This window comes from Hevea brasiliensis, chromosome 11 (assembly GCF_030052815.1).
Source record: "Hevea brasiliensis isolate MT/VB/25A 57/8 chromosome 11, ASM3005281v1, whole genome shotgun sequence".
NCBI lineage: Eukaryota > Viridiplantae > Streptophyta > Magnoliopsida > Malpighiales > Euphorbiaceae > Hevea > Hevea brasiliensis.
Window position 1 is genome coordinate 79,630,608 of NC_079503.1, and position 144,179 is coordinate 79,774,786.

At 32.2% G+C, this 144,179-nt stretch overlaps 4 protein-coding genes across 16 annotated transcripts; 2 read left to right on the top strand and 2 right to left on the bottom strand.

Moving 5' to 3' along the window:
• The first annotated feature begins 29,369 nt into the window (after positions 1–29,369).
• LOC110657213 (plant cysteine oxidase 4) lies at positions 29,370–37,080 on the top strand. Of its 11 annotated transcripts, none has more exons than XM_058130198.1 (7): positions 29,370–29,526; positions 30,318–30,434; positions 30,505–30,597; positions 30,731–30,897; positions 31,056–31,203; positions 36,392–36,697; positions 36,810–37,080. In XM_058130198.1, exons 4-7 carry the CDS (start codon positions 30,736–30,738, stop codon positions 36,929–36,931), a joined length of 738 nt encoding a protein of 245 aa, XP_057986181.1. In that variant the 5' UTR covers positions 29,370–29,526; positions 30,318–30,434; positions 30,505–30,597; positions 30,731–30,735; the 3' UTR covers positions 36,932–37,080. The 11 variants fall into 11 exon arrangements, with proteins under 11 accessions (XP_057986181.1, XP_021670034.1, XP_021670028.1 ...); XM_021814342.2 differs by having other exon boundaries at positions 30,508–30,597; XM_058130199.1 differs by having other exon boundaries at positions 29,372–29,526; positions 30,219–30,434.
• A 25,116-nt stretch (positions 37,081–62,196) lies between these two features.
• LOC110657212 (uncharacterized) lies at positions 62,197–67,840 on the top strand. Its single transcript, XM_021814333.2, has 8 exons — positions 62,197–62,506; positions 63,655–63,732; positions 64,978–65,345; positions 65,440–65,516; positions 65,769–65,805; positions 66,459–66,684; positions 66,870–67,245; positions 67,337–67,840. The coding sequence occupies exons 3-8, from the start codon at positions 65,018–65,020 to the stop codon at positions 67,487–67,489; spliced, it is 1,197 nt and encodes a 398-aa protein (XP_021670025.2). The 5' UTR covers positions 62,197–62,506; positions 63,655–63,732; positions 64,978–65,017; the 3' UTR covers positions 67,490–67,840.
• A 16,011-nt stretch (positions 67,841–83,851) lies between these two features.
• Positions 83,852–87,464, bottom strand: LOC110650846 (uncharacterized). 3 transcript variants are annotated; one of them, XM_021805970.2, is made up of 4 exons: positions 87,276–87,464; positions 85,401–86,510; positions 84,290–85,261; positions 83,852–84,193 (listed from the first exon to the last, which is right to left on the bottom strand). In XM_021805970.2, exons 2-4 carry the CDS (start codon positions 86,418–86,420, stop codon positions 84,155–84,157), a joined length of 2,031 nt encoding a protein of 676 aa, XP_021661662.2. In that variant the 5' UTR covers positions 86,421–86,510; positions 87,276–87,464; the 3' UTR covers positions 83,852–84,154. The 3 variants fall into 3 exon arrangements, with proteins under 3 accessions (XP_021661662.2, XP_021661664.2, XP_057986183.1); XM_021805972.2 differs by having other exon boundaries at positions 87,188–87,463; XM_058130200.1 differs by lacking the exon at positions 87,276–87,464 and adding an exon at positions 87,022–87,187.
• A 9,558-nt stretch (positions 87,465–97,022) lies between these two features.
• Positions 97,023–100,886, bottom strand: LOC110644394 (low-temperature-induced cysteine proteinase). Its single transcript, XM_021797133.2, has 5 exons — positions 100,309–100,886; positions 98,554–98,786; positions 98,318–98,455; positions 97,686–98,207; positions 97,023–97,561 (listed from the first exon to the last, which is right to left on the bottom strand). Exons 1-5 carry the CDS (start codon positions 100,793–100,795, stop codon positions 97,415–97,417), a joined length of 1,527 nt encoding a protein of 508 aa, XP_021652825.2. The 5' UTR covers positions 100,796–100,886; the 3' UTR covers positions 97,023–97,414.
• Positions 100,887–144,179: the final 43,293 nt, after the last annotated feature.

Here is a 144,179-nt window from a genome sequence, read left to right on the forward strand (position 1 = left end):
GATTAATTTTAGAACCCTAGATTAAATCAACAACAATTACACTAACCTCTTGATGCACTGCAGCGTGTCTGCACCTTTAAGATTTGTCTTCAGGACACCAAATGTTGTCCCTCTAGCTTGTCCACACCAAGAACACCTATGGCAGCCCTTGAATAGCTTCTAAAGCTTTTTCTATTAATTAGAAATTCAAGTTCTGCTTTTTAAGAGATTAGAGATATAAACAGGACACTAGAAACAATTTCTAGTGTTCTTAATTCAAGAGATTGATGGCTAATCTCTTTGAATTCAATCTCTTTGAATTGATGAGAGATGAAGAAGAATAGATGGACAACCTCAAAATGGCGTGACAAAGGAGAGGAGTGGCTGCTGGTTGTTTTTCTTTTTCACAACAACACTTATATAGCTAGGTTAACACATTAAACCCTTACCACATGTCACCCTTTGATTAGCTTTAGGTTTAAGTGACCCAATCACATTGTGCTAAGTGTCAAATCTATATTTAATCTTGATTTTAATCATCTTACATGATTAAAAAATATTTGACAAGCTTATGTGTAATCCCATGTGTCACCATCTCATGGTGCCACGTGTCACAATCTCATGGTGCCACGTGTCACACTGTCAAATGACCAAAATGCCCCTGTGTCTTAATTTTGAGTTCTTAACCCAAAATAATTATTTTTCTTCTTCTAATTTATATCAAATATAAATTAATTAATTAATCTCTATAAATTAATTTCTCATTAAATAAATTCATATTTAAACACTTTAAATATAAATTTAACTTATACTATACATCCAATAATCTAGATTTGGTTTCAAGTCATGCTAGGTGTGACACCCCTTACCCGTCTACAGTATATTCGAGTAAGATATGTCACACGGTGTACCGGAACACTCTATTTTATCTTAATCATTTTTATTCTTCCTTAATTAATTTTTATCATAGTTTTGAATATAACTTGTGAAATATAATTCATTTAAGCCATTTATTGAAATTATAATTTATTTGAGGTTCCAAAAATTTTATAGAAAATTCGGCAGAGTATCGGCTAAAAATGGAGAAAACAGTTCTTCGGAACCTGTTAAAAACACTTCCAATAATCATTTCCAACAATCCCAACTTCATTTCATCAACAAAATTTCAATATGTTTTTCAACAACATTTCCATTTCTCAATCATTCATCTCATATGATAATCACGTAAAAGTCATAAATAAATATTCACTTTTTCATTCATAAACACAATTTCTACTATTTACATTAATACCAAAATACATCACATATGAGAAAATAAAAGTTAATTACAAAATATCAAAATAAAACCTAGTGTCCTACCAACGCACTGATGACGGTGAGGTGACACGGACACTATGCAGAGCTGCAGGAGGTCTCACTCAGTCTGTGGTCTACTGGGCTCTCGGTCAGTATCTCCAGAACCTACGCATGGCAAAAGCAACGCGCTAAGCAATAATGCTTAGTGGTGCCAATAATAAAATAAAAGGAAATAACAGAAATAAATATGCATTGAATGTATCGATGTCTTACTAGTTTTGTACTTGTTATATTCATTATTTCGTTAAATTTATCCACTTTCATTCTTTTGGTTGCCCAAGTAACCTATACTGGACGACTGGATTGGATAAACGGGTAAACTGGCACTGGGTATCTAGTACCTCGGGCCGTCACACCATCGGTCACATATGCATCTCCCAGTGTGCAACAGAACAGCTAATAAGCTGTAATAACAATAGGCACAAGGCCAAATATCAACACAATGTCAGAATGGCTAGAAGCCATGAAATCACGGAATGGCATAATGCCATGTGCAGTACTGCTAACTGAATCCTATTGGCATGCCAAACTATCCAAACCAATCTTGTTAGGTATACTAGGGCATTTGATACTTTTGAATTTTGTAATTTTTGAATTTCAAACTTTGGTGTTACTATTCACTTCATTAGTCAACAAAAATGTTGACTTTTGCATAGAAAATAGGTACATTGGTTTTAACACTCCCAACATACCACATTTTGCATTCAAAACTTGTTGGCATTAATCACCAATACCATTTTCTAAGCTTAAAACTAATGGAGCAGAATTTTCAGTTTTTATACCCTAATTTTACTGTTCCATTAGTTACAGTTGCAGTGGGAATTTGAGAAAATGATAAACAAGAAAGTTGTTTCTTATTTTGTCTAGTTGAATTTCTTTTTTTGAATCACTCCATTTGGAGTTTTGTAGCTCACGTTATGGTCCAAAAACCACAACTGGCTAGATTGAAAATTTTCAGAACTGATCATATCTACAGTGTAGTGAATAGTGACTGCAACTGCCTTGTTGGATGAGTTCTGGTCATAATTTGGGGTAGGTTTCTTCATGAAAGTTGTTGGTCTATATCTTAACTTGTTGCTGTAAAAATATCAGGTCAATTGGGCCATTCTACAATGAGTTATGGCCAAATGAACAATCACTGTTCATTTGGTCATTCTGCAGAATCTGGTTGCAGGACATCCGGATTGGGGCAAGTTTTTGGTCCCCTAGCTTTGGTCTTTTGGGCATGGGTTTTTCACCAAAATTGTGCCATTATGTGTCTAGTTTCATGTCCAATTGGCCAAACACCAATTGGACCTACACAGCTCAAGTTATGGCTATCCAAACAGGCTGGACTCATAGCCACACCTACTGCTCTCACTAGGCAGCATACCAAATCAGTTTGTAATGCTATAATTCACTCCAAATTATGGTCAACTTACCTAAAATGGTCACTAATTTACTATTATAATGTTCATTCACCATTACATAAGCAAAGCCCAAATTTCTATTCAAAACCCTAGCTCAAATTCAAGGTTCACACAACACATGTCAATTAGGCATACTAATCCATTTCAAATTTATGTCTACACATCAACACCATTTCTAAGCCATTTTAAATCCATCAAAACCATCAACTACCACTCCCATAAAGCTGGCCAAAATTCCATTCTCAATTTCACACATGATTTATCTCAATTTCTTAATTATTTATTCATTTTCAAACTAAGTTTTAAGAAATAAACAAGATTAAGTAATTAACATTCACTAACCTCTTTGGTCTCTTTATAGGCTTGTATAAACCTTAGAATTTCTTCACTTTATGATAATCAAAACTTTGCTCTTGATGTGGGGGTTAATTTTTGTGAAGGGTGTTTAGGGTTTTGGGGTGAGATTTGGTGAGTTATAAAGCTTTGGTGGAGCTTTCATGGAGGTTTGGCTATGGGAGAAGAGGGAGACGGCTGGTCTTTCATTTGGTGAGAAAACAGATTGTTTTTTTTCCTTTTTTTGGTATTATTTATCTTCTTTTATTACTTACTTAAGTGATGCTTTAATGTGATTGGTGGGAATTCCTTTAAATGACATCATATGATGTCAAAATTGATATTTATTCTCATTTTCTTTTCTTTTCTTCTCTACTCATTTTCAATTCAATTTTTAGCAATATTTATTCATATTTTATATTATAATAATTATTTACTTAACTAGACAAGTCGGCCAAAAATCATCTCTGAAGGCGAAATGACCAAAATGCCCTCCGTTTAGCTTAACGGGTCAAAATTGTCTGTACTGATTGAAAAAATTTTCTAAATATTTTCTTGGCATTCTAATGCCATAGGAACCTCAATGACCCTTCTCTGGAGTTCCAAAAATTATTTTATGAATTTTTCTCTGGGTCTAGGGCTCATAGTTGCGAGAACCGCAACTTCTCACTAGGTTACCCATCACTAGGGCACCGGCTCATTTAACTTGGTTGCATTTTATTTCTAAAATTTTTTTCTAAATTTTTCTTATTAATATTTGAGTTAATTATGGTTCCTCACTTTAGTTTAAATATTTTTCCGGACGTTCTAAATTGTTCAACCGACATCGTCACCGAATAAAGAGAATGTACGGAGTTGCTACAGGGAGGGTGTTACACTAGGGACTTTGCAATTTAATTACAAACCAAACCTATTTAATTAATTAATTAATTAAATCATATTTAAATAGGTGATAACTTGTGTATGTGTGCGACTTACTAGGCTCATCACTAATTGACAATGAGACATGATATCAACTCTTAATATCATCAGAACTCTTTCTTACCATAAATGATTTCTCTAAATCATTTTATGAACCTCATAGACCATGGTTAACACCTAGCATAGCATGCCATGGCCACCCAATTAGTAATAAGGTTTACCTTAAATGAACCTATAATCATATGTTACCATGCACTAGAATCTCTCTGTTACAAAATCCCAACTCAAGCTGGAGTCATAGTTTATGTCAAACTCCATTTGCTATGAATATTATGTTCTCTTTTAATTCCAGTTCTTGATTAAAAAGATTTTCTCATCAGAAACTCTTTTCTGAATAAATCTATTTGTCCTAGCCAGGAACTTGAAACATCAAGAACAATTAAATGAACATAGGATTTTATCTCTATTTACTTAGAGGAACAGATTCCATCTTGATCAACACCTACCTCCATATATAACTAGTATGAGCCAACAGATGCCCATATACCCATACATAGTACAAGTATGAAAGCAGTATCAAACTCAAACTACCTATATACAAGATAACTGTGCTATCTCAGGTCTAAAGATTATATGCACTGATATGATTTATGACAAAACATTGACAAGAGTAAACTCCATGTGCTTGTCATAAGTGTCACTGGTTCGGCCTACTTATCATTCATAAATGCCTATCATGTTTGTTATGTGGCATGAGACTCACCATTCCATTTTATTTATAACTCATATAAATAACTTGGGAACAAACATGAATACAATCTTTCTGGATAAGTCATGTCCTTATTATGAAGTATCCTCGATTGTGAACCTATTTATGATACTTTGTGCTAGAAATATTGTCACTCATATTCTTAACAACTTAAGAATAATATTTCTAACAAAATATCAATGGACCTTTTCTATTACACATAAATATATTATGTAAATGGAAAAGTGAAAATGCCTTTTATTAATAAAAATATGTACAAGATACATACTAAATGATATGCTCTAGGGCATACTTCTAACAGTCATATACCGTAGGGAGGTCCCTCAATGCTGGACTCCCCACTTGGGTGTCTACCACATGTGTCAAGTATGCTTCACACCCCTTTCTGATCATTTTTCTAGCTAGTGCAGTCGAAATGATGTTTGGTGGCAATAGCTGCCTCTCCCCATGTATTACCACATCATCAGCATCGAGGAGACCAAAAGTGACTATCTTGATCATACCAATCATGGCGTGATGCCTGGCTAACCAATCCATGCCCAAGATGATATCATAATCTCTTAAGGGCATTTCAATGAGATCAGACAGAAAAGTGTGTCCTTGGATCACCAAAGGACAATCTCTATACATTTTGTTAACCCTGACCTCTTATCCTAGCGGACTTATTACTAGCACCTCAAAGTCCATTTTCACACACGGAACAGCAATGCAATCAATGATGCTAGTACTTACATAAGAATGGGTAGAACCCGGATCAAATAACACAAATACATCTTGATTAAAAGTTTAAAAGGTACCAGCCACAATATCAGATGTCTCGGCCTCTTCTCTCTGTCTCATTGCGTAAACTCTGACTGGTGCACTACCTTGCTCTGATTGATTCACTGTGCCTTGGCTGCCTACTGGACTACCTCTACCCCTGCCTCTACCTCTGCTAGGTGGTTGTGAACCTTTGGTGGCAGGACTCTGAACTGACCCTTCAACAGTAGTAAGAGGTGGTCCAACTCTGCGAGTACTGGTGCAGTCTTTAGCAAAATATCCTATGCCTCCATAGTTACAACAGGCTCCAATGGCCTTGTAGCACACCCCACCATGATTTCTTCCATAATTTTCACATTGGCGGGGAGGGTAGGAACTTCTGGTACTTGCTGACTAAATAGAAGAGGTTTCTGTCCTGAATATCTTCTCCTACTAGACTTCTTACCACCTCTGCTGTGTCCCCCATGGTTCTTCCTCTTTCCAGTAAGACCACTGAAACTCTATTCTACTGACTTTCCCTCTTTTTCTGTCTTTTCTAATTTCTTTTTCTCTGAGGCCACTTCTAACTCAATTCTTTCTAATTCTAGTGCTTGAGAAATAAGCTCAGAGAAGGTGTTATGTTTGAATCTGACCACTTGTAATCTGAGACTGGGCTTGAAGCCGGTTTCAAACCTCTTACATCTCTCCCTACTGGTAGAAAGTAGACTCACTACATAATGGCTCAAGCGGGAAAATTCCCTTTCATATTCAGCCACCGATCTACTCCCCTGTTTCAGACTTAGGAACTCTTGCAGCTTCTGGTCCACATAAGCATCAGGGACATATTTTTGTCTGAACTTCCGTAGAAAATCATTCCATGTTAGCACTGAAGGTTCTACCAGACTATGGGGAATGGTTTTTTACTAGTCATATGCATCCCCCTGTAGCAGAGATACTGAATATTCAAATCTGAGCTCCTCTGTACAGTGTAGCTTCTTGAACACCCTCTCCATTCTCTCTAACCACTGTTTTGCCTCTAGAGGATCTACTGTCCCCTTGAACTCAGTAGGCCCATATTTCATTAATTTGTCCTACTGCCTAGCAGAAGACTGTGGTTGTACCACTGGTGTCTGTAGTGAGACTTGAGTAGGCATATTACCAGCCATCTGTTGAAACATTGCAGCCATCTGCTGAGCAAATTGAGCAGGAAACTACGGTACTGAGGGGGCTGGTGCGCTGATCCACTAACACTGTGTAGGGCTGGGGCATCCCCTTGTACCTCAGCCTCTATAGATTGATCGACTAAACGATCACCCTTTTCCATAGTCAATTCAAGAATCTTAGACCTCCTGAACAAATAACATAAGGAGATTTCCTCCTGTTAATGCATATTTATAAAGTAATGTACTGTATATATCAAACAATGACATTGAGCAGTTGTACTATGAAAAAAAAATATTCAAATTACAGGTGAAAACAGAATTTAAAAACTAGCTTTGATACCACTAAAATATGTCACACCCTACCCCTCTGAAAGGCATAACATGATCCCGCAGCATACCTAATGAATTACCAAACTTCATCTACTGATAACCCATTAAATACACTACAAGGGATTTTAAACCTTTTCTTACTTTTTTTTACAGTGGTGAGCACTATTTACAGGTATTAAAATTTTTTTTTTAACTGAAGTGAAACCATATAACACATTTGAAGAATTAATAATTTCTGTAAAAATTTTGGCTGAGTGCCATCTGTATTTTGAATAAAACAGTTCTTCAAAAATTCAAAAACCTATAAAAAAAAGCACTTCCTATATTTTGTTCAATCCCCAAACTCCAATATTTAATCAACACAATATGTTTCTCAATATTTGCCAACTCAAATCCATAATAATTTTTCCAGTGTTTTCAAAAGCTAAGATAAAAGAAATATATCACAAATTTTACAAGCCAAAATAATTCACAATTTATTTTACAACTTCAATGTACAATTTTAATTTACAACAGCTCAAAACCAAGAACAATATATACATACAGTGAACATACATTATAATACAAAATGCAAAATGGGGTATACTCAATATACCTGATGAACTCTCAATGAAGCACTAGTAGCCTAGTCTGCTGTCCTGTTAGTCTGTCTACCTGCGATAGCAATGAAAAGCTATCGCTAAGCTAATGTTTCAGTGTTGCACAACATTAACAAAATGCAACTTTAAATCACAAATCATAAGTCATATAAATAATGGATACTTAAAACCATAGTTAAATTCAAAGACAATGAATGTCATAAAGAATTTAAACTTCATTTCATAATATCACAATAAATATCAATAAATCACACACACAGCTTACTCATGTTCTAAAGTCCAATTCATCCCAAGAGCCGATAGCTAATGAGGAATAACATAGCTAGCTAGCAATAATATGAGTACTCATTCTATTCGTCCTCAACAGGCACATACCTCAATACTTCAGCCAGAGAGGGAATTCAAAATTAATTCATCCCACTAGACAAGCTAACGAGGAATTCAATCAATATATATGATAGCTGTTGTTTCAAACCAATTGCAATATTTTCAAACAATAAGTATCCATCAAATTTCCATTCAAACAATTTTTCACAATTCAAAACAATAACATACAAAATTCTCATAATTTATTTCAATTGAAAAGTCAAAAGAAATAACTATTGTGCACAAACCTCTGAAGTATAGCCTCTTGGCCCTGACTCAGTGTTTCCTTCCTCTTCCCTGAGTCTTTACTAACTGAAACACACAATTTGAAGTGTTTCAGTACTCATTTATATTGTCTCTAACAATAAGGTTCAATAATTAATTTATTGAATAAAAATGTTGACCCTCGATGCACTCTAAGTGAATTAGGATTTAATGTTACCAATATATCACATTTTATAGCCTTTTAGTGTTGGTACATGTTACCAAATTCATTTTCAAGTATATTGCATTTTATTGCAATTTGCTGGATTTCGGTATACTAATTTGACCTAGCCGGATGACCTAGTTTTCTCGGTTTTCGAGTTTTGGTCAAAACTACAAACTTGTAGGTCTATGTCTTATTGCACGCGAGGCAAAATTTCAGGTCATTCTGAGTTATGTAGACCAAGTTATGGTAAAATTACCAATGCTGGACAGAATGTACCAAAATGGTAACTTTAGGTCATTTTTAGGTCACTTTTGGTTCTGCCAGTTTTTGTACTTGAACTTATACAAGCTATTTGGCTTGGTTCTGGCCATTTCTGGGATTTGGTGTCTTCATAAGAATTGTAGATATATATCTCAACTATTCATGGTAAAAATTTTAGGTCAATTGGACCTATTTTGAGTAAGTTATGGTCAAAACACTAACTATTGCCCAAATGGTCAATTTTCAGGCTTTCAAAGCACTAATCCAGATTTGATTATTTTTCAAGTTACCTTCTAGGCAGAATTTTGGTAAGCTTCCTTCATGAAAGTTGGCACATTTTGTGCCTGGTTTTACCTCCAATTGGTCTCATACCAATTGGAGCCACACACTTAAGGTTCTAAGCTAAAATATACACTGCCTTATTACACATTTGTTCATCCTTACCAATTACACATCCAACGCTTACCAAATTAACTCTTTCATGCCAATTCTGGTTTGTACCATAACATTAACACATTTAGCAACACATTTTTGGTCATTTTGGTAGCTTGTAACCACTCTCAACATACACACTATAATACAGAATTTTTCCAAGTCCAATTATAACAATTAATCCACATGAACATACCTCATTTTCATGTTTAAACCCTAACAATTAAACACACACACATGCTGCCACCATAAGTAACATAATTCAACAAACCATTCCATGAAACTTAAACACTTCAATCTTCTTCATGGGGCTGCCACAAGTTTACACATACCCATCAACCTCCATTTGCAATTTTCAAGCTTACAAATCAAACCTTACTCATGGAATTCAACTACAATACAACTAAACATTTAAATCATCATTCAAACTACTATTTACATGCAAGAACAAACTATTCATAGTGAAGTTCCATGGCTGCCAAAATGTACATTTCCTCTAACTCATCAAACTTCAAAAATTCTTCCATAAATCAACTACCCACAACATCCATTCAAAGTTTAATGAAACAAGAATAAAAAATACATACTTACCACTTTTGAAATTCTTCAAAACCTCACCAAAACTTAACTTTCTTGCTCCTAGTATGCTACCCAAGGTATGGAGGTCAAGTTTAATGAAGAAAGCTAATGGAAAAAGTGGCTAAAACATGCTTGCATGGAGCTTGGAGTGTGGACATCCATGGAGGCTTTCTCCCAAGGTTTCGACTGGTTTTTCTTCCTAAGTTTGAAGAAGAATTCTGCACTTCCCATGTGTCCCTTTAGGTGTCCATTTGCTGAAGTTAGTGGAGCACTAGTAAAGGTTTTAATGATTATTTATTTAATTTCTAATTTTTGCATATTTTCCTCCTATCTTTTGCTATTTAGATTATGTACCACTATTTTAATTTTTCATGAAATTTTCAAGTGCAATATCATTTATTTTTAATGGACATTTAGGTCAAAAGACAATTCGTGGTGTCAAATGACCACAATGCCCCTGTTCGGGTTGCATTCCCGATTTTTCGGTAACACCGAGTTTTATCGTTTTCTCGATTTCTCGTTTTTCTTTGTACTAATTAATTAATTTTTCTTTGATATTTCTAATGAAATTTATACTTCAATGGATGTTTATTTAAGTCTTAAAAATATTTTTCAACGTTCCCCGCGGTCTAGGGATAGTCAACGGTCCACGCCGCAGCTTCCCGGTGCGATCACCCATCGCTATGGTTCTCGGCTCTTTTAACTTGGTTACATTTCATTGCTATTATTTTTCCTTTGTTTTTCTTGTATTTTCTTTTCTTGTATTTCATTATTTTATGTCTCCTCATCCATATCTAAGTGTAGTTCTAGGCATTCTAGCTGTTCGGACAACACTAGTCATCGGAACAGTAGAACGCACTACCGAGCATAGGGGTGTTACAAAATTTGATTCTAGAGGTAGAAAAGATTTATTACAGCTCTGATTCCTTATGTTTGACATCTGAAAATTTAGAAGAACTTAGTGTATTATATCCTACTGAATTTTTTAATACCTTAAATTTTAATGGATTACCACCTCATGAGTTAAAGTTAAAAGCTGGTTCACCTATTATGTTATTGCGAAATATAAATCAAACACTTGGTTTATATAACGTCACAAGATTAATAATAACACAATTAACTAACAAATCAAAGGAAAATTTATAACAGGCAGCCATTTCTCTTAACCACTAACATATAGTAAGAAGCAATAAAACTTTGTTTTCATATTATTCTCTCTAGCCATTATATATATATTCATAAGCACAACATTATCTTTTTCTTTGAAATATAACATTAAATTACATTATACTTTTTTTTTTAAAACAGGTATCGTTTGGTTTGTCATATAAAAGACAAAATGGGATAGACTCCCATCCATTTGTTTAATAGGGTTGCTCATGCTTTAGTTGATGTATAATGTGCAACAATCACAAAAGATCTTGATCACATCAATGAACACTGCATTCCACCACCATTAAGCAATATGATTAGCTCAATAAGAATATTTCAACTACATTACTGCACAAATGTAGCTCAGTCAGATCTCATTACATATAAGGTCAATAATGATAACACAGTTTCAAGCATTGCTTATCCTCAGCCTTAGCCTATACATGGTCAGCCTCCAATCTCATCTTCACCATCACCACCACGTAACATAAAAGACACAATTTCTCCTTCACCTAGGCATGAAGAAGAAATCCTCCATTCTCCTCCAAAAAATGATTCTTTAACTAATCCCCAACCACTAGCTAGGGCTGAGCAATATTCAGTCTAAACTGAATAAATCAAACCAAACCATCCTTATTTGGTAAATCAGTTTGGTTTTAATGATAGTTCAGTTCGGTTTGATTTTATTTTATAAAAAATTCTATTATTTTGGTTTGATTCAGTTATGAAGGATGAAAAATCGATTAAACTAAATTGCACCGTATTATACCAATATTATGTGTTTTGTAAAAATAAGGTTCATATATATATCAATCCAATAGATAGCAATAAGCATTGAAACTTCATAACAGTGCTCCTGCTCCCTTCTATCTCAAGTTTTGACTCTCTTCTGGCTTTTTTGCTCCTTACTCAAAGCCATCATTTCACATTTGTAGTGCCTTTCTCTCACTCACTCTCACTTCATGCCTTCATTAATCATTAGCAAAACCCTTCGTTGACTCAAGTCCTTGTCAGCCATCTTCCTTCTTGCTTGCAATCTGTATGTGAAGACCTCCTCGAGTCTTGCTTTGGTCATCAATAATCTCTTCATTCTTTAGTAAGTTAATTAAAAATCTACTTATAGATTTAGGGATTTTTATTTGAAATTGATTTAGGGATTTTATTTCAGTTGAAATTCATTTAGGGATTTCATTTCAGTTGAAATTGATTTAGGAATTTTATGGTTTTATGAAAGAATGAGCATGGAGAAAACTGAGTCCCTCTCTGTTGTTGCTGTTAAGTTACTGAGGTCAACCTTAGAAATGGGCTCATTAAGGGCAGGAAGGGCTATTCATTGTGTGGTTGTTATGTGTGATTTATGTAAAGATTTATCTATGAATACTCCCCTGCTAACAATGTACTCAAAGTTGAGGGGTTTAACTGATGCAAGTTTAATATTTGAGAAAATGCCTGAGAAGGACTATGTCGTGTCGTATGGAACATTATGATATCTGCATATTCTCAAAATGGTTATCCTGAGAGATCCATAGATTTGCTTAGATATATGGTGAAATCTATGGTCAGAGCTAATATGTTTACTGCACTTCCTGCTATTTCCTCCATCAAGCAATTGAAATCTATTGAATTGGGCGAAGAAATGCATGCTCATGTGATAAGAAATGGGTCAAATTGTCAAATATCAGTTCCTAATTCTCTTATTGACATGTATTGTGAATGTCATTGTTTGAACTATGCTTAAAAGATTTTCGAATCGTTGTCAATTAAGACTGCAGCTTCATGGAGCTCAATACTAAGAATTTATTAGAGGATTAATCATGAAGCAACAAATACTAAGAATTTTAAAGGCGACAAATACTAAACAAGTGAACCTATCTATTTGTTTTTTCTTGTTTTTAAATTATATTTGTACAAATCAAAATTTACAATATGTTAACATTTTTAATTAATTGTCAAGAATATAAAATGAATTTTTGCAAAATGCTTGCTATATATAAATAGTTTATATATACTTTATCAATATCTATGATAATTCATATTTATTAAAGAATAATTATTTGTTACAAGAGAGGGAACAATGTTAAAAATGTACTGTATAATTCAGGTTGGTATTCTTCTATCAAAGATGGATGTTTCCTACTTTTACATTTAAGAAATTTGGAAAAATTAAACATTTTAAGTTGTGTTATATTACATTCTATAGGTTAAAGTCATTCTACTATTTAGGTATATAAGTTCAATTATCAAATCACATGAAATAGACACATAATTAAAATCATAAAATAATTTATTTTATACATTTGTCTTCTAAACTGGACCCCAAGTTTTTAATAGGTTACTTGGATATGGTCCATAATCAAAGATCGGTGTCCAGGTCTTTACTTATCTTTATGAGTTTTTAATGATTTATATTCCCTTAATTATAATTGTTATGGAATAATAAATTAGCTAAACAAAATTTAAAGTTAAGTCAATTTTTTATAATCTAAATAAAATTTAAGTCTTTTTTTTTTATTGAAACTAAGTTAAAGTTAATTAAATGGAGATTATATAAATTGTAAGTTTAGATAATAATGATACCATTTTTGTGGTCTCAATTGCATCCTGTTATGCAATTTTCTTTTTTATTTTTTAATGGACTATCATTTTGAATTTTTCATTAAAATTATGATGAGAAATTTAAATGTAATGCCCCTATATTAAGTAGTCTGTACATTTTACTGTTCCGGTGACTAGTGTCTGTCCAGATAGTCAGAATGTTTAGAACTATGTCTGTGTTATCTAGAAAAGTCATGAATAAAAATTAATAGAAATTATATGAAGGTGAAATACAAATAAGAAAAATAGAGCATAAAAGGTTAAATGAGGCGAGGTTCGGCGATGGGTGACAGAACTGGGAAGTGACTGCGAGCTCAGTTGTTGTCCTAATTTTGTGTAGAACCCTAGGACACCCGAGGCCTAAAGATAATTGTGAAGCTAATAGTATTATAAAAACCACATAAATGAATAGAGAACAAGCTCAAATAATTGAATCAGAGTTTAGGAAGTAACTCAATGCTACTAGAAAAATTGATCAGACCGATAAGAGGCAATTTGATCAATTCACCCTTAGAGGTGACTCTTGGCCTAAATATCCGTTAAAATATAGAAAATTAAAATTATGAAAAACAAATTAAAAAGTGAAGAGGTGAATGGAAGAAAGGAAAAAGGAAAAGAAAAATTCAAATTAAATGTTTTATGCCATTATCAATGACAATAAAAATTTATAATTTTTAAATTTTAAAAATTTGGGGATAATGATATAATAAAAAGACAAACATTAAAAGAAAAGAAAATAGGGTCTTCTTCCTCTTGTTTGGCCATCCCACTCTCTCTCAAAATCTCTCTCTAAATTCCTCCATTAACAAGCTAATTCAAGCTTCCAAAGCTTGATTTCTTACCATAAACCCTAACCATAAACCATAGAAAACTCCTAATTGACCCTAGAGAGAATAATTGAATCAAGAAATTTGGGAGAAAAGTGAAAGAATAGAAGTTGAGAAGAGCATCTTTGAGGTGAGTTCTCTCTCTACTAAACTAAGTGTATATGCATGAATATAAGTGGAAATTGATGAAATTATGTAAAGAAACATGAAAATCATGCATGTGGGGAGAGATGAAATTTCGGCCAACCATGGTTTACTAGGATTTTAATGTGTTTTAGTTTAATTGGATGTGAATTGGGACTTAGATGAAGTGGTATATGTGTTTAGTGAAGAGAAATTTCATGAAATTGCATGGATTAGTAAGATGGCAAATTAGGGTTTATGGAAATTGGGGAAAATTAGGGATTTTGAAAATTATTAACCAATTGATGTGTATGATGCTCAATTTTGATCATTTAGGGTGTTTTGAATTGTGAATTGATGATTGGAATTGAGTTGAGTTGTGGATACGGAATTGTGGAATTTTGGACTAATGAGTCCAGCTAGGTTAACAAGCCATAAGTTGAATTGTGTTGCTCCAATTAGTATGAGGCTAATTGGAGATGAAATTAGGGTCTTAATGCTACATTTTTTATGAAGAAACCTTTCCAAAAACTGACCATAAGTTGGTCTAAAATTAGGTTGAATCCGGAATTAGTGCCCTGATTCTGGGCAGAATTGACTAAATGAACAGTACATGTTCAAATAGTCATAACTTTATGTAGAGAGGTCCAAATGACCTGATTATTAAACCATTGTAAAGCTTAGATATAGTAGAAAAACTTTCATGAAGAACATAAACTCAAATTCTGACCATAATTTAGTCAAATTGCTAACCAAAATTAAGTCACCAAAACTGCCAGAACCAAAAACTTGCCTAGAAAATATGGAATAGACTAATCCGGCCAATTATGGTAAAAATGCCATAACTTGAGCTAAAAAACTCCAAATGGAGTGATTCAAAAAGGGAATTAAACTAGACACATTAAGAAACAACTTTGATGAAGAAAGTTTAGCCAAATTTCCATTATAGATTGGTCTAATAGAACAATAAACCTAAGTGAACAAATCTGAAATTTTGGAATTTCATCTAATAGGCCTTGAATTGTAATTGGCAACCAATGCCAACAAATTTGTGACCCAAAATGTGGTATGACAATGTTTTTAGAAATGGTATACCAATTAATTATGAAAAAGTCAAAAATTTACATAAATAGTAATGTGAATGGTAACCACAATATTATCAAATACAAAGAACTCAACCCTTAGGAGAACTTATAAGTAAAATTAAGTATGCAAAATTTAATGGTTTGATTAATTAGTAGAAATGAATTGGATGGGTATTGAAACACTTTAAATTATATGTTTCAGTTGGAAAGGAGCCCTCCAAGGAATGAGGAAGAGTGGACTAAGTCAAAGCAACATAAGAGGTTTGTGCACAACAAACTTAAAATTTTTTATTTCTACTTGACAATTCTAGAAATAAATGTTGTGAATAATTTTGATTGTTATGGCTTTGAAAATCTTATTTGAAAAATAGTGTGTTGCCTACTTTGTAAATAAAAAATTTGGAATGAAAGATGATTTGTGAATTGTACGAAATATTTGAATGATTTGATTTTGAATTGGACTTTGAAATCACACTTGGCATGGCAATATTATTGTGTTCCTCCTCAATCTGTGGAGTTAAGATTGATTATATTCTTCTCTCTCTGGCTTGCCAGTTGAGGTTGAGATCGGATGAGTACTCATATAGCTAGCTAGCCATCTCCCTTATTAATTTTGGTTAGTGAGGTTGTAGATTGCTTTGTCGTGGTGTACAACACGACATTGATCGTGAAATTTTGTATCATGACCTAAGTTGTGTATTAATTGGCAATACCATTGTTTACAATTTATTTTGATAAATTGTTATGAAAAATCTTGACATCAACTTTGTGAACTGTGATTGTGAAAATTTTTAAATTCCTATTATCAATGAATGATTATATTTTTGATGATTTTAGAAATTATTATTGTGCACCACTGAGTAAATTACTCAGCGATGGCTTTTTCTTGCTGTCACAGATAAGGAGAAGGATAAAACAGCAGAGTGAGCTACTATAATTGCAGTTATAACACCATTTTGGGATCTTTTATGGGTATAATATTTTATACCCTTGTACATTTTTTTTAATGTAAATTATTTGTTCATATGTATCTAAAGAACCAGTTGAGCAGTTGTATAATAAACTTTGTAATAATATTATTTTGTTCTCTTTTTCTTGAATTGAGACATGTATATGTGAAATGATTTAAATGAAATGATATTGAGTTTGCTTGAAATTGTGTTGGCTTGTATTGGATGGTGTTGAAATTAATTGGAGTTGTGGAAAATATTCATATTAGGAGTGTTTTAACAGGTTTTGAAGAATTATTTTCTCAAATTTTGGCCGGCACTCTGTCAAAATTTTTATAAAATTTTCAAAATTTCAGATAAATCAAAATTTGAATTCATGACCTAAACTTCAACTAAAGGCTTTTTAACAATTATTCAACATTAACTTAAACTTTAAAATGAATAGAAATTAGTTCAAAATCTCTTGTAGTATATTTAATGGGTTATCGATAGGCGAAGTTCGGTAATTCATTAGGTATACTACGGGATCATGTTATGCCTTACAGAGGGGTAGAGTGTAACATTAAATATTGTGATAGTGAATATGCATGAATAACCAAATAGCTCCTAATTGTTATGGTTACATTTCTCAAGCACATTAATTCATTGCAGTAAAAATTGTCATTAATTGCATTTGTCATTTTTATTTCATATACAGGTTAAACTATTTAAATTGCAAAGATGGCATAACAAGGAACAACAACTGATCCTCCTATGGCACCTCTCAATCCTCCTTCAGTTGCTTCAAGCCAAACTGAAGTCGGTGAAGCAACTTCCAAAATGAAGAGGAAGGGCATGAAGCCAAGATCAGCTGTTTGGGATCATTTTTCAAAGTTTGTTGATGATAGTGGCAAACAAAAAAGCAAATGCAATTATTGCTATAAAGAATTTTTCTATGACCCAAAAAAAATGGCACTACTGCACTTAGAAATCACATTTCTGCATGCAAAAAGTAGCATGACTACTAGACAATCACAATTGTCTTTACAACCACTTTTTAGTACACAAGAGGGAGGGGGAAGTCATTTTAGTACACTAAATACTTGGAGTTTTGATCAAGAGAGATCGAAACGGGATCTAACTAAAATGATAATTGTTGATGAGCTCCCATTTATGTTTGTGGAAGGGGAAGGATTTAAGGTATTTATGGAATCTATACAACCTAGGTTTTGAATTCCATCCCGTTGGACAATTTCAAGGGATTGTTATGACTTATACGTAGAAGGGAGTAAAAAAATTAAAGAATTACTTTCAAAAATTTAATCAAAGGGTTTGTATTACCACAAATCCATGGACTTCGTTGCAAAGGATCAATTATTTGTGTATCACTACACATTATATTGATGATAATTGGACATTGCACAAAAAAATTCTAAATTTTTGTCCAATTACTAGTCATAAGGGTGATGATATTGGTATGGCTATTGGGAGTTATTTGCTAAATTAGGGAATTAAGAGAGTGTTTAATGCTAGTTCAAATTATGTTACTATTGCTTATTTGAAAAAGAAATTAATTGATTGGGGGTTTAGCATTTTAAATTGCAAGTACCTTCACATGAGATACATTGCACACATAATTAACTTGGTTGTTGTGGATGGATTGAAGAATCCAATGTTTCAATAAAAAAGGTTAGGGAAGCAGTGAGATATGTTAGGTAATCTCCTGGTAGATTGCAAAAGTTTAAATCATGTTGTGAGATGGAGAGGATTGAAAGTAAAAGTTCTTGATTCGTAGATGTGTGCAATAGATGGAATTCCACTTATTTGATGCTAAATGCTACACAAAAGTTCGAAAATGCATTTGATAGATATGCTACTGTAGATCCATGCTTTAAGCTTAATCTTCAATCAAGTGATGGTTTGCTAGATAGTTTGGATTGGGAACATTTTAGGAGAGTTGTAGATTTTTTGGGCCACTCTTATGATCCTACCTTGAGAATATCAAGATCTAGATATGTCACTTCTAATATATTTTTTAATGAGATCAGTTCAGTTGATTGTTTATTACAAGAGTGGCAAGGGAGTGACAACATGGAATTGGCATGTATGAGTGGTAGGATGAAGGTGAAATTTGATAAATATTGGGAGGATCCTCATAAGATGAATAAAATAATTTATATTGCAGTGGTGGCTGATCCTCAATATAAGTTGAAATTTATAGAATTTGCTCTTTCAACTGTGTATGGGAAAGAAAAGGGTATGGAGTTAGCAAAGAAAATTAAATTGGTTGTATATGAATTGTTTGATGAATATAAGAAAATATTTCAAGCTGAAAATGGAAGTGACAGCATTGTTATTAGAAATACAAGTGAAAATAATGAAAGTGAAGGACCAAAAAAGAAATCAAGGTTCAATTTGGGGGATCAGTTCTTGAAGCATGAAATAGAGACTGGAGAAGCTAACAATAAGTCAGATTTAGATTGCTATCTGAATGAGGGCATTAAAGTGTTGGATGAAAAAGAAGAATTTGATATATTAAAGTGATGGCAACTTAATTCTAGTCGGTTTCCCATCCTTTCAATCATGGTAAGAGATATACTTGCAATGCCTATATCTATAATTGCTTTATAATCAACCTTTAGCACTGGAGGTAGAGTACTGGATCCTTTTAGGAGTTCTTTAACACCTAAAATTGTTGAAGCCATAATATGCACACAGGATTGGTTGCGAAAATCCCATTGCCACAAATCTATTGAAGAACAATTAGCAAATCCTGAGAGGCTTGAAGAGGGTATGTGTTAATCTCAATTCATTTTCTTTTATTTGTTAATTTATTTGCTAAATTATTATTTATTTATTTTTGAGCATTTGCACTTTGTGAAATAAGTAGCACCAATGAAAACAGTGTGAATTTAAATGGTTGATATTACAACAAGTAAATATTGCAATAATTGTTTAAAGTTATTATTGTTTATTTTTTATTATCAATTCTAATACTTTTTATACTTGCATATTCATCGGCTAGTATTTGAAGTATTCAGACTTACTAATTGAAGACAAAGTAGTACAACTATTATAATATTTAATTTTTAATTGTATGGCTTTTATGCTAGACTTGTTTGTTGGCTTTTATGTTTATTGAATGGAGACAGTTTGTTTAACATAGACTGTGCAAGAACTTTTTTTTTTTTTAATTCTGTTTGGATTGTAAGAACTTTTATTTTGGATGACTTTTATTTTATTGTATTGGACTATTAAGGACTTTTATATTTGCTTTATTACCATATACATTTTCAAATTGCTTTATTTGTATAGGAAATTCATGTATTATATATTTAATTTTATTAATTAATGTAAAATCAGAATCTAGATAGGGAAAAATTAGGTTCAAAAAGGAAAAATCAGGTTCAAATAGGGAAAAATTAGGTCCAAATAAAAAGTAAAAATCAAGTCCAAATTAAAAAGCCCATTGAAGCCCAAAACCAACTGAACCAAACCGAAATAATTTAATTCGGTTCTATTCGATTTTTCACATATTTCAGTTAGATTTGGTTTGGTTTTCCATATATAAAAATTGTATTTATTCGGTTTTATCAGTTTAATTCTGTTTAAACCGAATACTTAGCCTTTCCACTAGCAAAAGGACTTACTTTTCCTATGAAAAGATAGCTCTTCACTTCTTCCATTCAGATCAAAGAGGAAAATTCTAGATAATAACAAATTAAAGATTTCACACCGTTACTATTTAATCCTTCATGATAAGACTTTTTTTTTTTTTTTCTGCCAAAGAGGATGCATTATCTTCTTTTGCACCGTCAAAAAACCCTCTCAAAGCAAAAACAGTAAAACAAGTTAATAGGTATATATCTATTACGTATATCAGACATAAAAAAATTATTTTCATTCAAATTATAGATCTCCTTTTATACTAGAAAAAAAATTTGTGTTAGCTTTGGAAAATTGAGGAGTGAGATTGAAAGAATCTTTTTATTCATAATAATTTATTATTAATTAATATTATATTAAAAAGTAATATTATCGATAATACTAACTAAAAAATATTTCTTTAATCTGATAGATAGAAGTGAGATTAAATTTAAACAAAAAAAAATAAGTTAAAATTCGTTCTCTTTAATATTTAAAAGCAAATTAATTAAAAATGTTTTAATAATAAATTTAAAACACAAAAATATTTAAAAAACTGTGACAAATAATGAAAAATATATTATTCTATAATTGCTTTTATTTTAAACTACATAGTAGCACAAGAGTGTGCATATATATATAAATTCAATGCAAATAAATTCATTATAATTTGAATATATATATATATATATATATATAACTTTATTTTATTTTTAATTTTCATTTACTTTTATAGAATAATATATTCTTAATTTAAATATTATTAAATTGACTTTTTTTTTATTTTACGAAATACTAAACCCATTCAAACTGATACATATGCAGCCATAGTCTACGCTTATCGCAATTGGAGCACTGTTACCTACTTCATGTGTTTGGATATTTTGAGGGGGAGGAAGTTATTTTCCTTCTTTATGTTTGGTAATGAAAGAAAAATAATAAAGTGATGGAAAATATAATTTTTTTTTTGGAAGAGATAAGAGAGGAAAGAAAATAGTATTATTTTTTTAAATTTACTATTTATTCTTAATTTTATAATTTATTTAAAAAATTAAAATAAAAAATAAGGATATATAGATAATTTTTTTAATCAAACACCTTTTTTCTCTTAATTAGATTATTTTCTTTTCAAATTAAAGAATAAATAATAAATTTAAAATAAACATTATTTTTCTTTTTCTCAATATTTTTCTTTTATTTTTAAATATAAAAAAATAACAATTTCACTTTATTTTTCATTGCTTATTTTCTTTCTTCTCCCCTTATCACGTACCCAAACAGAGGAAGTCTAGCTCCAATTTCCTGGTAACAGTAGCTGTTTGACTAAAAATCTATGACTGGGACCCACTTAATGGGAATAAGACTTTCTGCCAAATTCTAAAATTTTCCGCATGCTTACAATCCCAGTAGTAGAACATAATGAGAATGTAGCCCAGTCAGATGTCATTGCATCCAAGGGCTATAATAATAACACAGTTTCAAGCATTGCTTATTTTCCCCCTCAGTTTATACATGATCAATCTCTAATCTCATCTTCCTCATCATCATCACGCAACATAAAAGACATAGTTTTTCCTTCACTTAAACTTGAAGAAGAATGGAGGAAGAAGAAATCCTCCATTCTTCTCTTGCAAATGATTCTTCAACTAATCTCTAACCATCAGCAAAAGGATTTATTTTTTCTGTGAAAAAATAACTCTTTCTTTTTTCCATTTAGATCAAAGAAGAAAATTTCAGGTAATAACAAATTAAAGATTTTACATCATTATTATTTAATTTTTCATAATAAGTTAAATTATATATTTTTTTTTCAGCAAAGAATATGTATCATCTACTTTTGCACCGTCAAAAACCCCGTCAATGCAAAAACAACAAAATAAGTTAATAGGTATATATCTACTTCCTATATCCTTCGGACATAAAAGATTATTATCATTCAAATTATAGATCTTATTTTATATTAGATATTGTATTAATAAGAATAAAAAATAGTAAAATAAAAGATAAAATTTAAAATATGTGAAAAAAACAAAATTAAAAAGCAATGCTTTTTGAGCATTTGAAAATAAAGGGAGAAATAGTGAGAAATATTAAAATACTTAATAAATTAAAAACACTATATTTTCAAAATAATAGAAGTGTTTATGATCCTCCCTTGAGAATATCAAGATCTAGATATATCACTTCTAATATATTTTTTAATGAGATCAGTTCAGTTGATTGTTTATTGCAAGAGTGGCAAGGGAGTGACAACATGGAATTGGCATGTATGGGTGGTAGGATGAAGGTGAAATTTGATAAATATTGGGAGGATCCTTATAAGATGAATAAAATAATTTATATTGTAATGGTGGTTGATCCTCAATATAAGTTGGAATTTATGAAATTTGATTTTTCAACCGTGTATGGGAAAGAAAAGGGTATGGAGTTAGCAAAGAAAATTAAATTGACTGTATATGAATTGTTTGATGAATATAAGAAAATATTTCAAGCTGAAAATGGAAGTGACAGCATTGTTATTAGAAATACAAGTGAAAATAATGAAAGTGAATGACCAAAAAAGAAATCAAGATTCAATTTGGGGGATCAGTTCTTGAAGCATGAAATATAGATTGGAGAAGTTAACAATAAGTCAGATTTAGATTGCTATCTGAATGAGGGCATTAAAGTGGTGGATGAAAAAGAAGAATTTGATATATTAAAGTGGTGGCAACTTAATTCCAGTCGGTTTCCCATCCTTTCCATCATGGTAAGAGATATACTTGCAAGGCCTATATCTATAATTGCTTTAGAATCAGCGTTTAGCACTGGAGGTAGAGTACTGGATCCTTTTAGGAGTTCTTTAACACCTAAAATTGTTGAAGCCATAATATGCACACAAGATTGGTTGCGAAAATCCCATTGTCGCAAATCTATTGAAGAACAATTAGCAAATCTTGAAAGGCTTGAAGAGGGTATGTGTTAATCTCAATTTATTTTTTTTTATTTGTTAATTTATTTGCTAAATTATTATTTATTTATTTTTGAGCATTTGCACTTTGTGAAATAAGTAGCACCAATGAAAACACTATGAATTTAATTGGTTGATATTACAACAACTAAATATTGCAATAATTGTTTAAAGTTATTATTGTTTATTTTTTATTATCAGTTCTAATACTTTTCATACTTGCATATTCATCAGCTAGTATTTGAAGTGTTCAGACTTACTAATTGAAAACAAAGTAGTACAATTGTTATAATATTTAATTTTTAGTTGTATGGCTTTTATGCTAGAAACTTTTTGTTGGCTTTTATGTTTATTGTATGGAGACAGTTTGTTTAATGTGGACTGTGCAAGGACTTTTTTTTTTTTTTTAATTCTGTTTGGATTGTAAGAACTTTTATTTTGGATGACTTTTATTTGTACTATTGGGACTGTTAAGAACTTTTATATTTGCTTTATTACTAGATACATTTTCAAATTGCTTTATTTGTATAGGAAATTCATGTATTATATATTTAATTTTGTTAATTAATGTAAAATCAGAATCTAGATAGGGAAAAATTAGGTTCAAAAAGGAAAAATCAAGTTCAAATAGGGAAAAATTAGGTCCAAATAAAAAGTAAAAATCAAGTCCAAATTAAAAAGTCCATTGAAGCTGAAAACCAACTGAACCAGACCGAAATAATTCGGTTTGGTTCTATTCGATTTTTTACATATTTCGGTTAGATTCGGTTCGATTTTCCATATATAAAAATTATGTTTATTCGGTTTTATCGATTTAGTTCGGTTTAAATTGAATACTCAACCCTACCACTAGCAAAAGGACATACTTTTCCTATGAAAAAATAGCTCTTCACTTCTTCCATTCAGATCAAAGAGGAAAATTCTAAGTAATAACAAATTAAAGATTTCACTCCGTTACTATTTAATCTTTCATGATAAGACAATTTTTTTTTTCTAGCAAAGAGGATGCATTACCTTCTTTTGCACCGTCAAAAAACCCTGTCAAAGCAAAGACAACAAAACAAGTTAATAGGTATATATCTATTATGAATAGCGTTCGGACATAAAAAAATTATTTTCATTCAAATTATAGATCTCCTTTTATACTAGAAAAAAATTTGTGTTAGGTTTGGAAAATTGAGGAGTGAGATTGAAAGAATCTTTTTATTTCATAATAATTTATTATTACTTAATATTATATTAAAAAGTAATATTATCGATAATACTAACTAAAAAATATTTCTTTAATCTAATAGATAGAAGTGAGATTAAATTTAAACAAAAAAATATAAGTTAAAATTCGTTCTCTTTAATATTTAAAAGCAAATTAATTAAAAATGTTTTAATAATAAATTTAAAACACAAAAATATTTAAAAAACTGTGACAAATAAAAAATATATATATTATTCTAGAATTGCTCTTATTTTAAACTACATAGTAGCACAAGAGCGTGCATATATATATATATATATATATAAATTCAATGCGAATAAATTCATTATAATTTGAATATATATATAACTTTATTTTATTTTTAATTTTCATTTATTTTTATAGAATAATATATTCTTAATTTAAATATTATTAAAATTGATTTTTTTTGATTTTACGAAATGCTAAACACATTCAAACTGATACATATGAAGCCCTAGTCTACGCTTATCGCAATTGGAGCACTGTTACCTACTTCATGTGTTTGGATATTTTGAGGGGGAGGAAGGAAAATAAGAGAGGCAAAATACTTGTTTTCCCTCTCTTATTTTCCTTCTTCATCTCTTATTTTCCTTCTTTATGTTTGGTAATGAAAGAAAAATGATAAAGAGATAAAAAATATAATTTATTTTCTCTTATTTGGAAAGAGATAAGAGAGGAAAGAAAATAATATTATTTTTTCAAACTTACTATTTATTCTTAATTTTATAAATTATTTAAGAAGTTAAAATAAGAAATAAGAGTATATAGGTAATTTTTTTTAATTAAATATCTTTTTTTCTCTTGATTAGGTTATTTTTTCTCCATATTAAAGAAAAAATAATAAATTTAAAATAAACATTATTTTTCCTTCTCTCAATATTTTTCTTCTATCTCTAAATATAAAAAAATAACAATCTCACTTTATTTTTCATAGCTTATTTTCTTCCCTCTTCCCTTTTCATATATCCAAACAAACGAAGTCTAGCTCCAATTTCCTGGTTGAAATGCTGATGTGGGGGGTAACAGTAGCTGTTTGACTAAAAGCTATAAGTGGGACCCACTTAATGGTAATAAGACTTTCTGCCAAATTCTAAAATTTCCCACATGCTTACAATCCCAATATTGGAACATAATGAGAATGTAGCCACAGACATATGTCATTGCATCTAAAGTCTATAATAATGACACAATTTCAAGCATAGCTTATTTTCAGTTTGCTTATTTTCAGCCTCAGTTTATATATTATCAATCTCTAATTTCATCTTTTTCGTCATCATCACACGACATAAAAGACATAATTTCTCCTTCACTTAAGCTTGAAGAAGAAATTCTCTTTTCTTCTTTCGCAAATGATTCTTCAACTAATCTCTGACCACCAGTAAAAAGATTTATTTTTTCTGTGAAAAAATAACTCTTTCTTTTTTCCATTCAGATTAAAGAGAAAAATTTCAGATAATAACAAATTAAAAATTTTACAAATTATAATTTTTTTTTTTAGTAAAGAAGATGCATCATCTGCTTTTGCACCATCAAAAACCTTATCAATGCAAAAACAACAAAATAAATTAATAGGTGTATATCTATTTCCTATATCCTTCAGACATAAAAGATTATTATCATTCAAATTATAGATCTTATTTTATATTAGATACTGTATTAATAAGAATAAAAAATAGTAAAATAAAAGACAAAACTTAAAATATGTGAAAAAACAAAATTAAAAAGCAATACTTTTTGAGCATTTGAAAATAAAGGGAGAAATAGTGAGAAATATTAAAACACTTAATAAATTAAAAATACTATATTTTCAAAATAATAGAAGTGTTTATATCTTTTGTGTTTAATTCCATTTCATATTTAGTTTTAACAATATATTTTTATTAAAATATGAGATAAAATTATTTTTTATTAAAATATTAATTAAATAATTTATGAATATAATAGTTTCTGTAATTATCCATGCATACCGCAGAAGTTCAACTAGTTAACTTAAAAACTATTGTAGTGTAAGCTTCATTTTTCTTTCTCCTAATCCTTAGTAGGATTGTTATTATTTTAGGACCAGTGAATCTATAAATTGGATTTCAATTCAAGTTTATAGTTTGATTAAATAAGAAAATCTATATGTATATAAAGTAGGTATTCCTAAGGGTTAACACGTGACATTCTATTTCATGACATTGTCACATAATATTTTTTATCGTATTAATTCTCTTTTATTTTTCTTTATAGTATAATCATTAGTATCATTATTATCTTAATTTTTATGATTTAATTGATTACTTTCTTTAATATTAATTGTCAAGATTCAGATTTTTTTAAACTTATTATTTACAAACTATTATATACCTTTTTTAATAAAGATAAAAATAATAATTTTTTTTAATTTAATGTTCATATATATATATATATATATATATATTATTATGTAATTATGGCAAGTGGTAATTTTATTTATAAAATATAATTTATTTAATTTCATTAAATTTTTTTTATTTTTTATTAATTAGTTATTCAATTACTTTAAATTATAATTTATATTAACATATACTTACTACGTATACCTATAATTTTATATAATACATATATAAGTAATTTTGTTTTCTTTTTCTTTTTGTATTCTATTTATATTTTTTAAGATTATTAATATTATTGTTAAGAATAATGTTAATATTAGTAATTAAAGATAATATTTAAATATATTATATTTCTTTAATATATTATGGGAATATACAAAATTTTGATATTTAAAATGATGAAAATACTTATATAATTAAACCAACTTCGGATGATTGCATATCTTTAACCAATGTGCTCCTATTATTACTATATTTTTATTGTCTTTATTATCAAATCTTCATTAGAATATTTGATAAATAAAAAGTTTAATTTATATAAAAAATAATAAAAATAAAATATGAAATAATTAATAAAAAATTATTAAAAATAAAAAAATATATATAAATTAAAATATTTATATATTAAAATTATTAATAGCCATGCATATTGGTAGTGGCAATTCCTTAATAATTCAATATAACTAACTATTTTTTAGTGTTGATAATGATAAGAGGAATTAAACTCAATATTTCATTAGAGATTTTTAAAGTCATAATAAATTAACTTGATATATATATAGATATATAATACATTAAATTTATTTTTATTTTATTTTTATAATAAATAAATAAATTGATTGTTTTCTATATTATATAATATTAGTAATTTTAAAATTTATATTTAAAAAAAATTTATATAATTTATAAACTTTATTGTAGCTTTTTTTAAACTTTATTTATTTATTTTTAAACAAACTTTTGTTAAAACTTTAATCTATAATAAAAGTAATAAATTTTCATTTTCGGTCAACACAAGAAACTGCATTTTTCCTTCACCTTTGTAATAAAACCATTATGTCTTTTATTTATTTAATAAATTTAATAAAATAATTTATTTATTTTTAATGTATAATTAATGTTTTATAAATATTAAAATACTGTTAAAAAATTTATAAAAATGTTTCATGTATTATAGTAATATTTAAAATTAAATATTTTTATTTAGTTTTTAAAAATATAATAAAATAAATGCAAATATAATTTAATGAATGTTGAAAGTTTGATTTTAGGTGTTTTATTTAATTAATTTTTTAATAATTCACTTTTCAAGTCATTGAAGTACTAATTAAACTATTGATTTATTAACTCCGTTTCCTTATTGGATTAATTTTCGAGTTGAGTTTAATAATACTATTTTTGCATTATAATTTAATTTTATTATTTTGAATTCAATTAATTAATGAATTCGAGATATAATATTAAATTATTCAATTAATTTAGTCCTACTCATAATTCAAATTAATAGAAGACTACAGTCAAGAGAGATCTTGATGAAGCGCATTCTGATAGAATTAAGGAATTTAAAGAAAAATTTAATTCTTTATTTTTCATCAACCGTTCAGATTAGAAATTAAACTGACATATTAAATTACACACTTGAGATCTTAGCGTTCTTGACACATTTGCATGAAAATGAAACTAGTGAGTCATTAAAAAAATTTATTAAATATATATAAATTAATTAAATATAACACTTACTAATATAAATAAGTAAATAAATAATATTAATTAATTAAATTTAATTATTTTAAAATCAAACTTTAACATTCACTAAGTTATGTTTACATAAATTAATGATTTTAAATTTTATATGAAAGTATTAAAATAATGTAATACATTAAAAATTTCTATAAATATATAATTATCTTTTTAATATTTATGGAATATTATTTATATATTAATAAATAAATAAATAAATTACTTTGTAAAATTTATTATATTATTATAAAATAATATATATATTAAAATTATAACCATATAAATATTAAAATAATTTAATTAATTTTAATTTTAAATATTTTTTTATAAGATTTTACATTTAATTTTTTTATCAATATTAAAAAATTATTAAATTTATTAACTAATAATTAAATTGATTGAATTAATTAAATCACATCAGATTATTTTTTTATTTAATTTAATTATAAATTAAATTAATTTAAGATAGATTTATCGATCCACTGATTTGATTGATTGTTTCGACCTAAATTTTTATAGAAAAAATCCTTTTTTTTTTCATAGAAAAAATATAATTCATTCACTAAGCGCAATCCGATAACACGACAGCTTCGCACGAAGCATCCAAATCAAATGATTGTGTACTGACAATTGAGTGATTATTATTATTTTTTTAAATGAACTACTGAGAGTTTATTGTCTTCAGATTCATTGAATTTTACCTCGCTTGAAATTCATTTCACTAAACCCACAAAGAGGTATTTACCACGTCAGCACCTTTATCATGCTGGGATATTTCTTTTTTACATCTGCACATTTTTAATTAAAAATTATATTATTTTATTAAAAAATAACAATAAAATATATTTTATTTATTACATCACAATCATATTAATTATAATTAAAATTATTTTAAATCAAAATATTTTTACAAAGTAAAATAAATATAAATAATTATAAGCTAATACTACTTTTTAAATATATAAATTATAAATATAATCTTTATGATAAATGCTGGAAAAAAAAAAAAAAAAGACAGAGAATGGCAAAGTTGTAATTAAATAACATAAGGTGGGATAAAATGATCATCGATGGTGTTACAGGTAAGGGATTTTTAGCCGTAAAATGACCTCTACCGTCTTCAGACGGTGACACCTTCTTCTGGCCTCTGCTTTCTCTTTTTCTGATTCTTCTGCTTTTCAATTTCATCATCGTGACCATCGGAACTCCCTACCTCCCTCTTTGGTACTCTCTTTATTTCTCTCACTGTATATATATATACTTGTTTTTACATACGTTGTATATGTGTATGATTTTGATCTGGGCAATTGAAGTTCTGAATTTTGATTTCATGGTGTTGGCTTTTATTTGCGGTATGAGTACTTGCCCGAATGGATAGCTAGTTTTCGTCTTCAGCAGATTTTTACATAATTTCTGATGTGTTATCAAGGAAACTGGAGATGTAATACATGTATATATGTTGTATTATGTGTATGATTTTGATTTGGACAATTAAAGGTTTGAGTTGATGGGGTTGAGTTTAATTTCTGGTGTGAGTAGTTGCCTGTATGAATCGCTACTTTTCCCCTTCTGGGTATCTGATTTTTCACTTCATTTCTCATGTATTGCCAAGGAATCTGAGCCAAAGATAAACGAAATGGAAACTGGGGATTTATTCTTTGAGTAATTTCCGCGTGTGTTTTCCTTTTGAAACAGGCAAGTTAATTTACAGGTTCGTTTTCATTGTTGCATCATGTTGGACTCTGGGTTTCTTGGGAATCAATCACGGTACTTGGAACTAAAAAGGAGAGGCTGTGGCTTGGATTCTTTTCTCCTGAAAAGGAAGAAAAGCAAGAATATTGTCGCTTGTTATGGGTGTCGTCTCGTGTATTTTCTTTTTATTTTAATCTCTTAACGTCTAAATGTTGGTATTCTAGGTGCTGCAAGCTATTTTGAACTTGGGATTGATTAATTGCCGTGCATCGATATCATTGTCCTTCTGGCTCATTTAGGACTGCATTTTGGAATTATTGCAGAGAGAGGGGCTGTTGCTGTTAATTTCACATCTTTAAGCTATAGGAATCCAAGTTTTTATTTGATTTGGATGATCAATTTTTGCACAAGTTTTTGGTGATCTACAAGTCACGCTACAGGTCAGCTTCTTTGTACTTTGTGATTAGATTGGCTAGTGGGTTATTTGCTACATTCTTCGCATCATGCCAGTAGTTCGAAAATTGTGTGATACTTGCAAAGAGTCTTTCTCAACTAATGGTCCAGTATCAGAAGACGCTCTTGAAAAAGTTCGTGGAATTCTAGGTGCGGGAATAAATCATCTAGTTTTGTTTCAAATAGCAAGTCTTTTGTTCTAGTCCAAAATAATTAATGGTTGCATTAACTTGGATTATATCTATTGTCTTGACGCTTCTAGTTCTATATAATGCTTTACCAGATCAAATGAAGCCTTCTAATGTGGGTCTCGAACAGGAGGCGCAATTGGTTCGTCAATGGAATGGATCTATAAATGGTACTAATGGCAAAAGAGGGCGAAATGGCAGTGCTCAGTACCCACCTCCAATCAAATATTTGCACTTGCATGAGTGTAAAAACAAATTCTCTGTAAGGAAGTATTATAGGCATTAACAGTTAATTTGAATTGAAATTTTGTCCCTTTAACTCCATGAATGTTGGTTTCTGATTTTTTGGATTTCTTATGCTTGTGGAAAATGAAAACTGACTTCATAATTTGTCTTTTTACATTTGGGACTTTGTTGCAGATAGGAATCTTTTGTATGCCACCTTCCTCTATCATACCACTTCACAATCATCCTGGGATGACCGTGTTGAGCAAGCTTCTTTATGGTTCATTACTTGTGAAGTCATATGATTGGCTTGATCTCCCTGGGTTTGATGATCCCTCTCAAGGTGCGTATCTTTATCTGCTTCAGTAATTTTCCATAATTGTGGCACTTATAGTTGTGACTGGGAATGATTTTTATATTTATATTACGTTATGTTTTAGAATTCCACATTCTTAAATTGTTGTGTTGTTCAAAGAGTTCATTTGTGCATAAGGTGGTATAAATGCAGTTACTAAATGATGACAGGCATACACTCATAAATATTTAATAAACTTCCTGATGTAGCATTGGAAGAAGACTAAACTTAGGAATTATATTTATTGCAGAATTAAGAAGCTTAGATTTTTATTAGTTAAGAATTCTATTAAGTTGAAAATTTATTATTTGATTATTCTATTAGGTTATTATTATTTTCCTAATTTGAGTTTGTTTTGTATTTCTAATTTTATTTGATTTAGTATTCCTAATTAGTTTCAGTTAGGACTAGTGATACACTATAAGTACCTATGACTAGATATTTTATTGTAGAGCTTATTATGATATTATTGCTGAGAATTAGGGATGCAAATGAACCAAGCTGCTCATGAGCTACTTGAGAGTTGGCTTGATAAAAGCTCTGCTTATTTTCTTAACGAGTCCAGTTTGACCTTGAATTTTAGACTCGTTAACAGGCTCGCGATTTAGCTTGTTAAATAGGCTCGCGAGCTGGCTTGTTAATTAAGCTAGTGAATAGGCTCGTTTATAAGATCACGATCTGGCTCATTTACAAAAATATTTATACTCAATTCAACTCAACTAAGCTTTTATTCAAAAAAATATTTATATTAATAATAATTGTATTTTGTTTGTTTAGTAAATATATTTATTTTATTTATAATTGTTATAAAAATAATATATTATTTAAAATTATAATATAATCAATATATAAAATATAGTCATTTGTAATTTATTATTTTTTAAAAAAAAGTTAATTTGTATATAAAAAATAGAATATTAAATATATGCTTTGAATATAAAATAATATATTATTAAATATTGTATTATTATATAAATTTATGATATAATCAAAATAAAAAGTGCCTTTATAAATATAATTATATCTCTCAGACTCTCACCCCTCTCTTTATCTCTCTCTCTCTCTCTCTCTCTCTCTCTCTCTCTCTATGCACACACACACACACACAGAGATTTTAAACCTTTAAAAGATTAAGATTTAACACTAAGTTGTTGTTTGGATTAGAGGTTTGAGATAGCTGATGGAAGTTTCATATCCAACAGCTACTTGAAACCCATTTGGTAAAAATACTAAACAGCTATTGTTGAGCTGATAGACTCTTTGAACTACTGCATTTTAGAAAGTTGTAAAATTAGAGCTGTTCTCGATCAACTATTGCTATTTTAAGATAAAAATACCACTTTTACCTGCTCATAATATATTTTTATATTATTGTGAATGTATATTACTCATATTATCTTATATTATTTAATTTTTATTTATCTATTTCAATAGTAAAATAAATATGGTACAGTAAATAAAAAGTTTATATTTATTTAAATGCTAAAATAAATGATATGATATAATAAATTAATAATTATATATTTATTTATTAAAAAATAATAAATTATATGTTTATTTCAATAATGAAATAAATTATATGATATAATAAATTAATAATTACACATTTATTTTAATACACACACACACACCCACCCTCCCCTCCCTTATTAGTCATTTTTACGCACCGGTAATAGCAGGTAAACAAAGTTTTACCAAACATTTAATATAAATCAACTACCATCAGTTAACAGAAACAACTATCAGCTGTCAACTGTATCCAACAATTAAATCAAACAGGCCTTAAGTTATTCAACTGTTATTATTACTCTCTCTCTTTCTCTCTTTCTCTCTTTCTCTCTCTTTGAACCTTAAACCTTTAAAATATTAAGATTTAAATTTAACTAAAGTTATCCAACCATTACTATTACATTCTCTCTCCCTATCTTTAAGCATTATATATATATATATATATATATATATATATATATATATATATAAAACTTGAATTGAATAAAAAGATTTAACTATATAAAATGGCAAATTATATATGTATTAGTGCATTATATAATAGACATTCTAATTTTCACCTATATTGTCCTTAATAACCATTTAAGCTATACATGAATAAATTATACAAGGTGTTAATTGTATATAGACTATAAATACTAAAATTGATATTTTAAAAATTAAATAAATACTATGCAGACACATACACATATACTTTTTTTGTATTGTTGCAATGTAATTATAAAGTTTGAATCAAATAAAAGGATTTAATCAAAGAGTGACATATTATAAGTGTATTACCGTATTATATAATATACTTTTTAACTTTCAATTATACATTCCTTTTTTGATAAAATATAGTCCTTAATTATATATTTTTAAAAAATTAATGATTGGGTATAAGAGATATTTATTTTCTTTTAGGGGATGTGAGAGATATATTGTATTACTATGATGCATGTATGCATTAAAATAATAAAATTAAAATTTTCTTTCATTATATATAATTAATGGTTCTAATTAGCGTGAGAGATATATTGTATTACTATGATGCATATATGCATTAAAAATAATAAAATTAAAATCTTCTTTCATTATATATAATTAATGGTTCTAATTAGCGTTTGAGTAAATGAGAGTTAATATTTAAATTTATAATTAACCACATATAATAATAATAATAATAATAATAATAATAATAATAATAAGTATTGAAACCATGAGCCTTAAAAGTATTTTAAATAATTAATATATTTATATTATATAATCAATTTTTAAATTAAATATTTTTTCAAGAACGTTAAAAATAGAACCTCAATAAAGTAAATAATTTGTGGACATGTACTAAGCAAAGAAAATAAAAGAACATAAAAAGGAAAGAAACTAAATGAAAAAACAAAAGAGATGAAGAAAAAAAAAAGAAATTAAAAAGAAAAAGAAAATGCAAAATCCAAAGTAAAAACAAAGTTTCCCGAGCTAGGAGTCGAACCCAAGCCAAGCAAGCAACACATTACATGCTTCCACCATTAGACCACAACATCATGTCAGCTAATAATTTAACATGCTTATATAAAACCATTCTAGGTGCTGAAGGCCTAACATATGGCTCCCTTGTCCCGCATATGAAGTTTTTATGAAGTGGGAGGGGTTGCCTTCTTTATAAAAGGAGAATCCCTCCTTGATTCTTTATGTGGCTTAAAATTAGTCATACTAAGACTTTAATTGAATTAAAATTTTATTTAAGTTTACTTTTTTAGTGTGTGTGTGTGTATATATATATATATATATATATATATATTTTTTTTTTTTTTTTTTATTTTTTTTTAAATTAAGCTTGTTTATAATTAAAATGACCTGAGCTCGAGCTTAGCAAACGAGTCGAGCTTAAGTTTGGCTCATTTATATTTCAAACGAGCTGAGCTTGAGCTTGACTCTTTATATTTTAAACAAGCCAAAGATGAGCCAAGCTCAAATTGAGCTCGAGTTTAATGTATTTCAAATGAGCCAAGCTTAATAAAAGTTTTGTGAATTTGTTTCTCTTGATCCTTTGGTTTCTTCTTGTTTGTTCTACATCACTTCCCATTGGCAATATATCTAATATATCTACTTATAGAAGCTGTACAGCTTGATTATGAAAGATACTTTCACATGATATGGTATCAAATACTAAAAAGGTTAATTAACTGTAATTCAAAAACTTCAAATCAGCACCTTTTTATAGGCATGCTTTTGGTATCAGTCTGTGCATGGGATTTATGTCAGCGCCTAAAACTACCAACTTGGCTGACCTATCTTTCCCACCATCTTTTTTAGTTTGGTTATTCATTGATTTGAAAAATAAAAATGGAGATGGCTAATCTGCTACAAAGCCTGGTACTATAACTAAGTTAAAAGTTCTAAAACAGGATATCAGACACTGAAACAGTCCAACTAAAGGGCAGCTGAAGAAATGGCCTAAGCTAAATCCTAACCAGAATACATCTACGATCTAGCAAGGAGAGCCAAAAAGAAATCTGTAGATTACTTTTCTCAAAACCTGGATTAACTTGTCAGAGGTTGTATTCACAAACCACCAGTAGCTGATATCAAACATCAATTCCCTACTCTCTACACAATTCATTAGCATGTTGGTACAATTAAAATTTCAAAGATGATCTTTACTGATAATTCTGCATCTTATCTCAAGGGCAATAGCTTCTAACAAGACAATGCCTTTCGACAATGTATTGTCAAAGGAGATAATCATTTTTATTGCTTGATTTTTATCTGGGAGTATAATTAGCACCAACTTATTTGAATTCAGAGGGATAACAAATGAACTGCTTCTAGAGGTGTTATTAAAATGATACTACTTGGACCAAAGAACATCATTACCACCAGACTGATCATCAACCTGACAACTGAGAAAATATAGGGCATTTTTATCTGGGAGTATAATTAACTTTCATTCTCCTTGGTGTAATATTTTTAGATTTAGCTCTACGCTCATTGCCATCTCTTATTTCTTCATCTTCCCTAATCAGTGTAGCAATTTGCAATATACAGTCAAGTTTGCATCAATATAGGGCATTTTTTTTTCTGTTGGAAAAATTTCTCCTTTAAATATGTTAGTTAAAAGGTATTAAAAATTAGTTTAAAATTAAATTTAACATATTTTAGTTATAAGAACTTCAAAATAATTAAGCTTTTTTTTTTAACAGCATCTAAAATGATACTTTTTCAAAAATTTAGTCTCCCTACCTCAAATCGAAACAGAACCTGTATTCTGGTAACCATGGATACATATTCTCAACAATTCATGGATGTATGAAGTGGCAAGAAGTGGCAACTGTGTTGGGCAGCTTTTTTTTTTTTTTTTAATAAAAAGAAAAAAAAAAAAAACTCTTTCTAGGTATTTTGGAGGGAGCAGATGTCAAGAAACTGTTAGTTATTTGGGATTTTGATATATTGTCAACGTGCCATGATTGGTGCATTTGAGATTTCACTAAGGTTTCTTTAGTAATACTTCATAGCTATGTATAGACGCTTCATTTTCTGAGTTTAAGTTGAAAATTTGACAATTTTGTGGATTTTATTTGTTGCCTCTGAAGGTTAATTCTAGTGTACACTAGGTTGAAGGAACAAATCAATTTAATGCTTTTTTTATGCTTATTTCGTCCTTTTTTTTCCCCATCTTTATCTCTCTTAGATGTAGTTCCATCGGTTAATGTTGGTCTGAGCACCCAATTCTCAATTTCTCGTCTTTTGCATCCTTGTTCAAAGATTGAGTTTGGTTTGTGGAAATTTACAGCAAGACCTGCAAAACTGGTAAGAGATTGTGAAATGACTGCACCCTGTGGTACAACAGTTCTTTATCCCAATAGGGGTGGCAACATTCATTGTTTCAAAGCCTTGACACCCTGTGCTCTCTTAGATGTTCTTTCACCCCCATATTCTTCAGAAGATGGGCGACACTGCTCTTATTTCAGAAGGGTCCCTGGAAGTGTTCTACCAGGTATAAATATCATTTATTTTTTAAGTCCTCTTCACCCGTGGCCATCTTTTCTTTATAAAAGGAAAGAACAAAATCAACTCTGTTATATGTACTCGTATTTTTCCTTTTACAGAAGGTGCTGCTCAATTGTGTGGCATAGAACCCTCTGAAGTGGCATGGTTAGAAGAAACTCAGCCTCCAGAAAACTTTGTAATTCTCAGAGGGGAATACAGAGGCCCTAATATTAGGCGTTAAAAGTTTTTTCCTCTCTTTCCTCTTTTGAATAGGATGTAAAATACCATTAATCAGATTAGATGAACACATGGATAACCCTGGAATTGATTCCTGGAAAATTAGCTGTCAACGGATTTGGCAAAATAATAATTAGTCATTGGCTTTTGTAAGGCTTTTGTGTGTTGTGATAAATGCCTAATTAAGAAAGCTATACTGTTATTATCTTACTCTGATGAGTCAATTGCCCAAAAGAGCAACAGGACTTTTTCTATTGGCAATTGACATGCATCAGTGCTTCATAAGGGGGAGCATGACAATTTAAGCATTAGGAATATGGTGAATTGCTTTGAGGTCCTTGAGTTTTGCTGTAATGTAAAGCTTCGAAGTTTTTATTCCGTTAACAAATTAGTTCATAAACAGGCGAAGTTAGATTCTCTAGGTGTCAGCCCTTAGGCTAACTATGGTGCGCATATGTTGAGGCTAGCCAGGCCAAGGTCTTTACCCCCCTCCCCCCCTCTCCAATTTAGTTTCTTACTTAATTTTTTATTTTAAATGAATTTAAAAATTTTAATTTTATTTATTAAGAAATCTTGAAATCTAACTCATAAATTTTAATTCTGAATTAATTTGAATTTAAATTAAAAATTTGGAATTAATTTAGACAATATTAAAAATAAATTAAATTGATTTTTTTTTTCAAAATTTTAATTATTTCCGAATTTTTCATGTGCCCAAATTAATAATTCTAAAATAATTAACTATTAATCAATAAATTCAATTTGTAGTTCACTTGTCGAAATCAATCAATTCTTGTTAATATCGTGCATATCAAAAGTGTCAGTCAACTCCTTATCCCACTATCGTTCAACGTTGTTCCGTTGGTGCTGTCGTGCATTCTGTCCATTGAATGAAGTTGATGACCTTTTCGAGGTCAATTTGATCACTATGAGCCCTTTTGAGACCACCGGCCTCTACCAAAATAATTGGGAGGCGACGAGATATGGACATGGAAGCAGCCCATAAAAATTTGGAGCTGCAAAAATGGTGGGGGAGGTGGGGGCCTTTTGGGTTGTGATTGTGGGAAAGTAATAGCCTTGGGCGAGAGAGGGAAAAGCAGAAAGGGGTGGGGAATTGGCTCGCAAGAAAATAGAGTAAGCGCGTCTGAAGGAGGGGGGAGGAGACGAATAAGAAGAGGTAGAGGGTTGGAATAATTAGAGTATACTTCTGCAATTCCATGTCAATTTATTTGAGTATTTGACATGAAATGGTAACCAATAATTAAGCACTATATAAGCAATTACAATTACGATTTTTTCTTTAAATGCTAATTAGTTATATTTTTTGGACTTACTATTAGGTTATTATTATTTTATGAGCCCATTCATACATGTATGCGTTGACATTTCTTTGGGATGCAATTCCATGTAGTTTTCCTACATGGAATTACAGGGGTATTCTATAATTTTTCAGAGAGTACAAGAAGAGAATAGGGAGAGGGCCGAGAGGTGAGTTGAGTTCATTAATAACGGTATTTTAGTGTTTTCATCCATAATTAGTAGCTGATTTTTTTTTTTTAAAAAAAAGAGATTTGTAACACCCCAAAATTTTAAATTTTTTTTATTTTGTGAGTAATATTAATATTTTTATTTTATTTAAATTTTAGAAAATTATTTGAAATTTTTCGGATTTTCGAAATCGGGCTTCATTTTCCGAAAATATAAAACTTTGATGATTTTTAAAAATTAATTTAAAGACCACGTGGTAAAACTAAAAATATATTTAGAGTTTACGAATTTTTCTGAGTTTTTTAGAATTTTTTCGAAATTTTTGGGCCTCATTTTTTATCCCAAGGCAGAGTAAAAATTCAAAATTTTATATCTCGAATCAGACCGATCGAATCGAACCGGCCTTCTTCTTCTTTTCTTCCCTTCCCCCCCTCGTCCCATCCTTCCTCCTCTCTCTCTAATTTTCTCTCTCCTCCCTCACCCCCAGGCCGCCCCGCTGCCTCCCTAGCCTCCCTACCTTGCCGGCACACCACCCCGACGCCTTCCCACCGCCGACCGGCCTTCCAAGCGGCTGGAAACGATGCGTGAAGCTCCCTCTGTGCGAGCGCAACGTTTCAGCTTTCCGGCCAAAATTCAGCTGATCCGGCCACCAATTAGGCAGGGTCTTGTGTCAAACACTATCTACACCTCGAGAGCTTTTCATAGACACCAAGAACACCAAAATACATCGAACGGTTTGTCCAATTTTTGTCTGGGAAGTTTTAGCTCATTTTGAATTTTGGGCTAGATTTCTCGCAAATCGTGAACCCCATGAGAAAACCGAGAGTACCAGAGCGCTCCACTCGTCAAGAGCTTCGCGGAAATATAAATTCCAAAATTTTTCGATACTATTTTTCGATGGGTCCCACGAAACTTCGCAGTATTTTTCCAAGCATTAAATGAGCTTAAAAAATTTCGTAAAAATTTTATACTAACCCCCATGTTGTGGGCTTCGTGTAGGTACCTTCAATTCGAGGAAATTCGACAGTTGTCCGAGTCTGTGAATTTCTGGCCAGACAAACCGGCTACCAAAAAAGTTTTGGAATTGGATCGGAATTTTAGCTTCCCCACCGTTGTCAGACGCCCCGAGCGCGTTCCCGAGATCAGAATTGGCATGGGTAAACCTGAACCTTGCTTTTTCGTAATTTTCTAGTGCTTAAATGGAATTAAAAATCCATAAAATATTCGTGGTAGCTCAGAAAATTATGATTCTTTTTGCATTAGTCTAGTAATATTGCTAAGGACCGCGGGGCAAAGTTTTAGAATTTTTAGAGTTTATTTGGATAGTTTTTGCAAAAAGGGTCAATTATAAGGATTAAACTATAATTTTACATATTGTGATTGATGACTGTTTGGATGGGCTCAGGAAGGGCTGTGTGATGTGATTGAGATGTGGATGTATGGTTGGTAGATATAAAAGTGTGTTTTAAACCCATTTGCAGGTTGGGTAGGTCCTAGGTATAGGGGAGACTCTGCCAGATTTTCGGCACGACTTAGGACGTCTTTGGTCTTTTTCTTAGTTTGTATTAAGTCAAATTTATTAAATGATTGTAATAAAATTGTTAGGTAAGCCGGGACAGCCTTCTTCCTCTGCCTAGCCGCCACAGTGACTGTTGTCAAGTCTGTGAGTAAAATATTAATTTTAATTGTAATTTCGATATTATTATACGTTCAAACATGCCCATGTATCACTTATATGTATATATCTATGTAGTTAAACTCTAGGTATGTTTTATGTTGCATTCACAACTGTTAAATTGCCATGGATGTTGTTGTGGTAATTTGGAGCAGTGTGCGTGCGTTGGCGTGTGTATGGTATAGTGTTGGCTATGGATAGGACGGGTAGACACGGCTTGAGATCTTCACTGGGACACGGTCCTTCGGGGTAGACACGGCTTGAGTTCTTCGCTGGAACCTCGATTTGGTTTATTAAGTGGAAGTTCGAGCTGAGTTCTTCGCTGGCACAGGTTGGAATAAGAGAGCTGTATAGGGGATCAGCTCCCATATATGTAGTGTTTGACATTATTGGGTGTGTGAGTGCTCTAAATTACCTTTTTACTGTTATGATGTGAAAATATTACTGATGTTGCATTTCACTCTACAGGGTGCATTAGCTTTAGATAGTTATAGAGATTATGGTTAAAATTGATATTTTACTCTCTAAGTCGAACGCTCACTCCTGTTCGTTATTTTTCAGGCTACAGGTTGTGGTTAACCTACTTTTCTCCTTCGCAGGTTGTTTATAAATGTTTGTGTAATTTTATTAACTTCTAGAATTTCCGCATGTGTTAGAAATATTTATTTGATTTGGGTTTGTAATATAATTATCATGTTGGACCTGTAAACGTATTATTATATGCATGTTTGATGGACTGGATGAGGGAGCCGAGCTCCCATTTATTTTTATGACATTGAGTATGTAGAGGGTGAGTCGAGCTCTCCAATTGATTATATATTGTGTTTACAGGTCGGGTGAGTAAAAAACTCCTCGTTTAAAAGTTCACTTTATGGTCGGACTCTGTCCGGTTGAATTCTTGAAATTGGAGCCAATGGGCCTTAGAGTTTGGTTGAGGAATAGTTAGGCTTACTACGAGCATAGGAGGCTTTAGGCTAGCTCAGGTCCTAGTGCCGGTCTGGCCCATAGGTTGGGTCGTGACAAGATTTCATTTAAGTGGTATTTAATGTATTAGAAAAAAAATTATAAATATTCTTAAATTATTATTTTCATTATTAAGGAACATTATATAAGTAATCCGAAGGTGGTGTTTAGTATAAGATTAATAAGAGATAATTATAATTTTTAATTTTTATTAATGTTATTTATATATTTTAAAAAAAAATAAGTTAACTTTTCTTCCTTAATATTTATATCTCCTTAAAGATTAAATGTTAACTTTAAGAATTTATATGAATAGTTACTCTTTTTAAAAATTAAAATTTATAAAAATAATATTTAACACATAATTTTTTAACATTTTATTAAAAATATTTTAATTTATAAATAACTTAATCAGTGGTTCAATTTAGCAACAGCTACCGGTTAATGTAACCAACAGAAATTGTTTTTTCATATTTTAGAAGCCCAATGGGCTTCCATTTTCAATTGAGAAATCGAAGTGGCAGCAGAAAAAGAAGAAACAAATAGTCCTGGCGTCACTTCAATGAAAAGTGTTGATGTGGGTTTATTATTATTATTTAAAAAACAAAAAAAAAAAAAACAAAAAGCTTATCAAAGGCAATGAGTGTAGAATTTTAAATAATGGAAAGTTGGCATGCCTACTGTGTCTTTCAGGTGATATAACACCCAGGCCCCTTTGTGACTTTTTTTTTTTTTAATTAAGGGTTTTAAAGAAGAACGTCAGAGTACAGCAAGCATATGGGCTCCTAAGTTCGTGGCGACTCTTTTGCCAACGCTTCATCGATCTCCACATTTCAATTTTGTTTTCTTCCCGATTGCAAATGTCAAGTACTTTTTTTTTTTTACTTTTTATATAAAATAAATTATTATTTAATATTTATATTTTAATAAAATTAATTATTTAATTATTATATTTTATTTTTATTAAATTATTTAATTTCTTTATCAATTAATATCAATCAAATTATTATTTAATTTCTCTATTTAAATTTTTTATTTTAACTATTTAATTTAATAATTATTTTTTTATATTTAAATTATTTTAATTTTTTCTTCTTTATTTTTCTCTTACTTCTCCTTTGTATCCACATTCTTTTCGCTCGTAGTCTCTCTTTATTTTTATTTTTTGATAAAAACAATTCAAGTTATTGTATAAAAAGGTTAATTAGTCTCTAAATACTTCTAAATAATTAAGAAAAATTATTTCTTATTAGATAAAACATAAAAATAATATTCAAGAAATTAGATTAAATACTTAAAAAATTTTTTAAAAAATTATAAATTTAGATTTAATTTTCACATAGCAAAAATTTTATTTTTATTCAATAATATATTTTTTAAAATATTATATTTTTGAAAATACAGTGATCAATTAATTAATTTTATTAAAATAAAAAAAATTAAATAATAATATTTTTTAAAATATATAAATTAATTAATTAGTTTCTTTAAAATAAATAAACTAAATAATAATTTAAAATAGAGAAAAGTTTAACAGAAGGATTAACTAATAATGTTTCCTTTTATATATATATATATATATATATATATATATATATATATATATATATATATATATATATATATATATATTACTTTCTAATCTCATTAATTACTTGGGTTAAGGATTGTATGTTTGCCATTATTTTTAATCATTGCCCTTACAAGATTTAAACAATATAAAACTTTATTAGGGATGATTTTACTTATTAATTGTTATACAAAACTGATTTAGGCTTAAAACTTATTATCATATGTAGTCTCACATGTCAAAGATATTTATCATTGGATTCCTGTTAATGAATTAATTTTTTTTTAGATTGAATTATTTTTTAATAAAGAGATCAGAATACAAAATAGAGCTTGGCATGGTCATAAGAGGCTATCTATAGGTTTGAGATCATATTCCATTCACATGACGAATGAGGCTGTACCACATTCCACTGAGAGATTGAAATGAACATCTAGGAATCTTTGAGAGTTGTTAAGAAATTGTTCCAGATTTCTTTTTCGGTATTTTTAATTTTTAATTATAACTCAAATTTTGAAACTTTACAGCATTAAAAATGACTCTTATTCTATCCAGTTACAACTTGTTAATTATTCTACATTTCCCTTTAAATTATACATAAGATACACTCCACCATTCAACGGATAATCCAATAATCTATTGCGAGGAGGAAGGAATTATTGTGTGCTCTTTTTTTTTATACAAAATCGTAGGTATTATTTCTTGTTCCTTTATTAATATGAAAAAAATAAAAAATTTATGTCTAAAGAAGCACTAAAATTTATTACTCATGGTGTATTCTATAATTAGTCTATCACAGAGAAAAAAATAAAATTTTAAAATCATAATAAAAAAGACTGCCAGTCCAATGGAAATTAATGCTATATAGGGTCCAAAAATGATGTAGGAAATTAATAAAAACTCGGTAAGGAAAAAATTATAAAAAATTGACAAATCATAAAAAACAAGCAGAATCATTCTGAGGCATAATTAAGATTGATATTATACTTGATTAAATAAGTAATTATCAGACATGATTCTCGTTTATATGGTTCCGATAAAAATCCCAATCTATATATATTTATATATGTAGACTATGTTATTTGCATGGTTTAATTGTAGCTAGCTCGGATGGATGTCTTCATCCATGAAATAATAAAAAAATAAAATACAAGTAAATAATTCTTTGAAAGATTCTCAGCAGCTAAAATAATAAAATTGTCAACGAGCTAGGCCATGCACACGACAGGACAAAACATCACGTGTCTTCTAGGTACGTAGGGCTTGGAGTTTGTTCATTTTCTTAACCTTATTTTACCAGAGAAAATAAGCACATATCACTCTTTACGAGCCAGTTTTGTACGTCTTCTTGCAAAACCTAATCCTTAGAGTGTGATTCCTATCTTCTTCTTCTCTTTCCCAATGACGATGAAGAGACAAATCAGTCCAAATTCCCCTCTGCTCAGCTTTGGAAAGTAAGCCCTTTGGATGCTAGGGAAATTAATTAACAAATAAAGGGGCCTCAATTTCATAATTAATTAATTACATGCTACACATTGGAGACAAGTACCAAGTATGACTTTCATACCACTATCCCCCACAACCCCACCTCTCTTAATTTTGTCTCTATTTTCTGGCTTTTTTTAAGTGAGCAAAGAACTTGACATGATAAATCCATCTATAATCAGCCTAGTAGGCTTTTCTTTAAAATTCTGTTTGCACTAAAATAAATATTTTTAGTTTATTAATTATTTTTAGATTTAAAATTAATTTAATTAAATTTTATTTCATTGATTTAATTAATTAAAGGCATGAAGATAATTTATTAAATAGTTATGGGTGGTTACTAGATAATAGGTAGAAGTAGTTAGGGGAAGTTGTGAGAGGTTAAGAGAGGTTACAGATAGTGGACAGGTAACTTTCCAAAATGTGAAAGTGGCTTCTAGATACTTTCAAGTGCTTTAGGTACTTGTAAGAAGAGTTATAAATATTAGATGAGCAGCAATGTTAGCAACCCAACAATTCAGCCAAACAACCAGTCCAATCAATCAATAAATCAACAACAATCAAATGACTCTAGCAATCCAATCAAACAGTTGATTTGTCCTTTACATTTATTGTCAATTTCAATTCTAAGCAATATTTAATTTCTAAACTGTTGCATTTTACTTTTTAAAATTCTTGTATTTTCCTTTAATAATCAATACAATCTTACTTTTTAATCCTAATTATCTTTCACACTCACATTACATTTAAAGGTAAACTGCGTTCAGTGTAATCGGTTCTCACAATTGTTTGATTCATAGTTAAAAAATGCAAATTCCATAATTGATAAACTATGCATTTGGCACGCTCGCATTTAAGTTGTTTGTTAGCCAAATTGTTTTACAGCAAATAATTTTTGGCATGCTAGGTGGGACCATCTCCTATAGTGTCAAAATAAATTTCCAATATTCCCAACCAAAAATTACAAATAATTTTTGGCATGAATCTCACTTTTTCTTTAGCATTTATTTATTTTTATAGGATTTCCGATGCCTCTAAAAATAAGAAGCCTACTAGACAAAGGCACTATTGTGTCTCAAGACGTGGAGAGACTCAACATCTAGGTTCCCCAAATGGTGGAACAATTTGAAAAAAGACCAATTCCTCAGGGAGAAAGGGTTTAAAATCTCAATCCAACAGAAACTATGCATACCTTAATTGTTGATCCAAAACAAAGGCAGGGTGAGTCAGTTCCTGTTACTGTTACTAAAGATACCAACACACCATCCATCGCTAAGGTCTTGAAAAAAGACTTAAATGAGTGGTTGGATAAAAATGATCAAACTTTGAATAAACTTGCTAATGCAATTTATCTTTTAGTAAAAAAGTTAAATTTTACAATACCTAAATTGTCAAATGGCCAGTTCACTAGGCCAGATGAGTGTGATTCTACATTCAAGAGCCCTAGGGAGCTTGAGGAGCAAACTCAACCAAGAACTCCCCAGGGTGTAACTAGTGGAAGCTGTGCTCAGAATGAAAAACAATACCAACCACCTCACAGAAGAAAGAAACAAGTGGCTAACCAGTCTAGAACATTAGTGCAAACCAACTACCCTAGCAGCAAGGCCATTGCTCATACCCAACTTCTTAGTAACACTAACTCTATGACTCACCCAGCAGGTGCGAATGCCCCAAGTGACCTTTGGCTCGGGGGGCAATAGTTACAGAGGAATTAACATGACCATGGTACAAGTATCTCAACCAACCACATTAGTGCCTCAGGTGCCTATGGACCAACAGCTCCTCAGGTGACTATGCAAGCAGTAAAGGATGTTGTTAAGGAGCTTTACGGGCTTGGCTTGAAGCAGATCAACCCCCCAGAGTTCCATAAACCTTACCCAAATGCCATTGACAGGGAGAATCCATATCTAAGGGGTTATCATATTCCTAACTTTATTGTATTTTCAAGTGAAGATGAGCAGTCTAACTTAGAGCACATAGTAAGGTTCACTATTCAATGTGGTGAATTGGCAAATTATAATAACTTTTCCAGTTTCAAGCTTAGGCTTTTTCCCAATTCTCTTATTGGTTCTGCTTTCACTTGATACTCTACTCGACCAAGGAACTCTATTTATTCTTGGCAGGAGATAGAGAGGTTGTTCCACACTTAGTTCTTCAAAGCTAAACCTGATGTGTGTAGCAGAACTGTCAAGGATGACATAAAGAAGTGGAGAATCAATAGATGTTTTCATTACCAGGTTCAAATATTACCTGAAGCAGAATATGTCAAGATGGTGCAACATGGACTTGATATCAAGTTGAGGAAGAAGTTCCATAGGATGGAATTCAGAGACTTCTATGAACTCGCTTTCAAAGTAGCCGAGTATGAAGAGCTACTCATGGAACAATCAAACAGAATGAGAACTGCCATGGGACTTACTTCTAAGAGGTAAATAATCATGAATTAGCTGAGGCTGACGTGGTTACTACTGGTTCCTGTGTTTTTCTTACCTCAGGTACGCTAAGTATGGTGGTTCCCTAAAAGGAAATTTAATCTCAATCATCTTTAAATATGATTCCCCTATACTCCTTTGACATGAGCAAGATAGAAGAGATCTTTAATTTTCTATTGAAGGAGAAATTCATCACTTTTCTTGCTGACCACAAGCTCCCAAGTAAAGAAGAGATGAAAGGGAGAGATTACTGTAAGTATCATGATACCTGGGACCATAGTACTAATAACTGTTGGGCTTTCAAGAGTGTGACATAGGACCATATCAACAAGGGAGTTCTTAAATTCCTAGAAAATGAAGAAAAGGTGTTGTCATATGAGGATCCTTTTTTTCCAAGAGCCTTTGTCAACACAGCTAGCATAGATCTCAGAGGGATTATTAAAGAATTTAGGAAGTTGCACCTGTACTCATCATATGATACCTTCACTAGGAGTACTAAGGTACTTGCATGTATTCATGTCTAACACTGTAATGTGAGCATTAGTGCAATTCAGCTCCTTAAGAAGAAGACACACCAAAGGACTCGGGGGTGCAAAAGTCAACAAATCCCTAGGAGAGACCCATACCATTGGTATATCTTCTGACTATGAGGCTTTTGAGGCAGAGAAACAAAGTGATGATGCAAATGAATCTCCTATAGAAGAGTGCGCTAAGTCCCTAGCCATCGTGCCTTATAAGAGGCTAATAGGGAAGCACTAAGCATGAAGAAGTACCTCAAGCCAATTCACAGCCTCTCATTGGCTGACCTATAGCCTCAAATGGCTAATCCTATAGCTTTCCTTAGGATCCCTATAACAAAGTAAATAGAGACAAGGGTGACATAATGGCTAACATGTTATAACATTTGATATATTATAATTAGGATGGGTCCCTGGATGAAGGACACATGTATAACCTCTACAGTGGAATGTAAATACAGCTCTAAAGACCATACAGGATACCCAACCAAGGAGAGATAGAGAGAGATATAGCCCTAGAACTCATATATGTATAATAACCTCAGACTCTTAATACGTTATCTAGGTATAAAGGGGGTTGGCCCCATTCATCTAGGTCTAATTATGTCATTACTGGGTCATTTTAAAGTAACTTAAGCCCGATACCCGGATTGAACAAAACACTTTCTCGGCCATGCCCCATCAGAACCAGTTAGACTACATTGGCAAAACATTGTGAGAGTTACGAGAGTAATCCCAAGGAGCAATATTATTACCATGGTGCATCTATTGCGAAAACCTAGGGTAGGATCACCTAGTCAACCAAATGACAAAGTAACGAATAGAATATGCCAGGGAAATAGTTATTATAGCTCAAGGAGCATGAGCGTGGAAACCAGGCAAGAATCCGAGTGCTTTATGATTTCGCCGACCAGTTTGAATCGAAATATCATCGTGTGTAAGGCCCTCACTTTAGGTAGTCCGTATATTCTACTGTTCTGATGACTAACGTCTGTTCAAACAGTCAGGATGTCTGGAACAACACTCAAACTAGAGTGAGGAAACATAAATTGACTGAATAAAGACTAAGTAAAGTTAAAGAAAAGTAAAAGAAGTGAAGTACAACTCGGTTAAATGAGCCGGAGTCATGACGATGGGTGACCGTATTGGGAAGTGACTAAGAAGACAGTTGCTAACCCTAGACCCTCGAGGAACCCTAGAAAATAAATTTTGGAACTTAATTAAAGATTTACTGAGGTACAAATGATATTAGAAATGTCAAAGAAAATTTAGGAGAATTTATTAATCTGTGCAAACGAAAAATAACCCGATGAGTTTAATGAAGGGCATTTTGGTCATTTCAACTCCAGAGTTGAATTTTGACCCAAATGTCAATTAGAATAAGAGAGATTAAAACACATAAAATAAATAAAATTGTAAAATTATGCTTAGAAATAGAAAAGAAAAGAAAAGAAAAAGAAATAAATATTATTGCACCAGCATGATGTCATAATGACATCAATAAAAATCTTAACCAATAGGAAATCAACAAACACATAAAAGTGGATAAGGAAGACATAAAAGAGAGTCAAAATTAATTAAAAACCAATTATCTTCTTCTTTCCTTGCATGGCCGAACCATGTTCTTCAAAACCACCATTGATACTCTTTCTTCCAAGCTTCAAATCCCATCAATTTTCACCATAAAATTTCTTAGTTCCTTTATTAAAACTCAATTTTAATCCTTGGAGAATCTACTAGTAGCAACAAGAAGTAGAAAATTTGAAGTTTGGGAAGCTTGAACTTGGCTATAAAGAGGTTAGTGCTAAATCTTCTCACCTTTCTTCTTTAATCCTTGATTTGGACTTAGGATGAGTTGAATTTTGCATGAGGTAAAAAGGAAATGACAAGTTTATGAAGAAGTGAATTTTGGCAGCTTAACAAACCTTAGGAGTTTGATAATTTTGACTTACCTAAGTTTGATTAGTGATGTTGATGAATGGAATTAAATGTAATTGGAGTTAAATTTCATTAGTGTACTAGAGATTGAAATATTGAATTAGGGTTTGACCATAAATTAGGGCTTTTATGAAATTGTTTGAAATTGGCATATTGAGATTGGTTGTTGCTTAATTGAAGTGCCATGTATGTTAAATTGAAGTAAGGGAGTTGGAGGAACTTGAAAATTTGGAGTGCTCTCTTGCGCAGATTGTGGGATTCATTGAGTTCAGTTTGAATTTTGACCTATAATTGAAATTTTGTGGCTCCAATTGGTATGAGGCCAATTAGAGGTGAAACTAGACCCAAAATACTCTATTTTCCATGGAGAAACTATGCCCAAATTCTATCAACAAATTAACCTAATTACTATTCCAATCCGGCTGACCATACACTAAACAAAAAAAAAAAAAAAGACCAAATGAACAGTACACATTCATTTGATTATAACTCCCTCTAGAAAGGTCTAAATGACCTGAATTTTATACCATTAGAAAGCTTAGATATAGGAATACAACTTTTATGAAGAACCCAAAGCTCATAAATGCCTCTAACCAAATTAAATTGCTAGCACAAGTTAGGTCAACATAACTGTCCAGAACCAAACTGCCCAAAATTTCTGAACTTAGGCTCACCTGACTAGTTTTGGAAAAAATGCCATAACTTGGTCCAAAAAAGTGCAAATACAATGAAACTAATGCCAAAATTTCCATAAGACATAAATCTACAATATTGATGTTTTGACCAAAATTCAGAAACCAAGGGAACTAGGTCAAGTTAGCATGTAAATTCTAGAAATTGCCTAAGTGACCACTTAACCCTAGAACAGTCTTTTAGTCATATCTCCCACTAGGAAACACCAATTGGGATGAGCCAAACTGTTATGGAAACCTAAGAAATAGGGCTCCAACTTTGTTTTAGAAACATACCTCAAATTGTGAATGTAAGAACCCTAAAAGTTGATTCAAAGCCACTGACCTAAACTGGAATCCTGTTGGCACAGGGTATATGAGTCCAGGCCAGTTAATTGGCTATAAATAATTCTACAAAATTTGAAAAATTGTAATTCAAAATTTTGAGTGATCATAAGACATAGGGTAACAACTCCTATGCAGAAGATTAGGCCTAAAAGTGATTGTAATATGTCCAATTAATTAGATAAAGATGGACTCTAGAATCTGCCTTAATATGGATCTAGAAAGAGAATAGGAGCCATTTGTGGTTATTTGATCATAACTTGAGTTCTAAAACTCCAAATGACATAATTCAAAAAGAAAAACAAAGACAAGACATATTAGAACAACTTCCATGAAGGAAGTGTGGCCAAATAGTGGCCCCATCTTAACCGATTCGCTAGATGAATTTAGGACACCAAATCTGGACCTTGAGAAAGGTTCATAAAATGACTTGGCATATGACATGGAATGAACTAAAATAATTTGTTAAGCATAAGAGTAACATGAATAGGCATGTAGTGGTATGAAAATGCTATGGAAACACAATTAGTACATACTATAAAATTATAAATACTTAATAATTCTAATTTGCCCAAAGTATACTTAGACTTATTTATACAGTATGGATCGATTGGTATACCAATTAGGGACTACAGATTGCAGTACTGCCCACATGAATGATCATTGATAGATAACATGTGTCTTAGATGGTTGTTCTACTGGCTTTATGCCTGCCCGTTGGTCACAGTGTCTATTATCATTACTAGCTTTATGCCTGCCCTCTGGCCTAGTGCCTGACATGACCGTTGTATACTTGATAGACATACGGATATCTAACTAGTATACTCCCATATATCTAGTCTTTATAGTCTATCATAGGTTACTTAGGCACAGATATGTGTAATACACTTTAAATTTAAATAAGTACATAAAGAAAGTGCTAATATGGGTATAATAAGATTGAATATATAATATATCAATAAAAAGATCACGATAAATTGTTTGCTCCCAAAGTTACATAAATATGTAATTACTTCAAAAATTTAGTAATATTTTATATGAAATAATTATTTTAATTATTAGTTATTTTTTTTCAATTATTGCACCACTAAGTAGAAATGCTTTGCATGATGGATTGTTTCCTCACGTAGGTACAGGAGACCAGCATTAGCAGTAGCAGTACTAGTAGAGCGCAGATAGAGAGTGATCAGATCTACTAGAGTGTCGATCACCTCATCAGTCATTTTGGTAGGGCTCATGTATATATATATGTTAGATGTTGCATTTTGATTATTGTACATAAGTAAATATTGTAAATTGTTTTGGGACATGTAATTAAATTTTTGGATTGTATTTAATTTGTACATTATTGTATGTAAATATTATATCAATGAAGTGAAATTTATTTCTTGAAAATTGATGCAAGCAATGAGAAATGATGTGATGAATGGATATATGAAATGGATATAAATTATTTTTACCAGGTAAATAAGGAAACCCGCCATGCACTAATAAAAAAGAGGAGACTCTGTCTGGGTCTCCATAAAAATGAAATGGGATAAAAAAAAAAAATTTTACACGTAAGATAATATAATTAAATGGACATTAAATTAATATTGTACACGACAAGACAGGATAGGGTGCTCCGACACCGAATGTAGCACACCTTGCTCGATTACACTATAGACGAGTGAGGGGTGTTACATTTATTGGTATCAGAGCAAAGGTTTAGGCAGTCCTAGACCTAGATAGATAGAAAGGTATAGTGTGTATAACATGCATGAGCCCTTATTTAGGAGTCGAGGTGACACTAATGCAGATCTGTTCTTTGTTTGTTTTACAGAATTGATGGAGTCTGATCCTTCAAAGGAAGGGTCCTACAGACCTGAAAAGGAGGAGATTGGTAGTCATGCACCTGTCCGCAGCTAGGGACGAGACAAGAGAGAGGAGTCATCCCGTGGTACTACGGGTAGAGCACAGCAGGCATTTTTGCAGCAGATGACTTAGATGCTCCGCCAGTTTACTAGAGCCACTCTGCAGCCACAGCCTGCACAACTGTCCCCACGAGGGAAGTTGAGAAAATATGGGGCCATTGATTTTATGAGTAAGAAGGAAGACGACCTAGCCGCTACTGAGCATTGGCTAAAGAGGACTGAGAGAGTGTTGAAGCAGCTACATTGCACACCAGAGCAGTAGCTAGAGTTCGCTCTATCATATATGAGGAAGCCTACTAGTGGTGGGATACGGTGTTTAGAGCGGTACAGCCGACAGCGCTTACCTGGGACTTCTTCTTAACTGAGTTCAAGAAGAAGTATATTAGTCATGTGTACTTAGAGGCCCGAAAAAGAGAGTTCTTAACTCTGAGGCAGAAAAAGTTAACAATCTTTGAATATGAGAGAGAATTTGTGAGGCTAGGTAGATATGCCCGGGAGATAATGCCTACAGAGGTAGATCGGTGCCATAGGTTCGAGGATGGGCTGAATGATAACATTAGACTTTTGGTGATAGCACATGGGTATACAGACTTCTCCCAACTAGTGGTTGCAGCTCTTAATGTAGAGAGAGTACAAAATGATGAGCAATCTCGAAAGGATAGATAGTGAAAGAGAGGTTCTGGATAGGGCCAGTCCAGTACACAAGTTTCTGAGAGTTAGAGGCCCAAGGGTTCCCAAGGCCAGGGCTAGAGACAAAGGTCACAATTTAGCCAGAGAGGGGGATAGTCTAGAGCATCAGTGGGGAGTTCCCCAGACACAGCAGTAGGGGGATTAGCCTCTATACCATTATGTATCCACTGTGAGAGGAGGCACCGAGGGGAGTGCCGACAGTTGCCGGGGCATACTTCCGATGTGGAGCTACTGATCACTTTCTACGGGATTGTCCCCATCGGATTGTTCTTACTGCCCCACCACCGACTGAGAGATCCAGCCCCGCAGCTCAAAGGGGTTGATGACCCACGAGGCCAGAGGTGATGGGTACCTCACAGAGACTAGCTTCTGAGACTATTGAGCGATTCGAGGCCCGAGTAGCACCTCGTGTATACGCTATGAGGGCATAGGAGGAGCCAGATCTAGTAGATGCTGTCAGAGGTATATTCTCTCCTTATAATATTTCAGTATATGTATTGATAGACCCAATATATGAGATGAAAGAAGATAGGTGCAGTTCCTCAACTATTTACACCAGGAAAATTTTGAGGACGAAATTTTATTTAGAAGGGAAGAATTGTAATGGCCTCACTTTAGGTAGCTCGTACATTCTACTGTTTCAATGACTAACGTCTGTTCGAATAGTCAGGATATCTGGAACTACACTAAAACTAGAGTGAGAAAACATAAATTGACTGAATAAAGACTAAGTAAAATTAAAAAAAAAAAAGTAAAAGAAGCAAAGTACAACTAGGTTAAACGAGCCAGGGTCACGGCGATAACCGTGAAGATACTAGGAAGCGACTGTGAAGATAGTTGTTGACTCCAGACCCACGAGGAACCCTAGAAAATAATTTTTTGGACTTAATTAAGGGTTTACTGAGATACAAATGATATTAAAAATGTCAAAGAAAATTTAGGAGAATTTATTAATCGGTACAGACCAAAAATAACTCGATGAGTTTAATGAAGGGAATTTTGGTAATTTCAACCTCAAAGTTGAATTTTGACCCAAATTTCAATTAGAATAAGAGAGATTAAAATACATAAAATAAATAAAATTGTAAAATTATGCTTAGAAATAGAAAAGAAAAGAAAAGAAAAAGAAATAAATATTATTGCACCAGCATGATGTCATAATGACATCAATAAAAAAAATTAACCAATAGGAAATCAACAAACACATAAAAGGGGATAAGGAAGACATAAAAGAGAGTCAAAATTAATTAAAAACCAATTATCTTCTTCTTCCCTTGCATGGCCGAACCATGCTCTTCAAAACCACCATTGATACTCTTTCTTCCAAGCTTCAAATCCCATCAATTTTCACCATAAAATTTCTTAGTTCCTTTATTAAAACTCAATTTTAAGCCTTGGAGAATCTACTAGTAGCAACAAGAAGTAGAAAATTTGAAGTTTGGGAAGCTTGAACTTGGCTACAAAGAGGTTAGTGCTAAATCTTCTCACCTTTCTTCTTTAATCCTTGATTTGGACTTAGGATAAGTTGAATTTTGCATGATGTAAAAAGGAAATTACAAGTTTATGAAGAAGTGAATTTCGGCAGCTTAACGAACCTTAGGAGTTTGATAATTTTGACTTACCTAAGCTTGGTTAGTGATGTTGATGAATAGAATTAAATGTAATTGGAGTTAAATTTCATTAGTGTACTTGAGATTGAAATCTTGAATTAGGGTTTGACCATAAATTAGGGATTTTGTGAAATTGTTTAAAATTGGCATCTTGAGATTGGTTTTTGCTTAATTGAAGTGCTATGTATGTTAAATTGAAGTAAGAGAGTTGGAGGAACTTGAAAATTGGGAGTGCTCTCTTGTGCAGGTTGTGGGACTCATTGAGTCCAGCTTGAATTTTGATCTATAACTGAAATTATGTAGCTGCAATTGGTATGAGGCCAATTGGAGGTGAAAGTAGACCCAAAATACTCCATTTTACTCCATTTTGCATGGAGAAACTATGATCGAATTCTGTCCACAAATTGACTTAATTATTGTTCCAATCTGGCTGACCATACACTGATTTGACAGTATATATTCATTTGGTTATAACTCCCTCTAGAAAGGTCCAAATGACCTGAATTTTATACCATTGGAAAGCTTAGACATAGAACTACAACTTTTATGAAGAATACAGAGCTCAGAAAAGCCTCTAACCAAATCAAATTGCTAGTAAAAGTTACATTAACAAAACTACCCAAAACCAAACTATCCAAAATTTTTGGACTTAGGCTCACCCGACCAGTTTTGGCAAAAATGCCATAACTTGGCCTAAAAAATTGCAAATGCAATGAAACTAATGCCAAAATTTCCATAAGACATAAATCTACAATATTGATGTTTCGACAAAAACCCAGAAACTAAGGAAACTAGGTCAATTGACTATGTCAATTTAGCATGTAAATTCTGGAAATTGCCTAAGTGACCACTTGACCCCAGAATAGTCTTTTAGTCATATCTCCCACTAGGAAACACCAATTGGGATGAGCCAAATTGTTCTGGAAACCTAAGAAATAGGGCTCCAACTTTATTTTAGAAACCTTCCTTAAATTATGAATGTAAGAACCCTAAAAGTTGAGTCAAATCCACTAACCTGAACTAGAATCCTATTGGCATAGGGTGTATGAGTCTAGGCCAGTTAATTGGCTATAAATAATTCTACAAAACTTGAAAAATTGTGATTCAAAATTCTGAGTGATCATAAGACATAGGGTAACAACTCCTATGAAAAACATTAGGCCTAAAAGTGGTTGTAACATGTCCAATTAATTAGACAAAAATGGACTCTAGAATCTGCCTGAATCTGGACCCAGAACGAGACTAGGAACCAGTTGCGGTTATTTGATCATAACTTGAGTTCTAAAACTCCAAATGACATGATTCAAAAAGAAAAACAAAGACAAGACATATTAGAACAACTTCCTTGAAGGAAGTGTGGCTAAATAGTGGCCCCATCTTAACCAATTTGCTAGATGAATTTAGGACACCAAATCTGGACCTTAAGAAAGGTTCATAAAATGACTTGGTATATGACATGGAATGAACTAAAATAATTTGTTAAGCATAAGAATAACATGAATAGGCATGTAGTGTTATGAAAATGCTATGGAAACACAATTAGTACATACTATAAAATTATAAATAATTAATAATTCTAATTTGCCCAAAATACACCTAGACTTATTTATATAGCATGGATTGATTGGTATACCAATTAGGGACTACAGATTGCAGTACTGCCCATATGAATGATTATTGATAGATAACATGTGTCTGAGATGGTTGTTCCACTAGCTTTATGCCTGCCTGTTGGCCACAATGCCTATTATCATTACTGGCTTTATGCCTGCCCTCTGGCCTAGTGCCTGACATGACCGTGGTATACTTGATAGACATACGGATATCTAACTAGTATACTCCCGTATATTCAGTCTTTATAGTCTGTCATAGGTTACTTGAGCACAGATATGTGTAATACACCTTAAATTTAAATAAGTATATGAAGAAAGTACTAATATGGGTATAATAAGATTGAATATGTAATATATGAATAAAAAGATCTCGATAAATTGTTTGCTCCCAAAGTTACATAAATATGTAATTACTTCAAAAATTTAGTAAAATTTTATATAGAATAATTATTTCAATTATTAGTTTTTTTTTTTTAATTATTGCACCACTAAGTAGAAATGCTTAGCGTGGTGGATTGTTTCCTCGCGTAGGTACAGAAGACCACCATCAGCATCAGCAGTAGCAGTATAGCACAGATAGAGAGTGATCAGATCTGCTAGAGTATCGGTCATCTCATCAGTCATTTTGGTAGGGCTCATGTATATATGTATGTTTGATGTTGCATTTTGATTATTGTACATAAGTAAATGTTGTAAATTGTTTTGAGACATGTAATTAAATTTTTGGATTGTATTTAATTTGTACATTATTGTATGTAAATATTATATTAATGAAGTGAAATTTTTTTTCTTGAAAATTGATGTAAGCAATGAGAAATGATGTGATGAATGGATATATGAAATGGATATAAATTGTTTTTACCAGGTAAATAAGGAAATACACCATGCACTAACAAAACAGAGGAGACTCTATCTGGGTCTCCATAAAAATGAAATGGGATAAAAAAAATGTTACACGTAAGATAATATAATTAAATAGACATTAAATTAATATTATACATGACAAGACAATATAGGGTGCTCCGGCACCGAATATAGCACACCTTGCTTGACTACACTCTAGACGGGTGAGAGGTGTTACATCATGAAAAGGGGTCAGATGAACTTTCCTTGAAAGGAAAACTAGTCGGACGAATCATTCGTAAGTCTTAACTAATTAACAAACCCATCCAATCCTAGCTGGAGGCGGTCAAAGTAATCATGACTCGTAAGACAACTTGATTAAACCATGACATAGTCATCAGTGATTGAGACAGCCCTCTTGCATGCACTTTACATGTGTCGGATAGACATTGGTTCCCTAGTCCTATAAATACAGGCCTTCTTTCCTTAGTAAGGCAGAATTCTTTTAGGCCCATATTATGCTATAACAGTACCCCAGTTTACCCAACAACTCCCACTGACCCGAACACATGTCATCATCTCATAAACCTACCTAATCGAGTGTTATCAGCATTCATTCACATGTAATCAAGTAGACAAAGGTTAATGTAACAAGTAGGCCTTATGGCCACTTTTATTCATAAATAAACCAAAACACGACTTATTGTTCAACAAATGTTTAAGTATTTACATGAATGCTAAATTTATTACATCACTATATAATGACTACAACATGTAGAAAAATCCTTAGAGGAAGCTTAGAGTCAACAAGTAGCTCTAAAATAAGGCTGAATAGACAACTCCCTAGTATTTGATACCTGTACTTGCAAGTGCCAGAGACCTACACCTATATTCTCTATATGTAGGTTCTACAAAAATAAAAACCAATAAATGAAGTTAGGCATCTGTAAAAAGCATCTGAGAAAATTAGCTCTTCTAGTATACAATGGCCTTAGGCATTTACAAGAACTTTAATAAGAGCGAATGAAGGTTGAGCACCTACAGAAGTAACTGTAGATTTACCAGGTTCTAAGTACGTGTAGAGGTGCCTGCAAAGGCACCTGCAGGGTCAACAAAGATACCTAGTCAGTAAAGATTTTGATAGAGTCTCCTTTACAATACAAACATCTAGAAAATTGGTTTTTCAATATTTAGTCAATTTCTAACACAACAATCAATACAACCTGTAGGGGAAGCATGTAAAATACAAAAGAGCAAGACTCATCCTACAGGCATAGTTTAAAATATTACCTTCTACAACTCAATGAACAAGTTAATACTTGAGATTGGAAAGCTAAAGGTGTATATACTCTCAGAGTTATAGAAGTGATAGAATTACTTGCACTAGGTGTTAGTACTTAATGTGGGAACCTACAATAAAGAACCAGATGTCAAGGTATCGCAGCAAGGGAGCTGATATCTAAGGGAGCTGTTTAGGTACCTACAATAGGGGAAGTAGATACATTTTTACAGAACAAAATCTAAGTTCAAAAGCCACATCAACAAGTCACTCAACACATCCAGAATGCAAAACTAATCTTAGAAATGCAAAGGTATCAGAATTCATTCCAAATTGTCAAGATAAATAGGTACTTACAGATTTTCTCGAAATTCTTCAAATCCACAACAAATTGGCAACACCCACACAAGACCTAGTACCCAAATAGCTAAGAAATGTTTAGAAAAACCAAGAAATGACTTAAATGTTATGAAAGTGAGATAAAGGAAAGGAAAAGTAACTAAAATGGCATTGGGTGTGGATTGAAAAATGCAAAATTTGAGTGGAAAGTTAGGCAACGAGCAAGGGAGGACTTGTAGCCTTCTAACGGCCGATGGTGGACCCAAACCGATGGCGTGACATGAGCAGGTGGTTAACTACAATGGATGGCCGGTAATGGTGACCTGAATTGCATAAGGAGGAAATGAGTGTGGTGAAGGAGAACTTAAAGGGAAAAGAAAAAGAAGAGAACAAAGAGCAAAAAAAAAAATTATGGGTTTGTGATTTATTAATGGTGGGTGGTGATTTTGGTAGAGAAAGTAGATTTTGATGGTGGTGATTGAAGAATTTGGGTATGATGGCTTTAGCCTTGTTATGGAGTCATTAGAAATTTTTTAGGGTGAAAAAGAATAGAAAAAGTGGTGAGTGAAAAAATTATTGGGTGTCATTAATGGCATAAGAAAGATAAGATTGATGAATATTAATTAGAGTTTTATGAGAAGTATGAGACTTTTTGGGATAAACTTATTTAAATTTTGAATTCCAAAAAAAAAAAAGAGGATATGGAACTGTGAGAATCTCTGGGCTAAAATTATTGAAGAGCAGAGGAACAAGAAAATTTAGGTGCTAAAAAAAAATTTAATCTCCACATTAGAATGGCTTAACTAGCCAGTCAATGTGTGGAGAGCAATTTTGCACAAAAATAATTATTTTTTGCTTATTAATTATTTTTGGGTATAAGATTAATTAAATTAATTTTTATAAAATTAATTTAATTAGTTTTATATCATTGATTTAATTAATTAAAGGCTTGAAGATAATTTATTAGATAATTATGAGTGGTTAGCAGATAATAGGTAAAAACAATTAGGGGAATGGCAGGTAACTTTCCAGAACGTGAAAATGACTTTCAGATACTTCCAAGTGCTTCAGGTATTTGCAAGGAGAGCTATAATTTGCAAAGAGAGCTATAAATATCAGATAAGCAGCAATGTGACCCCAGCAATCCAATGAATTTAACAACTCAACTAAACAACCAGTCCAATCAATCAACAAATTAACAACAATCAAATGACCCCAGCAATCCAATGAATTTAAAACTCCAGCAGTCGATTTGTCCTTTACATTTATTGTCGATTTCAATTGCAAGCAATGTTTAATTTCCAAACTTTGCATTTAATCTTTCAAAATCCTTTTAATTTCCTTTAGCAATCAATACTGTTTTACCTTTCAATTCCAATTATCTTTCACACTCACATTACGTTTAAAGGTAAAGCTATGTTCAGTATAACCGGTTCTCTCAATCATTTGATTCAGAAGTTAGAAAGTGCAAATTTTATAGTTGATACATTAAGTATCTAGCACGCCAGTATTCTAACTATTTGCTAGCCACATTGTTTTGATAGCAAACAAAACCTAACCTAAAATTTAATATGTTAAATGAAAAAAATCTGAAATTTAACACATTCGATCTAAACCCAACTGATATTGTGTATTGTCTTCCTCTAGCTAATCACATTTTTGAACTTTTTGAGCACCTGCTTAATCCCTATATGTACTAATTTACATCTTCTGGTTCCCACTTAATATTTCTGCTTAACCATCAAAAAATGCACATAAATTGACCCTCTTGACATATAGATACAAGCATGGTTTAATTAATAATTAACATAAATAATTAAAGAATATTAAAATGACTGATAAAGACTCCTACTAATTGTCTGAACTTATATTGGAATTTGTTTCAACATGAAGACTTTGAATAGATTATTACTTGTTGGCTATGGCATAGACTTTTGCTTTTTCTGAAATTCCAAATTAAATAGTCCTCGATGAAATTTTTGTTTATTTATTTTTTCCTTGATGTTGCTTTTAGACAGTCAAAGGATCAATGGATTATAATTTTAGTGCTAATTAATCAAGTGGGCAGAAGGCAATTGAACTGATCCCCCAGACTCCAATAATTTATACCTAAACCCTTAATTTTTATTCAGCTAGTTTGTAGCTTGACAACTTGAATCTTTAATATATATATATATATATATATATATATATATATATATATATATATATATATATACATTGTTTCTTTTCCATGGAGTCTGAAATTATGCCAATTTTCTTCTTAGCTTTATTAGTATAGGATTCATTATGGTAAACAATATTATAGTAATTTAACCCATATTTTATTTATTTTTATATTTCATTATTCACTTTTTATAATTATTATAATATTTTATCTAATTTTTATGATTATATTTTATTTGTTACTCATTATACCAAGAGATTGTTATTTTCTTTTTCATCACAGCTCATACAATTAAAATCTTTTCATTTATATATATATATACATTTTTTAGCTCCCATTTGCGAAAACAGAAGTCTCTGGTTGGAAAAGAATCAATGACTCTGGCTCCTTATTTGAATGCAAATGTCCCACCAAAATTGACTAGCTTCTAGATTGAATTCAATCACGATTGGGATAGCCCCACATATAATTCTGGTAAGTGTTATCTTCAACGACGAATTTTTCTTGAATTGGACTAATGAATATTATCAAAGTCATACATAACACCACAAAATAAGGCTGGTAACAATAGGATCCTAGCTAAGGGAAAAAAAACAGTGATATTGATAAGGGAATTAGAAAGAAAGTCTATGTTTAGGTGAGATCAAATTGATGGGTTGATAAAAGAGAAATGGTCCTTGCTATCTCCTTTGTTTTAGATAATTAATTATATATTGAACCCAAAAATTTTAAAATTATTATTAACACCTTTTTTTAGAAAGATGGGTGTATATAGGAATTGCAACGGGTAGGGTACCCGTGAAAATCACTATATCCGAACCCGAATCTGATTAATATTATCAAAACCCGAACCCGTTCTAAACCCGTTTAAAATTTTTTCTCAACTACCCGAACCCATCCCAAACCTAATTATTATTAACCGAAAAAAACTCAAACATGTTTAATTTTATATATTTTAATTAATATTTTGTATAAAAAATTATTTTAATTAATAATTTATATTTTAAAAATTTTATAATTTCATAAAATATTTAAATTTCATTTTCTATAAAATAAAATATATAAAAAAATTTTAAATATTATTATAAAAATATATATTTTATATTTAATTAAATATTTATGTAAACGGGTTCGAGTAATAAATACTCAACATGTAAAATCTGAACCCAACTCAAATCCGTCCTAGATATTATTTTTCAAATCCGAATCCGTCTCGAACCCAATTATATAATACCTAAACCCATCCTATTAGGGTTCGGTCGGATCGGGTACCGGCAAAAACCTGATTCATTGCCATTCCTAGGTGTACAGGAAACACCCTGTAGTACTTATATTGGAGCTAAAACTTAAAATAGTTTTGTAAATAGAATTAATTAGACATAAATATGTCACTATTTATCAAGAGGTCAGTATGGGGTTTGAACATAAGATCTCTTAGATCCAATTAACCTCCCTTGCACCTGACCAACTCTTTGAAGACAAAAATTATTATTGTTATTATTTGGGTTTATCGTATTAAATAACATTGAGAGGAGTCTCTAACATGGGTCAAACAATTAAGATAATCACAAGAGAGAGGGATTTACTTGGACAACTGTCAAAGAAATGAAAGAAAGAAAGAAAAAAGAAAGTGTTGGGAGGTCACATGATTCTCCAATAGTTGCATTTGTATCCATGATATGAGTATTATTGCTTGGTAAATAGAACAAGCATGGTGTCCTAAAAATCGTTGGTTATTATTATGTGAAGAAAACAGAGAGAGAGAGAGAGAGAGAGAGAGAGAGAGAGAGAGAGAGACCATGAAAGTCTTACAATAACTGAACTTTGATGACTTTGATTCATTTGTTGAGTGATTCAAAAACTTCCCATAACCCAACTGAGAAAACATTTTTGCTCTCTCTCTCGCTAAAAAACCATGTCCATATCAATCTGTCAAGTCTAAGGAAGTTGCCTGGATCGGTCTGGCCATTTGTCTAATCTGATCAACAACTTTGAAGGACAATGATCGAGGCGTCTTCATGTTCTTCATCATCAAAAATGGTTTGTCCTAGCTAGGGAAAATATATAGAAAATAATATATATAATATCATAAAAGTACTCTTGAAATTTGCTTTCCCATATATTATTCACACATATAGTTTTCTAGTACTAAGGTTGAAACTCAAGATCTTTTACTTTTAATATGAATTTGACGATCTTGTTCTTTTGCTCGTTTATGGATAAAAATATTTCTCAGAACTTTTGGAAGGGAGAGTTGGATGATTTGGCTTAATTACCCGCGGATTTCTTTACCTTTTTTGAGGAAAATTCTTACTGAATCAGTTTCTTTGATTTCTGAGTTACTTCCTTCATGACCCATTCTCATTCAAATCTTTAGTCTCTCTCTATTTTTTTTTTTTTCTAGTACTCCAGATTACAAGTCTTCTTCTCTCTCTCTCTCTCTCACCTATTGATCATTTATGTGATGAATTACAGTTCATTTTGCTGGTTCACTCTTCTTCTTTATCTGCTTTTGGTGGATGACGATGGATTTTGAGGAGTATATCAAGGGAACAAGAATTTGTTTCATAGAATAACTAGCTAGTATTATTTTCGTTCATGATCAATTTATTAATTATCTCGGCGTAAGGTGCTATCAGCTATGAAAATTAAAATATTGAATCACATCAATTATTTTCATTTTAGTATATATAAGCTATATTCTAGGTTAAGAATGTTCTCAAAATTATTGATTATCTCTCTCTCTTCACACACGCACACTCTCATAGAAATTGAGTCCAACAACCAAATTTAATTTGTTGTTCAAGAATCGCATTAGTGTTAGCAGTAACTTCTTTGAAAATTGATTACAAATAATTCTTTCTTCAACTCCAGATCCATATGATAATTTTTTTTTTAATTTATAGGTGATTATTTTCATTCTTCTAATAATTATTTGACAACATGAAAACTATGCCTAGCAAAGTTTTTTTTTTTTTTGAAAAAAATCAATTTTTTTCACATATAATCATATTTGTTAGTGTAACCTAGAAATTAAACATTGATCTATATATGTATTTAACTTATGTTATTGTTGAGTAATGTACTTTGAATGCAATCCAGCCTTATAGTACTGCAGTTGCTATTTCAGGCAAAAACATTTGTTTTTTAATTTCTTTTTTCTTTTTGCATCTCCATTCTATTTGCAGAATGACGGAAGATTATGAACACAAAAATAGGAGGATTGGGAACAAATTCTGCCTCAAAAGCATTGAAATGACAATAATGTAAGTGTTAATCAACAAAAAAAAATTCCTTCTAGTTACATGCTCTTTAATTTTGTTGTTTTCTTTATATATATATATATGGGTGACAGCAGGTCTAATTTCTCAAGAACCATGTTCATGAAGTGTGGTTATCTAAAATAATACATATTAGTTGAGCAAAATGAATAAATCTTTTCAATTCTTTTCAACTAAAATCATTTAATTTGAAGCTGTCTCTATTTATATGGGTGGATGAAGCCGTTCCTGCAAAAGGGTTTTCAAAAATAAATGTCCTAACAAAACTTGAAAATTGTGCAACCTATAATAAGTCTCCTCAACCACAAATTCAAAGGATGGATACGTGCAGTTGGTTCATTTTCAGATTACACCGCAATCTTCTCAAAAACTCTCTCTCTCTCTATCTCTCTATGATTAATTTAATAAAAAACGCATTAATATTGAAATATTATGTTAGATTAATGCTTAATGCGACTAATGACTGATGGAGAACTTTTTTCTTTAACCATTCTTGAATGGCTAAATGCTGCAATTGAATGACGGCTAATTATTAGGTACACCAGGAGCACTAAAAAATAGTGTTCCATCTCTCACAAAAATTGGGTCCTTTCTATTATATAAGAAGTGGGTCATACATGATTATGAGAGGAGGTGTATGTGCACCGGGTGCACCTAATAATTCCTCACTGATTATAATTATAATGTACTGTGCCTTTTTCTCGTTGGAAAAATATATGGGGCACGGGAGAAAGAAGTGTGCAATAAATAATTTAATACACCTCATAGATTTTCTGGAACAAATTAAATAGCATCTCTGCAGTTTGAGAAGGTGATATTTTAAATAGAGAATCTAATGCATACATATATGCAAGATTTGTGAACATACCAATGGCTGGAGGTAGCCAATAAATACTGAACTACTACTCCTTAATTTTTATTTCTTCATCTTTTTCACCAGCTTGAGGTGCCTAAGTAAATACTATGGGCCAAAAATGGGAAAAATTGGACAAAGAAAATTAATTTTACAGTTTTCACTTTGTTGCATCATAACCTTATTGAACTTTGTGCGTCAACTCTTTTGGTGAAGGAAATGAAACTGCATTTATGTTACATTAGAATACGTATTCGACACTATAACTCAGAAAAAATAAAGGGCTTTAACTAGGGTTTTGTCCCTCTTCAAGATTGGCTAGCTTCTTTCTTGTTTAATCTTGATATATTGATTCCATCTTCAGATATGTTTTTCAGAGAAACTGAATAATCTTGAGGACAAAGGGCAGCAGCGATCATGGAAGAAATAGAAAAGAGCGGCACTGGAAGTGATCATGATCAAGAACAAGCTGAAAATACTTCCTTAGTTTCTTCTTCCCAAAAGGGTTCGTCCTTCGATTTGAATGAAGAAGCTAGCAGTGATGAAGTCGATGTTGGAAGTGCAGAGGTAGATGAAAAGAGAACAGAAGGGAGTTCATCAGCTAATAATAATTCTTCCACTGAAAGAAATGACCGCGGGACTACTGTTAGACAATATGTTAGGTCGAAAATGCCTCGGCTGCGATGGACTCCTGATCTTCATCTCTCTTTTGTTCATGCTGTGGAAAGACTCGGTGGACAAGAGAGTAAGTTCTATTGAATTTTCTATTTTTCTTTTCTTCTATGAAAATTAATGTAATATAACAACTTTTATTATCTAATTCTAATTGATTGATGAAGGAGCAACTCCCAAGTTAGTTCTTCAGTTAATGAACGTGAGAGGACTTAGAATTGCCCACATAAAGAGTCATTTGCAGGTACTAGAATTATAGCTAGGGTTTTGATCTTTATATGCATGGATCCATTTTTTGAATTTTCTATCAAAGAAGTTTTCATTTAAATTCGGTCTATTATCAACTCAAAACACAACATATATGATGGGATTTATTAAAACCTACATTGTTGTGTTTTAAGTTTACAACAAATGAAGTATAGATAGATTTTCCCTTCCTTTCATATGTACATAATTTTGTGCTCCAACTTATCTTCTTCCACTTTATGCATTTCAGATGTACCGAAGTAAGAAGCTTGATGAAGCTGGGCAAGGTGAACTTCCCTGTCTTCCTTTCTTCTTCTTTTTTTTTTTTTTTTTTTTTTTTTTTTTTTGTTTTTAGGGATTGTGGAACAATAGTTAGATTAAAAGGAAATAATCGATGACAATAAAAAGTGAAAACAATCGATATAGTTTTTCAATCAAAATTTTTGTAAAGGGGTAATTATATTGATGGTTAACAAAATTTGCATTGATTTTTAATTATTGTTGTTATAAAATATGAATTTATCAATTTTTTTATCATGATATTTAATTTGTCATAATTGAGGTACTCTCACCTAATTAATGATTAAAAATTAAATTAAAGAAACCTTAATCCTCTCTCTTTTTTAAAAAAAAATAAAAAATAAAACAATACAAATTGTATGTGACATCATTTTGATAAATTGACTGTGACAAAGGTCAACCCAAAATTTTTTTAATTATTAAAATAAATTGTCCCTTTATATTAATATCAGACAATTCTCTGATGAAATACATGCGTACATCAGAACACATATTACTGTTGCAATAAATTTCCAAAAATGGAACAGTTCAGAATTTTTTGTTCTTTTACTATGATAAAAAGAGGGGGAAAAAATAATTTGGTGATATTATAGACAAGATAAATCAAATTCTGACGCAAAAAGTTGCTTTGGTTTTACAGTACTAAGTCATGCATGCAGATCGATGCAGACAAGAGATAGCATTAATCCAGGCATGTTGCCCCAGGTTACCGCAGCTCCTCAACAACATTTTAGAATGGAAAATGGTGGAATTGTTTTAGCAAGAAATTCTATTCATCAGAATAATACTTTTGGTCACAATAATCTTTGGCACTCTTCCTTCTCCCAATCCCGGGAACCACTAAGTTTCAAAGCAAGCTTCTCAAGGTAATATTGCATATTCATGGATTTTTTTTTTTTTTTTTTTGGTAGAGAGATTGATAGAGTGGAGATTCGAATCTGAGCATACCAAATGAATAATACACCTTCCGTCACTAAACCAAGTTAACTGGCAGATTATAATATTTTGTTTCCCATTTCTAATGTCATCTTCGCTTCGTATATTATTGTAGGCACCAACATTGGAGTTCTGATCAGCATGATGGGAGAAGGCAAATGAGCAATTTGAGAAGCAAATTGCAAATTGGGCCCCTGAGACCTAGTCGATTTCTCGAGGAAAGGCGATGGCCTCCATTGGAAATGATTAAAAATCGATGGAAAGTTACGAAAATTCCCCCCGATTCTACCTGTCTTGATACCTACTCTGAACCTGAAGCACATCAAATCAGTAACTTACCAAGGTCAGCTGGGGCAACCCGCTATTGGAAGCCAGCCGAAAGAGAAGTTGTAAATAATACCATGGTTAAGCAATCTTTATTCAACTCCCACGATTCTCTCAGCAATTTCAATTGCTTTAAAGCAACGTTTGAGCCCGCATTTCGGCTAGAGGTAATTAACAATTGCTAGAATAATATGTAGTATCAAGAACTCCATACATGTAATCTTAATTATAATGTTTCTTTCCTTTGAATGCCCGCAGTTGAATCAAGATAAAGTGTTGAAGGATAATAAAGAATGGTTGCCTGATCTGCAGCTGAGGCTAAGCCAAAGGGTGGGAATCGATGAGAGTAAAAGTACCCTTTGTAGAAGCACGCAGAAACAGGAAATAAGCACAAAGCTTTCACTTTCTTAGTGCCGAGAAGAAGATTTTGAAAGAAAGCATTCTATACGAATACACATGCTGGTGCAGCAAGGCCCAAACATAGAGGCTGAGTACTTGACAATATCTGACCATATATGTAGAAAGAAAAGACATAGGAGTGAGATCTTTTTAAGTACTTGTCTTGGAGCTAGCTTTTGTTTGTCTTGTTGGAACTGAATCAGTAGTTTGGGTGAAAGCCAAATTTCCTATACTGCTAAGAAGTATTCTTCATCAACATGTGAAACAGAAAAAAGAAAGGAAAAAAAAAATATTGACTTTATATACAAAGGAAATATATAGCACCATGGCTAACAAGCTACGTGGCTATAGTTAATACGGAAATATTCTAAGTTCATAATTTAGCAAGGAGATGCAGAACGTGAAAAAAGGTTGCATGCATGGTCTTCGCTGAATGATAGTACAAGACAAATCAAATTCCAGAAGCAAATTTAATATATATATATATATATATATATATATATATATATATATATATATATATATATGACAAAAAAATTTAAAGACTATCAAAACTTTTGATTTTATCAATTTAATCATAAAATTTTCATGTTATTTTCAATTTAGTAATAATATAATTAAAAAATCGTTAATGCGCAAACTATTCAAATTTTTTCACTTATATATTGTCAATTTTAATTAATCTATTTAATTTTATTGATTTTTTTAATAATTTTAATGTTTTCATTAGTTTTAACAAACTTTCAATTGATACAAAATATAATAATTAAATAATATATCTAATATATATTGTTATCTTAATTTTAATTTTTTTTTCTCTTCTATTATACTTTTAGTTCATATTTTTCTTATCATTTTATCTTAAATTTAAAGTCTAATAAAGAAAAAAAAATTCAATTGTTTAAACATAAAATATTAATAAATAATATAACGAAAATAAATCTAAGTATTTAATTCAGTAAGATAATATTTTTATTTGATTTATTAGAGAATAATTATTAAAATGATAAAAAAAATAAAATGATTAACTAATATCAAATAATATTGACAAATATTTAAATTATTTTTTATCAATTAAATTGTCTAATTAAGCCTATTATTAAAATTTAAAATAATAATGTGACACTAAATTGATAAAATTAAAGATTTTACTGAAATTAAAAAAAAAATTATAAAGATTTAGATTTTTTTAATTATTTAACCTATTTTTTTATTCAATTCTAATTAAAATTCAAATTTAAAATTTGATTTAAAATTTATCAATACAAATTTAATATTATCCGCTAATAATATGTTATCGCTTTGAAATTTGGAAAATTGTATATGAATTTTATTGAAAATATTATTTTCCTTAATACTCACGCCACCGAGCGACCGAGTAGAAAAAAAAACAATCTTAGGATATTTGATAACATAACTAAGCTTGCAAAATTAATATATTAAATATTTTTATTTTAAATTTATTTAATAATATTTATTTATATTATCACTTAAAAGTTTCAACTAAATTAAAATTTTCTTAAAATGATAAGTCAAAATTTTTAATTTAAAATAAAAATTCATAAATATTTAATTAATTTATTAGATTTATCACTTTTTTAACAAAAAGTACATATTAGGTTTATTTATTTGGTGAATGAGATAAGATAATTGAAATTAACATAGACAAAAAAAATATATAAAAAAAAAAATTAATGTTATCTTATTTTAATTTCTGTAGATTTATTTATTTTTATTTTTATTTTTTAAAAAAAATAAAAAAAATTAAACATTTAAAATAATTATGTTGAATGAGTAATTAGGATCTCACCATGAGAATGAGACGGGTTCTCATGGCACGAGTAGGAATTGTATTTGCTAATGTAGGCTTACGTGCTTTGGGCCGATCAAGCAAGGAAAACTTGATGCTCGGCCAGGCCCACACGTAGGTCTGGCTGTTGGTTCGATCTGAACCAATTTTGGATCAAAATTAGCAGTTATAATTTAATGATTTAAAGGAATTAAATCTTTTACTTTTGAAAAAAACATTTACTGAGAAATTAGAAGAGCAAAAAATTCAAATTTATATTTATCAAGTAAATGATATATCTACGGCATCTAAAGCACCAAACTTTTATTTCTTATATCTAAATTGTGTCCCTTAAATTTTTAGACGCAAATATTTCCGAATTGGAACGCGAAATCCAAATTGCAATTCCCATAAAGGTAAGCAAATCCAATCATTATGCTCAAATTAGCATTTGTTTTTCCTCTAATGTTTGGTTCACCATTAAAATGGATGTCTTGATTTGAATATTTACATAAAAATTTAATTTTACTTTCAAGATAATATAACTTATTTTCAATTGGCACCACTCCTACCTTTTCTCTAATACTCTCATTACGGACTTTATCTAGTCTAGTATGGCCACTCATCCACCTTAACATTCTCATCTCTGCAACTCTTATCTTAGATGCATACGACTCTTTCAGTACCCAACACTCACTACTATATAACATAGCCGGTCGTATGGCTATACGGTAAAATTTTCCTTTCAATTTATTGGGAATCTTACGATCACATAAAACTCCCGTGGCACGTCTCCACTTCAACCATCCGGCTTTAATCCTATGACTAACATCCTTCTCACATCCCCCATCTACTTGAAGGACTGAGCCTAGATATTTAAAGTGATTACTTTGGGGCAGTATCACTTCATTCAAACTAACTCCTTCCCTATCACCAGTTTGGCCTTCACTGAACTTACAATGCATGTATTCTGTTTTCGTTCTACTTAACTTAAAACCCTTTGACTCTAGAATACTTCTCCAAAGTTTTAGATTTCTATTGACTTCTTCTCGTGTCTCATCTATCAGAATAATATCATCCGCAAACATCATGCACCAAGGAATACTCTCTTGTATATGTTTTGTCAGTTCATCTAAAATTAATGTAAAAAAGTAAGGGCTTATGGCTGATCCTTGGTGTAATCCAATTGAGATCGGAAAATCTCTTGTGTCCCCTCTCACTGTGCGCACAATAGTAGTTGCTCCTTCATACATATCTTTCAATACTTGTATGTATCTAATAGATACCCTCTTTTATTCTAACACATTCCATAAAACCTCTCTTGGAACACTATCATAAGAATTCTCCAAATCAATAAAAACCATGTGTAGATCTTTCTTCACATCTCTATATTTCTCCATCAAGCTTCTAATGAAAAAGATCGCTTCCATAGTTGAACGACCGGGCATGAAATCAAATTGATTGAGAGAGATAGAAGTATCATGATGTAGTTGATGCTCCACAACTCTCTTCCACAACTTCATAGTATGGCTCATGAGTTTAATTCCCCTATAGTTTGAGCAACTCTGTATGTCTCCCTTATTTTTAAAAATATGTACTAAAATACTCTTCCTCCATTCATCAGGCATTTTCTTTGAGTTTAGAATCTTATTAAATAATTTAGTTAACCATGCCACTCCCATATCTCCCAAATACTTCCACACTTCAATTGGTATTTCATCGGGTCTACAGGCTTTACCCACTTTCATTCTCTTAAGTGCTTCCTTTACTTCTAAAGATCTAATCCTTCTAGTATAATTCACATTCTTTTCTATTGTTCTATAATCTATATTCACACTATTACCATTTTGACTATTATTAAAGAGATTATTAAAATAATTTCTCCATCTTTCTTTAATGTCCTCATCTTTCACCAACACTTTTCCTTCTTTATCCTTAATGCACCTAACTTGATTGAGATCTTGACATTTCCTTTCTCTCCTCCTTGCTAATCTATAAATATCTTTCTCCCCTTTTTTAGTTCCAAGTTTCTCATATAACTTTTCAAAGGCCTGTGCTCTTGCTTGACTAACTACCTTTTTTGCCTCTTTCTTTGCTATCTTGTACTGTTCATATGCCTCATTATTATCACATTTAGGTAATTTCTTATACCATTCCCTTTTTCTCTTCACTGCCTTTTGTACTTCCTCATTCCACCACCATCTCTCTTTTGAGGGTGGTCCATGTCCTTTAGACTCTCCAAGTACTTTTCAAGCTACTTCTCTAATCTTTGATGCCATCTGTATCCACATATCATTGGCCTCCATATCCAGCTTCCATACTTCGGACTCGAGAAGCTCATTTTTGAACTTCACTTGCTTTACTCCTTTGAACTCCCACCACTTTGTTCGAGCTACACTATTTCTTCTGACCTTACTTGAATTGTTCCTAAACTTGACATCCAAGACCACCAACCGATGTTGACTTGTTAAAGCCTCTCCTGGAATGACCTTGCAATCCTTGCATAGAGCTCTATTTGTCTTCCTAGTTAAGAGGAAGTCGATTTGGCTTCTATGTTTCCCACTTTTGAAAGTCACTAAATGTGACTCTCTTTTTATAAAGTAGGTATTTACTAGTATTAGGTCGTATGCCATAGCAAAATCCAGGATGCTTTTTCCCTCCTCATTTCGATTGCCAAAACCAAAACCTCCATGAACATTCTCATAACCTTGTCTATCACTTCCTACATGCCCATTCAAATCTGCACCAATGAAAACATTTTCTTCATTCGGTATGCTTTGCATTAAATCATCCATATCTTTCCAAAACCTTTGTTTACTCTCACTGTCTAGTCCTATTTGTGGGGCATAAGCATTAACTATATTTATTGTTTCTCCTTCTAGTACTAGCTTTACTAGTATAATTCTATCTCCTACTCTTTTCACAGCTATTACTGCGTCTTTCAATGTCCTATCTATGATTATGCCCACTCCGTTCTTATTTCTCTCCTTTCCGGTAAACCACAGTTTGTACCCTGAATTACCCACTTCTTTACTTTTCTCTCCTACCCATTTAGTCTCCTGAATGCAAGCAATATTCACCCTTCTCCTTTCCAAGGTATCCACAAGCTCTATTAATTTTCATGTAAGTGATCTAACATTCCAAGTACCAACCCTGATCCTCCTCTTATCCTGCTCCTTCCTAATTGGTCTCCTTCTATGATATCTTCTATTGTTTTCTATGTCTATCTTGTGTTCTATTCCACTATTTATTCTACTATCTATCCTATGGACTAACTTCTTTACCCACATCCGTCCATGATGTGGGAACCCTTGCTCACTTAACACCACACCCGGGCGCCGGCATGGCGCGTCGCTTTCGATGAACGCCCTACACCCTTGCATATTTCTCACTACACCCGGGCTCCGATGTAGCGCGTCGTTAGTAGAGGACGCCCCAATGTTTATATCATTTGAATCCATATCATAGGGTGTGATGAAATTTTTACGCTGGTTGTCACCTACCGCAACCCTCCTCCTTTACGAGAGTATGCTACTTAATTTAATTGAGTGCTTAAAAAAGTGTTAAGAGACATAATCTATTTTTTTACCTTTATTTTTATATTTTTGAAATAAAAAATTATTTATCATATTAAATATTATCTTTTATTTAATTATTTTCAAATTTTAACGATTATATTCTTATTTTCGCGACTCGATTTCATGAGCTGAACCAACACTAGGACCTAGGTCGGAATAAAGTCCCCAAGCCTCATAGTAAGCTTCACTATTCCCAAACCCATAATCAAGATCAAAATTAAGGCCCAACATACAAACAAAATAAAATAAAATATTATAAATTTATTTGGGCCAACCTAACTCGATAACTATTAAAAATTTACTGCTAGAACAGTCTAACTCAACTTTAATACATAACATGTACAAACCATTTAATATCATAATTTTTTTTATTAATTAATATAGTATATTCATAAACCAATGTCACAACGGAGTTTCAATAATTAGATAAATAAATAAACAAATAAATAGACACAATAAAAACTATTAAACTGGGAAGCGTCACAACTTGTGGAGGAAAATGCAGGTTAAACTCGAAAATAAACTCGCTCCTTCTACAACCTAGGAAAAAAAAAATTTGAACAAGAATGAGCATTCGACTTAGAAAGTTTAGATATTGATTATAGATATAATTTCTACAACTATCTAAAACTAGTGCAATCCTACCATGAAATGCACATCTATCACATATAACAAATAATTCATTCAATATTTGCATGAAATCATAATTTGAAGCTATTCACGCACCTAGTGTTTAACATCAATATATAAATATGGGAGCTGATCTCCTATACAGCTCTCTCAATCCAAATCCTGCCATCAAGCTTAACTCAAGTTGTACTTTCTCTTAAATCTAAGTACGGGGCCAGCGAGATCAACTCAAAGCCATGCCTCACCTCGACTTTCCATATCTATAAAGACCTGGTTCTAGCGAGACTAGCTCAAGCCGGGACTATCCGTCCAATCTATATCCATATATACTATATATAAATAATACACCCAACTCCAAATTATCCTCAGGGTGGCAATCACAAACAAATAATAATAATTAAATATGCAGCAACCAAAATACTCTTAATACACTAACTATTTATGTGCATAATTAAATATTTATAAAATGCATGAGCATGCCAGATATATAATTAATATTGAAATTACAAAAATAATCAATATCTAACTCACAGACTAGTTGACTTGATTGCAGCTAGTCCGGCTGGAGAGAAGAAATGTTAGTCGGCATCAACCACCTATATAGACACAATGACCTCTATCAAATTACTAATAAAATTAATCAATTAATTTAATTAAAGCAGGAATAATTCCTAAGATCTTACTGAAATTTTGACAGAGTCTCCCCTATAACTAGACCTAATCTCCCTGTAAGAAAAAGCAATAACAATAATACACAGGGCCTCAGGCCCATAACAACAATTATAATGCTCATCCGAAGCCTACAAAAACCTAATCTAGGTCTAATCTTTTAAACTTCAGCTCAAGTCCCTAACTCTTCTACAGTCCAAATAATTATTTTCAGTACTTGAAAAATTATAAAAATATTCTTGAAAGTCCTCTACATTGTCCTTGTATTAATTAAAGTCATTTTACTTAATTTTACTAAGCCAGGAGTATTTTACAGATGTAACCAGCTAACTTAATCAAGACACAAACTACACAACTTGAGTTAGGGACTACTTTTGCAAATTCTACTACATGGAATGCATTCGGAACGTCTAAAAATGTTGGGATCAACTATAATATCGACTATGTTCTGGGACCGGCCGCCAGACATCCAGATCAGGCCGAAAATTAGATCTCGGGCACCAGTGAACTATCATTGATCCAAGTACATATCTGGGATGCCCATGAGCTGCTAGTGATGGATCTGCTGACGGTTCATTAAAACTCTACTCCAATCGCCTAATATAAGCTTATTTAGTTTAGGCTGTCCGATGAGCATCTTCTCCATTCGATCTCTGATCAAGGCGCAATTGGTGTCAAAATGAAGCTTGAGGAGTGTAGATCATAATCCCCAGGTCCAATTGTCCAAACTAGTCACCGATTGGCTAGGATCTAGCCAAAAAGTCATAAAACCCCAAAACTTCTCTCCCCTTGATCTCATTTGTTCGGCCACCAAACTATGCAAAATTGTTCCCAAAAGAAAGCTTATGAAATAAGCTTTCCAACGACACCAAAAATGCCCTGATCGAACTTCAGATGAAGCCAAAATCGCCCCTGGAAAATGCGCCCCCCCCCCCCCCCCCCCGGGCATGTGTTGAAGGAGAAGTGTCTTGCTTCTATGCTGCTGCTATCGCTGCTCTGACTAGCTGGCAGCTTACCGGCATCATCTTTGCTGACCATTGTTAATGGCCGAAGGTTTGCCGACAACTGCAACAATAAAGGGAGAAAGAGAGTGACGAGAGGGAGAAGAGAAAGAACATGGGAGGGACAGAGAGAGAACAGCTGGGTTGCTAATCTGTTTTTTTTTTTTTTCAATTTTTAATTATCTAATAAATCCTTAAAGTTTTGTAAGTTTTTTCAATTAGGTCAAAACTTTTTTTTTTCAATAGGATTCGATATTGCTTTAATTAGTTTAAATTAGATTTTAAGTAAAATAATAATAATAATAATAATAATAATAATAATAATAATAATAATAATAATAATGCTTAACAAGTTGTTTAAATTACATTAATATTACTAAAATAATATCGAGATAATATAAAAATTCAAAACTTTATATTTTTAAAATTTAGGTTGTTATAATCTTTCTCCCATAAAAAAAATTCGTCTCCGAATTTTTGAACAAACACGGGATAAAGAAAGGAAGGTTATTGGAACAAGTGTGAGCACTTGCTCCTTGAGCTATGCATAGATGGTTAAAAACACTTTACTTGTATCTGCTCCTGCTATAGCACACTAGCTACCTTCCTCTATTTAAAATTAAGACATGACATCTAACTATTCATTGATCTTTTTCTGACATCTCTGATAACCATCGTGCTTCCACTACACTCTGATGTAGTATCTTGTAATACTAGCATTTACTCCCTTCTATTATCAATCTCAGAGATGCAAAGATGTGACTCATATTGCCTGCCTTGCAAGGTCTCATGAAGTGTCCTTTTGAAATAACTACCTTTACATGCACCTTACCTAAGATCACTACCCATCCTGTTAACCATTAAAGCTTTAACAAGACTTTCTCCATGCTCAAAACACCTATACTACGTAATTCTATGATATTGCAAACTTTCCACTTACTTCATGCCCCCAACAAGGTCCTTGTACCCACTCCTATCCATCTTAAGTAATCCACTCATCTCGAGCCTGCCTTCTGTCCTTTGATCTCATTTGCTCTCTCTTTCTCGTTTCTACTACTGTTGATATCTTTACCACCAACTATACTTTTGCTTTAACCCTTGGCTCGAGTTTTGAGCTTATAGTAGCCGTCGTGCTTAAATGTCCATCTTATCTATCGTCACTCTTGTCCTTTCTCACCTTGTGCTCTTTCCTTCGAAGATATTCATCCCATTAACCTTAATTTTTTTTTTTTAATCTTAACTTGATTGTTAGCTCCATTACTTTTAGAATTCTAACTCTGCAATCCACCATGGAAGATTCTTTCTGTACCTCCTTCCCCAACTTGCCCATCAGAACATCATCATACTCTAATACCCTTTGTAAGAAATTACTCATCATGGTTGGTTAGGGCCTTTGAACTTATGAGTTCCACTTAAACTAACATGACAGTGGTAACATGTGTTCTATAACAACTCTAGACAAGATACTTTATGAATTCATTCTCCTTGATATAGCTACATCTACTGTCCACAGCTTTTCAAAGTTTAGCCTCAAATTTAACCATTTACAAATGTTCTATTCTTTAAATCTCATCTGTAGATAGCACATCCTCCAACTTATAGCTACCCCTATAACTTAACAGAACATAGAAGAAAAAAAAATTGCTATTCTAAATTCAATTTCACCCAAAACGTACAACTGTGAACTAATTCTAATTCATGCCACTACCTTGATCACTCCTTCATTCTTGACTTTAAGTATGCAATTACCATCATTCTCACCTTAGGAGATTGTGTACGAACTGGTGCCTATCAAATTCTTAATTAATTTGGTCACCTTGACACTGTTTCCCTTTTTAACACAATCTTCAAGAACCAAAGCATGAACTAATTTGGAAGGAAGTAAAAATATTCTCCTACAGTTAACAATACACCATTGTTTGATAAATAATGTTTAGCTCACATCCCTTAGTCTTCTTTTTCAATTTCATCATCTCTTTGTAATTATTGGCTTTGTTGATAAGATACTAGCTTTACTAACCATCTATTGTACCACTGTCTTGCATAACATATCATCTTATAATTATTATTTCTTCTCATACTCTGCTTATCCTCTGTGCCTATCATCATTTTTTTAGTGTCCCTATCTTTTGTTGTTTTCTAGAAGATACCTCTCACATACAGCTTCTTCCATAACCAACTCTAATCACACCCACTGCCATTAATTAAATTCTTGTACTTCCCTGTTATTTATGAGTACTATTTATACGTGTTCTTCATATTTTCTTTTCCTTTACTATTATTCCGTGATTACTACTTCAGCACAACTGACTCTTTTGGTCACACTAAGAACATTTCACCATTTCTACAATCTAACTTAAAGCCCCTGTGTCATAATCCATCCTTCTATTCTCTCATCACCTATATAATTCATTACATTAACCTTAATCAACTTACTGTTTACCAGTTTCATTCCTTAGCCTGATAAGACAATTCAAGACACCATCGTACACTATCTAGTCACAACTTGCTCAGGTTGCATTCCTGCCTTACTCTTTTCTTTTTGTCAATAGTTTAAAGGAATCATGTCCTATTGCTACCTACTTCACCTTAGGAATAGGGAACAAATAGAGTCTAATCCAAACCTGCAACTCTAAGCTTTATATTCTAGCCCCTGACACTGCCCCAACTATGTTATGCTCTGAGTCTCACACTGCTAGGTTCTATACCTCAATCACTACTCTCATTAAAGTGGTCCCATTCTGGGTTTGTCATCCTTATTGATTACCCTGCCCAAAATAATGCCTAGCCTACTCTATATCTTAACTTTGTTCTTCCTATTTTAGGCCCTTCAGGTTGTCCTTTAATTTATTTCTTTTATCTTAACTAGAACAGAACTCTGACTATTTTATTCCTATCTCTATTCTTTTTCCTGAACTGACAGCTATACTAGATAACTTTATCTTTCAGCGTTTTTGCCAAGTCATTACACCCCTGTATAACTTGAACTTTATCCTCTAACCACTCTGGTTAGCACTTTCATTGGCATTTAGGTTATGCTGTATCTGCAACCAACTATTCTAACTCTCATTTATGCACTTCCTCTATCTACTGATATTTTGTTATTTGTCTTCGCTGACTTATTACCTTTAACATTATTCTATTTATGGAAAGTAATTAGTTGAGAAGGAACTCAGAAACAACAGCCATGCTTACATTGCATGATCTCTACTCTTAATTTGATCACTGTGGCTCCTACAGTAGAGCTTGTATCCTTCCTACAGTACCTAAGCCAATAACTCTTTATCACACTATGGTCCCATCTGGGATGTCATTTAGTAAGTCACCAATACCAGTAGCAATCTATTGTCTCTCTTGAAGGACATTATCATACTTTGCAACACATCTGATAGTAAGGGTGGTACTACATCTACTACATTAACACAACTATGTATGGTTATGTAACGATCGGGAACCAACCACTAGAGGAATTGTCCGCTTTGGCCATAAGCTGCATGGTTTTGTCCCATAGGTGGAATGGAGAACTTCCCAGGAGGTCACCCATCTTAGGATTTCGAGTTCTTCCAACTCTCCAGGCCATTTCACCAAAAGGAGCCTCTAGTGATTAGTTCCTCCATTTTATATATCATTACTTTTTGAACCCAAGACCATTTCCGTGCTTTGCCGATGTGGGATTTGCCTAAGGGAACTTACAATTGGTATTAGAGCCGCTTGCGTGTCCTCTTGGGCAATGGTGGGGCAAACCTCAGCGAGGACGCTGAGTCCCGAAAGGGGGGGAAAAAGTTCCCTTAGGCAAATCCCACATCGGCAAGGCACGGAGATGGTCTTGGGTTCAAAAAGTAATGATATATAAAATGGGGGAACTAATCACTAGAGGCGCCTTTTGGTGGAATGGCCTGGAGAGTTGGAAGAACTTGCTCGCTGAAATCCTAGGATGGGTGACCTCCTGGGAAGTTCTCCATTCCACCTATGGGACAAAACCATGAGGCTTATGGCCAAAGCGGACAATTCCTCTAGTGGTTAGAGCCTGATCGTTACAGGTTATCTGCGCTCTTATCATATTCTAAACTTCCTTAAGACATCATCTCACAGGCTATGAACATTATTCCTAGCCTTTGATCTCCTTTAAGCAGTAAGGTTATACTTTGCACCTCGCTAATACATAAAGGATATACTATTTTTACTAAACTTTAGGCAAAATGTCCATCATAATGCAAAAACTGTTCAAAATCCCATACCAAAGACCAAGTGATCTCATTTAATAGGTGCCATCCTTACACTGCTACTATGCTAAACCTTTAATCCAAGACAACTCATGCTTTTAACTCTAGCTCATGTTAGGGTAACTGAGTCTCTAACTTTAGTTACCACTCAACTGTGATCTTTGATACTTTAACTCAAGGGTTTAAACCCCTACTTGGGAGTTTTAAACTCACCATAGAAATAAAAATCTGCCCTAGCATACTTTTACTAAAACAGAGGCTGTCTATAAACACCCTCATCATAGAACACCAAGGGATGCATGCAGCTCTACATAATAATCTCATATTAGTACTATAATCTGCAGCTCACAGAACAGACAAGGAGAGTATTACATAGGTTACTACGATACATCCCAACATATTATTATCTCTAACCCCATGCACTTTTATATAAATTATATGGGAAAATCGTGTCCTGATAGAACACTCCACTAGTACCATAGGCGTGACCTGATTGGTCTATCCACTGACAACTACCAGTAGTGGTACCCTTACCCCCTATCTAGGTCAGACATACTGTCATAACTCACCTTTAAGTACTCGTATCTTGCACTAGATAGACACGCCACTTAGCCCCATTTTGATAAAAACATAACATTTCTTAGAGTAAGTATCCCTATGGCAGACCTTAACACGTCTACTAGCTCAAATTCACATCACTATATAATCCATGAAAACTGAAACACTAAACTGGAGTACTTTTACACTACCCAAGGAAAAAACACAGAATCTAGAAACAAGGAATTACAGAAGAAGTTGAAACGTGATTCTATACTCCGCCTGTAGATGCAAACTTTCTCATGAATCTAGAATCTAAGCTCGTATACTAACTTTGTCATGACCCAATTTCATGGGCCAGACTGGCACTAGGACCTGGACCGATATAAAGCTCCCGATGCCTATAGTAAGCCTCACTATTTCCAAACCCATAACCACGACCAAAATTAAGGCCCAACATGCAAACAAAATAAAATAAAATATTATAAATTTATTTGGGCCAACCAAACCTAGTAACTATAACAAAATCTACTAATAGGGAAGTCTAGCTCAACCTTGATACCCAGTATATACAAACCATTTAATATTGTAAGTTTTTTTTTCCATTAATTAATACAATATATTCATAAACAAATCTCACAACAGAGTTCTATAATTAGACAAATAGATAGATAAATAAATAAATAAATAGACACATAAAAACTATTAAACTAGGAAGTATCACAACCAGCAAAGGAAAATGCAAGTTAGACTTGAAAATAAACTCACTCCTCCTGTAACCTGGGAAAGAAATATTTGAATAGGAATGAGTGTTTGACTCAAAGAGTTTAGATATTGATTATAGATGCAATTTCTATAACTATCTAATACTAGTACAATCCTACCATGAAATGCATATCAATCACATATAACAAATAATTCATTCAATATTCGCATGAGAATATAATTTAGAGCTACTCACGCACTCAGTGTGTAACATCAATACATAAAAATGAGAGCTGGTCCCCTATATAGCTCTTTCAATCCAAATCTTGCCACCAAGATCAACTTAAGCCGAACTTTCGCTTAAATCTAAGTACGGGGGCCAACAAGATTAACTCAGAGTTGTACCTCACCTCGACTTTCTATACCTATAAGTACTGGGTTTCAGTGAGACTAGCTCAAGCTGTAACTACCCGTCCAATCCATATCCATATATACCATATATAAATACCATATATAAATAACATATCCAGCTCCAAATTATCCTCATGGTGACAATTATAAATAAATAACAATAATTAAATATGCAATAACCAAAATGCTCCTAATACATTAACTATTTATGTGCATAATTAAATATTTATAAAATGCATAAGCATGCTAAATATATAATTAATATTGAAATTACATAAATAATCAATATCTAACTCACAGACTCATTGACCTGATTGCAACTGATCTGGCTGAAGAGAAGAAAGGTTAGCCGGCACTGATCACCTGTATATAGACATAATGACCTCTATCAAATTACTGACAAAATTAATCAATTAATTTAATTAAAGAAGCAGAAATAATTTCTAAAGTTTTGTTGAAATTTTGACAGAGTCTCCCCTATAACTGGACCTAACCCCACTACAAAAAAATGATATAAAAATAATATACATGATCTCAGGCCTACAACAATAATTATAATATCTATTTGGGGCCTACAAGAACCTAATCTAGATCTAATCTTCCAAACTCTAGCTCGAGTTCCTAACTCCTCTATAGTCTAAATAATTATTTTTAGTATTTTAAAAATTATAAAAATATTCTTAGAGGCCCTCCACATCATCCTTATATTAATTAAAGTCATTTTACTTAATTTTACTAAGTCAGGAATATTTTACAGATTTAACCAGCTAACTTAATCAAGGCACAAACTACACAACTTGAATTAGGGACTATCTTTGCGAATTTTGCTACTTAGAATGTGTCCGAAATGTCCAAAAATATTGGGATCAACTGTAATATTGACTATGTTCGAAGACGGGCCATCAGGCATCCGATTCAGGCTAGAAACTCGATCCCGAGAACTGATGAGCTATCGTCAATCCAAGTACATATCTGGGATGCCCATGAGCTGCTGGTGATGGATTCGCTGATGGTTCATCAAAACTCTACTCCGATCTCCCGACATCAACAGTTTAGGCTGTCCAATGAGCATCTTCTCTGCTCGATCTTTGATCAAGGTGTAATTTGTGTCAAAAAGAAGCTTGAGGAGTGTAGATCATAATCCTCATGTCCGATCGTCCAAACTAGCCACCGGTTGGCCGAGATCTAGCCAAAAAGTCATAAAAACCCAAAACTTCTCTCCCCTTAATCTCACTTGTTTGGCCACCAAACAATGCAAAATTGGTCCTAAAAGAAAGCTCATGAAATAAGCTTTCCAATGACACAAAAAACACCCTAATCAGACTTCAGATGAAGCCAAAATTGTGCTTGGAAAATGCCCCCCTTGGTGCGCATTGAAGGAGAAGCATCTTGCTTCTACTTTGCTTCTGTTGCTGCTCCAGCTGGCTGGCGGCTTACTTACAACGTTGGGTGGTGGAGCTTCTTCACCGGCCACTATTGATAGCTGAAGGTTCGCCAGCGGCTATAAAAATGGAGGGAGAAAGAAAGTTACAAGAGGGAGAGGAGAAAGAACATGGGAGGGAGAGAATGAGAGAGAGCAGCTGGGGGTTGCTTATCTGGTTTTTTTTTTTTTAACTTTTAATTACCTAATAAATCCTTAAAGTTTTGTAAGTTTTTCAATTAGGTCCAAACTTTTTTTTTTCAATAGGATTCAATATTACTTTAATTAGTTTAAATTAGATTTTTAAGTAAAATACAACAATAACACCAACAATAATAATAATAATAATAATAATAATAATAATAATAATAATAATAATAATAATAATAATAATGCTTAACAAGTTGTTTAAATTACATAAATATTACTAAAATAATATGGAGATGATATAAAAAAATATATAATTATCTAAACTTCTTTTTACTACTTTTAAGATTTTTAAAATTTCTAAATTTATAATTTTAGACATTATAAAATTACACTTATCATATTATATATCTCTAAAATAATTATTTTTTAATTAAATTTTCAGTTATAAAAATGGTGAATATATATATATATAAGAATTTATTTACAAAAACTTAAAATTTAGTTTTAAAAACATTTCTTATGTTGAAAGTTTAAGAATTTTACTTAAAAATCGTCATGTGGCATATACATTTTTTTTTATCTTGTTTATTATTTTATTGATATATATGTAAATTCATTTAAAAATTAATCCATTGATCTACTTATTTATTTATGAGCACTAAAACAAAATTATAATTAATTAAAAATTTTATTATTAACAAAATTTTATAATAATTATGAAAATATAATATATAAAATATAAAAATATATTATAAATATGTAACTAAAATAAAATAATAAACAATCCACGCTAAGTGCGAGTAAACAACTAGCTAGTTTAATGTTAATCTTAAAATCATAATTAAAATTTTCAAATAGGTATAATTTTTAACTGAATTAAAGTTATTTAAATTCAAAATATCATAAAAATTGCAAAATATGACCCATCTAACTGCAATTAGCATTTATAATTCCTATAGAAATTTATAATCTAAGCTAAGAGCCTCTAATATTGAAAGAAGGGAACCATGGGTGTGTGTATATATATATATATATATATATATATATATATATATATATATATATATATATATATATATAATGGCAGGCCTAACAAAATTTTAGGGTCTTCTTGAATTTGTTTTAATGCTGAGGCCATGGAACCTTATCTATGATATGAGTATTCTATCCTGCTATGGCATAGATTAGATTGCCACGAGAGAAAAGCTTACCTGATTAATTATCAAACTAGGCTGTAAAAAACAAATATCAAAGGATCCCATGACAAGAAGAGATGCTGAAAACATTTAACAGAAATTACATGGAATCTAATGGTGTGATATTCTCAATGTTCAATTGCCTCAGCCCCGTACAAATGCGATTATTAAAGGCAATGTATATTTACAGAACTTAAACAAGAACCAAGATTCCACCTTCCATCGCAGAAGAATGAACAGCAATAGAAGGATCATCTACCCAGGTAAAAAAAATGGGGGGCTGGAAGATTTGAACCATATTCGATCGTTTTATAGAAAATCCAAAGAAAGCAATGATGCTGGAGACTGTAGAAAAGACCTTCAAATCTCTAACTTTTGGATTGCTGAGAAGCATGAGGAAATAATTCCTGTCAAAAAATTTTTAAAAAAAGTCAGTTCTTCCATACCTCAACATCAAAGACTTGTGAAAAAACTGTGTAGATTATTAAACATGATCACATTACCTCAGAATACCGTACATGATCACTATGCAAATAGGATGATTTTACAATATTTTCCCATTTGGATCTAGTACAGGATGTCTTAAGATCCTGCCTCTTACTCTGCAAATTGGTGCCTCGGTATAAATGCGAAGATGGGTTTTGAGAGGAAATTGATGGCAGAGTTCGCCTAAGCCAAGATTCAGAAGGAGTTTTTGGTTGAAGTGGGGGAAGAAGATTCTGTACTAAACTGGTTTTTGCATTTTCTGAATCAATGTTTGAAATCTGATCGCTTTCAATATCTTGATTTCCTTCAAAGTGAGTTCTTATACATACTAAGGCCTGAGATAAGTCCTCAATCCTTTCTGCTTCGCCTTTGTGAGGTAAATTGTCTGAGAGAAGAGATAAATCAGCATCACCACACTGCAAGCCCTTATGTTCCTGTTTACCCATTCCCCCTGGAAAATTCAAGCATTTTGTATCTTCAGAAAAGCATTCTATAGCAGCATTTTCTTGAATTTCCCTGCTATTTGACAAAGATTTCAGATCCTTCTCTGCAGAGTCCATACACTCCTCCTGAACTTTAGAGGAACCTGAATTTGAACATAGTAATCCGGCCACATTTACAGTATCTACATACAATGTCTTCTCAACGGTGGGGCTCACTGGGCAAGATCCCTGTCTAATCCCACGATAAGATACTAGTTCCTGAGATTTACTATAGCGTTTCAATTTATTGGTTTTCAAATCCTCAATTTCTTTAGGAATGCCCGGAAATCCCCCTCCAGAGAAAGATGATTGAGGTGCTTGATTGCGGCGAGGAGAAATGCCCCTTGAAGTTGAACGCCTAAAAGGAGATGTCTGACTTATCATTAGCCGGTCGCTTGCATATGAGAACCTATTGGATCCACAACTTGGCTTGTTCTCAACCCCAACCAGCCTAGGCGATTGAACTTCATTGTCTAGTTTTTGTTTATAAACAGCATCCTTGGCAGGCTGAAAGAAGTAACCCCAAAATTGTTAGCATTGGCAGACACTGTGAAACAACCACCAAGTCTTACCAAGAAAACTTAACACCAAAACAGGAGAAAAAATAAAGGGAAGGGGGATGAGAGGTAGGGTATACGATGCTTACCTTCTTTACTGATGGACTCTGAGACCTGGCACAAATCGCTTTACTCAGTCTTTTAATATCATCATGGGTTGAAGACACGGAAGCCTGGGTCCTAACTTTCATCCCAGCGATAGGATTTAAGAGGCACAAAGAATTCTTTATGGATAACCGAGGGAGCAGACCGCAACCTTTGGTTGAGATACTGCCAGAATCTGCATACTCATCAGATTCATTTTCACTTTCTTCGTCTTCTATATCCTGGTGATAAGATAAGGCATTCAAAGATTCATTTCGTTTAACAGGAGGTGTCCTATCTGGAAGAACAACATTCGTAATCTGCCTAGGTTGTTCAGCTGACACAGGTTGCTTTCTTGAAGCATAATGAGGTGTCTCCAATGTCATTGCCTTGGCAGCAGGCAAGAAGCGACTCATCATGAAATCTCGGGTTTGTGGATCAGTGGAGAAGGTTCCTGATCGCTTCAGAACCTGATTATCAAAGCCACTCACACCGCTTACACTACAGTTCACGGAGAATGAATCCGTGGGAGCCATTGTGTCTAGTGCATCAGAGTAAACATCATCATCATCATCAATCTCTGAATTCAAGCCTGCTTTCTCATTCACTCCCTCCTCTTTGCAATTCAATCCACTCACAACAATATCCTTGAACGAATTTTCTTCATTTTGAGGCCTAAACACAACTTGATCTTCAGGTTTCTTACCTTTAGTATTCTTTACAATATCCATTACCCTTTGAGGAGGACCCCTTGGAGTAACAGAAGCCTCCTTGAGGCCCTGAGGATTAGGAACTCTATCATTCTTGGGTCTGCCCGGGATATGTTCCCAATGAAAAGGAACAGCTACTGGTTCTGTTACTTGATATAAATTGAAATCTGATTTATGAGAAGGAAGAGTATGGCGTCTATTAAGCTGAGAGTTTTCAACTTTCTTCCCCTTTGCTCCATTTGAAGATGATGTATTAGAAGATCGCCTAACTGATAAAAGCGGCACATTGAAATTCAACTTTCTTTCCTCCATCATTGATCCACTATCAAGCAAATTCAAAAACTCACTAATTGCACATCATTGCTTATACAAAAGGATCAAGGCGAGTCAATCCAGAAAATAAATCTGAAAATAAACAGAAAATGGTTACTATAACTTGAACACCTTATGGCATAAATTTGAAAGATAGCAGAAGAGAATGAGAAATTGGGGATGGAAGAACAACGGAAAAATTATCAGTTCACACTTCAAAACAGAAAGTGATTGTCTAATAAAGCTTGGAGAGAAAGAGCATTTATTCTTCTCTCAAGCGAAATAAAAGAACTCATAAAAATGCTGCGTCAGGTGCCATACAGAAAATTAAAAATCAATAAAAAAAGTGGGATCTGTGAAAACAATAACCTCATTCAACTAACTAGTTGGGAAGATCAGAGCAAAAATAATATACAGAATCTAATTTTTCTTTTCTTTTCTTTCTTAATTTTCCAATTACCGGCAGCCAAAAAGAGTTGAAGCTCCAATTAAACTTACCAAATAAGCCAAATTACAATATTTCCAATATTAACATGACTGGCTCCACAAAAATCCAAAATGGGCATTTATTGTATAAGCTGAATGTTTGATCCAATTCACTCACCTAATTGATATTATCAAGAAGTACATATTATGGCCCAGAAACAACAAACCTCATAAACTCCTAATCCTAGAATTGATGTTTTTGACTCGTACAGTAGTAATCTTATACACTCAAATCTGGAACTAAGAAATAACTGACTGAGTCTGGCAGACTGAAAGTCAATTACCTTCAGAGAAAGAAACCAACAAGGAAACTTTACTGGTAGTCAATTTAAGCTGAATTCAAGATGTTCATAGAAGATAGAAAGAACTTACCTTCCATGATCCAAAGACAAAACAATTATCAGTCACGAGTGAAACTGAAGGATATCAAAGAAGAGAGAAGAAGGAAACGAGTGAATGACGGAGAAAGTCGAGTGAAGGCTGATGTCACTGCTAAGGGGGTCCTAAAATGATGCCGATACTTTGGAGAATGAGTGAAAACAAAGAAAAGTCACGAGAGAGAGAGAGAGAGAGAGAGCTTCTCTGAGTACAGAGAGGGAAAGTTCATGGAGAGAACCAGAGACGGGACTGTTCACTCTTTTATCATGGCTATTGCCTTTGCTTTTTGTTTTGGTCCCCCCGTTTGAACGCACGCGCCATTAATTTTGGTCCTTATTTTCTTTCTTTGATAAATTATTCAAAAATTTTTGTAACGGACCGGTTTGATACTAATTAATGGGTTCGATTTAAAGTTTGGAGAATCAGAATTAAATTATAGAAAATATTGAAATTTTTAAATTTATTTTTCTTAAAAAATAATTTTAACTCAAAATTAAATCCAACTGAATAATTTTAATTTGAATTCAATTTTTATTTTAATTTTAAATTAGATTAATTTAAATTTAATTTAATTTCAATTTTGAATTAGAGTGTGACGTAATAGGGTTAAAGTTCTGATTAAATGCTTTTTTATCGATAGATAGAATATATGTAAATATAAGTCAATAATAAAAATAAATTATTGTTAAAATTATAATAATTTTAAGAAAATTTTTATTCTTATATAACCTAACCACATGCACACTTCATATTCGATGTGAAATTTCTAATGATCAGATCAACCCTTAAGCACCTCGACTTACTCACGAATTTCAACCAGAGTCATACCAGGACACTCAGCTTTCTCCTATTTTTACTCAGGTGCTTTCTCTTTTTTTATCGATAGATAGAACACGTACATATACAAATCAGTAACAAAAATAGATGACCGTTAAAACTATGACAATCTTAAGAAAATCCTTATTTCTATATAATTTACATATATGCATACTCCATATTCAATATTAAATAAATCAAATTATAATATTTTTTAATAATATTTTAAAATAATTTTTTTTTAAATAAATTAAAATACAATTTCAAATAAAACTTTAAGTTAAATAACCTTTTTGATCAATGTTAAATTAGTTTTTAAAATATTCTATATTACTATGCACTAGTGAATTTATCGGGTGATAAGAATAGAATTTTAAGTTTTTATTTTTTAAAAAATAAAAATATCATTAAATTTTTTAAAAATAAAATGTAATTAAAATTAATTCTATATAATTGTGGTTGGGAAATTAAAAGAAAAATAAATAAAGTGAAAGAGAAAGTGAGTGGGATGTCATGGACAAGGAGCTGGAAACAGTGACGGCTGTGAAGCTAACACCCTTGAATAGCCCAGAATAGGACGCCAACCAACCTTTTGACTCTAATCTGCTTTGTTTTTGTAAAGTAAAAAAAAAAAAAAAAGAAAAAAAAAAAACAACCAAGAAGAAGAAGAAGAGAGATTTATTTTGAAATAAGGTTGAAATTGTCTTAATTTAGTTTATTTTTTATTTTTGATTTAATTTAATTTATAAATTTTGATTTATGTTCAAATTAGTTCAATTAACAAAAAAAAATGTAATTATTTAATTATTTTTTAATATTAAAATATTATTTTTATATTATATAATTAATTAATAAAAATAAAAAATATTAATTTTATTATTTAATATTATTAATTAAACTGAAAATATAAAAAAAATATTTTTATATTTTCATATAATTAATTAAAATTAAAAATTATTACTATTCTAATTAATAATATTGAATAATAAAAATAATATTTTTATTTAATTAATTATACAATAGAAAAATAATATTTTAATATTAAAAAATAATTAAATATTAAATAATTTATTTAAATAAATTATTTGATATATAAACTAATTAATTATACAATATAAAAATAATATTTTAATATTAAAAAAAGTCATTTTTCAATATTATTTAAACAAAATAATTAAATATTTTAAAATGATATTAAAATATTTTTTTTATATTGTATAATTTGTATAATTAAAATATTAAATAAATTATTTTTATATTATATTTTAATATTAAAAATTAATATTTTTTTTAATTGGACTAATTTGAGCATAAATCAAAATTTATGGATTAAATTGGATCAAAAGTTAAAAATAGACTAAATTGAACTTCTTCAATAAATACAGAGGTCAAATTGAACCTTATTTCGATTTATTTTAGTGGGTGAGATTTGAAGTGTCACCAAAATAACGCATAGCAGTTTGTCTGTGTTGTGAATAGGGCGTAAACAAACAGAGTCGAGTTGAATTTTAACTTATTCAAGCTTAGTTCATTTATATTAATTTAAGCTTGAGTTTAGTTCGAATTTTAACATTAAAAATAGAGCTTGACTCATTTAAAATATGTTAAGTTTGAACTTGATTCGAGCTTAACTCATTTTAAATTCGTTTATTATATTAACAAGTCAAACTCGAACTCAACTCATATCAAATTCAATAAACTATAAAATCGAACATGAACGTAAGCTTAATAAAATTAAGATCGGTTCGAATTTGATAAGCTCGATTTTAAATTCGATAAGCTCGATCTCGAGTTTGAGTTCGATAAGCTTAATCTCGAGTTTGAGTTCGATAAGCTTTAGCTCGATGTTATTATATCTATTTTAACTTAAAATTATTTTTATAATACATTATTATATAAGTTCATAGTCATAATAATAGAAAATAATAAGAAAAACAGTTTAAAACACATTGCAAGTTATTTTTAAATAACACAAGTTATAACACCATCGTAATTCGAATAAAATTAATTATTCTTTATTCTTTCAATTCAAAATTATATAATTTTACATAAAATTATATTGTTTTAAAATTACATTATAAATTTTATGTAATTATAATTAAATTATTATTTTATTTTTCTAATGTTATTTTGTTAAAATATATTATTTTTTACATTATTAATTAATTCATACTGTTAATAACTTTTATTAAATTTTTATACATATATTATAATTTGAGTTTTTTATTATTTTTATATTTAATTTATTTAAATAAGTTTTAAAATATTAAATATATTAAATTATTTAATTTATCAAATTATATGTGATCCTTTATACTTTTTACCAATACTTTATTTAAGATATGAACAAATTAATTTGTATAATATAAGTAGATAATTAATATTAAATATAATAATAATTATAAAAGCACATATTTAAGCTATATATAAAGAATATGAACTAGTACTAAACTTAAACTTTAACCTTTTAAATGTTTACAATTTAAAGAGAGATATATTATAAAAATAGATATTAGGAAAAGAGATAATATAGAGAGTAATAATACATGAATAGATTAGTTAGTGTTAATAGAAAAAAAGAATATGTGAGAGACCATAAAGAGAGAAAAAGTAATAATAATGGTTAAATATATTAGTATTAAATTTAGAACTTAATCTTTTAAGAGTTCAAAATATGGAGAGAAAGAGGAAGAGAGATGAATTCATGTTTTAAATCATACAACCACCATCAAAACTGAGTAATTAAGTTTTGATCTACTTAATACTTTAATACAGATAAAATAGTTTAAAATAATTTTTATGTATTTAATATATATATATATATATATATATATATATATATATATATATATATTTAATGTTTTAAATTTATTTCTCAAATAAAATTAACTTATTTATTATAAAAATTATATTTAAAATATAAATAATTATATTTTATAAATGAACTTTTTATTTTGATAATATCATAATTTTATATAATAATAAAATATTTAATAATTATTATTTTATTATATTGGGACCATATATTTAATATTCTAATTTTATTTTTATACAAATTAACTTTATTTAAAAAAATAAATTAAAAGTTACTATATTTTACATATTAATTATATGATAATTTTAAATAATATATTTTTATATATTATTTTTAAAAAATCATAAATAAAACAAATATATTTACAACATTACAAATTATGATTTTTAATATAAATATTTTTGTAAACAAGTGAACGAGTCTTAAAACGAGCCTATTTATTAATTTATTCACGAGCTAGTTTACGAATCTGTTTAACGAGTCAGATCGCGAGTCTGTTTAATGAGCTAGATTGTGAACCTATTTAAATGAGCTAACTCGAGAGACTGTAAATGAGTCGAGCTCGAATTTAAGCTCGAGCCAAATGTTATTAAGTTTAAACTCAGCTCATTTATAAAATGAGTCTAAAATTCAAGTTCAGCTAGTTTATTAAACGAGTTTAAAATTCGAGCTCAAACTTGACTTATTTAGAAAATGAGCTGAATCGGGTCGAGCTTTTATCAAGTTTAGCCTCGAGTAACTCACAAGCGACTTGGTTTATTTATACCCCTAATTATAAAACTGATAAATTTTATGTAAATTTTATTATAATAAATAATTATGATAAAGGTTATATATATATATATATATATATATATATATATATATATATATTTATTTATTTATTTATTTATTTATTTATTTATTTATTAGTAATAAAAGGATAATTATAGTCAGAGATATAGTGATAAACGCAACATTTAAATTTGAAAGATGAGCAACATATATAAGGTATTAGTGACGAACATAATAATTAAACTTATTTATATTTTAATATGCTCCATTTATAATTTTAATTTTTTAAATTCATTTTTTATTATTGAAAGAAATTTTAAAAAATACATAACTAAATAAATTTTTATTTTAATTGACTCAATAAAAATAACCTTTTGAGTTTTTAAAATATAGATTATTCAATTTTTTTTTAATTAATTTTATAAATAAATATAATTATTATAAATTTTTTCTTTTCTTTTTCAAGCATATAATATTTTATTTAAAACATACTCATATTTAACCTACTCCTATTAAAATTTAAAATCTTAGAAGGAGCTATAGTTCTTCCAGCCCCTTTGATCCTTCATTACATGATGCATGAGGGATTGTCCTTTTAAATGTTCCTTAGCCATGGCGAGAGAAGCCATTGTTTGTGCTCACTTCGAGTTTTTATTTTTATTTTTTTTTTTTTTTTTAATATGTATTTTCTATTTATTATTAACAATAACAAAAGAAAAATTAGACATAAAACGTGAGAAGGATCAGAGAAGCATGATATTATAGTCATATCTGCCAATCTAGCTTTTCTCAAATATTCCTACTCAATTGTCCTGATTATAGAACAGGTGGAGCAGAAATTTTGTCTTAATTGTTATGTAATAGGAAAGGCATGTGAAAAGCTGAAAACGCCTGTCGTTTTGTTTCCAGCAATTTCTTCATGTTAATTTCCCTTAAATTAATTGTGGGAAGTAACAATTTTAATTCCTTTTACAAAAATGGCTGCAACTTTTTAAGGGAAATTTACAATTGGATCCGTCAATTTTTTTTATATTATATTTTAATCTTTAAATTTTATAAAATTAATTATTTAGTGCTTAAATTTTACACCATATTATATTTTAGTATCTAAATTTTTAAAAATTAATTATTTAGTCACTATATTTTACACTATATCCACTTTTAATCCTTGTAATTTTAATATATAGAATAGTTTAATCTTTTTGTCAATGAATTAAATTATTATAAATATTAACATTACAAAGCTAAATTATTTTATACATTAAAATTAAAAAACTAAATAATTCACTTCTCAAAATCCAGGAACGAAAGCGTAATATAATATAAAATTTGGGGATGAAATAATTAATTTTTTAGAAATTCAGAAATTAAAATGTAATATAGGATAAAATCTAGGGATCAAATTGTAAATTTCTCATTTTTTATTGATAAAAATTATCAAATTAATGTGAATTTTAAACTATTTATAAAAATAATATATACTTAAGAAAACTCTATTGAGAAAGAAGTTTTCTTAACATATTCAATTAATAACTTTTTGTCAGAAAGTAAAATTATATGCTTTTAAAAACGCCACTTAAGCACGTAGCCATATATTTTTTAAAATATCACTCTAGTCATATTATATTTTAAATTTAATATATTTAAATATAAATTTAATATTATTATTTAAATATAAAATTTATTAGCTAATTGAATATAAAGTTTAAATTAAAAAATTATTTTGTTAACAAAACAAAACCTAAAAACTTAATTGTTTTAGATTGAAAATGAAATTAATAATATTTTGATTATTTTTACTATAATTAACGATAAATTAGACAAAAATTAAACAAATAAATCAATCTATCAACAGAATAAAAAGTGATAAATTAGCTTATTTTATTTTTAAAATATAGAGATTAACTTATTAATTTTATCAATTTTTGCTGATTATATTGGAGTTTATCCTAAAAAATCTAAAATGCATTAAAAATAAAATAAATTTTTTAATTTTTCTATTAGGTTGAGTCCTTGTGATATTATAATTTTTTCAGTTTTTACTTATTTTAGTTTAAATAATTTTAGAATTGGAAAAATCATTTTATTTAAATAATTTTATAATATATATTTATTGTACACTCATTAAGAGAAAATCATTAAATAAAATTAAAAGAAAGAACAAAAAGAGAATAATAATTATATATATTTAAGTAATTTTATCTTTTATTTTACGCATTTTTAAAATTTTTACTATAAGTGATATTTTCAAAAGCATATAACTATATACTTTTTGAAATATCATCATAAATGGTAATTTTTAAAAATATATGGTTATGTACTTTTAAAAATATCATTAAAAATGACAGTTTTAAAAGTAAGTGTTTATACTTTTTAATAAAAAATTATTGATTTGATCAATCAAGAAAACCTTTTTTTAATGACATTTTTTAAGTAAATATTATTTTTATAAATAGTTCGAAATTTATATTAAATTTATAAATAATTTTGATTTTTATATTTTTTTAATAATTAATCCAAGATTGTCTGTGCAGAATTATTGTAAATTTCCCATTTTTATAAATCAAGAGAAATGTGTTGATCCAATGGTTAAGAATTATTGCAGATATTAATTTCATGAAAATTTCAGTTTTGAGAGTGTTTTGGCTGGGCTTCAAATCGCTTTCTCTTTTTCCTTTAATTATTAAATTTAATTGAAATCGAAATAATCATAATAATAAATGTCTATTTTTATAACTCAATGTCACAATTAAAATAAAAATGGACTAAAATTCTAATAAATATTAATTATTTAAAAATAAAATAAAAAATTTATATTCTATATATATATATATTTTACTTATTAGTCAATTTTAAAAGAAAATAAAATTTTAAGAAGATTTTATTTAAATTTAAAAAAACTTTGCAGCCTATAAAAAATTAGAATTTTGCATCTCTATTTTTGATAAATTAATAACTTTCAAAAAAAATTAAATAATTTTTTTATTTAAATTATCACTATCAACCATTTAAAAAAAAAAAAACTTACTAATATTAACAAATATCTAATTATCCCTAAGCAAACAATTTTTTAAAATAATCTCTTTAGAAAAATTTTTAAAAAAACATTAAATCAATAAAAATTTAAATATTTAAATAAATATCCATAATTATCAATCATAATTTGAACTTAAAATGATTCGTATTAATAAAAACTCCACTTTTGAGAGATTATAATTTGCATATTTTTTAAAAATAATAAATAAATCAGAAATTTTTTTTAATTTATTTGGATGGATGCATTTCAAGTTTTAGTTAAATAAAATTGCTTTTTTAAAAAATATATATTTTAATTTTTTTTTATAAATTATTTATTAAATTGATTGTGACCCTAATAAATTAAGTGGTAGAAATACATAATAATGGAGCCCATTTCAATTTATTCATGTTGTAGGATATAATTTAAGCAATCGGGAATGGGGACCTCTGAAATTGAAGTTTCCTCATTTATCATTTATTAAATAAATTATTTTTAAATTAAAAATTATTAAAAGAATATTACCTCTAATTATTATTATAACTTAATAATGTTTTTTAATATATATCAAATGAATACTATGGCATCTAATTTTATTTCAAATAAATGGTATTTACTTTTTTTTTAATAAGGGCATTTTTTGCTTAATTGAAAATAAAGGATTATGATATCAAATAATATAATTAGATTTAGATTTAAAGGATAATATATACGGTGAATTCGAGTCAAGATTAGATTTTATATATTGGGTATCCGTTACTCAATTTTATTTATATAAATATTTAATTAAATATAAAAAATATATATTTTATAATAATATTTATAAATTTTTATAAATTTTATTTTATATAATATGAAATTTAAATATTTTGTAATTATTGTATTTTTTCTTTTTATATAATTAGTTTTAATTTTAAATTTTATAATTTTAAAAATTATTCTAATTTCATTGAATTAAAATTTGTTATTATATTATCACATTTCTTTTATAATTCTGATTGAATTTAAAATTTAAAATTTCATAATTAAAATTTATTAATAAATTACTCATATTTTTATACATGAATTCATTTATTCATATCAATTCAATTGAATTTAATTAATTAAAATTATATAAGTTAAAATTATAAAGAATCCAACGTGAACATTTCTAACGGCTGAACTTTGGAAGCCCTACACCTAGGTAGGGTAATTTTACAGTAACAGAACATGCATTGTTCCTGTGAAAATTTCGGAAGGACCCTCCACTCCAAGAAAATTCGTGATCTAGTACAAATCCTGTCTCTTGATGATGTGACCAAATGATCATCAAAGGCAATCAACTAATAATGATGTAGCAATTAGCAATTGCGAGGGGGGAAATTTGAAAGCCTCACTCTCTTTGTTTGGGCCCATATATTATTAGGGCTTCCCCTCACATGTTCTTAATTCGATTTTGGGCATTTTTTGTTGGATAATAACATTGATAATGGGCTTATATGGTGCTTATTGTCCAAGGAGATCATTAATTTTTTATTTAATCAATTGGAATTTTTTTTTTTTTTCAGAAGAGATGAGAAATACACGGCTATTGAGTTTAGTGATAGAAATGAATCACTATCAAAATCATGACAATTTTAATAAAATTCTTATTTTTATATAAAGTCAATATACACATATTTTCACAAGATATGTAGGACGCCGAAGTCACACACACTGCCCTCGTACGACATACTTTTTGCTTTTTTTGTTTTTTGTCGAGATAAGAAACACACACTGAGGTTGCATTAAATACTTGTTTAGTCTTATGATTTAGAGTTTGTATAATATTATCAATTATTGAGAAAAATATATATATTTTAAATATATTAATTAGAGGATATTAAAAAATAATTTAAAGCTTCGTTTGTTTTACGAAAATATATTTTCTATATTTTCTGGTGTTTCAGGATATTCAGAAAAATTGATTAACGAAAAATATTTTTCAGGTCAAAGGAAAATTAAGTCTTTTTTTTGAGAAAAATGATTTTTATTTTTTAAAAGAGAAAGTCATTTTCTATTTTGTTGACTTTAAAAATTTTATTAAAATATTAACATGCTTATAAATATATGAAATAAATAAACATTATTAATTTAATATTACAACCAAATAACAAAAAATATTTTCATTCATAGAAAATATTTTCCATATACAAGTCTTTTTCCGTGAAATAAACAGGGCTTAAATTTGATAAATTTTTATTATTAAAATATTAAAATAATAAAATATTTTTTTAAACAAATTTTTTCAACAATATCTAACACATTCCTTTTATACATATAAAATGATTGCATCAGAAAATTATTTAAAATTTAAGACTATCCCTTATTTTAAACCCATATAGTGAATTATATTACAAGGCCTTGATAACAATAGTAAATATGGCTCAAAAAATGCTGCAAGCCACGGAACACTCTTCATAACACTCTTAATGGAAAAAATAAATTAAAATAAAATAAAATAAAATAAAATATTTGTCTCCAGAAGACCATCCAAATTCAACACCTACCCAAATTTCCCCTTTTATTAGTCTCTTCTTTTCCTGCGTTTGCCTGCTACAGACATTTTAAATGCCAATCAACCACATGTTTGTAGCAGGAATCAGGATGACTGAATGCCTGCCTGGGCGACAAATAAAATAACAAAGACTTGCAATCACACGACCTTCAAATTCTTAAGGGATCACAATTTCTTTAGCGAATCGCAGCGAAAGGGTTCCTCTTCCACTGGAGAGGTTGATTTGTTCTCTCTTGTTTTCTTTCATCTAGCTTGCTCCAGGGGAACTTGTGCTTAGCCATATGTCGCTTCTTTGCAGCCACTCCCAGGTAATCTCCTTGGCTCTGCGACACAAATAATGAAAAAGAAGGGTTATCCATGAAAATTTTGAACTAATGGCTTGTAATTTATGCTACACTGGCAATTCTTGAATCTTGATTAATGTCAGAGACGACTATGAATTTTTACCTGGAGGCAGAGCCCTTCATCAACATCACAAATGGGGTAATCACTGGGGCAACAATATTCGGTGCCAGTGCAGCAAACAGCATTCTCGTAAGGACAGCAACCATAGACCAGGCAGAAATCACAGAATTCAAAAATGCAACAGCATGTCTCATCACTTGGACAATAAGAAAAGTCCCCACATTCACTTGGTGAAGGAGAGGGAGGTGGAGGAGGCGGCGGCGGTGGTGATGGTGGTGGTGGAGGTGATGGTGGTGGAGGGGGTGATGGTGGTGAAGGAGGACTAGTTGGAGATGGAGCAGAGGATTCTTTAGTTGGATAAGAGGCCATTGCATTGACAGCACAAACACCATATGCTAGATCAGTGTTCCTTCTTAGATAGAAATAACCGTCCATACCCCAATCTGTACCCCATGAATTCTTCACAATCCAATAATCTTCATCATCTTCGGAGCCATAACCAACGATAAGAACAGCATGATCTATGTCGTCAGGATTATCAGAGCAGCTACCATCATAGATCCCCTGACCACATCAAATCATTTCATTTTATTAAACCTTACAGCTAAGTTAAAGCTTGTTGTTCCTGTAAATATCTGTTCAACGATGCATACAAAATGAAAACAGAGACTTACGCTTGTATAAAGTTGAAAATCGATTGCAGAACCATCCATACCCACACTAATAGGTTGATGAGCAGTAGCACACAAGAGAGCACTGTCTGATTCAGCTACGTCTTCGTACCCATCAATGGATACAATTTTTTTCTCCTCCTAATAAAAAAAAAAAAAACACCATAAGTGATCAGATACAGAAGAGATAATCAAAATAACTTTGGTTGGGTTCTGGTACAGATAGGAAGCTAATTAACCTTGGTGGTGTTGCAGGTGCCATCTACACCAGTGTAAGGATAATCAGCTTCTGTATCAATTCCACCATTGTCAATAACCCACTCAAAAGCATAGTCCATATAGCCTCCATCACATCCATCATTGGTTGAATCACAATCGACAAGTTCTTGTTCTGAAAGGCTAATGAGGTCTCCAGTGACCAGGGCATTTACTCCTTCTATTGCGCCAGTTGTAGAGAATGACCAACAACTTCCTGTCAACATTAACCAACCAAAAACACAACAGAGAACATGAACAAAAAATGCAATGAAATCAAATAAAACATTAAAATGCAAATTAACTTGACTTGTCTCTGAAAAAAAAAATACAATTACTTATACTTTTCCTGTGCCTCAACAAAATCTTTCGATTTTTCCATTGGTGCTATGTAAAATGCATCTGACTTTAGCAATTTTCTATTTATAGTCTCATAGCTGAAATATTTTAAATGTTTTTAAGTAAAAATTTATTGATACATCATAATTTTCTTTTGTTATTGTAATATATATATATATATATCAAAAAACTATACTATACTCTAAATATAATAGTAAATTAATCACTGTTATAATAAAAAAGTGAAAAATTATCTGATATTGTGTATCACATTTATTATCATTTTATCCATTAAAGTTTCATTAAATTAAAAAAAAAAAATTATAACCTCTTGTCCATTTTTTCATCTATTTTTCTCTTTTTTAAATAAAATATTAAAAATAATTTTAACATCACTTAATCAAAAGTATTGATTTAAATATCAATTTTTTATTTTATTATGTTATTTGATTTTTAATTAATTTAATTATAATTAAAGTTTAAATTTAAAGCTTCACATTTTTAGTAATTATTTTATTACTGCTAAAAAAGTATTTGATTTGGTCACTTATTTTTAATATTTGATTTAAAATATACTTTTTTAACTTATAAGTTAATTTAATTTCAAAACAAAAATTTATGATGCAATAAAATTTACTTTTAAATATTTTATGTATTTAGTTAATACATATTTAAAAATAATTTAATCTGCCAAAATGAAAAAAAGAATATATAATATTTTAAGTAGTTAAGAATTTATTAAAATAAGAGTAGTGTAGATATTTTTAAAAATGACTAAGATAATATAGTTTTTTATTTAATTAAATAATACTTTTAAAATAAGTAGGTGATCAAACTTAATTATAAATAAAAAAAAAATATAAGTAAATCAATATTTAGTTTGATTTATAAGTTAAAAAATTATTTTAAATAAATAATAAGAAGTACTTTATTTATGACTTATTTTTTATTTTAAAAATACTCTTTAATCAAATGAAATACTATATTATCTTAATAATTTTTAAAAATATCAATACTGTCTTCATTTTAACAACAACCACATTTAATTACATATCTTTTTTTTGTGAATTACTTTTAAATACCTCTTAACTAAATATTTAAAAGTTTAACCAAATTATTAACTATATATTTTAAAATTAATTTACAAGTTAAAAATACATTTTAATTCAAAAGTTAAAAAAGTAAGCACTTATACCTTTATATATATATATATAATTTTAACAGAATTTTCTCTAGCTTAAGTCCTTCTAATGTGATACAAGACCATATATTAATAAAATTATTTATGTTTATAGATTCGGCAGAGGGAAATTCAATCCAAGAAATAATAAAATAATTAAAAATGCATCTCCCATTCTGTTAAAGGAAAAAAAAAAAGAGAATGAAATAAAGCAACTTACCACAGTCTCCTTGGTCCTTAACAGCAGTAACAACTCCCTTCTTCCTCCAATCCAAGCTCGAAGGCACATCATCGCAGGTCTGCAAATTTCTCTGCCACCTATTAGTCTTCAGATTGCTATTTTTACGGATGGGTTTTTTCACTTTCGACAAATATCGTTGCCTAAACTCCACATTGCTCATATCAGCAAACTTGTTCAACCCAACTGTATGCCCTGAATGCGACTCTCTCTTTGCATTCTTTTCGATCACATACTTCAAGTTCCTACGAAAATTTTCGAACCTCTTTTCTGTCTCCTCTGCATGCCTGTAAACCTTTCTGTACTTCTGTTTCCATTGTTGAAAGAGCTCGATTACACGTTCCTCTGAAAGCAGCTCATGAAGGTCATTACCAACAATGGAGTACTCACTAGGGAGGCTAAAAGAGAGGCATATTAGTGGAGCTACAAGCAAGAAAAAGAAAAGCAATTGGGATTTTTGGAAACCCATTTCTTTCTGAAACTGGGTTACCTCTGGTCAATGATGCTTTCTGATCTGTCCGAGTGGTAATGTATATAAGATGGAAACTTGTAGTCTCGCCCAGCCTACCAGTCAGCCAACTGTGCTTCCATTTCTTATTTCAGCCCTTCAAATTAATTTAAAAAAAAAAAAAGAAAAGGTAAAATTATAAATTAAAATATATAAGTTATGTTACCAAATTTAAATTTCGTGGGTGTTTGTTTGGTGGTCTGCTATTCAGAGTTTGACTAGCGAGTACGTAGAGTTAACACTTGTAAGAGACATCCTAACAGTCAAATCTTATAACTGAAGCTAGCTTAGACTATTTTGTTTTGAACGGCAATACATACGCTATCAAGTTGTGCATCATCAAGTACACACTTAATTGAATTTATATAAAATTATATTATTGTATATTTTAAATTTTTATTTATAACATCAAATTCAAATATTTCAAGTATTTTATTTAGTCGAATTGATTCTATAAACACTAAAAATAGTATTCGAAAATGAGTAATTAATAATCGAGTAACGGGCAACGGATCATAGCCCAAATCCAAGCTACTACGTGTAGCTTGAACATTCGCTTCCATGCTGCTCAGTTAAGAGTTACTCATACAAGTATATTCCTCGATACTTAAATCGCCTTGAAAATATAAATTTCGAGATAATCACTGCAATTACAGTTCTATATTCATAGAGTTCTCAAAGAAAGTGGACTCTCAATACTCTCAATCAATTACAAACTCGTAATTCTAACAGGAATCTATATCAAAACTTATATAAAGGTCATTTACTATGTAAGCGAATATCTAATTAATTCTATTTATTTACAGTCTAATTCCATTATACATTTAGAGAGGTGGTTAACTAACTTGCAAATCTAATAATCAAATTCATCATTCTATACACAAAACAGGAGAATAACATCACGAATTTAAATTTTAAAAAATTCGTTTAGCTCAATTAACTCTGCTGTATATTTAGCATAATTTATTTATAATGTTATATTTTTTTAAATTTATGAAATGGATTTTGTTTAAATCAATTCCAATAAATTAAAATAAAATTTTTGTTTACAATTATTGTAGCGTGGGAGATTATGTACCTGCTCCCAAGTTAAAATAAAATTTGAGCAAATGGAAAGAGAATATTATTATATAAAATACGAATGCATATAATATAAATTTGGTCAAAAGCTCAAACAATCTACCAGTCTTCTTGCTTTGCACTGAACTGTTAGGTGGAAATTAATTATTTACAACCATTTTCCACTTAATTAATGCTTCCAACTTACTTGGACTTCCAAAACCAAAACGATGCGTTTCAAATCTCTGATATTAAACTTTTTGGTAGTTGAGCTTCTGGACTTAGATATGGATTTTCTTCTCATTAGCAGGCTGGGCCTTCATTATACATAGTTTGAGTATAATAATATTATACTTATAAAAAATATTATTTATAATTATTTACTGTATTACATTAATTATTTATTTACTTATGGAAATATGTTTAATATATAAAAATATTGGATATGCACATTGTTTAAAAATATTTTTAATTATTAAAATATAAAATAAATAAATTATAAATTATACCAGAATTTAAGAATAAAATAAATTTAATTATTTATTACTTATAAATTAAAATTACACATTTAATAAACTAATAACTCTAAATAGATATAATAAAAAAATTATAAATAGATATTATAAAAAAGTCTATATATTATTTTTTTAATATTTTTAAAATAATAATATTAATAATAATTGTCATATTATAAAAAAAATAATATCAATCAAAATCTTATTATAAAATATTTTTTATTAATAAAATATATATTTTTTTAAAATAAAAACCAGGGAAATAAGCAACTGCAATAAGATAAAATGATCATGACATTATTGAAAGGGCATAAGCATAATAATTGATGCATTGAAGCATTGAATTTCAAAATTTTTCTTCTAGGGCTTCATGCATCATGCCATATCTCTTATATGCCTAATTAATTTCAATGCTCAATTGCATATTAAAATATTTTTAATATGTATTAGGATCTTCATTTGCCATTTAAGATTATGAATTAATAAATTAATTCAATTAAACCCTAATTTGAAAGAGAAATTTGGGCACTAACCTCTTTGATGCACTATGGATGCAATTGACACCTTTAGGAAGCTCCTAGGACCCCAAGTGTTATCCCTCTAGCTTGTCCACACCAAGATCACCAATAGCAGTCCCCAATTTTGCTTCTCAAGCCTTGCCAACCAATTATAATTTGAGGTTTTACTTTTAGAAAGATTATATGTATGTATAGGACACTAAAAACAATTTCTAGCAATATTAATTCAAAGAAACTAAGAGACTTTTCTTTGAATCAAGTGAGAAAAGAAGAGAGGAGATGGACTCTCCAAAGGTGCCATCCACTTTGAAGAGAGGAAGAAGAATGTTAATTTTATTTCTTCTTTCTTTTCCTTTTATACTTAGGTTAAAATCTCATTAACCCTTTTTGCTACATGTCACTACTAGATTTAATATTATTTTTTGTTGACTTAATCTCATCAAGCCAAGTGTGAAAGGTAGATTGAATCTTGACTTTCATCATCTTGCATGATTGGAAGACAAATGGCAAGCTCATGGTGCCATGTGTCACTATCTCATAGTGCCATGTATTACCATCTCATGGTGCCATGTCATCAATTTGCCCTTACTATTTAATTTGAGTTCTTAATCCAAAACTATTATTTCTCTTCTTCTAATCAATTTATATCATATATAAATTAACTAATTAATCTCTATTAATTAATTTCTCACAATTAAATTCATATTTAAACACTTTAAATATAAATTTAACTTATACTATACATCCAATAACCTATATTTGGTTTTAAGCTATGCTAGGGACTTTGCAATCTCATTGCAAACCAAACCTATTTAATTAATCAATTAAACTCTTTAATTAATCAATTAAATCACATTTTACTTGATGATTAACTTATGTATGTATATGACTCACTAGGCTCATCACTAATTGACAATGAGATATGATATTAACTCTTAATATTATCAGAACTCTTTCTTATCATAAATGATTTCTCTAAATCATTTTAGGCATCTCATAGATCATGGTTGACACCTAGCATAGCGTGCCATGGCCACCCAATCAGTAATAAGGAATACCTTAAATGAGCCTTTAATCATATTTTACCATGCACTAGAATCTCTCCGTTATAAAATCCCAATTCGAGCTGGACTTATGGTTAATGTCAAACCCCATTTGCTATAAACAATATATTCTATTTTAATTCCAGTTCTTGATTAATTAGATTTTCTTGTCAGAAACTCTTTTCTGACTAAATCTGTCTGTCCTGGCCAGGAACTTAAAACATCAAGAACAATTAAATGAACATAGGATTTTATCCCTATTTACTTAGGGTAACGGATTCCATCTTGATCAACACCTATCTCCATATATAACTAGTAGGAGCCAACACATGCCCATATATCCATACACAATACAAGTATGAAAGCAGTATCAAACTCAAATCACCTATACACAAGATAACTGTGTTATCTCAGGTCTAAAGATTATATGCACTGATATGATATATGACAATGCACTGACAAGAGTAAACTCCATGTGCTTGTCATAAGCGTCACTGGTTCGGCCTACTTATCATGTATAAGTGCCTATCAAATTTGTTATGTGGCATGAGACTCACCACTCCATCTTATTTATATTTCATATAAATACCTTGGGAACAAACATGATTGCAATCTTTCTGGATAAGTCATGTTCTTTGTGAAGTATCCTCGATTGTGAATCAATTTATGATACTTTGTGCTAGAAATACTGTCACTCATATTCTTAACAACTTAAGAATAGAATTTCTAACAAAATATCAATGGACTTTTTCTATTATACATAAATATATTATGTAAACGAAAAAGTGAAATTGCCTTTTATTAATAAAATATGTACAAGATACATACAAAATGATATACTCTAGGATATACTACTAACAATCTCCCACTAGCACTAGAGCCATTCATTACAATATTTTAGACTCATCTTCTCAAGATGTTGGTCTAACTGAGTTTTTGACATAGGCTTTGTGAATGGATCAGCTGGATTTTCAGCTGATGCTATTTTCTGCATGGCTACATAGCCTCGCCTAACTATTTCTCTGATAATGTGGTAGCGCCTTTTTATGTGTTTGGATTTTTAGTGAGACCAGGTTTTCTTAGCCTGTATGACCGCTCCATTGTTATCACAGTAGAGAGGAACTACTGACTCAATGAAAGGAACTACTGCAAGGTCTATCACGAACTTCTTTATCCAAACAGCCTCTTTTGCAGCATCTGATGCAGCAATGTACTCGGCCTCTGTAGTGGAATCAACAGTTGTACTCTGTTTGGAACTCTTCCAACTAACTGCACCTCCATTACAAATGAACACAAACCCAAAGGTAGACTTTCTATCATCGATATCTGATTGAAAACTAGAATAAATATAACCATCCAATTGCAAGTCACTACCTCCATAAATCAAGAATAAATTCTTAGTTCTTCTCAAGTACTTAAGGATATTCTTGAAAGCTATCCAGTGTTCCAAACCTAGATTAGATTGATACCTGCTAGTCAAACTAACAGCATATGTGATATCCGGCCTAGTACACATCATTGCATACATCAAACTTTCAATAGCCGAAGCATATGGAATCCTGACAATTTTATCTCTTTCTTCTGGTATCTTTGGAGATATCTCTTTAGAAAGGTGGATACCATGTCTCACTGGTAACAATCCTTTCTTGGAATTAAGCATGTTAAACCTTTTTAACATCCTTTTCAAGTATAGACTTTGGGATAAATCAATTATTCTTTTCGCTCTATCTCTATAGATGCAAATTCAAGAATATAGGTTGCCTCCCCTAAGTCTTTCATAGAGAATATATTTGACAACCATACCTTGACAGTTGTCAACATACTTATGTCATTACCTATCAATAGAATATCATCCACATATAAGATAAGAAAAGTGATAGCACTATCACTAACCTTCTTATATACACATGGTTGATCCACATTTTTGTTAAAACCAAATGACTTAATGGCTTTATCAAAACGGATGTTCCAACTCCTCGAAGCTTGTTTTAACCTATAAATGGATTGCTTTAGCTTGCATACCTTGGAATCGTCTTGGGATTCAAAACTCCTAGGTTGTTCCATGAAAATGTTTTCATCAATGTATCCATTGAGAAAAGTTGTTCTGACATCCATTTTCCAAATCTAATAATCATAGTATGCAGCTATTGCTAATAGAATCCTAATTGATTTAAGCATGGCAACATGTGAGAAAGTCTCCTCATTGTCGATTCTTTGCCTTTGGCGAAACTCTTTCGCTACTAGCCTTACTTTATAGGTCTCTACCTTTCCATCAGAACCAATCTTCTTCTTGAAAACCCATTTATTCCCTATAGGTACAATACCTTTAGGTGGGTCAACAAGGTCCCAAACTTAGTTCTTATGCATGGAATCAATTTCGGATTTCATAGCTTCAATCCACTTTGAAGAGTTTATATCTGATATAGATCCTTCATAGGTAAGAGGATCATCTCCATGATCTATTTCTTCATGAGTAAATAACTCTTGTTCATCTTCATGAAGAAAACCATATCTCACTAGTAGGTGAGATATCCTAGTCGATCTGTGAGGAATTACTGTAGATGTTTCATCAATAGGTGTAGGTTGACTAGATAGATTTATATCCATTTGATCTGTTGGTTGGTCAGAATTCTCCAATTCTAACTCTATTTGCCTATCTTTACCACCTTCTTGAATAAACTATTTTTCAAGAAATATGGCATCTCTACTTACCACAACCTTTTGTGATGTAGGCAAATAAAAATAATATCCAAAACTTTCTTTTGGATATCCAACAAATCGACCTTTTTCTGATCTGATTTCCAATTTATCAGTGTTCAGCTTTTTAATGTAAGCTGGACAACCCCAAATCTTAACATGCTTAAGACTCGGTTTTCTTCCATTCCATATCTCATAAGGTGCGGAAGAAACTGATTTTGATGGAATTCTATTCAGAATATGCAAAGCTGATTCTAATGCAAATCCTCAAAAGGAGATTGGCATATCAGTATAGCTCATCATACTGCGTACCATATGTAATAGGGTATGATTTCTCCTTTCAGATACACCATTCAGTTGTGGCAGTCCTGAAGGAGTCAATTGGGAGACAATGCCATGCTCTTTCAAGTATTCATCAAATTTAGTACTTAAGTATTCACTTCCACGATTTGATCGAAGAGTTTTAATACTTTTTCCTGTTTGATTTTCTACGTCACATTTAAATTCTTTGAACTTTTCAAAGGATTCATGTTTGTATTTTATCAAATACAAATATCCAAACCTTGATTTATCATCAGTAAAGGTAATAAAGTAATGAAAATCGCCTCTAGCCATTTCCTTAAATGGACCACATACATTACTATGTATCATTTCCAAAATATTTTCAGCTCTTAGCCATTGTCCAACAAAATGTGATCTAGTCATTTTTCCTTGAAGGCAGGATTCACAAGTTAGAGTAGGTTCAGAACCCAATGAGGATAAAATCCCCATTTTCTCCAGCTTTGCAATTCTATCTTCTGCAATATGATCTAATTTTAAGTGCCAAATATATTTTGAACTTGAGTTGATTTTCATCATGGTATTACATTCATTTAGATTGCTATACTCTGGGCAGTTTCTCTTCCAGTGCCCATCCTTCTGACAGTGGAAACACTTTCCCTTGCCTTTGTCAGCTTCTGTCTTGCCCTTCTGTTTGGCTATCTTTTTGGAAGGTCCAAGAATTTGAGGTTTCTTATTCTTATTTCCCTTCTTCTTTTTGGACTTTCCAGCAGAAGAAGAAGATGCAATCAAAGCCACCTCTTTTCCTTTATTGCCCGGCATATTCTTTTGGGTAATAACCAGCATGTTAAGCAACCCAGCCAAAGTACACTCTTGCTTTGTCATATGGAAATTTTTTACAAAATTCCCAAATGACTCTGGCAGGGATTGAAGGATCCAATCCGTCTGCAGTTGGAAATCCATGTGAAAATCAAGATGTTCCAGCTACTCAATAAGCCGAATCATCTTGTGGACATGATCTCCTACATTCTATCCCTCAGACATCTTCATGCGGAATAGCTGTCTAGATATTTTATACCTAGCATTCCTGTTGTGCTCACCATATAACTCTTGCAGGTGAAAGAGGATCTCACTTGTATTTTGCATATTTTCATGCTGCTTCTGTAACTCATTACTCATAGAAGTAAGCATGTAACATTTGGCTCTCATATCATGCTCTTACCACTTGTCCAAAGTATCTAGTTCCTCTTGAGTGTCCTCTGGAGGTAAGGGACCAGGAACCTTTGAGTCTAAAACATATCCAATACATTCTAGGTTTAGGACAAGTTTTAAATTTCTTAGCCAATCAGAAAGATTAGGTCCCATCAACCTATTGTGATCAAGCATGCTCGCAAGGATATTGGATGGTGGTGGTCATTGTGTGCTCATTATTATCAGAAAATTAACTGCAGAAAATAACTAGATTAATTAGTAAATGTATCAAGTAATTAACCAAAATGATTATGGTCTTTTAATTAAATTGGTCCTCCTACTAACTTCGCGAATCCTACACTTCCTAAGTAGGAAACAAAAATCCTAGTTGGATGGATTTCTAGTGGGTGATTGAATTCTTAAAGTCTTATTGATCATCCTCAGACACATCCATTATTGGAATTACAATAAACTATAAGTGAGCAACTCTTTGCCCATAACATCTCATGTGAGGTTCAATCATTTATCTAACTCCTAATGCTCAAAATCTCAGGCACATCTATTATTGATTTATGTTGCATTAGTTAAGTTGATCCCATTGAGCCAGTAAACATGCAAATAATTTTAATGTCCTCAGACACATCCATTATTGACCATCAACTATTTACATATTTACAACATCTCATGCTTAACAATTATTCTTAAGAAAATCTCTTAAATTAAATGCATCACATACAAGTATTTAAAATTTCTTAAACTAATTGCCTCAATGGAGGGCCATGATATAATTATTTTAATTATACTATTTCCAACTTAATCATTTGTTTAGAAGATTTAGTGGTGGGCTTAATTACTATTATGGTCTCACTTTGCACATTATCCAATTGGCATGCATGTATCATATACTTGTATACATTCCCATTCATCTCATGCATACATGGATAAACAAATAATATGGTATGATCATGGACTTTCTAAGGGATTCAATTATGAGCCACCAAGAATTGAATCAGGGCATTCCTAGGTATATTTCATTCATTCATTTTACAAGAGTTGCTGAAGGAGTACATAATCAACACTTGATCTTAATTTCCTCCCACTGGTCTTACCAATGCTCTTGACCTCCTTGATCTTCTTGCAATCCAATTACATTGTAATCGTTGGTATACCAAGGCGAATTTATAAGAATATGGATTTTAAAGTTCTCAAATAAATGAAATTACAACCCAAATTATTACAACACTTATAATACATGCCACTAAAATAAAATTAATCATTTTACAACCCAAAAAAAAAAAAAAAATCTAATCACATTGGTCTTTTATTGTCCATGATCATCAATCATGTATATTAAAATTTAACAATTAAATAAAATATACATACTAAAAATTAAATTGAATATCACATGTTTAACCAAAAAATTCAGATTTGAATCTCATTCAAATAAATTTAAATTTAGAAACCCTTTCCAAATTTAATACCTTGAAAATATTTTTCAATAATTAATTGTGTGATTAAAATTCCTAATTAAACAATTTAATTAGGTATGGGCCTAATTATGGGCCTTAAGATATACAACAATTGCATAAAGAAGCCCAAAACCCAAGCCCAAAACCAAAACGAACCCTTGGGGTGTCTTTCACATTCAAGCCGCCACACATGAGCACCATCACATTCATGCCACCACATATGAGCACCCAAACAACTTTAGATCAATTCAAATTTGATCCAATCACACAATTAAACCTCATATTCAATCCTAATGGCAAAGATAGTGGCTCTGATACCAATTGAAAGGGCAGAAGCATGGTAATTGGTGCATTGGAGCATTGAATTTCAAAATTTTTCTTCTAGGTTTTCATGCATCATGCCACATCTCTTATGTGCCTAATTAATTTCAATGCTCAATTGCATATTAAAACACTTTTAATATGTATTAGGATCTTCATTTGCCTTTTAAGATTGTGAATTAACAAATTAATTCAATTAAACCCTAATTTGAAAGAGGAATTTGGGCACTAACCTCTTTGATGCACTATGGATGCAATTGACACCTTTAAGAAGCTCCTAGGACCCCAAGTGTTTTCCCTCTAGCTTTTTCATACTAAGATCACCAATGGCAGCCCCTAATTTTGCTTCTCAAGCCTTGTCAACCAATTAAAATTTGGGGTTTTGCTTTTAGAGAGGTTATATGTGTGTATAGGGCACTAAAAATAATTTCTAGCAATTTTAATTCAAAGAAACCAAGGGATTTTTCTTTGAATCAATTGAGAAAAGAAGAGAGGAGATGGACTCTCCAAAGGTGCCGTCCACTTTGAAGAGAGGAAGAAGAATGTTAATTTTGTTTCTTCTTTCTTTTCCTTTTATACTTAGGTTAAAATCTCATTAACCCTTTTTGCCATCTGTCACTACTAGATTTAATCTTACTTTTTGTTGACTTAATCTCATTAAGCCAAGTGTCAAAGGTAGATTGAATCTTGATTTTGATCATCTTGCATGATTGGAAGACAAATGACAAGCTCATTTGGTGCCATGTGTCACCATCTCATGGTGCCACATGTCACCATGTGAAATGACCAATTTGCCCTTACTATTTAATTTGAGTTCTCAACCCAAAACTATTATTTCTCTTCTTTTAATCAATTTATATCAAATATTAATTAACTAATTAATCTCTATTAATTAATTTCTCATAATTAAATTCATATTTAAACACTTTAAATATAAATTTAACTTATACTATACATCCAATAACCTAGATTTAGTTTCAAGCCATGCTAAGGACTTTGCAATCTCATTACAAACTAAACCTATTTAATTAATCAATTAAACTCTTTAATTAATCAATTAAATTATATTTTACTTGGTGATTAACTTATGTATGTGTGTTACTCATTAGGCTCATCACTAATTGGCAATGAGATATGATATTAACTGTTAATATCATCAGAACTCTTTCTTACCATAAATTATTTCTTTAAATCATTTTAAGCATCTCATAGACCATGGTTGACACCTAGCATAGCGTGCCATGGCCACCCAATCAGTAACAAGGAATACCTTAAATGAACCTTTAATCATATGTTACTATGCACTAGAATCTCTCCGTTATAAAATCTCAATTCGAGCTGTGGTCGTGGTTAATGTCAAACCCGATTTGCTATGAACATTATGTTCTCTTTTAATTTCAGTTCTTGATTAATTAGATTTTCTTATCAGAAACTCTTTTCTGACTAAATCTGTCTGTCCTAGCCAGGAACTTGAAACATCAAGAACAATTAAATGAACATAGGATTTTATCCCTATTTACTTAGGGTAACGGATTCTATCTTGATCAACACCTATCTCCATATATAGCTAGTAGGAGCCAACACATGCCCATATACCCATACACAATACAAGTATGAAAATAGTATAAAACTCAAACCACCTATACATAAGATAACTGTGTTATCTCAGGTCTAAAGATTATATGCACTGATATGATATATGACAATGCATTGACAAGAGTAAACTCCATGTGCTTATCGTAAGCGTCACTGGTTCGGTCTACTTATCACGTATAAGTGCTTATCATGTTTGTTATGTGGTATGAGACTCACCACTCCATCTTATTTATATCTCATGTAAATACTTTGGGAACAAATATGATTACAATCTTTCTGGATAAATCATGTCTTTTGTGAAGTATCCTCGATTGTGAACCAATTTATGATATTTTGTGCTAGAAATACTGTCACTCATATTCTTAACAACTTAAGAATAGAATTTCTAACAAAATATTAATAAAGCTTTTCTATTACACATAAATATATTAAATAAACGAAAAAGTGAAATTGCCTTTAATTAATAAAATATATATAAAATACATACAAAATGACATGCTCTTGGGCATATTGCTAACGATTATTATTGGCACAATAAAAATAAAATTGTTCAAATATTATTTGAATAAAATTAATAATAATTAAATAGTTTTAAGCGATTGAAATTAAAATAAAAAAATTGAAATGAGAAAAATAATATATATATATATATATATATATATATATATATATATATATAATTAAAAAATTAAATAGTTTATTTTAGTTTGCATTTAGCTTAAGCATCGAATTAATACAATATAAGTTGGAGTTTGGCTTAATTGAAAACACTCTTAATTTTAAAATTTAATTCAACACGATTGAGTTTTATTTTTAATATTTAAAAAATCAATTCAATTGGATATTCAAAATACTAGTTTAACTTAATTATCATTATTAATTTAAATAAATTTTTTTTATTAATTTCAAATAAAAACACAAATAAGCTTTAGCAGCTCGAGTTTGAAACTAAATTAATATTTTTATTATATATATTTAGGGTAAAAAAAATAAATATTATAAAATGGAAAAACAAAGCCCAGTGTAGTGGGCTGGATTGCTGGGTCCAAAAGTCATCTGAAGACCCTTTCAACTTTGATTCATCACATAAAAAATTGTGAATGCGATATATTGTTCTTTTCACGGCCCGTGTCTTTGTTTTCAAACTTTCATCCTTCAATTCCGCGGTTTCAAGTCAACACCACGCCCAAAAATCGAACTTTCTTTCACTAATCATTCACTCAATTGCTTATATAATGCCTCTTATGGATGTCTGTTCACCACAAATCCTCTTCGTCTTCAACATCGATCATTCTTGCAAGTTGTTAGCTATAGCTCCGTCAAGAAACCAAAAGAGTTGTTCAAGTTCCTTTCTCTCATTTCTTGTCACAAATGGGTTGTCGTTTACTCATTGTTTCCCTTCTTTTTGCTTCATGCTTTCAACAAATGTGGGGTGCGAGGCCTTTAGAAGGAGAGGAATGGGTGGATAAAAATCTTGTAATCCAATCTCCTCGGAGCGGTCCATCATGCAACACGTATATTCCAGTTCCAAGAGACAAGTGCACGTTAAGTGAAATGAACGTTGCTGGCCAAGTTTCTCATCCACCATCACCACCACCACCACCACCACCACCACCACTACCACCACCTGTCTTTACAGAAGTTGTTGCAAGTTTTGCAGTTGCTTCTATCAATAAAGAGACTGAAAAACAAGACTCAAGCTTTTGATTTATCTGGGTTTTTTTCATTGAAAGAACAAGCTATACGGAAGGAAATGATAGAATATGGAACTTATATCAACTTTCTTTTTTTTTTTTTTTAAATTGTTTTTTAAGCAATCACTAAAAGCAAAAGTGTGGTTGTGAAACAAGTGAAAATCTGCATGTTAAGTCATGTTTATTTACACTAATTGTGTGATTTGTGGAATTCTTGAATCCCTTTTTCCACAAAGATAAACTGACTTTTCTTATTTATTTGTATCGTCATTTACTTCTTTTATCTGCGGATACTTCATTTTTTAGCATTTGAAAATGCTGGACTTTGTTATTCTCTTATGAAATAAATTTATTTTTCTTTTAATAAATATTCATGCATTTGAGCTTTGCATGCATCTGACTTGATCCGTTTGTTAATTACCTGCCATTTATTCTTGATTTAATTAATTAATTTACTTAAAGGGCTGAATATATAAATTTATCTCTAAATTTTATCAAAAAAATTTTATTACACCCTAAATTTTTAGAATATCTAATAACACACATCAACTACCGTAAACATCTCAAGACACACGCTTTAATAAAATTATATCTTTCAAATTCATATCAGCGATTAGAGTTCATGCCCTTTAATTTATAGATTATTAAAAATATTTTAACTTTATTTTACAAGAATTAAAGTATATTATAAAATATTTTAAAAGTTTAAAATATTATAAAATATTTTAATAAAATTCAGATATAAAATGGTGAATTTGGCTTTACTTGAAAACTCGAAAAGCTCACTAGCTAAGTAATTAAATTTTCATAAACTATACTGGAATAATGCATGCAGAGACAACAGAATATGCATTCATGGTTATGCAATTTGCATCTTTGGCAGAATGCGAGGACTAGCGTGCACTTGCATTCATCAAATATAAAATAACCATTATATTTTATTGTTTTTTTTTTTTTTTGATATTGTGCGGAAGTTCTTAAATATATTTTCAAAAAAAAAAAAACCTAAAAATATTATCAAAAAAATAAAATGAAATCTAGAAGAATTTGCGACAATTGGAAAGATCCCATTCCCATAGACACCCAAAAAAAAAAAAAAGCATGCAAACTTGCTAGGGTTCTTCACTGATGGTTACGGAGAAGGAGAAATTTCTCATATACTCCCTCCGTCTTAATATTCTAGTCTTGCTTTTTATTTCTGGCATTTCATATATCATTCTCACTTTCGATTTGGGTAAGTTTTTTTTTTTTTTTTATTAAGTTTGCTATATTACTCTTGTATTAAAGGCCAACGGCATATTTGATATTGTTATGATATCTAGATAGTGGAGAATTTTCAATCTTGACTCATTAATGCTAGAATTAAAAATTTATATTTTCTCTCTTAAAATGTTTATGATATCTTTTAATCTTTTTTTTGCTCCAATCCTAGCATTAATAAGAATTTTCAAACTCACTCATGCAGCAAATGAAGTATTAATGCATCTCAATTTCTAGCTAAATTTGTTGACCATTTAAAAAGGGGCATTTAGGAAGAAATATGCAAAAATAGTCAGTTAAACTAACATAACTTAAAAATCTTAAACTATGTGAAATCTTTGTGGGATTAGAATATTGGGACAGAGGGAGTATATATTTCTCGTCTATCACAAAGAAAGAAATGAGGTGGAAAGCACCAAAATTACTTATTGAATGAAACTAATTTAACTAACTGTTCTGCTGCAATGATATTATCTTACAAGGCAATTTAATAGGAAAGTGAACGGATTACAATTCCATCACTCCACAATATGATCAATTGAATAATAATAAAAAAATGAGTTGATGAAAAGTCATCATTAATCTCTAATTAATCTAAAAAAAAAAAAAAAAAAAAACTTCTTTAACTTCAGTAGTTCAGTCCTCAAATTAGCAAATTAAATTGATGAACTCCATGTTACAGGTAATAGGTTTCATTCATTTTTCTTCATTCCATTGCACGGCTGTTCAGTAATTATTATATTTTTATTCATGAACAAATCAATTAAAATTAATTTGATTATATTAACATATTTAAATTATATAAAAAAAAACATATACTTGTTTAAGTTTATAAGCTATAGAAATTAAATATTATAATGCATGAACTCAATTGAATTTATTATTCAAACTACTCGAATTCAATCTCATTTTTAATAAAAATTGAATTAAATTTAAATATTTTGCTATATTTGAAGTTATTTACACACATATTTGAGCTTTGTGAATTCTTGGATGATAAGTTCTTACTAGGCTTGCTAACAAAACAAAACCAAAATGGAAAAACAAAGCCCAGTAGTAAGCAGTGTAGTGGGTTGGTTTGGTGGTCCAAGAAAGATATTGTCCAGCAAAAATCACCCGATGACCCTTTCAACTTTGATTCATCAATAAAAAAATGCGCATGCGATTTACTGTTTGTTCCTCAAGCCCCGTGTATTTGATTTAGACACTTTCAATTCCGCGGTTTCAAGTCAACACCAACACTCAAATTTTCTATCACTAATCATCAACTCGATTGCTTATATAATGCCTCTGATTTATGTCAATTAGCCACAACATCGATCATTCTTGCTAACTATAGCTCTATCAAGAAAGCAAAAAGAGTTGTTCAAGTTTCGTTCGTTCATTCATTTCTTGATAAAAAATGAGTTGTCGTTTACTCATTGTTTCCCTTCTTTTTGCGTCATGTTTTCAAGAAATGTTGGGTGCGAGGCCTTTAGAAGGAGAGAAATGGGTGGACAACAATCTTGTAATCCAATCCCTTTGGATTAATGTGCCTCCAGTTGGTCCGTCATGCAACACGCATATTCCAGTTCCAAGAGGCAATAAGTGCACGTTAAGTGAAATGAACGTTGCTGGCCAAGTTTCTCATCCACCACCCCCATCGCCACCATCTGTCTTTACAGAAGTTGCTGCAAATCTTGCAGTTGCTTCTATCAATAAAGAGACTCAAAAACAAGATTCAAGCTTTTAATTTATCCGAGTTTTTCATTGAAAGAATAAGCTATACTTCCGGAGGGGATAAATTATGGAACTTATATAAACTTCTTTTTTTTAGTTGTTTTTTGAGCAATCACAAAGCACAAGTGTGGCAGCGAAATAAGTGAAAACCTGCATGTTGACTCATTTTATTACACTAATGGATTCTTTATTAGTTTTCTTTTTCCATTGTGTCATCTGTGCAATTCTTGAAGAGATCAATTAACTTCTTTATTTTCGACCATCTTTTAATAAACCTAGATATCAACACTCTATAGTTCAGACCATTTACTTCGCGATAGGCTTGTTAATTATTAATTAATTGCCAATTAAAGCAGAATAATTTGATGTTTTCTAAAGATTGAGATTTCTTTTTTATTACATCAACATATGTAAGGGAGGAGATTTGAACATAGGTCTTTCAAATCTAATATATATGGTTGTCACTAAGCAATTTCCATCTTTGCTGAAGGGGTAATTTGCACTTGTCATCCTTAAATTTTATGAAATGTTTCATGTCAGCCATTCAACCTCAATTTGTTATTAAAAAAATTCTTATACTTTAATTTTAGTAACACAAAAGTCCCTCATTGCCTATTTTACTTATTATAGTAGGTTTCTCATATAATAAAAGTTAAAATTATCTAAATGCCCTCCTCTTAACACCCCTTCTCTTTATTTTTTTTAATATATAAAATTAATACTCTATAAATATTAAGAATATAATTTTTTTTGAAAACAAGAATATAATTTCTTATTCATAGAAATATGTTATTTTATTTATTAACTAAAAATATTAAAAATAAAAATATTTGATGACAATATTTACATTTAGATATCTTCATAAAAATTAAAAACATTATTAAGAATTTAAGTTATATATAAAATATTGAAGGCTTAAATTTAAAAAATAAAAATTTAATTAAATAAATTTATTTATATTATTAATTAGTTAATTAAACTTATATTATTTATTTTAATTTAATATTGTGCACCGCAGAAGCGTGTAAACTGCAAAGAATTAAAGCAAATACACAAAACATTGGTATTTTTGTTGTTCACCTCTCAACATCTTACATCCATGAATATGCCATCTTCCACTATCATCAATAAATATAATCATTGATTATATGCTCAAAACTATACTACCTTTCATTCTAATTACACCCAAGATAACCCACACTATAAAACTGCTCATAGTAAATATATTAGTTAGTCCTCTCAATATTCTCTAGTTATAACCCAATATATTTACTATTTTAACTATTACACCACAAAGGTTGTCTTTAACTATAATGGATAATAATCCTTTCCTCTTGGATTATGTAATTTCTCTATCTTAGGCCGAACCTTTTTTCCTCCATGAGATTGCAATAAGCAAAAACCCCTCATCAATGAGCAAAGCTAAATCCTCAGTAACTGACAAAGCCCCTCTCTACAATGGGTGACAGTCCCACTCTATGGGCTGAAAGTCACTCTCCATGGGTGAAGCCACTTTATATGGGCAAAGCCACATAACCTTTCCATCATTCTCCTATTTATAGTATTAATTTCCTTAATCCTAATCTGATTAGAAGTCCCACTTAATTTAAGAATAACACTAAAATAATAGTTTTACTCTATATAGGAAAATGTTTCTCTCCAAATACCACTAGGATTTTGAGTCATAATTTTAACGATCTCCATCTTGACTCAAAATCCATCAACCATTACATAACTCGAATTCTTGGGTGTCATCAAATCATTAGTTCTTCATGCTTGAGCTTAAACCTTTTAAATCTTCAATTCTTCAATCTTCATCTTAGGTGTAACTTGTTTCTTTCTTCAAAAAATTTTCGCATCAAGAGCTCTACTTCAATTTCAACTCTCCACCACCACCATTATTGCATGTGTGACTTTCTACATGTCGTAGCATCTCCACCTTTAACCATACTCATTAAGATCATCCCCATGCTCTGATACTACTTGTTGTAAAAATCACAATCACACAAAATAAAGAATACAAAGTTTAACGTAGTTCAGCGTAAACCTACTCCACCAACAAATCCACTATCAAGGAAAAATAATTATAACCACTAACTATTTTTCTCATCCTCAAAATCACTCAAATAAAACTCACAGAATTTAATACACCTCTTCACTTTATGAGCTCTCTACAATACATTCCATATAATGGCCAACCAACTATATATATATATATATATATATATATATATATATATATATATATATATATATATATATAGGCCACTAAAATCTAATCATTTTAGGATTCTAATTATTAAATTTTATAATTTAAATTCTACTAAACTTCCTATACTAATTATACTTCCTAAACTAATTATACTTTCTCTCTAACATTTAATTTAATAGTGAACTAGCACAACCTGATTGGTTGTCATGTCATGCGAAAGACACAATTTTCAACTACAAATCATGAATTATTATTCTAATGGAAGCCTTGTAGTACCTAAAAATGATGGAAGAGCAAGCTGAGTATGATTTGGAATCCTTTGAAAAAAAAAGACCTTCTCATTGAGAAGGAGAAGGACCTCCGAGATCTAGAAGTGGAGCTTGAATTTTATAGGAACAATCTCCCAAGTGAAGGATTCCAAGAAAAAAAATTCTGATATGCATGAAGACAAAAGATGTCAAAGAGCTGCACTCAAAAGCTAGTTCTATTGAAGTAGGTGCAACTACACCTAGAAACTTTGTTACTGACAAACCAGATATTTGTAACAATGTTGAAGGAAGAAATGTGTCTACTAGGGATAAAAAGATATGTACTGTACAAGAATTCATTATTGGATATATTTTACTGTGCATGGAGAAATGGGAAAAGAAGTTTTGTATGTGTACTGATAATCACTAGCATCATGCACTTTCTTTTATGTTATAATTTCTCAGGTGTTGATGCTGTAGAAGGTAGAAAGGTTATACATAGTACAGTCAAACTAGGTATTGAAGATTGGCAATCAAATGTACAGTTCCACAAATTTATTCTTTTTTTTTTTTGGTGTGTGTGTGATTAGGAAATGTATTGTGCAAGAGCTGATTTTTTGCATAAAGCGAGTATTCTGATAATAAAGAGTGAAAAACTAATTGTTCAACATAATTTTCTTTATCTGTGATTCAAATTGTAAATGAAAGAATTAAGTTATAAGAGAATTTAAATTTTCATATTAGTAGTTAGTGGAATCATGCAGAGACAACGGGACATGTATTTATGGTTGTGCAATTTGAATCCTTTACAGAATGTGATAAGTAGCCTTCACTTACATCCATCAAATATATGATAACCCAAAAAAAAAAAAACAATAGAAAAAATGGCAAAAACCTCTCTAAACCCATATCCACACGAAAGCTACCTCTCATTCTATTAAAACCCATCTTATCATCCTTAACAATTTAACTCTAGTTAGAATAACTGCAATCTACCCTCCATTTATCTTGAGAACTTCCCACCAGAATCGTCTGCTAAAGGTCTATGGTTAACTCTGTCCAAATTGGGGGATATTGCTGAAATCTTCGTTCCAAACAAGCTAAGCCGTCAAGGTAGAAGATTTGGTTTTATTCACTTCTCCTCTTTGAATCTTCTTTACAGATTGATTGATGATATGAATAACCTTTTAGATTGGCTCCTACAAGCTGTGAGCCTTGCCCTCAAGAATAGCAACTTTCAATCGCAACCCAGATCATTTAGCCATCAGAATGTACAACAACAACCTAGAGATTGCAATCTAAGAGGACTGCAGGGACATAAGAATGATGCCATATTGCCTAGAGTATCCTGTTAAAATATTGCTCAGATTAAAGGTAAAGATGTTTGCAAATCAAATCCTTTTAATATGCTTCCAGGTTTGCCTCCCACCAACCGTTCTGAAAGGGATTTTATTTTTATTTTTATTTTTATTTTTATGTGGAGGTAACTTTACTGTCATTGATGAAAATAAAGACTTGCTTATGCGATCTGCTGTTGTTACAATGATTAATTATCAATCCTCTTTAAATCTTGAGGAACTTTTCCTCAAGGAAGGTGTCTTCACTGTTAAGCCTATTCTTTTAGGGGGAAAGCACGTCCTATTAACTTTTGATTCTGGAAAGTATATGGACCAATTTTTAAGTGGTGATAAATTGTGGCTTAACCAATGGTTTGAAAACATTAAAACCATGGCGACCATCTACACTCCAGCAAATGTTTAACTTGGCTTAGAATTTTTGGTATTCCCCTCCATATTTGGATGCCTAGTTTCTTCAAATGGCTCGAAATAAGGGTAAGCACTATTTAATCTAAATCGAATAAATAGAATTTAATTATTTTATTTTAATAATTTAATTTAATTTTTATAATAATTTAATTTAATTTGATTTTATATTTTAAAATTTTTTATTATTTTAATTTAATTTAATTTTTATAAAAAAATTCGATTAAATCAATCCAAATTGATTTACAATTACCTTTTATTCACTGTTGTTTTGATGGTTGGTATAAAATGATAATTTCCCTTCCCTGCCTCACTTTTCCCTTTCATTTCACGCTCTTATAAGATTATGGCTTCCATTCTCCAAAGCTCTCTTCCTTTCCCTTCCTTCTGCCCTCCTTGTTTGCTTTTCGTTCGTTCTACCCTCCTTGCCATTGTTCCCTCAACCTCAACCCTAGACCAAAAGCTAGCTAGATGAAGCCTTAACTTCTTTAGTTACTCACAACCATGCCTTTGCCTTGTCGTGATGCTGTCGTTGTCCGTCATCAGCCATGCAATCGCAGCCTTTGCAAGTTGTAAGACCTCACTTCCCTTCTCCAGTCGACAATGTCCACTCCTTGGTGTCGTCACTGTTTTGATGGCGATTGTGGGTTTTTTGGGTGTTCTCAGTATTCAGTTTATTTAAATTTTATTTCTATTGGGTGATTTGAAATATGGGTTGGGATCATTTGAGATATGGATTTGAGAATTTGTTAATTGATTTGGTTTGAGATATTGGTTTGAGAATTTGTTAATTGATTTTATTTGAGAATTTGGATTTGAGAATTTGTTAATTGATTTTGTTTGAGATTTGAATTTGAGAATTTGTTAATTGAATTTGTTTGAGATTTGGATTTCTATTGATGTGTATGAGAGCTTGATTTCAATTGATGTTTAATGGCGTTGAAAAGGGCATGCATAAGTGTATTTGACTTTTTTTGCTAATGGAACTGATAAATCAAATCGAACCAAAGTGAATTAGTGTGGTTTAATTCAGTTCAATTCTCTTATCTGTTTGGTTGGATTTGATTTTTTAAAAACATAAAATTTTAATTTTCAATTTATTTGATTTAATTTTAATTTGTTCGGTTTTAACCTAATGCTCTCCCCTAGTTCGAAAATCAATTTTGTGAGTTCATTTTTATTGACGGTAACACTTAATCGAAGAATAAGATTGATGAGGCTAGAGTTCTAGATTTTACAGACTCTCAAGGTCTAATAAATAAGATGATCGCAATTGACCTTGACAAAATTCGATTTCATATTTTGGCGGTCAAAGAGCAATCGTCTTCGGTAATCTTCTTTGATGGTAAGCAATAATTGAAGCGCCATAGGTGTCCATGTCATTCAATAGCCTCTATCAGTGAAAGTGGTGAAGATACACCTGCCAATTTTAGTTCTTCTCAGTCACCATTTTTTCCAAATACTAGTAAAGCTTCTAGCTTTGGGAGGGATTGGGACACTTGTCTCATTTTTTATGAAGCTATCACTCTGCATGAAGAGAAACATGGGAGACAAGTCCGGCAGGACAGCCGCCTCAATCCCTGAACCCACAATAATTATGGACAATTGTCTTGATTCTTATCCCAGCTTTGTGCATGGTTCTCTTGATCTTTTTGAAACGCAACATGTGTCCATCCGTAACAATTATCCATCATGAGGTGGCCTTACAATCAAAGACCCTCTTGCTCTGTCAATTATTAATAAAAGTTTTGAAGATGGCAATGAATCTTGTTCACAAAATGCTTTGGACTTGTTTGAGCCACTTTCAATTGCTAATATCCCTACATCTCCAGCCTTAGAATCATTGAACCAGTCTCCCTTAGGCCCAAATTACTTAGCCGTGGTTCCCTTTGAGCCACAGGCCCAAGATATGGTTTCAATCCCTTCTAACCCAAGTCCTCCTGCACGAGATCTCTCCTCCCCCCTTTGGACTCCCTTAGCCTCTCACCCTTTTGAAGATGAAGTCCCTTCTAGTTTCCTTCTTAGAAATGCTAAGGTTTCTAGGGTCTTGAAGCATAGAAGAAATAGCATATTGCTTGTTGATTTCTTAGAGATTTCCCCGAAGTTGAACAGAGGCGGCAAGTTCAAGAAAGCAAAAGGGGTTCTGTCGCAAGGACTTTGTAATCGCCGGATGATTCTCACTGAAGTGAAAAAAGTGAGGAGTCGCCACTTTAATTTTGAGAGAAATTAAAGAAAACCATTTGTAAAGATTAAAACCACTTCAAAAACAGATATTTTAAATTCGGGGTCCATATACGGGTGAGGAAGGTGTTAGGCACCCCACCTCGTCCCTCGACGAGGGTAAGCAGATTTAATGTTGGGCTCTTTATAAATTGAAATTGATAATTTAGGGGTTAGAATGATGATGTTAATTCTTTGTACGAATAAAAGAAATGTTTGATGTTTCACTATTACGGGTTACCCAAGAACACGAGTACATGAGATGACCCTTCAGTGAATAGGTGTTGTGTAATATGTATTTTGAAGATTAATGTAAATGCTGAAGTTGTGATAATTTCAAGGGGAATTTTTGCCCTATAAATATGAGTGCCTTGAGGAGTACTCTCCATCGGGCCTCAACATAATGTTGGGGATGCTTTGGATGAACTCTCCCACAGACTCACCATTTGGGACGTATGATGAGTATTAATTATAACAATGGAGTTAGAAGGGAAAGGACTCTCTTCCGATCTAAAATGTTCTATTAGGATTTTAGCTAAGATAATTCAGGTAAAGATTTTCTCCTGATCTCTTAATATATTTCAATTTGAATTTAAACTAAGAGAATTCGGGTAAGAACTCTCTCTCGATCTCTGTTAAAATTTAAGCGGAGGATTTCGGGTAAGAACTCTCTCCCGATCTCTTAATATATTGCGTTAAAATTTTGGCTGAGAATTCGGGTAAGAACTCTTCCCCGATCTCTTAATATATTTTGTTAAAATTAAGAACTCTCCCCCGATCTCTTAATATATTGCGTTAAAAATTAGGATGAGTTCGGGTAAGAACTCTCTCCTGATCTCTTAATACATTGCGTTAAAAATTAGGCTGAGTTCGGATAAGAACTCTCCCCCGATCTCTTAATATATTTAGTAGCCTTCAGAGATCTCTGCCGAGCCAAGAGACTCGAGCCCACGGTTAGGGTCTTTGTTGAGCTGCATAGGCTTGCTCGAAGAAAGGATGACGAATTTTGATTTTTTCAGGCAAAGCTGAACTGCGGGCTTTTCACCGATCTCCCTTCTTTGCTGAAGAACTGGAAGGATCGATTTTTCATCCTTAGGAGCAAGGATCGAAACAGCTTTGAGGGGATCCCACATAATTGGAATTATTTGGCCCCCTAAGTTCCTAAGAAGCTTACTTTAAATAAAGACGAAGATGCCATGGTGAAAGAATTAAAAGCTCAGGCGGCCACCCATAAATATTCATGCTTAGATGCGGTTATAGCCGAATTGAAATGGTAGATGATGCGGCTGATCGCCCATGAAGATTACGAGCTTCAGCTTTCTGACCTCGATCCTACAACTGGTATAATTCAGATCCCTAGCCTCTCAATCTTAGCGAACTCACTGACTTCTTCTTTGTGCAGGTATAGCCGGTGGTGACGCTTCCAAAGAGAGCCGTAAGCGAAAAAGGGAGGTCCCGAAAGGTACAAGCGATGAAAGAGGCTACTGCCGCCGCTGCTCAGACACCTTGACGAGACTTGGTAAAAGTACTGAGCTCCCCTCCTCGACCTCAGGAGCAGCCAATCTCGGAAGTAAAGGTCGTCGTTTCTCCACCTCGGCAAATTGCATGTCCACCTCCTCCGATCTCTTCTAATGTAGAAGGGGAGTCTTTTGGTCCTACTATTAGAACGCTCTCCCGAGGAGCTCAACTCCTTATCCAATTGCTGGAAAGAAACCGCTCAACCCGAGGGAATCCTCGTCTAGCCAAGGTCATGGGCGCTTCCATCTGTTTCCAAGAAGATCGGAACCGATTGGCTGAGGAGAGTATTGACGATATTCTAACTCAAATAATGAGTTTGGGCTTGGCGGCTATTACAAACCAACACGTGAACAGAGAAAAAGCCTACGTCTTAAGGAAGGAGATTCTTAAGGTAGTCTAGGATGCATCGACTGCGAAGGCTCAGCTCTCCACTGCCAATGATTACATTGTCAAACTAGAAGATCGGGTGAAGTATTGCGAAGAGAGGATAGCTGAAGTGGAGCGAGCACTTGAAGTCACCCGGGCTGGTCGATCTGCCGATCTCGCTCATTTTTCTGAGGAACTTCGGGCAAAGGAGGAGGAGCTACAAGCAAAGGAGGAGGAGAGCACTACAAAAGAGGCTGGGGCATATGTGATCGCCCATAGCGACCTCTTGTCCGAACTAAAGAAGCGTTATCCTGAGGAGGACTTTACCTGGATGGATAAGCTTATCCTGGCGGTCGAAGAGGACAGCAATGAGGAGCACGAGGGTGAGGAGAGAGAAAGGAATGTAACTGGGGAGCAGGGCGAAGAAGACCCCCCCCTACTAATTGACTTGTATTTTTTTTATTTTGAAATGAATTGAAGTCTTTTATGTTCAATTTCTTGATAAGATAGGAAAGCATCCAAAACAAATTATCTGAGTACTTAATTGATTGAATGCAATTGAACATTAAACCCAAGAGCGACTATTAATCATAGGATATCAAATTACTCCAAGAGATTGGAAAAACATTACACGTGAACATGAGATCAGACGGAGCCATGGCTAAATATCGAATAGAACTTTAGAACATTAGAATTGCAAAGATTTGAAAATGACTTGAACTTTTTAAGGTCAGAACCATTATTAGACCGGATAAAAACCTTAACTTCATTTGAGGAATATTTAGGCAATTCAAGCGAGAAACCCGATCACAACATTAGTCGAATGGAATTTTGCGCTATTTGTACATAGAGAGATCGGAGAACAACAGTAGGCAAGATTGGATGGTCTAGAGATCCAATATTGACTTGAACTCATCGAGTAAAGACCAAGAGATCCGAAAGCAATCTAACTTGAGCGCGAGATCGATTTGTTCCAGAGATGTGCCATTGGTAAGTTTGAAAAAGTTACCTGTGATCGAGACATCAATCAAGAATGGATAATAAAATTTCAATTTTAAAAGAACCTTGCCTTCGAAGGTCGTCAAAATATGGTGTCTACAGCTGCCCCTCTTTACATAATTTCTATTAAAGAGAATGAAATTCTCTTATATAGGAATCATGTAAAGATTCAAAACCATATTTTAGGCGGCTGGGATATTAGAACGAAAGGTCGATGAGAAATTAAATGATGAAAATTAAAATCAACTTAAGTCTTAAACCCAGAGGTTAATAACAGGAAATTAAAAATCAACTTGGATCTTGAACCCAAAGGTTGATAACAGGAAATTAAAATCAACTTGGATCTTGAATCTAGAGGTTGATAACAGGAAATTAAAAATTAACTTGGATCTTGAACCAAGAGGTTGATGACAGGAAAATAAATACTAAAAATTAAAATAAACTTGGATCTTGAATCCAGAGGTTGAAGGCAATGAAATTAAAATCAACATGAATCTTGAATTCAGATGTTGATGACATAAAATTAAAATGCTGAAAATTAAAAATCAACTTGGATGTTGAATCCAGAAGTTGAAGGCAATGAAATTAAAATCAATATGAATCTTGAATTCAGAGGTTGATGACAGAAAATTAAAATGCTGAAAATTAAAAATCAACTTGAATCTTGAATCCAAAGATTGTACGCAATAAAATTAAAATCAACATGAACCTTGAATTCAGAAGTTGATGACGGGAAATTAAAATGCTGGAAATTAAAAATCAACTTGGATCTTGAATTCAGAGGTTGAAGGCAATAAAATTAAAACCAACATGAATATTGAATTCAGAGGTTGATGATAAAAAATTAAAATGCTGAAAATTAAAAAGTAACTTGGATCTTGAATCTAGAGGTTGAAGGCAATGAAATTAAAATCAACATGAATATTTAATTCAGAGGTTGACGACAGGAAATTAAAATGCTGGAAATTAAAAATCAACTTGAATCTTGAATCTAGAGGTTGAAGGCAATGAAATTAAAATCAACATGCATATTGAATTCAGAGGTTGATGACAGAAAATTAAAATGCTGAAAATTAAAAATCAACTTGGATATTTAATCCAGAGGTTGAAGGCATTGAAATTAAAATCAACATGAATCTTGAATTTAGGGGTTGATAACAGGAAATTAAAATACTAAAAATTAAAAATCAACTTAGATATTGAATCCAGAGGTTGAAGGCAATGAAATTAAAATCAACATGAATCTTGAATTCAGAGGTTATGACAGGAAATTAAAATGCTGGAAATTAAAAATTAACTTGGATCTTGAATCCAGAGTTTGTAGGCAATAAAATTAAAATAAACATGAACCTTGAATTAAAAGGTTGATGTTAAAATGCTGGAAATTAAAAATCAACTTGGATCTTGAATCCAGAGGTTGAAGGAAATAAAATTAAAATCAATATGAACCTTGAATTCAGAAGTTGATGACGGGAAATTAAAATGCTGAAAATTAAAAATCAACTTGGATCTTGAATCCAGAGGTTGAAGGCAATAAAATTAAAATCAACATGAACCTTGAATTCAGAGGTTGATGACAGGAAATTAAAATGTTGGAAATTAAAAATCAACTTGGATCTTGAATCTAGAGGTTGAAAGCAATGAAATTAAAATCAACATGAATCTTGAATTCAGGGGTTGATGACAGGAAATTAAAAATCAACTTGGACCTTGAATACAGAGGTTGAAGGCAATGAAATTAAAATCAACATGAATCTTGAATTCAGAGGGTTGATGACAGGAAATTAAAATGCTGAAAATTAAAAATCAACTTGGATCTTCAATCCAGAGGTTGAAGGCAATGAAATTAAAATCAACATGAATCTTGAATTCAGCGGTTGAGGGCAATGAAATGTTATGTTTGTACCTTTAATGATCACAAAGCAAACCTGACTCAAGATGTTCCTCCAATCAAAGTGTACTTAACAAGGTCCCGAAGATAGATGATTAATGGAGAGAGTCAGAACGAGTCCCAAGACTTGGCCTACAATTTCCTCCTTTTACTCACTTTTTCAGGATGCCCTTTCGGGTTTTCACCCTTTACTCATTTTGTAGAAAGCACCCTTGCGGGTTTTCGCTCTCTTTCATAAATTTTGCTAGGAGCGCCCTTTTGGGTTTTCACTCCTACATTTTTGTTTTGTTTTCTTTCTTTTTTTTTTTTTTTTTTAACACCAATCGCCCGGCCATCATTTATCCCCTGCAAATCTCATAGCAAAGTATATGAGGTTACCGATATTCAAATCCTTATCTTATAATAAAGTTTTAACGAATTAATAGCACATAAATCAAGGTATACAAAAAAAAAAAACAAATTAGAGTGAGGGAACAATTTTATTACGGCTTAAAAATAAAGGTACAATTTCAAAGGAAAAGGGTATAAGAATAGATCTCGCAAATTCCTTTTAACTAACTTTGAACTCACTTAACTGCCACCATTTCAAGTAATCTTCTGACGAATGATCGTGCCATGGTGACTTATCACTTCTTCTAGTCTCAGACCCCCTTCTTTATTTCTTCGTTTTCTGTACCTAAGAGCGCCCTTTTGGGTTTTCACCCCCTAGAGGATGATCTCTTTTTTTTTTTTTTTTTTACTCACTTCTTCAGGATGCCCTTTCGGGTTTTCATCCCTTACTTATTTTGTAGAAAGCACCCTTGCGGGTTTTCGCCCTCTTTTACACATTTTGCTAGGAGTGCCCTTTCGGATTTTCACTCTTACATTTTTTTTTAGGCATAATATCTTTTTACAGCATCTGCATTTACGGGTCTTGGGAATTCTTTCCTATATATATGAGTCAAGATCAGTGCACTATCAGAAAATACCTTTTTAACCATATGGGGTCCCTCGTAAGTTGGTGAACATTTGCCCCGGGGATTATTTTGATTTGGGAGGATCTTTTTTAAAACCAGATCTCCCGATTGGAATTCACGCGGACGAACATCTTTATTAAATCCTTTAGCCATTCTCCTTTGGTATAGCTGCCCATGACACGCAGTTGTTAGTCTTCTCTCATCTATTAAATTCAGCTGATCTAACTTCAATTGAATCCATTCTGACTCATTGAGTTTCGACTCTTTTAGAATTCTTAGGGAGGAAATTTCCACCTCTATAGGTAGAACAACTTCCATTCCGTAGATCAATGAATATGGAGTTGCCCCAGTCGATGTCCTTATGGAGGTCCGATAGGCATGAAAGGCGAAGGGAAGCATATCATGCCAATCTTTATAAGTGACTGTCATTTTCCTTATTATTCTCTTGAGATCTTTATTAACGACTTCCACCGCTCCGTTCATTTGGAGACGGTATGGTGATGAATTGAGATATCGGATTTTGTACTGGTCACATAAATTTCGGATCTTCGGGCCATTCAAATTCTTAGCATTGTCGGTAACAATCTCGCCAGGAAGGCCATATCGGCAGATAATATTATTCTTGAAAAATTTATGGAAGATATTTTGTGTGATATGAGCATATGACGTTGCCTCAACCCATTTGGAAAAGTAATCAATAGCCACCAAGATGAACCTGTGCCCATTAGATGCTTTGGGATTAATAGGACCGATTACGTCGATGCCCCACATTGCAAAAGGCCAAGGTGAGACAAGATTAAAATGCTGATGAGTCGGGACATTTATCGGATCAGCATAAATTTGACATTTATGACACTTCTGAAAGTATTCAATACAGTCTTTTTTCAGAGTAGTCCAGAAGTATTCCCGTTTCATGATTTGCTCAGCCATCATATGCCCATTGGCGTGAGTAGTGCAATTCCTTTCATGAGTTTCAAAAAGGATCCTCCTTGCTTCTTTTGCATCCACACACCTCAACAACTCGCCATTAGAGCTTTTTTTGTACAAAATTTCGCCACTGGGGAAGTATCCTAATGCTAACCTCTTGATCATTCTTCTTTCATTTCTGCTTGTCCCGGGAGGGTATTCCCTGGTTTTGATATAGACCTGGATGTCATGATACCAAGGTTTACGATCTGTTTCTTCTTCAATCATGAAGCAGTACTCCGGTTCACTCCTTGCGTTAATTTTTAACATCTATGTCGTCTTTCCCCCTTCCATCTGAGTCATAACAACTAGAGTGGCTAAGGCATTGGCGAATTGGTTCTTGTTATAGTTGAGGCGAGTGAAGGAAATCTCTTCAAATTTCTTGATCAATTCTAGGAGATACTTTTGATACGGGATCAGTTTCGAGTCTTTAGTTTGCCATTCCCCTTTAACTTGGTAAATGATGAAGGTCGAATCTCCGTACACCTCTAATTTCTTGATCTTCATTTCGATGGCAGCCTATAAACCCATCACACAAGCTTCATACTCTGCAACGTTGTTGGTGCAGTCGAACCTTAGCTTGATAGCTATTGGGAAATGTTTTCCATCTGGGGATATCAAAACTGCCCCAATCCCATTACCAGACAAATTGATGCTTCGTCGAAATACATTTCCCATACGTGCTTTGGTTCTTTGTTATCACTGCTGACTTCAATAACATACTCATTGAGGAATTCGAAATTCAGGGCTTCGTAATCCTTGATCGGGTTTTCTGCTAGGAGATTAGCAATCACGCTTCCTTTTACTGCCTTTCTGGTCATGTAGACAATGTCATAATGAGAAAGTATAACCTGCCATTTTGCTATCCTCCCTGGCTCGAACGGGCTTTCAAATACATACTTGATTGGGTCCATTCTGGAGATAAGTCACGTTTTATGATTCAATATGTAGTGCTTAAGTCGATTTGCTGTCTATGCCAGTGCGCAACAAGTTTTCTCTAGGAAGGAGTATCTTGACTTGCATTCATTGAATTTTTTGCTTAGATAGTAAATGACTCTTTCCTTTCTTCCCGTGTCATCATGTTGTCCCAACACACATCCTATCAAACTTTATTGAACTGCCATATACAAAATCAACGGCCTTCCCGCCACTAGAGGAACCAATATTGGCGAATTTGACAGGTATTGTTTAATCTTTTCAAAAGCCTCTTGACAAACTTGATCCCATTGGGTGGTGCTATTCTTCTTGAGTAGTTTAAAAATAGGCTCAGCTTTAGTAGTGAGATTGGAGATGAATCTTGAAATGTAATTCAGCTTTCCCAGGAAACTACGCACCTCCCTTTCTGTCTTTGGGGATGACATTTCTTGAATGGCTCGAACTTTGTCTGGATCCACTTCTATTCCTTTTTCGCTCACTATGAATCCCAATAGCTTACCAGACCTAGCCCTAAACACACATTTAGCAGGGTTCAGCTTCAGTTGATACTTCCTGAGCCTTTCGAATACCTTTCTCAACACCTGTACGTGACTTTCTGCCCCTCTAGATTTAATGATCATATCATCGACATATACTTCTACTTCCTTGTGCATCATGTCGTGGAATAATGTGACCATGGCGCATTGGTAGACAGCTCCGGCATTCTTTAATTCAAAGGGCATCACCCGATAACAAAATACCCCCCACTAGGTGATAAAAGTAGTTTTGTCTTTGTCCCCCTCATTCATGGGAATTTGGTTATACCCCGATGCCCTGTCGATACATGAACATCTTCCCAGCCCTGCAGCATTGTCTACCAGCACATCTATGTGTGGGAGGGGAAAATCATCTTTCAAGCTTGCCTTGTTGAGATCCCTGTAATCAACACATACCCTTATTCTTCCATCCTTCTTCATTACAAGGACAATATTAGCTATCCACTCGGGGTATTTTACCACTTCTAGGAATCCAATATCATATTTCTTTTTGACTTCATCCCTAACTTTGAGCAGTGTGTCGGGGTTCATTCTTCTCAATTTCTGTTTTATTGGGGTCGTCCCAGGAATCAGAGGCATTTATGTGTTACTATCTGAGAATCCAATCCTAGCATGTCATCATAGCTCCACGAGAATACATCAATGAATTCCTTGAGCAAATTGATCATACTCTCTAATTCTCCATTATTCACGATCTTAAGTTCCCTTTTAATTTCCTCAGTTCCTAAATTTATGGTGCGCATTTCATCCCCATAAGGCACCAGGGAAGGCTTAGTTGAGAATCCATATAGCCGACCCCAAATTTTTGGGATAAAGGCTTAGTTGAGTTGAGTTGAGTAGAAGGCACCAGGGAAGGCACATCTCTTTTGCCTTGTTCTCCTACAGACTCTTCTTCGGAATCACTCGAATCAATGGCAGTTATGGGACTTTCAAAGTTAACATAAGGAATTTCAGAGTCAATTGAATTATTATGTCTAGATTGGTCAATGGTCCTGAGGAAATGAAAGTGGAGTACATTAAAAAAATGGATTTTAATGGTGAAAAGAAAAGAGAATTGGAGACAAAATGCCCTATTAATTTATTAATACTTCAAATAAAAAAATGGCCCATTTACAGCATCACACTTGTCACCATGGACATAATGATCAAGTGTTGATAACAAAATATACTTTACTCGAGATTAAGCATAGGGATATCTTCTACTTCCCAATTATCAAGCTCTTTCCCTTCAGTGATTGGTGAAATCAGCAGCTCGGACATGGAGTCTAGCTGTATGATATCAATGGATGGCTCTAAAGGAGACTCTTCACTTTTTTCTGGATTCTCAATGATTGGTTTGGTAAAAACATCTGTGATTTTTGGGATAACTTTCACCTTCCCGAATGTTCTGTCAAACCTTTGATCCCTGAGCATATTCCTCTTCTAGAATCTCCCATCTACTAGAGCATTTTCTTCATATCCTAAGCCGAAGTGACCAATCTTCTGAATAGCTGGAACAGGTTCGATAATTCCCTGTGACGTGACGCCTAATCCCTTGCCTTTTTTATAGTCACTTTTCAACATTACCTTTGTAACCATTGCCGCAGCTCCTTCATTACTCGGGGTAGTTCCTTATAACTCCAGCACTTGGAAAGAACTTTCCAAGGATCTTTTGGTTGTTTCTACATAAGGAACCGATTAAGGTTTAGTGATTAGCATGGCTTCCTCCTCTCTTACTATGATGATTTTGCCGCTCATGATGTATTTGATCCTCTGATGTAGGGTTAAAGGTACTACATTTATCGAATGGATCCAAGGTCTCCCCAACAACATGGTGTATGCTGGCTCAATATCCATTACTTGGAATGTGACGTTAAAAGTGCATGCCCCAATCTCAAGCGGCAAATCGATGTCCCCTAGTACCTATCTTCAAAGGCTCTTACCACCATGGCACTTTGGCGTACAGCTGATAGATCAATAGGTAGTCTCGCCAAGGTGGTATTAGGCAAGACATTGAGGGCAGGTCCATTATCAATCAGAACTTTAGCGACTATGCACCCCTTACACTTAACTGTCACATGCAGAGCTTTGGTATGCTTCAAGCCGGGTGGGTCTACTTCATCTTCCGAGAAAGTGATGAAATTGAACGCCTGAATTTGTCCAACTATCTTCTCAAATTGCCCCGGTGTAATATCGGGGGTCACAAAGGCCTGGTCCAAAACTTTTTGTAAGGCATGGCGATGCACTTCCGAGCTCAATATCAATGACAGCAAGGAAATTCGAGCGGGTGTCTTTCTTAACTGCTCGATGACATCAAATTCACTTTGTTTCATGATCTGCAGCAGCAGTTCCTCTTCTTCTTTCTTTTCACTAGATTCTCCTTTCTCAACCCTTGCAGCCCCCTCCTCCATATTTTCTGGTGACTCTCTCATTTTTACTTTCCCCTTCTTCTTTTCTGTTTCATCATTTCCATAACATCTCCCACTTCTAGTTATAAATTCTACTTCCTGATCTTGTGGGAGCGAGTTACTGGTTGTGACAGGTTTTGGCTCTAGTTGGGGAGTAGCATTGTTGGAGGGTCCTGTATAGGTCATCTTAAAATGCTCGTGCAGGGCGAAGCATGGCTTAGGAGAGGTGATGGGTTGAGTGTAGGTATGGTTGAGGGTAGGAATTGAAGTGCTGCTGGATGCGCTCTGAGTAAATACTTGGAGATTATAGTTCCAAGGCACTGCATGGGTATTAGTGACTGGGAGTTGAGGCGGAGTTCAGATGATCGTTATTGGCGGTACTAGTGGTGTTGGTGTGTTAGGAGTAGAAAAGACTATTCTTGGATTGGGGGTAGAGGTATCTCGGCCAAATTTGGCTGTATTCACTTCATCCTCTATCCTTAACCTCCGGTGACATCTCAAAATTCTGAGTGATAGCATTCTCCGAACTTCTTGCTTGAATTCATCACAGTTTTGCAACTCATGATCAGCCATTCCTCCATGGTAGGGACATCTTGAATTATGTTGATCACTTCCCAACCCAGATCCCTGAGGGCATACATATCCCTCTCTTACTGCGATAGCAAAAATCTCATTGAAATGCAGAATCAGCTGATTTCCTCAAAGATTAATCTTTCATCCCAAGGTTCTATCACATTCACGCCATTCCCTGTATCATGATTAGGTAATGGGTTTAAAGTGACGTTGGGAAGAGAGCCATTTCCCACAATTTTTAACCACCCATTTCTGATCAGAGCCTATACCCTTCCCCGAAGAGCTCCACAATTATCGGTTGAATGCCCCACTGTCCCACCATGATATTCGCATCTGGCATTAGCATTATACCACCTAGGATATGATGGTTAAACTGGGTCAAGGGGAATGGGCACTATCTGATTTATACCCAATAAGTATCGATAAATTTCACTGAGTGGAAGGGGGAGAGACAGATCAGGATTCCTTGGTGGTCTTGGGTTGGTTTGAGGAGCAGGTGGTCTTAACTAAATAGGTTGAGCAAGTGGTTTGGGGTGATAAGCAGCTTGAGGTGGATATTGCGGGTGATGGTGAGGATAATTTGGAAAAGAGACTATGAACATTTGCTATCATTGGAGTGTACATTACCTTCCTTTTTTTTCCCGAAACTAGCGGTTTTCTTTATAGAGTTTTCTCCAATTAACTCCTGCAACCTTCTTATCCTGAGGTTAGCTTCAATCCTTTTGCTAGCCAGGATAATGTCGGAAAAGCTATTGGACGTATTTTCAATCATTATATTGAAATACTAGGCCTTCAGGGTTTCGATGAATAGAGAGCAAAGCTCATTATCAGTAATCGGAGGATATACCTCAGCTGCCTTCTCTCTCCATTTCTGTGCATATTCCTTAAAGCTCTCCTTCTCCTTCTGCATTAGATTTTGAAGGTCTCTTCGTGTCGGGGCGACATCGTAATTGAATTTGTACTGCTTGAGGAAAGCATCAGCCAAATCTTTCCAGGAGCATAGTTTACTCCTATCCAGCTGTATGCACCATCGTAAGGCTACCCCGGAGAGGCTTTCATGAAAGAAATGGACTAAAAGTTTGTCATCTTTTATGAGGGCGGACATTTTGGCTATGTATGTGGCCAAATGGATGCGGGGATCTGAATTTTTGGTATACTTGTCAAAATCTGGGACTTTAAACTTAAGTGGTACTACTACATCCGGTACCAATTTCAGTGAAGATACATCAACTGAGCCATACATATTCAGACCTTCTATAGCTCTTAGTCTTTCCTCTAGAGCAGACAACTTCTCATTTTCCTTTTCTTTACTTTCACCCCCTGCTACATAAGCCATGCCTCTGGTTGGGAAATTAGTTGCAGGGTAAATTAAAGGGATTGGTATGAAAAGGTGAAATTCGGCGTTTGAGACAGCCGAATGATAAGAAACGGGTAAGTCATTATTTGGGAATTTTGGACTGACGGTGATTGTCAGATCAGGAATAGGAGCCTGGAAGGTAAAAGAGGTAGAAGCTTGATGGGAATCAACCATTGTTGCAAGTGGGGGAATTACTGGTAGATTTGGTTCTGGTGTAGGTCGAATGGTTTCTTTACTCTAAGACATCTCTCTCATTAGTTTCATCAACTCTGAGACTTGGTCTCTCAATTCTGAAACTTGTCCTTATAGGTTCTGTACTTGTTCCTGATCTTCTATTATCTTCCTTACTCTGGACCTTGTTAAGTAAACTCTTTTTAGTTGAACCGCTTGCTAGATCGGGTTTGCTTTGTTTGGAGCAATATTGATTTCCTGTAGAAAGTTTTTATTAGTTTTAAATTCCATTACAGTTAAAGATCCTAACTAGACAAAGGATACGGTGGCAGATAACTGCTAAAATGGAGTCTGCAGAAGGTGAAGTGTGTCAACTTTATCATGACATCACTCGATAGTCCAATAGTGAATGACGGGATCGTATGCATGTCTATGATACTTGTCTATATGACGCATTCATTTTTTCGTATAATGCTAACGAGGATAGTTCCCATGGGAGTTACACTATTCATTCATATTTTGCTAAACATGGTTCAAACAATTCATTAACAATCTGTTCATACATAGCATTCTTGCTATTGCCTAGGTTCAGGAAGAATCTTCAAAATGTAATGACATCTTTTAAGGTACTCATAAAGTCTTTCTTCTTGTCTGGCAGGATTGAATATCTTTAAGGCGTACTCGGATTCTGGCAGCAGTTCTTGTTTCCCTTGTGCTATCATTCTTTCTAACTGGTTAACATTTTCTCTCAGCTCTTAATGAATGGTTGCTTGCCTTTCTTTTTCTTTCCTTTCTTTGGCACATTCATTCAAAATGTCATTAATAAGTTGTGCCTGCTCCTTCAATTCAAGCTTCTTCTTTTTGCTTTCCTGTTTATATTCTTCCATAAGTATTTCCTGATATTCCAGTTTTTCCCATAATTTGTCATTCCGGACTCCTGCCTCTCTCACTGCGCTTTGAAGCAAGGTCTTTTCTTTCTCCCACTGTATTTCTTATTCCTTAAATTTCGCTTCTCCTGCTATTACTTCTTCCCTGAGCCTCTTTACCTCCTTTTTCAGGATTTGCTATTGGTTTTCTAATTGCCTTATATGTTCTTGCAATTGCTGGTTCTTTGCTTTCGAATTCTGTGGAAAGCTGACCAATTTGGCACTAACTTCTTCTGAAAGAACATTTCGATGAAGCATGCTTCCCTTAGGCTCTGCTAGTTCAGAAACTCAATATCCCTTGTCTCTGCTTTTTCTCCATCTGAGATAATCTTTTGTGGTGCTTGGCCCTTTAGGCGACCGTTCAATCAATGTGACTTTTTACCAAGATTTGCGAAATGCTTTCAGTTCTTCCTCTCTATCGGGTTTATGATATAAATGAGCTTAATGAAACCCTTTAACATTGGGCATGAACTAGGTTGAACCGAATTGCCTCATTACCAAAGCTGGGATGTAACTTGTGCACCCGGTCAGTCCTATCAAAAGTACCAAGTGATTATCCCCTGTACTGAATAATATGGGCTAGCCCACAGTTCATAACTTCCCCCAGCAATAGTTGTGACTGTTGAAGCTTAGAATCTGCTCTTGCCATTGTAGTTCATTCTTTGGACTTATTGCCAATTTAGCCATCTTTTCGATGAGAGGCTGGTCGGGATACCAGGTTAATCCCTTAGTTTCCAGAGGACAAATATGGTTGAGGATTCAAAGACGTAGCAATTGGGAACAACACTTGATGGTTCCCTTACCCTGTCATCGGCAATACGTTAGAGTCAAAAGGGTCTCCGCGAGGATGGCAGGGATTGGGTTGACATTTTGCTTCTTTACCGCCCAAAACAACTCCGTGACACTGTGAGTTATAATTTCTAAAGGCCCGGAAAACAAGATCAGGTCGTAAATTCCCCAAGCTAGTGCCAACGAAGCCTGTTCCCATTGCTTGCCCTGAATATGCAGATCCAAATGCTTTTTGATGTAAGTCTAATACCACCCATGTGTGCTTCCCTTGACGATTTCCTTTGCCTTTGCTTCCTCTGCAGAGATTCTAAGTATATGCGCGAACCGTTTCCAGGTTTGCCTATGCTCAAGGTGTAGATAAATCCAATTTTGTGCCACATAAGGGATCTCTAGCAGCGCCTGATATTCTTCTATAGTGGGAATCGTATTAATATCGCTGAAGGAGAACACCCTATATCTGGGATTCCAAGTTGATAGCATGGCTTTTAATGCAGGAACTTGAACGCTGACCCGTATCAAAGTTGCAATCCTCCCATACTTTTTCTCAAACTTTACTTTGACATAATCGGGAAGTGATTTCCAACTGCTGGATAAATCCTCAAGACCATTAATTCTAGCCTCAACCTTACTAGGATCAAATGGAGGTAATGGGCAAATGTCTACCCCTATGTCATCAATCTATAGGGACTTTGAACAATGAATTAGTCTGGACCATTGTTTAGCATTCTGTTCTTGCCTTGAAACTCCTTCAGTTGACTGACTCGAAGATGCCATTTTAAAGTTTCTCTTTATCCTTTACAGACACTAGTTTACAATACCTATAGAAAGTAGGTCAGCAGGATAAACTTAGGTAATTTTGAATTAAGGTGATGATATCTTTACATCTATCAAGGTAGGAAGGTGTGCAGATTATCTTATCAACATAATTCAAAATTACCTTTAAATTATATAAGAAAATTAAAAAGTAAACGAGGGAGTGGAGCAAGAGCAATTATGTCCCTTTTGTCCTACGAATAGGGAAAATCCTAATACCGGGTAAGTACTATCTAATTGGATAGTTCTACCTTACGAGATAGTTTGCTATGGCTTTCAGCTAATGTGATAGTTTAGCTCGAGTTCTAAAAGCTCAAAGGTTCCCAAATTATCTCTACTATATACAGTAAGGCCTCATTCCACCACTATGATACTAACGGGAGAATTCCAAGGGTATCACAGTAGATGGAACAAGTTCCAATCTGAGCAAAAGCCTTCACGGATACTAATGGGCTAAAACCCACGGGTACCGCTACATGACTCCCTCCTATTTCCTAAAGGGTAAGAAAGCCCGGGTATAGGGCTGAAGTGTGTGAGGACATCGTGTAAATAATCAGTGTGTGAAGGGACATATTTACCTCTTCCCTGTAGGGGGGGAGTTTTAGACGAAGATTGTTGTAATAAATAAGATAATCAAAATAAGCAAAATGGTTAGAAAGAATAACAATAATCAATATATTAAGACTTTCGAATTTTATAAGTTAAGCCCCCTAATTACGATTTTAATTTACATGAGCATAAAATTAAATCTGCTTTTGTACCTCTAAATCAGGGTTAAGGAAATCGTCCACAGTGGAGTCGCCAAGCTATCGCAAAGATTTTGCGTTCGCCGGACGATTCTCACCGAAGTGGGAAAAGTGAGGAGTCGCCACTTTAATTTTAAGAGAAATTAAAGAAAACCATTTGTAAAGATTAGAACCACTTCGAAAACAGAGATTCTAGGTTCGGAGTCCATATACGGGTGGAGAAAGTGTTAGGCACCCCACCTCGTCCCTCGACGAGGGTAAGCAGATTTAATGTTGGGCTCTTTATAAATTGAAATTGATAATTTGGGGGTTAGAATGATGATGTTAATTCTTTGTATGGATAAAAGGAATGTTTGATATTTCACTATTACGGGTTACCCAAGAACACGAGTACATGAGATGACCCTTCAGTGAATAAGTATTGTGTAATAGGTATTTTGAGGATTAATGTAAATGCTGAAGTTATGATATTTTTAGGAGGAATTTTTACCCTATAAATATGAGTGCCTTGAGGAGGACTCTCCATCGGGCCTCAACATAATATTCGGGATGCTTTAGATGAACTCTCCCACAGACTCACCATTTGGGACGTATGATGAGTATTAATTATAACAATGGAGTTAGAAGGGAAAGGACTCTCTCCTATCTAAAATGTTATATTAGGATTTTAGCTAAGATAATTCAGGTAAAGACTTTCTTCTGATCTCTTAATATATTTCAATTTGAATTTAAGCTAAGAGAATTCGGGTAAGAACTCTCTCTCGATCTCTATTGAAATTTAAGCGGAGGATTTTGGGTAAGAACTCTCTCCCGATCTCTTAATATATTGCGTTAAAATTTTGGCTGAGAATTCGGGTAAGAACTCTCTCTCGATCTCTTAATATATTTTGTTAAAAATTAGGCTGTGAATTCGGGTAAGAACTGTCCCCCGATCTCTTAATATATTGCGTTAAAAATTAGGCTGAGTTTGGATAAGAACTCTCCCCTGATCTCTTAATATATTGCGTTAAAAATTAGGCTGAGTTTGGGTAAGAACTCTCCCTCAATCTCTTAATATATTGCGTTAAAAATTAGGCTGAGTTCGGGTAAGAACTCTCCCCCGATTTCTTAATATATTTATAAGAACGACATTTTATAAGAACTTCGAACTAGGGATTCAGGTAAAGGGTCTTTCTTGATCCCTTTTATATGGAAAAGAAATACCAAAGACAAAGGAAACCCCTGTGAAAAGCTTTTCCTGGCCTACAGGACTTTATAACTAGATGGCGGACATTAGGCCGAACTCCTAATTGATCTTCCGCATGATTGTTTTATCCGAACTCTTTGGTTTCAGACTCCATCCCTTTTCTGGTTGTCTGCCTGAGGTCCAAACTTCGTCTTGATGTCTAATCTCTTGTCTTATCGTCTGAGCTTATTCCAGGCCCTGATCTCATAGCTTATTTTCCATTTCGGCCCCTCTAGCCTATTATGATCTTTCTATGACCTCCGAAGTTACGTTCATTTTCCTATAGTTTTCATTTATTTGTTAAAATACTTGTGCCTATACTCTTTTGAGTATTTATAAATCGCCAATGACTCAAACATCTACTTTCGAAAGGAATGAAAATGGGGTGACGATAAATGAAATTTACGAATGAATAAAAAGGATAAAGGAAATAACTATGGGCTAAGACAACCTATTTTTAGATTTAGTGTGACTGGATATGTTAAAAAAAAACTTGAGAAAACAAACCAAGGATATTCAACAAAATGACAATTTAGACACTTACCTGTAGAAAGTTGGGGAGACAGGTGAGCCGACTCCGGTATCAACAAATCTTAGAGAGCTGAAGGCAGACGATCGAAGAAACTTAAGCTTACCTGAGATAAAGCGGAATGAAGTTGAGCTCGAAGGGTAATGCACAATTACTAAAGTGATGGGAATGAGGCGGAGTGAAGTTTGGTTCACAGGGTAATTCACTGAAAATGAAAATCACGGGATTTAGAGCTCTTTAAAATGAAATACTTCAGAAAATTGGTTTCTAAAGTTTCTTAAAACTTTGAGAGCTTCGAATGACAAGTAGTAAGACTGAATCAAAGTTCAGAGTCTTTCCACGATAATCACCAACTCCCCCTCTTCTACAATATTGCATGCAGGTATTTATAGGGAATGGGTGTTCAAAATGAAGGGTTAGGATCTTATCAGGAGGAGACGGAAGGCTTAGATTCAAAAGGACATAATCTGATGTCTGAGAATTAAAGAGAATCAAAATGGAAGGTCGGGATTCCGTTCAGAATATCTGTCCTTTCATCCCTTAATCCAACGGTCAAGGGTCTCGCCTTATAAAATAGATCCAAAAGCTGGGAACAAAAGGCGCCGAATCTGTCATCTGCTTTTGATCTGAGGGCTCCAAATCCATCCGTACAATTATAATCAACGGTGTAGATCGATATGTACAGGGCTGCTTTAACTGTTTGGAGTCTGGCAGCTAGGAGGGCGTCCTTGCAGATGAGATGTGTGGTGAGGATTAGATCATGCCTGCAATGCTTTAACTAACTCGGATCTGACGGTGAAGGGAGTTAATTAAAGGTTGTGACCGAAATTATTTAACCCCCTTGAGTTCTCCAACCTCTATAGGTCGTCCCCTATTTTTTTTCGATCTTATTGTGATTGACCCATCTTAAGATTGTTATTCTAATCTTATTGTGACTGACCCATCTTAAGATTGTTATTCCGATCTTTATCTTCTTTTGCATCCGGTCATTTTTACTTCCCGATCTCTCTATTTTCCAACCTCTTACTCAATACGACCTGTATCGGTCAAAGCAATAAATTCTTCAGTTACCGATGAGACCGCTTCGAGTTTCGCAATAAATGCCAGGGCCCTATATATATTCAGCAATAGGAAATCACCTTCACACTTCACTTTTCCTTCTCCAGTTTATTTCCAATACACCACTTCCCCAATTCTAGCTTTTTCGACGATAATTCTAATTATGATGGCCATTTTGATCTTTTTTCGACTGTTTCCTTCGCCCCTCGTTTGAAAATTTATAACCCCGGCTATCAGAGAGCTATGAGAACGTCATTTAATGACAGCGAGAGAATTGGACTAATTTGCCGATCAAGGTCGAAAGTGATGATCGTGCCGATTTCGAATCGGTCTACCGGTATGATCGGTAGACCAATCTCATACAAGAGGACTGCTAATTTCAATCTTGATGTCGGTGACCACCTCTTGAAGTTCATTTGGCTCCCAACCATGTCGGGCATCCTGACCGCAGCTCGGTTCTGGTCAATGACATCGGTGATGACTCCACTCAATATCATGAGAGTCATAGTCACCCTATCTGAGCTGCACATCTATCCAATATTTGTGGTTGGCTTTCTGATCAAACATATCTTTGATTCAGCCACAAGACTAGGCTTTGACATAGGCCCATCGTGCAACATTTTGAGTTCGGAAGTAGTCTGAGTTTGGTAAAATGTAGTGTAGGGATATTTATAATTGCTGATCTTGAGAGATTGCCCAAATGATGTAATCTGATCTTTTGGAAATGAAATTTTATTTGAATATTTATTTTGTTTTATTATTGCATTATTTTTTGATCCCTTTTAATTATGTCCGATCTAGTCCCGCCAAACGAACTCATAAATCGATCTCCTTTATCCGATCTCTTTTCCACGCTTCTGGAATTTTCTCGGGACACTAGTCAGATCTCGCTTATCGATGCAACATTTTATGTACTAGCGAGTATAAATAGGGAGGGGGTAGCCATTCGCAAATCATGCCATTTTCATATTTCTCTCATTGACATCAAATTCTCTCTCATTTTCCAAGTTTTTACGGCACTGACTAATACTCTGGTAAGAGCTTTACGCTTTTTTCGATCAATTTTCCTTTTTATTTCGCGAAAATGAGTGGTACTGAGGGTCAGAGAGCTGCGAGCTAGCCTTTCGTCCATATTTCGTGGACCTCGGAAGAAGGCGATGCGATTAGACCAAGCGGGGGATCTAGCATAACCATCATTCCGGTTACTGGTTCAGCTACTAGTCCAGCTACCAGACCGAAGCGAGGAACGTCTTCAAGGAAGGAGAACCTGCCAGTTGATGAACTGCCATCAATCCTTAGAGAGACTGATCTCCAATTTATTAGTCAAGAATACAATCTACGGATAGACTCTTTTGAACTGATCAGATGCCATGGCGATCTTTGGGCCGATCACTTCTTTGAAGAACGCGATCTTATCATAGTGTACGAGGAGCAGCTAAAGTCCGGGCTCCGTTTTCCCTTGGATGGATTTTACAAGGCCGTTCTGAAATTCCACCATATCTCGATAGCTCAAGTGCATTCGAACTCCTGGCGGACTTTAGTAGCCTTCAGAGGTCTCTGTCGAGCCAAGAGACTGGAGCCCACGGTTAGGGTCTTTATCGAGTTGCATAGGCTTGCCCGAAGAAAGGATGATGAATTTTTATTTTTTCAGGAAAAGCCGAACTGCGGGCTTTTCACCGATCTCCCTTCTTCGTTGAAGAACTGGAAGGATCAGTTTTTCATCCTTAGGAGCAAGGATCGAAACGGCTTTGAGGGGATCCCACGTAATTGGAATTATTTGGTCCCCCAAGTTCCTAAGAAGCTTACTTTAAATAAAGACGAAGATGCCATGGTGAAAGAATTAAAAACTCAGGCGGCCACCCATAAATATTTGTGCTTAGATGCGGTTGTGGCCGAACTGAAATGGTGGATGATGCGGCTGATTGCCCATGAAGATTACGAGCTTCAGCTTTCTGCCCTCGATCCTGCAACCGATATAATCCAGATCCCTAGTCTCTCAATCTTAGTGAACTCACTGACTTCTTCTTTGTGCAGGTATGGCCGGTGGTGATGCTTCCGAAGAGAGCCGCAAGCGAAAAAGGGAGGTCTCCCGAAAGGTACAAGGGATGAAAGAGGCTACTGCTGCCGCTGCTCAAACACCTCGACAAGACTTGGTAGAAGTACCGAGCTCCCCTTCTCGACCTCAGGAGCAGCCGATCTTGGAAGTAGAGGTCATCGTTTCTCCACCTCGACAAATTGAATGTCCACCTCCTCCGATCTCTTCTAATGTAGAAGGGGAGTCTTCTGGCCCTACTGTTAGAATGCTCTCCCGGGGAGCTCAACTCCTTATCCAATCGCTAGAAAGAAACCGCTCAACCGGAGGGAATCCTGGTCTAGCCAAGGTCATGGGTGCTTCCATCTATTTCTAAGAAGATCAAAACCGGTTGGCTGAAGAGAGTATTGGCGATATTCTAACTTAGACAATGAGTTTGGGCTTGGAAGCTATTGCAAACCAATACGTGATTAGAGAAAAAGCTCACGTCTTAAGGAAGGAGATTCTTAAGGCGGTCCAGGATGCATCGACTGCTAAGGCTCAGCTCTCCATTGCCAATGATTACATTGTCAAACTGGAAGATCGGGTGAAGTATTGCGAAGAGAGGATAGCTAAAGTGGAGCGAGAACTTGAAGTCACCCGGGCTGGTCGATTTGCTGATCTCGCTCATTTTCTGAGGACCTTCGAGCAAAGGAGGAGGATCTCCAAGCAAAGGAGGAGGAGAGCACTACAAAAGAGGCTAGGGCATATGTGAACGCCCATAGTG

Bases quoted from the DNA above. Each gene is read 5' to 3' on its own strand.
- LOC110650846 (XM_021805970.2), bottom strand. From the start codon at position 86,420: ATGATGGAGGAAAGAAAGTTGAATTTCAATGTGCCGCTTTTATCAGTT. The intron at 85,262-85,400 runs GTAAGCATCGTA...TACTTCTTTCAG, and splicing joins AGAGTCCATCAGTAAAGAAG to CCTGCCAAGGATGCTGTTTA. The intron at 84,194-84,289 runs GTAATGTGATCA...ATTTTTTGACAG, and splicing joins ATCATGTACGGTATTCTGAG to GAATTATTTCCTCATGCTTC.
- LOC110644394 (XM_021797133.2), bottom strand. From the start codon at position 100,795: ATGGGTTTCCAAAAATCCCAATTGCTTTTCTTTTTCTTGCTTGTAGCT. The intron at 98,787-100,308 runs GTAAGTTGCTTT...TAATGTTGACAG, and splicing joins TAAGGACCAAGGAGACTGTG to GAAGTTGTTGGTCATTCTCT. The intron at 98,208-98,317 runs GTAAGTCTCTGT...TGATGTGGTCAG, and splicing joins ATTTTCAACTTTATACAAGC to GGGATCTATGATGGTAGCTG.
- LOC110657213 (XM_021814336.2), top strand. From the start codon at position 30,498: ATGCCAGTAGTTCGAAAATTGTGTGATACTTGCAAAGAGTCTTTCTCA. The intron at 30,898-31,055 runs GTAAGGAAGTAT...ACTTTGTTGCAG, and splicing joins AGTGTAAAAACAAATTCTCT to ATAGGAATCTTTTGTATGCC. The intron at 31,204-36,391 runs GTGCGTATCTTT...TATCTCTCTTAG, and splicing joins GTTTGATGATCCCTCTCAAG to ATGTAGTTCCATCGGTTAAT.
- LOC110657212 (XM_021814333.2), top strand. From the start codon at position 65,018: ATGGAAGAAATAGAAAAGAGCGGCACTGGAAGTGATCATGATCAAGAA. The intron at 65,806-66,458 runs GTGAACTTCCCT...TTGGTTTTACAG, and splicing joins GCTTGATGAAGCTGGGCAAG to TACTAAGTCATGCATGCAGA. The intron at 66,685-66,869 runs GTAATATTGCAT...ATATTATTGTAG, and splicing joins TTCAAAGCAAGCTTCTCAAG to GCACCAACATTGGAGTTCTG.